General features: G+C 37.5%; 7 protein-coding genes across 8 annotated transcripts in view; 5 read left to right on the top strand and 2 right to left on the bottom strand.

The window, feature by feature from the left end:
* dop1a (DOP1 leucine zipper like protein A) overlaps positions 1-18,488 on the bottom strand; it is a 27,737-nt gene extending 9,249 nt beyond the window's left edge. Inside the window, exons 1-19 of one of the 2 annotated variants that reach the window (XM_073846658.1) lie at positions 18,188-18,488; positions 16,697-16,889; positions 16,426-16,607; positions 16,176-16,346; positions 15,589-15,778; positions 15,360-15,458; positions 13,452-13,551; positions 12,428-12,537; positions 9,883-9,997; positions 9,662-9,782; positions 9,450-9,569; positions 9,266-9,377; positions 7,595-7,828; positions 4,564-5,116; positions 3,372-3,643; positions 3,140-3,292; positions 1,916-2,016; positions 1,531-1,796; positions 1-1,452 (exon numbers count right to left, since the gene is read on the bottom strand). The exon at positions 1-1,452 is cut by the window's left edge and continues 646 nt beyond it. In XM_073846658.1, the coding sequence (XP_073702759.1) occupies positions 1-1,452; positions 1,531-1,796; positions 1,916-2,016; positions 3,140-3,292; positions 3,372-3,643; positions 4,564-5,116; positions 7,595-7,828; positions 9,266-9,377; positions 9,450-9,569; positions 9,662-9,782; positions 9,883-9,997; positions 12,428-12,537; positions 13,452-13,551; positions 15,360-15,458; positions 15,589-15,778; positions 16,176-16,346; positions 16,426-16,607; positions 16,697-16,834 (4,489 nt within the window). In that variant the 5' untranslated portion in view covers positions 16,835-16,889; positions 18,188-18,488. The remainder of the gene's footprint in view (positions 1,453-1,530; positions 1,797-1,915; positions 2,017-3,139; positions 3,293-3,371; positions 3,644-4,563; positions 5,117-7,594; positions 7,829-9,265; positions 9,378-9,449; positions 9,570-9,661; positions 9,783-9,882; positions 9,998-12,427; positions 12,538-13,451; positions 13,552-15,359; positions 15,459-15,588; positions 15,779-16,175; positions 16,347-16,425; positions 16,608-16,696; positions 16,890-18,187) is intronic. The other variant, XM_073846659.1, reaches the window with a different exon arrangement.
* A 1,941-nt stretch (positions 18,489-20,429) lies between these two features.
* pnrc2 (proline-rich nuclear receptor coactivator 2) lies at positions 20,430-24,215 on the bottom strand. Its single transcript, XM_073846802.1, has 3 exons — positions 24,061-24,215; positions 23,371-23,588; positions 20,430-23,174 (listed from the first exon to the last, which is right to left on the bottom strand). Exon 3 carries the CDS (start codon positions 23,151-23,153, stop codon positions 22,692-22,694), a length of 462 nt encoding a protein of 153 aa, XP_073702903.1. The 5' UTR covers positions 23,154-23,174; positions 23,371-23,588; positions 24,061-24,215; the 3' UTR covers positions 20,430-22,691.
* An 8,153-nt stretch (positions 24,216-32,368) lies between these two features.
* On the top strand, positions 32,369-35,598 carry cnr2 (cannabinoid receptor 2). The gene is made up of 2 exons (XM_073847964.1): positions 32,369-32,467; positions 34,190-35,598. The coding sequence occupies exons 1-2, from the start codon at positions 32,386-32,388 to the stop codon at positions 35,251-35,253; spliced, it is 1,146 nt and encodes a 381-aa protein (XP_073704065.1). The 5' UTR covers positions 32,369-32,385; the 3' UTR covers positions 35,254-35,598.
* Positions 35,599-38,887: 3,289 nt separating this feature from the next.
* Positions 38,888-53,705, top strand: akirin1 (akirin 1). Its single transcript, XM_073847084.1, has 5 exons — positions 38,888-39,244; positions 47,809-47,955; positions 52,836-52,970; positions 53,066-53,137; positions 53,246-53,705. The coding sequence occupies exons 1-5, from the start codon at positions 39,040-39,042 to the stop codon at positions 53,254-53,256; spliced, it is 570 nt and encodes a 189-aa protein (XP_073703185.1). The 5' UTR covers positions 38,888-39,039; the 3' UTR covers positions 53,257-53,705.
* A 571-nt stretch (positions 53,706-54,276) lies between these two features.
* On the top strand, positions 54,277-68,300 carry rhbdl2 (rhomboid, veinlet-like 2 (Drosophila)). The gene is made up of 8 exons (XM_073847604.1): positions 54,277-54,606; positions 55,111-55,349; positions 56,519-56,667; positions 56,921-57,033; positions 67,018-67,118; positions 67,220-67,280; positions 67,407-67,468; positions 67,811-68,300. Exons 2-8 carry the CDS (start codon positions 55,113-55,115, stop codon positions 67,991-67,993), a joined length of 906 nt encoding a protein of 301 aa, XP_073703705.1. The 5' UTR covers positions 54,277-54,606; positions 55,111-55,112; the 3' UTR covers positions 67,994-68,300.
* Positions 68,301-73,086: 4,786 nt separating this feature from the next.
* gja9a (gap junction protein alpha 9a) lies at positions 73,087-79,625 on the top strand. The gene is made up of 2 exons (XM_073846652.1): positions 73,087-73,201; positions 77,699-79,625. The coding sequence occupies exon 2, from the start codon at positions 77,721-77,723 to the stop codon at positions 79,209-79,211; it is 1,491 nt and encodes a 496-aa protein (XP_073702753.1). The 5' UTR covers positions 73,087-73,201; positions 77,699-77,720; the 3' UTR covers positions 79,212-79,625.
* Positions 79,626-82,957: 3,332 nt separating this feature from the next.
* On the top strand, positions 82,958-94,250 carry rragca (Ras-related GTP binding Ca). Its single transcript, XM_073847206.1, has 7 exons — positions 82,958-83,288; positions 85,118-85,321; positions 86,571-86,770; positions 90,118-90,232; positions 90,501-90,643; positions 91,532-91,680; positions 92,968-94,250. Exons 1-7 carry the CDS (start codon positions 83,109-83,111, stop codon positions 93,117-93,119), a joined length of 1,143 nt encoding a protein of 380 aa, XP_073703307.1. The 5' UTR covers positions 82,958-83,108; the 3' UTR covers positions 93,120-94,250.
* The last annotated feature ends 49,929 nt before the right edge of the window (positions 94,251-144,179 follow it).

Below are 144,179 nucleotides of genomic sequence, written 5' to 3'. Positions count from 1 at the left end.
TGGCTGAGCCACCAGTGACCTTGACGAGCTCACTGAAGAGCAAAGTCAACACCTCCACGCTGGTCAGTTGCATGGCGTGGTTGCCCGCAAGGTCCTGTGATGCGGCGGCCACATGGGCCGAGTAATAGCTGCGCAGAAAATACAGACAAAGGGAGATGATGATCTCCAGGAACATGGCACTTCGGAAGGAGTGGGAGTGCGAGTCCTGTGGGATGGGGCAGTAGAAATCTTTTCCCATGACGGAGACACGATGACGTGCTAGCAGGTTCTGGAGAAGAGAGAGCTGTGGCGTGTATGTGTTGTTTATGCTGGTGGTGGAGATGGCGCTCACAAATCCTGCTGGTGAAGCACGTAGCATGGCTGCAATGGCAGAGAGTGCATGCAGAGTCCGAGAGGAGTCATAAAGCTGAAGATACAGCAGCACATGTTGGTATAATGGATGGATGTTAAAACGAGGAGGTGACCCAGAGGTGCGAGATCCTCCTGTTCCACTAGCAGCCCCACCACCACTGGGTGAACCTATGTCACTTTCAATCTCTGAAACCTCCCCTTCCCCACAGCTGTACCAGTTTTCCAAGTCAAGACTGTCACCGAAGAAAATGCTTGGTGGCCGATTCTTCTCTTGCTGGTTGGTCTTGCGCCTCTCATCATCTTTTCTCTTGATCTTTTTGATTTTGGGCTTGGCTCCTGGTGATTTGTCAACTAGACGCTCCATAATCTTACCCTTCAGGCTGAGCTGGGTGCTGCTGTGGCAACGTTTGCGGTGTGGGTCATCAACCTGGAGACTCTGCTCGGTGCCAGCACTGCTGCCTCCATCGGGCAGCGTAATGATCGAAGGAGAGGAACTATGGCGAGCAATGCCTTCCCGATGTTCCTCTTCCCCTGAAGCATCAATTGAGGCCACAGCCAGGAACTCCAAGGTTCCTCCTGCAACCAGTTCTGGAAGTGTTCTAGGTTGGGTGTTGGAAAAAGGGGCAAGGTTGATACATGGCCCATTGGACATATCGGTGGATGAGTTGGAACTGTCAGAGTCTGTCTGAGGCCAGCCATCAGGAGATGGTGAATCAGAGGACTCTTTCTCCACCATTTGCACTACCCTGTCCACCATCTCAAAAAGCACAGCAGACACTGCCTTGTGCAAGGACTCTTCCTCTAATGAAACCGGATCAGATATATTAACAATGCTTCCACCTCCTTCAAGTTCATCAAAGCTGCCATTGTCTATAGTGGATGATTGAGAGCCACTTGAATCTGAGCTCTGGGGCTCCCCCTGCTGATCCGGAGGCTGATATTCGCCACAGAGCTGCAGGTTCTCACTGCTGAGGCTCAAGAGCGAAAGACTGTCACTCAAAGGGTTAACTGTCAGACTAAATGGTTCCATGTCATCCAATGGGAGGCATCGGCTATAAGCTTGGACACCCCTGTGGCCATTCCCTGATATCTGGTTATAATCTGCAGAGGAGACAAATGCTTGTTAGCTTGTTAGCATATACTTGTTTAGGTAAAAAAAATGCAGAAAAACCTTCTTACTTTCAGTACAGCTCATATCCCTCATGTATATAGGTTCAGAGGATTCTTGCTCTAGTGGGTTGGGAAAGACCTGGGTCCAGTGACGTTGTGCTTGAACCCGTTGTATGGATACACGGTGGGTTTTAGGATGAAGGAGCAAAAGCAGTAGGGGTTCAAGAATACGAGCTATGTCATGTCTTTGCAAAACCTGGTTCAACCAGGCCCTGCCAACAGCACTTGCAGAGCCATCCCAATAACTGAGGCTGTCTAACATGATAAACAGAGACCTACAAGAGGAAGAAAGGAGTGAGGTGTTTGAACAATCTATGAACAGTCTTCAGATGATTTTTTAAGCCATATTTGTTTTTGCATAACTAGACTTCATCTACCATAGAATTGTTATTACCTGTCAAAGGTCCGATTGAAAGGGGAGGACTTTGTGATATTCAAGTCTCTGGTTAGGTGCCAAAGAACTGAGAATTTTACATGAGCCTCCAGACGTATTCTCTGAAATAAAATTTGGAAACAGATGTGAAAACAAATCTGTGCATGTTAACAGTGCCTTGCAAAAGTATTCATACCCATTCATTTTTTTTCAACTACTTTAAAATACTTTTTTTTACCACATCAATCTACACTCCATACACCATAATGGCACATCAAAAAGGTGAAGGTTCGCAGAAGCATTTAGTCTCTGTTATCCATAATGGAAAAAGTTTGAAACAACCAGGACTTTTCCTAGACCTGGCCTCCTGGCCAAACTGAGCAACTGATGGAAAAGGTCTTTGGTTAGAGTGGTGACCAAGAAGCTGATGATCACTCTAGTTGAGCTCCATGATCATATGTGGAGATAAGAGAAACCTACAGAAGGACAAAGATCACTAAACGCTCCATCGATCTGGGCTTTATGGTGGTGGGGCAAGACTCAATCCTCTGCTCAGTGAAGACACTCGAAATTTGAAAAAGCACCTAAAGGACTCCCAGACTGTGAGAAACAAGATTCTCTGGTCTGATGAACCTCATTTCCAAACATCATGTTTGGAGAAAACCAGGCACTGAATTACCTGCACAGTACCATCCCAAAAGTAAAGTGCTGATAGGGTTGTGGGGCTGTTTTTCAGTGGCAGGGACTGAGGGACAGGAAGAAGAAAAAGGAGTAGAAGAAAAGCTCAATGCACCAAAATATTGAGATAGCCTTAATGAAAACCCAGCCCAAAATGAAGAAGAGAAACCTGAAAATGTGCATTTGCCCCATTCAAACTAACAGAACTTGAGAGGTGAAGAGGTGAGGAGAAGAATGGCAGAAAATTGCCAACTGCGGATGTACAAAGCTTGTCGCATCATACTCAAAAAGATTTGAGGCTATAAAGTTGCTTCAGCTAAATACTGAGTTAATACTTATGCAATGTACTTATTTTTTATTTTATATAAATTTACAAAGTTGTGGCAAGTCTGTTTTTGCTTTGTCATTATGGTGTATGGAATGTAGATTAATGTGGGGAAAAAAGTAACTTAAAGCAGCTTAACATAAGGCTGCAACATAAAAAACAAATTAAAGGGGTATGAATACTTTTGCAAGGCACTATGTCAAATGTTGGTAGGGTGTCTGTGGGGTGCATGTATGACTGACCCTGTCCCGATGCATGAGCTGCTGGCTAATGACATCTTCACAAATGCTGGGGGAGGGAGCCAAATTGTGAAGCTGGTAAAAGAGCTCCACACTGCGCTTGTGGTGCTGGGGGGTCTCCTCTCCCAACTGATTCCATAAGATAAGGGCTACACTCTGCAGGAGAGAAGTCAGAAGGTAATCAAGGTAGCAGAGACTACATCAGAATGCAAATAAGTAAGGAAACAACGCACACCTTGAAGAAATTGGTTTTCTCTGCAATGTACTTCAAGATACCCGGTGTGAGTGGTGGTCTAATCACTACAGCAACACGCCCCTGGCTTGGACTCATTGGCTGGCCCGAGTCTGGACTTGCCACACGCTCAGCTGTCACCATAGCTACGGACTGTGTGAGTCCAACAAGGTCCATAACAAGAGAGATAGCCACTGCTTGAATACTGAAATCAGCAGCTGAACAGCACGCATCCATCAGGGTCTGAAGCCACAACGCTGGCTGAACACTCTCACCTGCTGGACAAGCATACTCATTAGCTGCCCCAAAATCCCTTTGCATTAAATTAATGTATAATCCAAAACAAATTGCGCAATTATGTATGTAAGGAAGGTATGCACCTTTTTCTTCCCGTAAGAAAGAGCGCAGCCATTTGTAAATTGTACAGGTCAGGTTTCCGGTCTCATCTGTGTCCAGCTATTTTTAACTGTACAAAACAGCACATTTTGCTGCTTGGTATTGCAAATTGGTGTGTCCTACCATGTTAATTTCATGTATTATCTTAATTATGAGCACACTGGTTTATTCCCTATAGCGGATAACAAACCATAAGTCTCATCCATAGGCTTACTTCTGCGTGGAAGAAAAAGGTAGATACTATGTTTAAAGGAGAAGTTCACATCTAGAACAAATATTTACAGATAAGTTACTCACCTCCTTGTAATCCAAGATGTTCATGTCTTTCTTTAAGTCATAAAGAAATTTTTTTGAGGAAAACATTGCAGGATTTCTCTATATAGTGGATTCTATAGTGCCCATGAGTTTAAACTTTCAAAATGCAGATTCAAAGGGTTCTAAACATTCCCAGCGAAGGAAGAAGGGTCTTATCTAGCGATATTCTTTAACCTCAAATGCTCGTCTTGTCTAGCTCTGCATGTACTCAGTGTATTCCGGTTCAAGACAGTAAGGGTATGTCAACATTTTTTTTTACTTTTCTGAAATGTTTTCTTCAAAAAAACAATTTCTTCATGACTGAATAAAAAAAAAGACATGAACATCTTGGATGACAAGGGGGTGAGTAAATTATCTGAGATTTTTTGTTCTGGAAGTGAAGTTCTCCTTCAAGGGTGGCAGGGGCAGTCAAGGATAACAATGTCCTGGTCACATCTTGATAAAGAGTTCAAGTTAAGAGATGGCAACAGAAGATCATTTTTACCTGCCTGCTCCTCTCTAGTGGGTGAAGACTTCATGTTGCCCTCAGCAATGTAGACTGGAAAACTGGAGCACTCCAGGAAGAGCTGGCAGGCAGCAGTGAAAGCAGCCAGACATTCCATCTGCTCAGTAGACAACTGCTCCTCAAACCCGCTTGTGCATCTTTTATCAGTCACCACTGTAAGAGTGTCCACTTCTGCACTGCAGCTCTTAACTGCCTCTGTCTGTCCACCTGGGGTAATGTAAAGCCTCACTAGGCAAGAAAGGAACTGCTGGAAATGCTCAAGGCAGCACTGCATCACTGGTTTATCCTGGGGCTTGATGTGGACTGAACTACTGAGTCCAGATTTGGGTTTTGGTTTGGGTTGGAGAGGTACATCTTCAGGGCTGGATGCATCATCCTCTGGAAGTTGCATACTATCAGGTTGATCCCCACGTTCTGCCTGGTACTGGATGAAGTCGGTGAATCCACTTTCGGACAACCGACTCCTGGTAGCAGTCTCGCCATCATCAAATACTTCAGTGCTGCCAGAGACTTCAAGGGTGACTGGTAAAGTCTGAGAAAGATAGAGAATAAGCAAGTTTATATTCATTACTCTCCAGCAAGACACAAAAAACAGTGTCTCTTGACATGGTGCAAAACCTAAAATGTTTCACAGTCAAGATAGTTTCATTAGAGGATTGGTTCACTTCTGGAACAAAATTATTCCTGATAATGTACTCACCCCCATGTCATCCTTTCCTCAGTCTAAAAGAAATTAAGGTTTTTGAAGAAAACATTCCAGGATTCTTCTACATATAGTGGACTTCAATGGAACCAATGGAGCTTCAAAGGGCTCTACACGATCCCAGCCAAGGAAAAAGGGTCTTATATATTGAAACAATCAGTTATTTGCTAAAACAAATAGCTCACTGATTACAATAATACTCTAAAACAGTTCAACGTATTTTCTCTTGCAACATTGTCTTTTTGCAATTTACTTTTTTTGCAATGGGCATTTGATTTTCTTTGCACATTCGCTTTGTAAACACTGGGCCGGTACTTCTGCCTACATCATGAATGACTTTTCCAGTGTGACTGTAATGTGTGAGGTCGGGCTAGTGCAAGACGAGCATTTCTGGGTTAACAGTATATACATTTTTTTTTATTTCTAAAAAATGACCAATCGTTTCTCTAGATAAGACCCTTGTTCCTCGGCTGGAATCATGTAGAAGCCCTTTGAAGCTGCATTGAAACTGCAATTTGAACCTTCAACCCGTTGATCCCCACTGAAGTTCATTATATGGCGAAAAATCCTGTATTGTTTTCCTCAAAAATCTTAATTTCTTTTCGAATGAAGAAAGAAAGACATGAACATCTTGGATGACATGGGGGTGGGTAAATCATCAGGAAATTTTTAACACCAAAAGCTGCCAGGCTGACTGTTTAAACATCCTGCAAACTAGTCTATTTTGAAAATACATATTTTTGCAAAATCCCAGTTGCATCATGTCATAAATATTATATTGTTATATTCACATAGAGACAAGGATTTCTATGTCAAATCAGAGATAATTTATTGCCCAGAACACAGCTCTCACAGTCCTACACTTTCATATGAAGCACTTCCCATCACACTGTGGGTTGGCTATAAAACATTCAGACATCCACAACTAAGTGTTCCAGTCATAGAATCGTGTAGCAATGTAGAGACAGACTCAGGTGGCAAGCAGTGCACTGCATGAGCCCCAGAGGAGGAAAAGGCGAGAGCTTGAGAGATTGGAGGCCATTTTCACCTGAGTGGAAATGACAGACTCTTGGGCTTCAGAGGCTAGACTTGGCTCCCACTAGAGAAAGGAACTCAGCTGTGCATGAATGTCTCATCCCTATTCCCTTTCTTGCTCTCCCTGAATGATGGCACCATCCGGGGAGTCTGGCATAATTTCGATGAAGCTTCACTGACGATAATAAGGTAGCAAACAGGTCATGGCGCACATCCACCCTAACAAACCTTTATCATGAGGGAAGACTGGACCCAGAGCAGGGAGCCAGTGGAAGACACACCATCAGGCAAAAGGATGGTTGTTTTAAGGCCAGTGATTGTATAGCAAACAGGCCATATTGGCTTGTCTTTAACAGACTAACGCTGTAGGGACTGCTTTCAAAGACTTCAAAACAATTAGTGACATTTCTAAGTACAGAGTACTGCTGATATTGGCAGTTAGATAAAGTACAAGTGATGTACAAAGTCAGAGAACAAACGAGTGCATTTCATCACTGAACTCTGAACAATTAAGCCAAGGTACTGTTTAATCTACACTACATATTCCCCAAGTGGAAAGCCTGAACAAAATGTACATGAGGCACAGTGCAGAGATGAGAGTGACAGTTTTACGTTTGAGTCTAGCACACTGTCTGTGCACTGGTGCCAATGTATTTCCCTACTTGGGTTTGAATCATAGCTTCTCAAAGGCACTAAAATTCAAACTGGACTCTATTACTTTAATTTGATTTCCTTAATTTACCAAGGTAAGCCAATATAATTGACATTTACAAATAAAAGACAGCATATATTATGATTTAGCTTAAGTGTACAATGTACTGATAAAAATGTAATTTATTCAAAAAGTCAGTGGTATATTAAGCAGTACGGGTATATTTGAGGCAATAGCCAAAAATACATTGTATGGGTCAAAATTATTGATTTTCCTTTTATGCCAAAAATCATTAGAATTTTAAGTAAAGATCATGTTCCATTTAGATATTTTGTAAATTTCCTATTCTAAATATATCAAAACTTAATTTTTGAAAGTTTAAAGGCAATATTCTCAGTTTTTCTATTTATGTTTTTGCACCCTCAGATTTCAGATATTGTTCTATAACAAACAAACCATACATCAATAGAAAGCTTATTTATTCAGCTTTTAGATTATGCATAAATTTCAATAAAAAAAATGACCCCTAGGATTGGTTTTGTGGTCCAAGGTTACATGTGAATTGGCTGGGGGTATGTATTCACTGAAAATGTTTTAATAATTTGATTGTCTGCTCTCACCCTTTTCTCGTCTTTGTCTCTAGTGGAAGGGGTAGTTGCGGCAGAAGGTGGACCAGAGGGCAGTGCAAGAGGTGACACCAGAGGGGGCTGAACTTTGCTGAGGATCTTTGAACAGAGCCGTAGACAGTGGGTGAGCTCTCTGAGGCCCAGGGCCTGCAGGTGTGTGGTAAGAGCGGAAACCATTCGCAGCAGTAATTGAGGTAGGTGCTCTGTCTGGATCTCAATGTACGTTTCCTAGACAGACAACAAGACAGACATGAGTGAGACTCAGTTCTTCATTAATATTAAGGCATCAGGAGGTACATTACTGAATTAAAGTCAGTGCTACACATCAAGACAGATGGTTAACAAAACTGCAAAAGCAAATAAGAACAATTTAGATTTTATATGTGGAGTAAAAAAAAAAAAAAAAAAAGAGTAACAAGCTTTTTAATTGGTAAGCACATGCAAGTTTGGTTCTACCTTCCGTGACATCCATAGATAAACATAATGAGTGTTTATTTCAATATAATTATACAACGTAACATTTCATATTATAACAACATATATATATATATATACGTGACCCTGGACCATAAAAAACAGTCTTAAGTAGGATGGGTATATTTGTAGCAATAGCCAACAATACATTGTATGGGTCAAAATTATAATTTTTTCTTTTATGCCAAAAATCATTAGGATAATAAGTAAAGATCATGTTACATGAATATATTTTGTACATTTCCTACTGTAAATATATCAAAACTTTGATTAGTAATATGCATTGCTAAGAACTTTATTTGGACAACTTTAAAGACAATTTTTTGCACCCTCAGATTCCAGATTTTCCTATCCTAACAATTATTTATTCAGCTTTAATATGTATACATCTATAAAATTGACTCTTATGACTGGTTTTATGGTCCAGGGTCACATATATAATATAACGGCACAAAGACCTTTTCAGTTTTATATTACTCGATTATCTGTTTTCACAACATTCCAGACCAGAGTATATGAGTCGGTGTGAAGCCGAAGTGATTTTTATTTTTGTCTAAAGGAAGAAGCGGGATTTAATTTTTTTTTTTTTTTAAATAAGCAGAGAGCAGGAAATGGAAAACCTGGATGGATTACAATATAGATGTTTCTGGGAAGGTAGCCAAACGATTAGAGTGAGGTGAAGGTGAGGTGAAAAGGCAAGTAAGAGCAGTACCGTACCTGGCAGATAACCCTCATGCTTCTAGTAGGCTTCGAGGGAAGAAAAAGAGAGCAGAGATTTTCAGACAGACAGAAGCGAGCAGAGCAAAGGCCAGAAAACACTTCAGAAACCCTGATTGGCTCATTCACAACCAGTGTTAGAGAAACTAAGACCAAGATGATCTCTGAAACTTTCACAAAGACATCAGCACACAGAAACATTTGTGTGCTGTAGAATGTAGAACATGTCTAAGCTATGAGGCTAAAGCAAACTAAGTGTCACTAAAATGTTTAAAAAAGTAGTTTAGTTGGCTATAACTAAACATACAGAAACACCAGTAGAGATTAGATCTAAATCTAATCTAAATCTCAGCATGTTTACATGAATTTCTGTCTCTAGATATCAAAAAGTCCCTGGATAATAGGGAATAATAAAGCAGTTATCTAAACATTTCAATTGTTAAATTCTCATATCTAAGTGTAAAGTTTACCAACCAAAGATACAATGTCCAACAAGAAGTCCACCAGCTCACAGAACTCAACCAATGAGCGTGCAGACATCTCAGAGCTCATAGTCTTTCCTGGGTTATGACTGCTTTGAGTCCACCTACAAACAGAGAAAGGTTATGTAGGAATGAACCCAAAACACCTTATAGTTTTCTCCTATTATCTCACTCACCTGCAGCACTCCTCAAACCAGCATGCAATGTAGTCCCACATGTAGTAGGGCTCAAAGGAGTTAAACAAAAGGTTGGCGGTTTTAATAAGCTCGGCTGTTTTCTTGTTCTCTCTGAGTTTGCTGAAAAACAATACCACAAAAGATAAAGTTACATTGAAAATATTGCAACTGCATAATTGTACAAACTATTAATAAGATGAAAGCAGTAAGACCTGCTAAGCTGAGTTTGGTCTTTGCTGAAAGGGTTTTGGTTCTGAAGGTCCAACTCAGCGCGACACTGAGTGTGGAGGGTGCGAAACACTTCGATCAGAACATCCTCTAAGATGGCTGGGCCTAAATGAAGTGGACAAAAGGTGTCAAGGCAATTGAAAGCACTCTTTGTGTAAGCCTAAGCATTTGTCCATTATAGTAGACATAGCAGTAATGGCTATACCCAGCTCAGGCTTGTCAAGAAGGCTGATGAGAATGCGAAACGGCTTTAAGTCATGCATCAGGACGCTCTCCTCCTCCCCTCCTCTAGCCTTCCCCTGCAAGATCCCCACCATGGCCTACAAACACATAGACAGACAAGTTTAGACATGCACTGACAATAAATGCCTGGCCAGTAACATTAAACGAAAATGTACAATGTGAAAAACATATTTTTTTTTAGTTTTACTAAAGAAACATTGTCCAACAGCAACACCAGCAGGTAAAATTACAGTGAAAGTCTATGTCTCTCTCGCCTTTTAACAGACCTCCTAAAGTGTGCGGGGAGTTTGGTTGGAGGTAACTGAGAATGAATGGGGGGAAAGTCATATTAGAGGAGGCAATGCCTCCATCGTGATATGACTGGATATGACAAGTTTTGATCAGCTATGATTGGTTCATGTGATAAATGTTCATAAATCAGTTTAAAAGAACAACATAATGGCGTTAATTGGAATTTTAAAAAATTAAGTAAACAACTCACACACAACTCACTTTGTCTGTGACCAATATTTACCGAGCTTTGATGACTGATGTTTTGAAAAATTCAAAAATAGTTAAAAAGTTAACTATTAAAAAGAATAGCTGAATATAAGTTCACAAATAAAATACAGTTGAAGTCAAACGTTTACATACACCTTGCAGAGTCTGCAAAATGTAAATTATTTTACCAAAATAAGCAGAATCATACAAATAATAGTTGAATTTATAAAAATGACCACGTTCAAAAGTTTACACCCCCTGATTCTTAATACAGTACTATGTTGTTACCTGAATGATCCACAGCTGTGTTTTTTGTTTAGTGATAGTTGTTTATGAGTCCCTTGTTTGTCCTGAACAGTTAATCTGCTGCTGTTCTTCAGAAAAATCCTTCAAATCCCACAAATTCTTTGATTTCGCAGCATTTTTGTGTATTTGAACCCTTTCCAACAATGACTATGATTTTGAGATCCATCTTTTAACACTGAGAACAACTGAGGGATTCATATGCAACTATTACAGAATGTTCAAATGCTTACTGATGCATTAAAAGCCAGGGGTGTAAGATTTTGAACAGAATTAACATTTTTCTTATTTTGCCTTAATATAATTTTTTTTCCATTTAGTACTGCCTTTCAGAAGCGACAGAAGACACCTGCATTTTTCCAAGAAGCCAAAATAAGTTAAATTCACCCTGATCTTCAAATTTAAAAAGCTCTTAATGTATTGCGTTTCCTTCTGAACCTTCTTTAATAGTTGCATCAGTTGTCCTCAATGTGAAAAGATTGATGTCAAAAACAGTCATTGTTGAAAAGGGTTCAAATACACAAAAATGCTGAAAAACCAAAGAATTTGTGGGACCTGAAGGATTTTTCTGTTTAACTGTTCAGGACAAACAAGACACTCATGAACAACTATCACTAAACAAATTATTACAATTATTTTCTCTTGTGGACTATATGTAAACATCTTTTATGTGAAATTCCTTATTCAGGTCAGTACTAAATAAGAAAAATAACATGCATTTTGTATGATCCCTTTTATTTTAGTAAAATAATTAACATTCTGCAGATTCTGCAAACGTTTGACTTCAACTGCATATTGTATAAATTGTTACTGCCTTCAGTAATTATTCTGGGATGAATGTAAAATGCTTAAAAAACACTAACTTGATGAGATTCATACTTGTCTTTAATAAATAGAATATTTATTACATTGTTAGATGTGTTAGATGACACATAAGGTAATCAAAATGTAACTAAAGTACTCAGGATAGATTCCTCTGATTTACCCTTGAGAAAAAAGTTCTCTCCATTATACTGTGAATGCCTGTGCAAGTGTGTGTTCCAGCTCTTTAGGGATTTCACACTTGGTCTAACGCATGGCTGCACAGACAGAGGAACAGACGGTCCCTGCCATAACCTACTTCCCAAACAAGCGAGATCCAACAAGTGGCCCAAACCAGATGGCTCGCAATCAAACAATTCCCCCTCCAATAAAACAAGAGAGGAAAATGCCAAAAACAAAACTCCCCCTGCTGAAGCCCCAAACTCAATACCAGGGGTAGCAGGGCGTTTGAAACACATGGCACTGAAAAGCTCTGTCTGTGCCTGCACTGGGACCAGTGTCTCACTGCAAGCTAAACCATGCATGCAGACCACATGGAGAGAGATGTAGACTCACATAGTGGCTTATTGACAAAACGTGTGTATGCACCTGTGTGCCACTGCAGACATAACAAAAACAGTTTGATTTTACAACAAAAGAAACTCAAACTCTGAAAAAGAAAGAACTTTTGAAGTTTCCTCGCTGCTTTTGATTTATCTGTGTCTGGAAATGTTGTTTAAAATACTGTGAACAGCAGGGATTTCTGATGTTCTGATCTTCTAATGCTCAGAGACCAAAACAACAAAATGAGCCACATCAATCCTTTTTAATTTGAGACAGAAAATTTGGATCGCTACATTCAAATAAATGGGTGAAACTCTAACCGTTTGGACTTTATATTCTGCTTTGAACTTTCATCTTACCTGAACAAGCATGTCCTTGGAATAAGTGTTGAAGTAGTGTGTGACGTGCTCTTCTGGATTACTGAGTCGGGTGCTACGAGGGCCTGATTGCACACCATTGTTATCAAAGCCTGAAACACCACCAAACGCAAAAATTGCACATTGGCGTGAGTTGACATTGTTCAGTTATTGCAAACACTTTTGTTGACTTGCAGAGATACAAGGAAATAAATGAGGAATTGTTGATAAAAATGTGATAACAGGCTACTTGTAGACATACAAACTTACCGTAATGTTCATCCACAGCATATGGACAGCAAGTAAGAGACAAAATAAGGTCAACCAAAACAACATGAAGTTGCAACTACCTAGTTGTGATTGTTTGCTAATTTTGTCTTTAATAAGCAAATCGTTTCATAATTGATCATTTGCAGGTTTTCCAAAATAATTTGTTAGTTCTTTAGCGATAATGTACACTACCATTCAAAAGTTTGGGGTCAGTAAGATCATTTTTAAAGACTTGATCCAACATGGCAGTAACAACATTTTACATTAACTTTCTATTCATCAAAAAGTCCTAAAATACACACACACACACACACACACACACACACACACACACACACACACACACACACACACACACACACATATATACATATATACATATATATATATTTGAGTTTCCACAAAATATTAAGCAGCCCAACTGTTCTCAAAATTGATAATAGTAAGAAATGCACCAAATCAGCATGTCATAATGATTTCTGATGGATCATGTGACACTGAAGACTCAAGTAATGGCTGCTTAAAAATTCAGCTTTCCTATCACAGTAATAAATTACATTTTAAAATATTTTAAAATATTATATAAAATTGTAATTTGCAATAATAATTCAAAATATTACTAATTTACTGTAATTTTGATCAAATAAAAGCAGCCTTGTTGAGCATAAGAGACTTCTTTTAAAAACATAAAAAATAGGGACAAAAATAAAAAAGGATTGAAAGCATACAGTTTGTGTGTTAAGTGTGGATATCTCACCCAGCAGCCAAGCATATAGTCTACGATTCAGGGACATGTCTCTTCTTAGAACGACATGAAGTGCTGCAGACAGAATTCTGATCATGTCTGGACGTGTAGCCTGAAATGAACCACAAAGTTACAGAATAATGCATCTTAGTACTTCATTTTCAAGGGATAGTTCACCCAAAAATGAAAATTACCCCATGATTTAATCACCCTCAAGCCATCCAGGTGTATGTAACTTTCTTCTTTCAGACAAATACAAACAGAGTTATATTTAAAAAATGTCCTGGCTCTTCCAAGCTTTATAATGTTAGTGAATGGGTGTTGAGATTTTGAAGTCCAATAAAGTGCATCCATCCATTATAAAAAGTGCCCCACGTGGCTCTGGAATAAATCACTGCGTTTGTGTAAGAAAACAATCCATATTTCAAGTTGTATAAACCGTAATCTCTACTTTCCACCAGGCTTGTGCACAATTCAGAATTTCAGAATTGGCTGCCATTCAATTCATGAGTTGGAATTTGAATTGAATTGACTCCACAGGAAGTTGAATTTGAATTGGAGTTGGAATGACAGGAAGTGGAATTAAATTCATGGCAATTCAAAGACATTCCACACAGTCATACAACAGAAAGAATGTGCTGAATCTCACATACAGTTACATTAATTTTGTAATTTAATAGCATAATTTCATTACACATAACTAGTCACTCCTCAACCCTGCATACATTTTGTTCCAACATATAGATAATGATCAAATTCTTGAAATAAATTACTCCCTCAATGTTTGATTAGTTTTGTTCAAAATGTTATTTTCATTTCAAAGTAATCAAATAACACAGTGTAATCTACAAGTAGTTCAAACTAATATCATTTATAGAATATGTAATGAAATCATATCTGACATATATTGTAAAGCTTCACTGTTAAACACTTCACTTATGTATATGAATTTCTTTGAATTTGTATTGAATTGCCATTCTGCTTCCTTTAATTCAAATTCGAATTGTAATTCTAGATCCTGTTTTTGACATCAATTCAAATTCAGTTCAAATTCAAGAATTGAATTGGAATTTAGGAGTGAGTCATTCTCAATTCAATTCTGAATTGTGCACAAGCCTGCTTTCCACTAACTTTCATACGCATGTACACCAGAGATACGTAGAATGGAGGCATAGCTTGAGCTCAGGTGAGAAGTGACGAACGGCGAAACACAGAGCACAAATCGAAACTGAACACTGGTCACGAATTAGAAGTACAAAATGAGGATTTGTAAAGGGAAATGTCGAAGGATTTCCGAGAGGAGACTGGTTTTGCTTTGCTGCAAAGAAAACTTGTTTTTTACGAGACTAGCATATTCCCACCAGAGCTTACGGTATGCCTACATCCTGCCTCATCTACTGGAACGTCACTCTCGTGAACGCGCTTATGACAGTTAGCGAAAGCTAGAAATTACAGTTTATAAAGTCTGAAATATGGATATTTGTCTTACACAAAAACATCAGTTCGCTTTAGGAGGCCTTTATTTACCCCCCAGAGATGTGTGGAGCAATTTTTTATCATGGATGGATGTACTTTATTGGACTTCAAAGCCTAGGACATTTTTTATATAACTTTGATTGTATTCGTCTGAAAGACGAAAGTCATACACACCTAGGATAGCTTGAGTGTGAGTTAATCATAGGGTAATTTTCATTTTTTTGGTGAACTATCCCTTTAAACTAACATTTCTATTTTGTTACTAATGAATAACTCATCATTCAAACCAAATCTACAAATATCTATTTTAAAGGTGGACAGGCAACTTTGCCACCCGAGAAGCAACACAGCAAGATTTTTAACAGGTGTATCTCTGAGAGAAATTTAGGGAAAGTTCTTAGCATTCGGAGGTGACAGAAGTCTTAAATAAATCAGTCTTGTTACCTGACTCATGTGGAAGGGAAAGCAGAACAAGATGAGATCCAGAGTGCTCCTCTGCACCAGCACACTGGAATCCTGTACAGATGTGCTGACTGCTTCCACCTGATGAAAACAATGATATAAAAAAACATGGGGGAAAAATTCAGCAGCATCCAATTGAACAAATTCTATATTTTAAATCATTTGTTATTAAAAGCTTTTTTGCTTGCATTATGCCTATTAATCAGCCTACCATCAGTTCGATGTCACTGCCAATGATGTACAGCTGGTCCTCCATGGATAGCTTTCTGTTAAGATGTAGTAAGACGAAGGACACTCCAGGCAAACGCACAGCTGGGCTGGTTAGGATGCTGCCCCACAGGGCACTGTAGAAGGCTGGTTGCTCCACAGCTGCTGCCACCTTTTCTAGCAGTGTATTGGTCCTTTGAACAGATAAAATAACATTTAAAGAGACAGTTCACCCAACAATGAAAATACAAACTTAAGATATTTTTGATGAAATCTGAGAGTTTTCAGACTTTCTTGAATGTGTCAGTTGTGTTGCTGTCAATGCAGGGTCAGAAAGCTCTCGGATTTCATCAAAACTATCTTAATCTGGTTTCTGAAGATGAATGAAGGTCTTACAGGTTTGGAAAAACATGAGGGTGAGTAATTAATTACAGAATTTTTATTTCTGGGTGAGCCCTTTTTTATCCCTTTAATATTAGAGATGCACAATATATCAGGAAATATATCAGTTGTCAGCTGATACTGGAAATTATTTTTTTAAATAGCAGGGTAGTGTACATATTGAATAAATATGATGATCTTTTATTTTACCTGTCATAATACTCTGAGCCCTCCTCCAGACCAGGCAATACACCGGTCAGGAGTCCCTGCAGGCCTGGTTTAAGAGTCTTCCCCAAGGGCAGGTAGTAGGTCTCATATAACCCAAGTAATACTGGCTTCACCGACATAGCAGCATTGGATAGTAAAGGGAAGAGGCCAGAGCTGAGGAGGAGGGTGAAAAGGAACATATTAGGCACTAAAAGTCACTGTAGCGGAAAAATCAATCTCACACCATCTCTACCTATAAAGGAAAAGATCCTTCGCCAGGCGTTTTGGTCCAATGATCTTGAAGATGATTTCGTAGGTCTCCAGGGCCTTGCGGTGAACACCGCTGGGCAGCGCCGGGTGGAGGCATTGGGCCAAACGCTTTCCAATAGTCAGTTTCTTAGGCACAACCTGATACTTGCCATTGTTTTGCAAGACCTGTTCACAAAATACAGAAAAAATTTGATCAGTAAGGCAAGTGCCATTGGAAATGCTTCTAAATGCAATCAAAGGGGTGTAAAAAAGACCTTGTTGAGCTTTCCCAGCGCTGAGATCAGATCAGCCCATTCGCTGGAGTACTCAAAGTTTTTAAGGGCCTTATCTACCGCTGCCACATAGTTCCTGTATTTCGAGTCACCGAGGAGTTCCAACTCCTCTGCGTTCATCGTCCTACACAATGGGACTAAAAGCCAATTCCAAGGTCACGTACGAACATCACACCTTCAGGGTAAAGGAACAGAGAAAGAATGAACAAAGGTTAAACTCAATTAAAGGAATGTACTCAATGAGTAATATCACAGTGTAGATCACATGCTTGATAATAGATAAACGCTCACACCCAGATTCCAGTACACTTAAAAATAAAGGGATAGTTCACACAAAATTTGTCATCATTTCTTTCTTCTGATGAACACAAAAGATATTTTGAATAACGATGGTAACCATGAAAGTCAATGGGTACCAGCAAATGTTTAGTTATCAACATTATTCAAAATATTTTCTATGCGCTCAACATAAACTCATACAGGCTTAAGCTTCCTTTAAGCTTCACTGCGTGGTATATTTTACACTCTAACAAACACGGTGGCCCTTTACTGTTCAGAAGAGCTTGCTGTCACTGGCGGAGACACTGTGAGAGGCTGTTGAATTATTAACAGGTGTGACTCAGTTGCAGGTGAGCCACTTTAAAGTTATAAAGGGCAAAGAATAATAACAATAAAGCAATGACTGCTGGAAAAAATACTGTCATGTTTCACTGAACTTTAATCTGTGGTATGTTCCATGTTAGTCAAAACATGATTTTTTTAAACTACAATATAAATGAAAACCATGTATTAAATCGACAAAAGCATCACTTACTCACCCTTACATTGTTTCAAACAATAGGAGATACCAACCTCACTCATCATTCCCTGTCATTTTCTACACAATAAAAATCAATGGTGAGCGGGGCTGTCCTTCTGCTCATATTTTCCTTTCGTGTTCTATTGAAGAACAAAAGTCATACTGGTTTGAAAAAAACAAAGGTGTGCGAATGATGACAGAATTTCTATATGAGGACGAACTGTGCCTTTAAGATGCACCATAACAGCCCACAGGTTTTACTATAGCCAAAACCAAAACAAGAAGATCGTAAACATAAGCAGACGACTTTTTTAATAATCCACAGTTACCTAAATAAAATTAAATTCAGAAATTCAACACATTGTACATAGTATCAATGCATCTGGCAGTCTGATTGTCATTTCCCATGAAAAGCTGATAAGGAACAAGGGACCATTATGTGATGAGAAGGCCCCTGTGTGGTCCTCAAAAACGCTTAGCCAGTGTGACAATGACGAATGAGTGGTTTATGGTAAATATATTTCCAAATCTCTCCACTTAATACGATATCTCCCACACACAATGAGATTAACCATCCAAACACGATCAAATGTCAAAAACACACGCTAACTGCTAAGCTACTGTACGCTCGCTATAGAGCAGCGGATCATCTCCAGTGAGCTGCTGCTGCTTACCGTTGTCAGTCGGACGGCGATTTTTTGAGAAGGTCTGAGATGTGAGGGGTCTGTTTTTGTTAGTCTTGTGGGCATGTATGGATGAATATATGGATGAATGGTTGGATGGATAGGTTGTGAACGATGTACGGTCAGATGCGACGTCGGTGGAGGTATACTGACAGCAATAAACGCTTTCCCGGACGCCGCTGGCGAGATCACATATCTGCTTTCAATAAAGCCATCTGTTATACAATAGCGTTAATGTTGACATCAGTGCAGGTAGCGTTGACACTCTGCGGATGAAACCATTTTTGATGAAAGTCGTTGACAGGTAAAATGCTACGTTCTGCGCATGCGCCAGCAGTTCCTGGTTAAACAAAAAAATACGTCACTCTTTCATACTAAAAGTTCCTGTGTTGTGTACATAACTGGCGTCACAACCGCGGAAGTCAATTTTTTACGGTTGATTTTCGATTTGTGAAAAATATAAGCTCTGTGATTAACAACAACATAAATTACACACATTCATACAGCAAACGTGCATTTTCAGTAGACCTACACGGTGTTTTCAACGCGGAGTCTACAAACTGAAGAGTTTGTAATATACATTTACTACTTTCAGCTCAAAAAAATCATTATTTAAACTATCTTAAGTGGTTCGAATTCAATTGAAAATGATTGAAAGCTTGTGTCTTCAAGAAGTTACGTCTGCGTCGTCGAAACCAGTAATTTAGGTGGTTTCCAGCGGATGGTGCTGTCGAAAACAAAACAGAAAGCACTGCATTCGATGTTGCGCACTTTTTTTTTTTGCACAGCAGTTTTTAAACCATTTGGTGAAATAACCACAAATAGGTCAGGGATGATTAGAAAATGCTGTTGTAAAGGCCGGGTTGTACTTTAATAACTTTATTATTCTTACTCTTAAATCAGTTTTGTGTAATGTAGTATTAATGTCCCGTTGCTATCGGGGTAAATCAAATACTACTGGCTAACTAGAACATAAACAACAGTGAAAACGTAAGCACTGGCAAATGTAGACCTAAATAATAAAAATACTTAAGTTGACATTGCGAAATAGTACAAGATGTTCATGATACAAATCAGTTTCCCTGTAGCCTGAATTTTTTGTTTGTTATAAACTTGGCTTCAAACGAAAAGGTTTTTTAAATCATGCTCTCTAAAGCAAACACCACTTCAAACAGCAACGTGTCATTTCCTGCATTTCATTTGTATGTTGTCATTTTTTCCATCTCTTCTTTTTTGGTCTGACTTCTGTCTGTAATGACAGATATCTCATAAGCCATCTGCCTGTTCTGTTATTTTGTAGTGATGTAATATAAACGTTTAGAAAGTTATACCTCAGCCTATTCAAACGTGACTCTGGACCACAAAACCAGTCATAAGGGTCTTCTTTTTTAAAAAAAATTGAGATTTATACATCATCTGAAAGGTTAGGACGGGACAATAGTTGGCCGAGGTGCTACTATTTGAAAATCAGGAATCTGAGGATGTAAAAAATACAAAATATTAAGAAAAATCACATTTAAAGGTGTCCAGCAAGTTTTTAGCAATGCATATTACTAATCAAAAATTAAGTTTTGATATAATTATAATAGACAATGTACAAAATGTCTTCATGGAACATTATCTTAATTTCCTAATGGTTTTTGGCACTTAAAAAAAAAAATGATTTTGACCCACACCATGTGTTTTGATGTTGCTACAAATATACCCACTTAAGTTTTGTGGTCCAGGGTCACATGTAAACATTCAAAAAGTTGTACCCAAGTATAGTCAAATCTTTCCAAAGAACTTAAAAACCATTCTGTTAATGACACGTCATAACTATATGCCACCGTTATAAAATGTTTTCAATGGGTGCTGCTGTCTACGTGAGCAGACATGGAGTTCTAGTCCAAATAGATAATACGTTTCATAAGCCACACAGTAAATGGTTTCAAAATTCTGGGCCAAAGTCCAGACGCCGTGTCGGTTGTCTAACGTGCCCTGCTGTGCCAACTGGCAGCAGTGTTTAAGATTACTGGCAAAAACAAATATTTGTACAAATATTTGTACATCTCTAAAATAATATGCAGTTATTATGCGATAAGCGTGACTAATTAAACTCGTTTCCCCTACAGTTGTTGGGTGAAAGTTCCTCTAAATGAAGATTCATTCAGTTTAAATATTAAACCCTCAAAACAAAAAAAAAAAAAAAAACAAAAAAACACACACAACACTGCACACACGTAGACAGTAGTGGGGGGAAGGGAAGGGATTTTATTTCTTTTCTTTTCTTTTTTAGACAACCAAATTAAACAATCTTTTAGTACATACCAATTCTTACCAAAAAGGGCTTTCAGTTTACATTTTCAAGTGACATTTTCAAGGTTGGGATAAATTCGCAGCCAATTGTTCAGGATAACCAAATTTAGGAAAAGGACTTTTACACATTCCATTAAGATAATTTACTTTAAATGTTTAATTTAAAAAAGGTTAAAATATAATCTGGCATTTCTTTAGGTAAAAACTCAGCATCATTGGCATCAAACATCGGCCCGCGGAGGAAAGGGCCAATGACTTGGGGCAAATGAATCACTGCTTTATGGACTCTGGATAAAGGGCAAAATAATTTGTTATAACAATAAAAAAGTAGTTTGTATTTGCATAGGCAACTCAAAACCAATGTATAAAAGTCCCTTTCAATTGTAACCTTTTTTTTTTTACTTTTTCTTTTTTTAACTTGCACTTAAAGCTCGCTCTGCCCCTACACGGTGCCTTATACAAAATAAAAAATATTATGTGCAAGATCACTGGCAACAAATCACACAGTGCAGGGGGTTTTGACGCACTATAGGCAAAATTTTCTCTTTTTTTTAACAAAATATTCTTCAGCATTTTAAAACAAGCCACGTCCTTAGCGTGACTTTTACATTCAGTGTTATTACTAAAAATACTTTATCTGCAGGTTTCAAATGGTCCTGCACAAATGTACAATATGCTACAACATTTTATACATTTCCTTATTTACATGGCTCTATTACACACATCAAAACTCATCAGCTTTGTTTTGTCATATTTAAGATAGCTATTAATATCACGTTCTGCAAGAGAGGTAGTTTCCACCACACTCATAACCAAGTGGGAAGGGGTGCTTCATCACATATCCACAGTTGAAAGAGCAACATTGTCTGAAACTTTCGAACACAAATGAACAGCAGTGCAAGAATAACAACAAGTGAGAAAGGGCAGTGTGTGTGTGTAAAATGTCGGCCGCCTGCCTTCTTACAAAACAAACAATGTAAACATGTCCTCATGGACCTGCGCCCCATTTCTCAGTTCCCCCGTGCCATAATACACACATTTCATAACGTAATGCTTGCATCAAAACAATCGCAGAGCAAACAAGGCTATGAGACGAGACCAGAGAAAACACCCGTCCTATGTTCTCGCATCATAACCCTCCTCCGCATATCTGCTCTGCGATCGCTCCAAAGGTACAGCGAAAAAAGAAATTAATTCCAAAAATGATTTGTCGTCAACCAAAACCTTGATATAATGCCTTACCCGATGATTTATGGCACTTGTAACCAGATCTGGTTAAGCAAGGGGGGAGTCTCCAACAGAAAATTGCTGATTACTTAGCTTTGGTAAACATTAAAGTCACACTTAGTTTTCTAAGCTATAACACAAGGGATGCAAAAAGAAAGTTTAACGCTGCAATAGAGCTTGTGAACCTTGGTGAATTTCAACACCTATAGTGCAATGCGCACAGCGCCATTAAAAAAAAAGTACAGGTGTTGAAAGCACAAGGTCCGTTGTGCCACCTCATTAGACTTGAGGTTCGTCAAATGACCAATGTTCACTTAAGCTTGTTCCCCTTCGTATACTGTTCGCTTAGGTTTCCCTGCAGAACGAAGTCGAGTGGCTTTTACTTCCCAAAAAGCAAAATAAAAAGAGATACCTGGAAATGCAGTATGCACTAGAACGCTACAAATGCTGCTGTGCTTAGCACCAAGAGGTTTCCGACACTCCCTGCATGATTAAAACTCAAGCCGAGAGTGTGCATCAAACCTTAGCAAGCGAAAAAATGTGAGGAAAATGGCGTGTGAATTTTGTCTACTCCTAGGCCTGGTTGAGAAGAAAAAACACACTGACGGTCACAAACAGCCATCAAAAAAAGAACAAAACAAAACAGGAGCATAACAGAGCAATGAGTTATTTCGGAGGACATCCAGTTCATCATTTGTCATGGCATACGGCTCCGCTAAAACCTCTCGACCTCCGCTTAAGGCAACAGCGACGTAATAACTAGTCTTTCCTTAAAAAACAATTAGGTGATGGACATTAGGAGAAACAACTAAACATCTGCCTGCCGAATGGTCATCACCTTATTAAGACGTGAATCTAAAAATAGCTGTAACATATATTACGCAGCTGGAGCATTCAACAGGAGGGCGAGATGCCAAAGCGGAGCCTTCGTTCATATATTGGCTTGAGAGAGCAGCAGTGAGTGACCTTCTTAGGCCTGAACCTTCAAGAGGCTCTTTAACTGAAAGGTCATCATCTCACGATGATCGCCCATGGGAAGAGACACCCAGTGGCTTGGGGGCTTGGGTAGCACACTCGGGGATGGGGGCTCACTAAACTTGGCTCCAGCATAGTTCTGACCACACTGAGCTGACAAAAGTTTGTTCAGATGGGACACGGTACCCTCCCAATTCTGATCGTAAGGTGTGGCAAAACGAACCGAGGCGTTTTTCTTGTCTACAGACGCGGCCTGCCGCGCCTCAGGAGACCAAGAATAGCTGGTGCCCTTCTCACCCCTGCGATAGCTGTGGTGAAGGGGCACCCCTAAGGCTCCTGAGGAGGCGGAATGCACCACTCCATTCTGGTCTCGACTTCTCTGCTTGGCCCTGCCGATCTGGTGGCTCTTCTTGGGTGCTGGGCGATCTGGAATGTTGTATCTCTCACCACCTCCCATACTGCTTTGACTGGATGTCACCTAGAAGACAAAGAACGTTTTTAATCAAAAGGAAATGAATACATATTTGAATAACAATGTTTAACGGGTGCAAACTGGTTTGAGAACAAGCTTAAAGTAATCACTAAACGTCCTGTGTTCCAGGCTAACAATAACAAAGGGCTACGTGCAAAGCCAGCGCGTCCCCGCCCATCCCCCACTCGCTTCCTCTGCTTACCTTTCTGTTGTAAAAAAGTTGAGTGCGTGGTTCTCCTCACTTTTTAATTTCTCTTCACCAATCGGGCTCCAGGTCCTCGAAGTAGCTGATCTACTTCTCGCTGCACGTCTATGTCCAGCAAGATCTGAAGTTTTCATGTGCCAATCAGCGTTGTTTTGTCGTGGAACCGAGCTGAACATGAATTCACCTCGGCGCACGGTGCTCTAGAAGCCGTGAATCTAACAAAAGAAACCATAATATGTTTTAAAACCTTTCCTAGATGCATTTGATTTAAATAATACTTTATTTTATTTATTTTCTTCACGATTACGTCACCAACTAAAACATTAGTTGTTTGTATAAAGAGTAAAAATATATTTGCGTTAAACAATAAAACAGTGTTGCATTTAAACCACGAATAGTAAGGAATAAACCTAGCGAATATGGTATTACATAACATCTAATCTTCAACCGTTATGCTCAGTCTTCACGGTTAATGATTTAAAAAAAAAAATCAAAATTTCACTCAAATCAAAATTTCAGATCATTTCTATAATGCTTTACTAATCACTTGAGTTTAAAATGATAAAAAACAAGGGTATTAGGTCATGTTTTCTGGCTCCGTACCAAAACAAAGACTCTCGTACACAACATGGCGTCAATACTGTCGACGACTCCCTATGTCTTTAACTCAGTAGAAAAACAACTTACCGACTTCCTCTGGCTTCGATGGTGTAGGCCTTTCGTCCTCTCTTGGTCTAGTCGGGCGGCTGTAGCGGTTTATGGAGAAAATATTTCCCGATAAATGAATCTTTGTTAAAATCCGAGGCTACAGCGGAATGGTATTCTTCTCCTTCTCCAGTCTGTCTCCGTCTAACAACAAAATGGATCCTCAACAAAGCCTAAGTAGTTCAGGCTTGTGGCGTGCTGGCCAATCAGGGTGCAGCACTGCCGAAGTGCGACCAATAGGAGCGATGAACACGCCTGTTGCCATCCTTCCTGCGTCACTGAGCGTTATGCATGTTTGTGGGGGATTTTGGTTTTTCCGTGTTACTGTAATAGCTCGAAGGCATAAAAAGTGATCACGTTGTTTCTTCCGGTTGGTTTAAAATCAAAACGCAAACACTTAAACGTTAACCTACTAATAAATATCCATTGCACATCATCGAAGGGCACAACAGTGTTATAAGTGTAGCTAAATGCTGTATGTAAAAGTCTGTGAACAATGAAACTGTTTTAAAGGCTTTAGATGTCTAATTTGAAGTAAATAGTAAGAAGAGTGTATTACTTTTAAGAAACACAAGCAATAAGGACTCGTTTGATCACTTAAATAAACTTTTAATACACTCCGTTATGGAAACGAATAAAGAACAGATCAGAAGACCAAAAAGACAAAACAACAGATTTATCCCTTGTCAAAAAATCCTATTGGAATTTCAGTTTATCCTTTAGGATCTTAGTGGATTCTTAGAATCCTATTGGACTTTACGATTTATTTTAATGGAATTTCACTTTGTCCTGTAGGATTTTAGTGGATTTTTAGAATCCTATTGGACATTACGATATATTTTAATGGAATTTCACTTTGTCCTGTAGGATTTTAGTGGATTTTTAGAATCCTATTGGACATTACAATTCATTTTAATGGAATTTCACTTTGTCTTGTAGGATTTTAGTGGATTTTTAGAATCCTATTGGACATTGCAATTTATTTTAATGGAATTTCACTTTGTCCTGTAGGGTTTTATTGGATTCTTAGAATCCTATTAAACATTACGATTTATTTTGGTAGAACTTCACTTTGTCCTGTAGGATTTTCCTTGATTTTTAGAATCTTATTGGACAGTGTTTTATTTAATGGGATTTCACTTTGTCCTGTATTTTATTGATTCATAGAAACTTAATGGGCATTGTCATTTTTAAACGAAATTTCACTTTGTCTTGTATGATCTTAGTTGATTCTGTTGATTAATTACTTTTTTAATTTAACTTTTTTAGAGTAACACTGCATGTTTGTGTGCACCTGTAACCCACAATAAATTGCAGCCTATATGAATACACACAAAAATAAACATAATATGTATTTATTGAAATTTATAATATTAAAGAAAGGCAAAGATAATATATATGATATTTCATAATGTTCGAATGAGTTAAATGTATTACATGTGATTAAGAATTCACAGAAATACGAACATCTACATACAGTATTGTCCTGACGCGGCCCCTTTAAGAAATCCGAATGTAGCGCGCCTGCAACTGTAGCGCTCATCATTTGAAAATAACGGTCGAAGAGGAAAAGCAGCGAGTGATTAACGGTGTTTAACTTGTTAAACTTTGATTTCAAATACGCCAAAAATGACGAAATAGTAACATTTATCTGGTCTGCATCCTAAACCAACAATATTGGGTGTTCTTGGTGAGTTGTTGAACTCGTGTTTGATTGTCTCTGCTGATTAGCACAGGAGTCTGCAGCTATGTGTCAAAAGCTATGAATCTGTGGTATTATTTATGATAGTCACATATGTTTATGCTACTAATTTTCATTGTATAAAACATTGGAGTAGTGACTGTTCTGCCACCATTTGTAGCTGTTTTAATTAATGTTGTGCTTTACGGCTTTGTAGCGTCACTATACTTTAAGTGCAAATAGCACACGTTGTTGGCGAAGACTATTAACACTAACTCCATCCACAAATGTGTGATTTGGATAGTGAACACTATAAAAGACAGCAGTCTTAATTTCTCCCTTTTCAAATATTTTAATAAAAATGAAGGAAATAATGTTGTGATGTGTATTTGCTTTGTCTTGAGAACAACAAAGTTGTTATTTTTCTTGTGAAGAAAAAAGGGTTACTACAGAAAAAAAGACATTAAGATTTAGAATTTAATTATTTTAGATTTAACGTTTAACCTAACTATTATTAACTTAATCATTCAGCCCAGGATTTGCTGAATTAAACTACTACTAATTTAGAAAAGACTGTTTAACCTTTTGTTATGTTATTTATTTATTTATTGTCACAGTAAAGCGTTATTTTTCTTTCCAACTTCTGGTGTCCTCTAAGTTTTATATCTACCTCCCTCACTCAAGTCTAGAACTGCTCCAGTATTTGCATTGGAGGACAATTGCTACATACTGTGTGTGTGTGTGTGTGTGTGTGTGTGTGTGTGTGTGTGTGTGTGTGTGTGTGTGTGTGTGTGTGTGTGTTTCACTAAAGCTGTGTGCTGCACAAATCACCTCACATCTTGTTTACAATGTTATTGAACAAGGTGATGTAAACAGCAAACTGCAAATACTATTTGATAGTAAAACAAAAACAGTGGAAAAGTGCACTTTAGATTACAAAAAGAACAGGCATCCAATTTGATCCCATAAAAATCCCATAGAAACCATCCTACAGAATATTTATGTCTTGTCAAAAAATCCTAAAGGATTCCAATAAGAATTTCTTACAGGATTCTTATTGGAATTTCTATCATATTTTGGAACCATTCCTATAGGATTTTGATAGGAATATTCTTATAAGATTCTTATATATTCTGTAGGATCATTCCTAAAGGATTTTTTATGGGATCAAATTGGATGCTTTTTCATGTCTTTATGGGAACTTTTTTATCTAAAGGTGAACTTTTCCACTGTTCTTGTTTTACTAACAAATAGTACTTGCAGTTTGCTGTTTACATCACCCTGATGTAGACGTTGTTCATTGTATGTTGCTTATCAAAAAATCCTAAAGGATTCTGATAAGTAACTTGTACTGGATCTTATGTTGGAACTGTTTTTATAGGATTTCAATAGGAATAGTCTTAGGATTCTTCTTGAAAGATGCTTTAAAATAAAACAGGATCCCATTGAAATCCTGTAGAAATTATCCTACAGGATGTTTATGTCTTGTCCTATAGGAAAATCCTATAAAATAATTCCTAATGGAATCCTTTAGGAATGGTTCCAAAATATGATAGAAATTCTGATTTTAATCCTGTAGAGAATTCCTAGTGGAATCCTTTAGGATTTGTAGAGGATTCCTATTGGAATGTATATTAAGGTGAGTTAAAGTAAACTACACGACACTAAACTAATATAAACAATTAAAAAAGCATACCGTTAGGATTCTTCAAAATTCTTGAAAGATGCTTTAAAATAAATCCCATTAAAATCCTGTAGAAATTATCCTACAGGATATTTATGTCTTGTCCTATAAGAAAATCCTATAAGATAATTCCTAATGGAATCCTTTAGGAACGGTTCCAAAATATGATAGAAATTCTAACTGGAATCCTGTAGAGAAATCCTATTGGAATCCTATGGGATTTTTTGACAAGGGATGACTATTTTGAGATGTTGTTAAATCCATCATATATTAATAACCTAATAAAATAGTAGACACTTTTCAGATATTATCATGATCATAGAAAAGGTGTGATGGGGATACAGGAAATAGGCCTACTTTGTCTTGAACAACAACAAGAAACATGACACATCCTTTAAGAAGTTACACACCACCTGCTGGCATGTGACAACATGTAGATAAAAACGTGTGAAGTGGTATCAACTGCCAATAACAATGGGAGGAAAAGTGTTTGAAAAGCTACAGATAAAGGTGTCATTTTGGGGGATGTAGTATCTTCATAAATCAATGAATGGGCTTGGGAGAGGCATATGGGCCATTTGGTGTTCTTGAAGCAAAATGTCTGCTTAGATTGTTTATGGCACTGTAATTCTGGGAATGTTTTGAGCTGAACAGCTGTTAGAAGGCCAAATTTAAACCATTATCTTTTAATCTGTTTCCGATCTTGTTTTATCTGAACAGCCCAAAATGAATTAAACTGAAAAAGCCTAGAAAAATTTGTTTAACTTAGGTTAGACATTTGTAACCCTGGACTACAAATCCAGTCATAAGGGTCCATTTTTTAAAAATGACAACATTTGGCTGAGATACAACTATTTGAAAATCAAAATATTGAGAAAATTGCCTCTAGTGTTGGGGAAAGTTACTTTTAAAAGTAATGCACTGCAATATTGAGTTACTCCCTAAAACAGTAACTAATTACATTACTTAGTTACTTTTTATGGAAAGTAATGTGTTAAGTTACTTTTGCGGTACTTTTATTGCTGGTTTGCATCATTTTCTGAGTTGAATTTCACTGTTTTTGTTCATTTTGAGGAAAGCTATATCTGTTTTTTTAGTGAGTGAGATGAATTAATGCACGTTCACATTTATTCTACAACTAAAGTAACATCTTACTCACGATTTTTCTCAACATGGGGACAGGAAAGCTTTTAATCAATAAATGGGCGGAAAAAGTAGCTGGTATTACTTATTTAAAAAAGTAATTTAGATATTTTCTTGTCAATTAAAAAGTAATGTGTTACTTTACTAGTTACTTGGAAAAAGTTATATTATTAAGTAACTTGCGTACCCCCGTCTCTAAAGTTGTTCAAATGAAGTTCTTAGCAATGCATATTACTAATAAACAATTAAGTTTTTATCTATTTATGGTAAGAAATTTACAAAATATATTCATGGAACATGATCTTTACTTTATATCCTAATGATTTTTGACATAAAAGAAAAATCAATCATTTTGACCTATACAATGCATACAAATGCTACTTTTGTGGTCCAGGGTCACATTTGTTATTTGACAGTATTTTAACATCACATTTTTATTCATGTTTTACTGTGACACAAAACTAAGTTTTAAAGCATGAATGAAATGTTGAGTGAGTTACAACATTTTGCAGATATGATTTGCGATGTTTCATAAAACAGTTGTTGACAGTTGCACAGTTTATAGAATGCTAATTCGGGAAAAAAATGAGCAAGAGCGATTAAGCATAACTGTAACTAACATTTAATAACTTTCATTGTCTTAAGCAGTCTTGTTTTAAACATGGGAAAGTTTTCAATGGTTAATAATTACTGTTTATGATTGCTTTCTCATTAGAAATTCCTTCATCTGTGGCTTAAATACTTCTTATCCCTTAAGCAAACCTGTTACATAATGTAGGACTTGTTTGCCTGTTTAATCAAAGTCCGTATTTGGTGACGGAAGTGCACACCCTCTGGATGCAACCTTGGTTTAGAGGGGGGCTTGGCCTAAGTTTGTATCCTATGTTTGGAAAGTAGGTCGGGTGGGAGGCTCTTGTCGGTCACACACGATTTGAGAAGAGGTCAAATGACCAAATTTGATAATGTTGACTGAGAAACATCTACACGAAGCAAAACACTACACTTTAATGACTCTGTTACACCCAAAAGACAAATTATGTAAACTATTCATTATGCATATCTGTGTTAAAAAGCTGTATTAGATTATATATGTCAAAGTATTTATTGGTGAATAAATGTATTATATAAAACATACAGTGGTGTCACTAGGGATTCTAGGCCCATTGCACTAATTTTGCAGATTTTTGCTCAGTGAGGGATGGGGTGTTGTGGATAGATAGATAGATAGATAGATAGATAGATAGATAGATAGATAGATAGATAGATAGATAGATAGATAGATAGATAGATAGATAGATAGATAGATAGATAGATAGATAGATAGATAGATAGATAGATAGATAGATAGATAGATAGATAGATAGATAGATAGATAGATAGATGCGTGCAAACTTTTACATTGTCACACTTCAGACAATACTTCACAAGCGCCACCTGTTGCTTAAAAATAGTTACAGCGTTAGAGAAAATACACTTTAACGATATCATATAGTTATTAGTTTTTGCGTTTGTATATTAATGACAGACAGATGTTAATTTGTCAGTATATGGATACTGGATACATTCGCCAAAGAATAAAACATCAACATTTCTTTCTTTATTCGTTATAGTAAATTGTGTTACTGGAAGCTCAAAACACTCAAAAGCCCAGTTCCTCACAAAAGTCGCATCCCAGAGAATAAGCAATTACAGGGTTGAAAATGTATTAAAAAATTGGGACAGCTGCAGTGAGAGGTAACCGATATTTTCCTCCACCATCTGCTCTCCATGATATGAAAACATTTGTGAAATGGGTCAGCAACTAGATGAGGAAGATGTGGTAAAGACCATCGTTTCACCATCTGATACATCTGATGGTGATAAAAAACATTTACAGAAAGTTAAGGAACATTAAAACACAAAGTAGCATGGATATAATATGCTTTGGGATAAATATGTGAGAGCATAAAAAAGATTTTAATAAGGAATTAATAAAATGTTTGTGGACAGTGGAAACAACATTATGAGGAAGCTGTGGTAAAGAAAAATATTTCAGCATTTAGTACACCACGTATCGTGATGAGACGCAAAAAGGTTCCTCTTTGGGTATGAGTTTTCATCTTAGAGAAAAACGGTTTTGGTACTTTCCGTCTTTTGCTTTTTTTCCCCCCAATAAAATCATCTCTCTGATTGTTGTTTCTTTCAATGTATGTTCGTATTTTCTCGTCTTTGTTACATTCATTGTAAAGTGTCCTTGAGCTCTGGAAAGGCGCTATATAAATAAAAATTATTATTATTATTATTATTATTATTATTATTATTATTATTATTATTATTATTATTATCTCGTCTTTAATCACCTAAATGAAAAGTACAGCACAGTTCATGTCATAACTGCTGTCTGGAAGGGCATAATACTGAAATTTTGGTTCTCTCTTTGTCACACTGGGGGTGTGGTGTATGCTCTGGTGTTGAAATCAGAGGCTTGAGATTTGTGAAAGACAATATCTGCCAACAGCAGACAATTTTACCAACAGCAAAGTGCAAGACGAAGGTAAGAAGCAGTTCATTTGACCAATGAGTAGGCTATGCAAAAATCCTGTGTGCCATTTAACAACTTTAATGGGCAGATTAATGAACAGCAGTTTTTCTTGTATTTCTTTGTAAGACACATGTCATAGTGTGTTATTAAGTGACAAATATGCTATTAAGAACTTTTGAGTGCAAAAGAGCTTTAACCTGAGGATGTTTTTGTGACTCATGCATTTTATTGCATACAGTATGTATTTTAGTGTTAAAGTTTTCAGATAGCTTCTGAAAGCAAAACTGTGTTTTGTACAGTCCTTTGTCTTATTGTGTTTAATTCAAATCAATTGGCATTGTGGCACATTGTTCTAAAGCACCTAAAATCAAGCCTTTGACCCAGTGAGCCACCAAAGGTGGAAATGGTTAGGAAAAAATACACTAGGAAGAAATATTGAGAGGAACCCAGACTCTGAGGGGAAGTCCTTTTATTATGCTAACATTAGTAGTGGCTTTAACCAAAAACTTTCCAATATTTATTGAAGTTTTAAGAACATTGAAACACATAGAGATGACATAAAGTTAATATGCCTTGAAATGAATATGTGGGAGGATAAAAAGAATGATATTAGTGCTTCTTGTAGGTAAATGTGGAAGAACTCAACAATGACCTTTGTATAGAGAGCAGGCTGTTTAACTATTTACCAAACTAAAATGGTTAGTCTTTTTTCTATAGGCTACTTAAAAAAATAGTGTGTCTGTTTTTTGGACTTTGCTTGTAAGGCAATTAAGCATAAAAATTAAATCTTATGCTTAATCTTTCCTATGCTCTTTTTCTTCTTTAGTGGATACTTGTGAAAATACAAACTATTTGTCAATCCAGTGTCTTGCAATAAACTCGTGTCGTCTTTTGCCCAGCAGGGGGCGTTAACTAACATTACAATCTATTAAACAGCTTTAGGTCAAAGTGACCAGTAGTTCATTTAAAAACGACTAGAATAGACCTGCGGGATTATTTCATATTAAGGATAACATCACTTTACAAATCTAAGCCATGCAGTCTGAATAGTGCGGTTTTATTTATAGAATGCATTAGCCTAATAAAATGTTGCTTGGAGACATGTTTGACTTTAAATGAGTTTTTGTGAGAACCTAAAATTCTAACTTTTTTTTTCCATGTTTCTATTGGCAGTAGTCACATGAGGCACATGAATAATTGTGTCTGCAATTTTTTTTTTTTTTTTTTTTCAAACAATTTGTCATTTATTTTTAACAGACCATTTCTGTCCTTGGGAAAATGGAGAGAGAATTGAAACAAGATCAAGAAACTACCACTGCGCTGTATTTAAATGAAAGCACACCAGCCATTACAACCACAGGTATTATTGTTCATGAAGATTTTCTATGGTCTATCTGTGACCATGGTATGTCTTTTAAAGTTTTGTTGTGACGATTATACTTGTTTTTAAATTTAAACAAATAAATAAGAAATATAAATAATTAACACCAGCTTTCAAACGTTTGGTTTCAGTAAGATTTATTTCAAACGAAATTAGTTCTTTTATTCTCCAAGAAAATGATCAAAAGTGAAGAAAGGACTTTTACGTTTTTACAAAAATTCAGAAGAATTCCAAAACAAATGTTTTCAAATGTAATCAGTTTTCATAATATTACTGTATTTGTGATTAAATAAATGATGACAAACTAAAAAGTTATAAAAATCTTGAACGCTAGGGGCGTGCTCGCCGTCGGCGCCGAAACCACGCCCACTCGCGCAAATGCTGCCACTTCTTGCACTTATGCCGCGTTCCAGGCAACTAGTTACCCCTGTTTTTCCAACCTTCTACCCGTGAAAGTGCACTGGAGCGGCAGTGAAATCCGTGACTTCCCACCCGTGAACTCTAGTTCGATGTACTCCCAGTTCCGAACTCTGACGTAACATAGCCCACGAAACAACAATGTCAGCCCCTACGGGTGCGGTGTTTATGCAAGTAGTACACGGTGGTTTACAAGCTCAAAAACAGCATAATGCTGCGTTCCAGGCAAGTTTCTGAGTCTGTAAATCACTACTTCAAACCACGACTTACGACTTTGTAGCGTTCCAGGCAAGTCACGCCAAACTGCCTGAGAGCATTTATTATTATTATATTATTAGTCATTTGTTTGCAACGTTATATTGTCCTAAAGTCTATTTTCCACTGCATACCACTTGCACAAACATGCACCAGTAGGTGCTGGAATTGTTGTTTCGCGGGCTATGTCACGTCAGAACTCGGAACTGGGAGTACGTCGATCTAGTACGAGTTCACGAGTGGGAAGTCACGGGTTTGACTGCCGTTTGGGTGCACTTTCACGGGTAGAAGGTTGGAAAAACACGAGTAACGGGTTGCCTGGAATGCAGCATTACTTCAGGATTTAGTCAGTTACCCAGATGCGCGGCCATACTGGCGATACTCGGATGTAAACAACAGCATGGCTTGCACGGTTAATGTGCTACTGAATACATTGTTTTGCTCATTTATGCTGAATAAATCATGGAAAAAAAATGTGGAAGCTGCTAAATCATATAGAGAAGGCACAAAATTTTGACAAACCAAAGTTAATAGGTGATAAAGATATTAATTAAGATATTAGCCTAAATATTTCACTTACTTGACCGGAAATGATACAAACAAACACAAATGTTTCAAGATTCTTGCCCTGGAAATCCTGGTTCAATTTGGCCATCCAGAAACGCCTTTTGTTCCTTAGACATTTTTTGCACTCTTCTCCCTGATTTGTTATAACTTTTGGCAGTCTATAGTGCTAAAAAAAATTCCTGATCCGACCGAATAGTACAGCCCAAAACATGACAATAACTGATTATTTCCAGCAGCAGTAGTCAATTAGTCAATAGTTCGGTTCAGTGGCATTGTTTACATTCAGTGTCACCAATATGGCTGATTGATGACGTGTCGTGAAAACACTCTATACCGCTACAGCATGAATGGATGCTCCCTTTAGCAGCTTAATTGGATTTACACAGCCATACATGTTTGGTAATGAATTGTTCATCCTAAAAAGTGATTATTTTGAATAATTATGACCCTGTACTGTTACAGATCCAAGCTTGTGCAACAGCACACAGTGTTACATGGTCCTGACGACACTAGAGAAGAAAGCTATTGGCACCATCTGCTTTCTTGCCGGCCCTGTGACGTTCCTGGAGAACATTTTGGTCCTGATAGTCATCGCAAGCTCCGTCACTCTGCGCAGACGGCCATCGTACCTGTTCATCAGCAGCCTGGCACTGGCTGACACCTTTGCCAGCTGTTTCTTCACCATCAGTTTTCTAGATTTCCACCTCTACAGTCAGAACGATGGCCCTAATATCTATCTCTTCAAGCTGGGTGGTGTCACAATGGCGTTCACGGGGTCTGTTGGAAGCCTGTTGCTGACAGCGCTGGACCGTTATCTCTGCATCTACCAGGCTTCCAATTACAAGGTGCTACTGACACGCAATAGAGCCAAGCTGGCTATTGTGTTATTATGGTGTGTAACGATTATAATTTCATTTCTGCCTCTAATGGGTTGGAGGTGCGCAACCAAGTTTAGTCCTCCATGCTCTCGTCTCTTCCCCTATGTGGATCATCGCTATCTGGCCTTCTGGACGGGCCTACAACTTGTGGTGCTCCTTCTTATCATTGTGGCGTATGTCCTCATCTTGTGGAAAGCAAATCGGCATGAAGCAGCTATGGGCGGACCAAAGTCAGGGAGGCAGAGCGTGAAAGGACAGGCTCGAATGCGAATGGACATTCAGCTTGCACGTACCTTCGGTCTGATCCTCCTAATCCTTGCTGTTTTTTGGCTGCCTGTCCTGTCCTTTATGATTGTGGATGTCACAGTGACCCTTACAAACAAACAACAGCGAATGTTCGCTTTCTGTAGCACGCTCTGCCTGGTCAACTCGTGTGTAAACCCACTTCTATACGCCCTGCGCTGCAAAGAGCTGAGGGGAGAACTGTTTGCTTTGTTAGCGTGTTGCAAGGCATGCAGGGAACATACTTTGGGAAATGCTCATTGCCACAGAAATGAAAATGGTTCTGGGATTAGCAAAAAGAGCAAAGATCTGGCTGTTACTGATAGTAACCCAGATACTATTTCTGAGATCGTAGACAGGCAGTAAAACAGCATATAAATATTATTTAAAGTCCTATTCATGTGAGTAATTTACCAACTTTTAATCCATTCACAAAATGTATATCTTCAGATTTATTATTTAGATAAGCCTTTATTGTATGAATATTATCCACCTTATTTTTAAACGCAGAAGTAAGTTGTTCCATATCATGCACTTACATTACGAAGCATTCGTGGTGGGAACTCCTTTCCTTCTCTGAATGCTTCACAATGTCTAGTTCCCACTCTCAGGGAACCGAGGTTATGACAGTAACCGGAGATGTTTTCTGTGAATGTGTGAGACATCTGTTTCATTAGCCGCTGTAGGGAAATGACAAGAATAAATATAGCTGCAAACACCGGTGTTCAAGCACTTTAAGGCATTTAAACACATTAGACATTACATATATTATTTATTAAGCCTGTAACAACCTAAATCAATTATTAAAAAATATATTTTTGGCAATTCCAGGTAATTTGCCATTGAAATATAATCTTTTTTAATGTTAAGGACTAGCTGTAGTCCAATCTCCCTGAAACTTTGCATGCTTGTTTAGAATCAAATGTGACATGTGCTCACCAAATTTTGTGAAGTTTTGATTTTTTGTTTAGGCTTTATAGGCTTTTGGGAGTATTTGGACAGGCCTCTTTTCAGAACGACCCCATTATAGCTTCCCAAAGGGTAAATTTCAACATTTTTATTTTATAATTATTGACCTAGAAAGTCCATAGAAGTACACTGCAGTGTTTTTTCCAGAAAAAAAAAAAACCTAGAACTAGTTTGCAAAAGTAGTTTATTTTTTACATTTTCTCAATCATTTAGCAAACGGATTGATTGAGAGCAGTGGTTCTAGAGGCAAAGTTATCTGGAATGAAGAGGTCTATCATATGATATAAATATTGTGTGTATGTATGAAAAAAACACCCAAAATACAATTGTTTATGCCCTTGAAAAATACGTTATCTTTCAAATCAGACCTTAAAGGCCGTGAGTCAAACAGGCTCACCGAGTTTCACTCCGATCGACCTTCATTAACCTTTTTTAAAAGGTGCTCAACTTCATTGGCCTATGGCGGCCATGTTTTAGATACATGAATGTCCTTATGGCACTTTGGACCAAGACCATGCGACCAGAGAATCTTCCTGCGCTGGTTTGGTTTCAATTGGGTTAAAAACCTAACCTAGGACTGGTTTGCAAGAGTCGTTTTTTTCGGCGTAGGTTTTTCCAACGACATAAGACATGAGCGATTATAAGCGATTTAATACATTTGTTTTATGTAGCCCCAGTCAGGCCAATTGGGGCAAGCCTTGAGGATGTTGTAGACAGTGGGATCACTACCATCCCTTCCAAGTTTCACGTTTCTATGACTTACGGTTTGGTCTGTCCGATCATTTTTTCTGTGGAGAATGCTGATCCTTGGTCATTCTAACAATTACAATAGGGTTTTAGTGCGACACACTTAAACCCTTAATAATAAAGTGTAATAATAAAGTAAATGGTAAAACTGTTTGCACTACCATTATGTTCATAATTAAGATTTTACATTAAAATAATATAGCAAGATGCACTAGTTTCCAATATCAAACAGCAAAACAAGCTGTTTTCCACAGCAAAAAGTAGCTGGAAGGGAATAACAGACTCATTAAATTTACAAATGCTGTGTCTCTCTTATGGGACAAATAAGGTGGATAGATGTATACTTTTTTGTTTGTAGGTTTCCACATTGCAGAAAACATTGTTTTGTAATAAGAATTGGCAGGATATCAAATAAATAGCAGTGAAAAATGTGTAAAACATGAAAATATCAAATGAAGAAGGTTTACGAACAAGCAAGAACTTAAGAACTTTAACACACAGTTATAAATTGAATTTTACTGCTTGTATTTTACTTCCTCTAAATTGTATTTTGTATATATTTAGGTGTAGAATGTACTGAGAAGACTTCATTTTACACTTTAAGAAAGCGAGGTTTAAAAATTAGCTAAAATATTTAAAATATTTCAGTTTTTAGGAACATACAATAGGTCATAATGTGCATAATGTGGCTATTAAGCTATCCGTGTATAATGCTATTTCTCTAAGCTACAGTAGTGAAATGATCTATAAACACACTCAGAACAGCTGACACACCAGCTAAATTTTGACCCAAGCGTAAAAGATGCCAAAATATATATAGATTACACTGTGAAACAAAATACCTTCAGCTTTATTGATGCACTAGCAAAAACTTCACTTCACCTTCACTGTATGCTGTACAGTATGTCTTACTATATTATGTAGAGTAATTGTTATGATACACTAAGTATATTCTTATATGCTGCTTTGGCAAGAAAGAGCCTGCTATGAATGCAAAACGCTATGTAATTGTTGTTATATTAACTTCTTATATTAACTTCCATTTAAGGAGAAGTTTTGGTGCATTATTGTATGTTAGACCAAATACTAGGCTTGTGTAAAAAACTGTATGTCATAACTACGTTGTAGTTACGTTGACCAATTCGTGGTCTAATACATCAATAAAACTCCTTTTCTGGATATCAACTCTCAGTTTAATGAAACAGCATTGTTTGAGAAGCTTTATATTATTTAGACACATTTACCTGCTAATATGTTTTACATTTTATATTGTTTCCATTGGATTGGGTCAAAATTAATCAATGTTGGTATATGAAAGCGTGTGATATTCATATGGACTCAGAACACATCGGCGGTTTTAAAGTGAAGAGACAGTAAGGAAATGATTCCTTGTGAGTTGAAAGACTGCTTTGAAAGCTAACACAAACAGACACCAACATGCAAATACTTCAGAAATATGGCCATTAGCCAAATAAACTGTTGCACTCAATAAATGTTGAGTGCAGTATCAGAATCATATGACTGTAAGCCACCAATCAGGATTAAGCTGTTGGAGGAGTGGGCACCAGAGATCAAAGCTTTTCAAATTGAAAGTTTTGTTGCAAAGAGTCATAAAATACTGATCCACAAGGAGTTTAGGTAAATTGAAAGACTTCAGTGAGAATAAGATAACTGTTTAAATTATAGTATAATATAAAATATTATATTATATTAATACAAAATGTCATTTATGATATATAATGCGGCTTATTCACATTTATTTAACTATTTAATAGATATACATAAGAAAGATAATGAACCAAAATATGATGTTAATTAATAGTAAAAATATTTTTATATGCAAATAGCCAGCACATAAACGTCAACGCAAGAGGTCTGTTTATGCGGGGAAAGTTCAACAATGGCAAGCATAAACTTGAGTAAGTATAACTATCACTTTCATTATAAATAATCCTTTTGATTTGGATAACTACATCACTGGAAACTATGTTCAAAAAAGAGGGCACCAACATAAATTTCTAATCACAGGTTGAGTCTATTACCACAGTAGTAGATTTACTAATAAAGTAACAATTTTCTAAAATTTTTGTCTTAGTTTTATACACTATACTTTTCACCGCGTGTATGTTTTTACTGCTTAATAACAAATTAAGTATAATTCAATGTTATTTGGTGAAAAAACAAGCCTGTTTATAATATGTACCCCCCTCTCTGCGAATGGTACAGCCTCGGCTGTGTCGTTTTAGCATTTTTGCTACAAATCTGGCACTTGGTGTTTAAACCGGTGTGCGGTCAGAGGGGGAGCCACCGAGATCCTACGAAGCTCAATAAAAACCCCGAAAAAGTCGATTTGGAAAGAGTATTCGACGCATTTTATTATCGAAAAGGTCTTGTTTTACCGTCGGTTTTCTTTATTGTCTTATTAAATCAGCGATCATGGCTTGTGGCGCGACGTTGAAGCGATCTATGGAGTTTGAGGCCCTTCTCAGCCCGCAGTCCCCCAAGCGGAGGAGGTGCAATCCTCTACCGGGGACTCCGACTACTCCTTCCCCGCAGAGGTGCAGTCTTCGCCCGTCAACAGAGAGCCCGACACACTCGATGTCGCCCCAGTCTATGGGTGGAGAACACAGGCTAACTCCAGGTGAGAAAAATGCTTGATTTTCGACATTTAACGTCGTTTTGTTTGACATGGAGGAGGGGAATGGGGGGTTGTTTAATCTCAGCTAACCAGCTAGTTGATATTTGAATTTCGACAGTCCGTTCATTTCATTTCTCCTTAACCTGTTATGAGCAACGATTTGAATGTGTAACGTTGTTTCATAATGAGTGGTATAGTAGTGGGTTTGGGCTGTAGTTAATTATGCAGTTTGGATGAATAGCTGTTTTGAGCTCGGCTAGCTAGGCTGAAAGCGGCCGCTAATACAGACTAGCTGACACAGAGCTTCATTTAACTCCCATGGCTTAGTGTGAACACACGCACACACAGTCATCGACCATTACTACCGAAAACAATACACATGACAAAGTCTTTTTACAAACGCCTAGCTTTGGCCTGGATGTTTAACGTTTATCTCTGCGTTAAGCCAGTTTATCAGCAGGATTGAGCCAGTATGTCCAAACAAAGAGGAAAGGTGGGTATGTGCGCCAGGGTGCAATAGCATTTTCATTTTGATTGAACAGTATTGTTTAAAACGTACGTGTTCATTTTATGTGTGAAGAAGCAAGTATTCGCAAAAATGCAAAACCATTAGAAAAACTAATAATTTGAAATTTAACATTGATCCTTTCTTTAAAGTCGTGTGTTTTTTTTCAATATAGTGTGTAATACTTGTACTGCTTCATGCGAAATTTATGGATCCTTGGCGAACCCGCCCAAATCCTGCTGTTTAGCGCTTGTAAAAATCATTTAACACGTTTAAAAAGATCCAAGACGCCACAATGAGTAGATCGGTAAACTATGGGTGGAATAAATAGTAGTAGTAAAGTTAGAAGAAAACATAAACTTTACAATAATCGATTATTTCGCAAAACAAATGTAGGTGCTGATTTCAGCTTTCCATCAGTAGGATTGTGGAATATGACCTTTAGGTTTTTAAAAATTCCCGTTCTATTAATAATTGTTCTATATTGCACTGGGGAAAATATTTGCTTAAATTAAATACTTTAAATAAGACATGCAGAAAGTGATCACTTGTGATTCACTAAGTGATTCAGATTTGAGGCCTGTTCACACCAAAACAAATTTGGTGAGATTAAGTATGTTTGGAAAAACACAATCATATGCATGTCATCAAGGCTAATTTTCTGAAGGGAGCTTCAGAATTCTTTTCCATCACAATGCGAATGAAATTGGCCAACCAATAAGATCTGTGCATTTTGTCATGTGACCTGAGAAGAAATATAGGTGCATGTTTTGCATATTTCTCTGATTATTTCTGCTGCAAATGGTCAATTATTGTCATGTTTTGGACTGTACTAATTGGTCGGACCAGGAAAAAACATTTAGAGTACAATAGACTAGATTGCCCAAAGTTATAACAAATCAAGGAGAGGAGTGCAAAAAAATGGTCTGAGGAACGAGGTGTTTGTGGTTGGCCAAACTGAACCAGGATTTCTAGGGCAAGAATCTTGACAACATTTGTATTTGTGCTTATTTCCAGTCAGGTAGGTGAAATTTTAGGCTTGGAATCCTAATTAATACAGCTTGTACGCATCTTTATCACCTATTAACTTTACTTTGTCAAATTATTGCACCCTTTCCTGCTTACCAAGTTCTTCTCTATATGATTTAGCAGCTTCCACACATTAGCAGAGCAATTTATGCTGCTGTTTACATCTGAGTATCGCCAGTATGGCTGTGCATCCAGGTGACTGACCAAATTGTGACGTAAATGCAAGCCTTCTATAGTGTTTCCATATAAATGAGCTATTTACAACTCAGAATTATGCAGAGTACTAGGGCTGGGCAATTTGGCTTAGAATCAAAATCTCGATTAATTGAACATTTTAACCCGATTACGATTAATGAACGATTATTTTATTTATTAATAAAATTATATTTAATTATATTTATATAATAATTATTTTTTTGCCCTCATAGTTCACTGACAAGTTTTGTACAGTAAATGTTCACATATTACAAGCGAGAGATTTTTGGATGAAGGGTGCATTACTTGATTTTAAAATAATTGAAATAATTGAAATTGATCTATGATTATTAATTGAACATCAGTGTTGAACAACTGAAATTAAAGCAAGCATTGCTTAAAACGAAGTCACATTTTTCTTAAATTAGTGAAAATAAATAACTTGCACTATTGGAAACAAAATAAATAATTTTCAATGTTTTTCATATTAAAAGTAGAAAATAAGCAGTATCTCCTCTAAATAAAATTACCCTTGTATATCCTGTAAATACTTTTTACTGTATAAATACTGTTTAAGCTCTCCATCGACATGTCGGCGGAATAACGTAACGGAGCGCTTGTGTTTTTTAAAGGGAAAGTAATTGAAATAATCTTCCTGGAAAAATTTTAACGATTATAGGTTCTGAATGTCGATTTCGATTATTTTTCGATTAATCGCCCAGCCCTACAGAGTACAATGTCACCTGTTGTCATTACTTAATTATGATAATCATAACACGGTGTGAACATGGAATATGACTTGTGGGTCTAATAGTCTATTTTGTTTAACAACATTGAATAGCAGAGGAGAAAAAAACTGAAAGGTTGGAACTACTTGTTTGAGTTTATTCTCGGTGACACAACAAGTTAGAAACGATTGCGCTGTTTTATGTACTGGGGTGACCACTGTATTTCAGCTTTTTTTGTAAGCGCAACCTGCTTTTGTTTTACTCATTGGTCCGAAGACAGACAAGTCAAATGTGAAAATGGAACAATTTTGTGCAAAACATTTGTTGCTGTAAACATGCTTTAAAGGGATTGTTCACCCAAAAATGAAAATTCTGTCATTGATTACTCACCATCATGTTGTTCCAAACCTGTACGACCTTTGTTCATCTTCAGAACACAAATTAAGAGATTTTTGATGAAATCCTAGAGCTTTCTGATCCTGCATAGACTTCAACGCAACTGATACGTTTAAGGCCCAGAAAGGTAGTAAGGACATTGTTAAAATAGTCCATGTGACATCTGTGGTTCAGCTGTAATTTTATGATGCTATGAAAATAATGTTTGTGCGCAAAGAAAACAAAAATAATGACTTTTTAAACTATGTTCTTACAACCTTTCTGGGTCTTGAACATGGTCCGTTGCTGTCTATGTAGGCTCCTAAGATGAACGAAGGTCTTACGGATTTGTTACAACATAAGGGTGAGTAATTAATGACAGAATTTTCATTTTTGACTGAGCTTGCTCTTTAATTTATGGATCACTCTGATTCATAAGTGTTTTTACTGCTTCTCTCCCCTTGGACCGCAAGAGGTGGTCTTTTACAGGGCTCGAAATTGCGACCATTTTGGTCGCATATGCTCCCAAAATTTAATCTGCGCGACTTCAAATTATATTTGAGAGCGTTTGTGCGAGAAATTGTTGTAGTACGACTTACTTTCATTTCTTTACAAAAATTTGGCTAGCCTAACTACTGCACAGACTGTTGTGAGCTGATGCAGTGACAGCCTCGCCGTTCTCTCTTTTGATTGTGGACAATTAAAAGGTCTCCACCGTCAAGAGTTTCGCGCGACCGTCAAAACGAAACCAAAAGTAAAACGCACGCGCATTCAAAAGCTATTTTAATACCCCACGTTTAGAGAGCGACTCCCCAATGCGCGCAAATTAGGCTACATAAAATATCTAGGCTGTTATTAGTATGTGGGCTATAATAAGTTGTATAGTGTCTATAGCTCTGTATCTGAAAAATGCGGTCATTTGCACTTTGAATATTGAAAGAGTAGCCTACTTTGATTATGGCTGCATTTGTTGTTATAAGAAAGTACTGTGTCGTTTATTTTGTTGTTTATACTGTAGATTGTTTAAAAATGCAGTGGTAGCCTCTAAATGGCTTTAACTCTTTAACTTTAACCTCTCTAAATGGCTGTAACTATAATAGAGAAAATAAACATCTTGTTCATGTACTCATATTTTCATTCATTCTTGTCCCTTGCTTAAGGTGTAAAATAAATAAAAAGGCTTTCAGAATCAGCCCATTTGCTTGTAAAACATCTGCATTCAGAATTGACCATAAAGAATCAAGATCGGCGCATTACTAAAGAAATTATGTGCTCCTACATTTTTTTTTTGGTGCTCCTAACTTTTTGAAGTTGGGAGCACCAGTGCTACCAAGTAAAAAAAGTTAATTTCGAGACCTGTTTTATAATGCCTGAGATCCCTGTGTGAATGCATTAAGCAGGCTATTGGGGTGTTATTATGCTGAGTGAGCTGGTGATTCTGTTATTTGTTAAATTATAACACACAGACTAATCATTTACATGTTATAACAATTATTGACAAATAATTGTTAAAAATGAGTAGTTGTTTTTACAAAGCTAAGATGACATGCATAATGTGAAGTTTGTAGGATTTGTTATAAGGTGCCATATAGACTAGAGTACCCATTTTATATTCTTTCAGCCAGTGCAATTGCTTTGGTGTCCTAGCAAGGATAGTGTCTTGCATGGCACTGGCTAGACAAACAATATGAACCTTTTAAAGAGCTTATTGTCTTTCCAAGCCTTCCCATCAGTGCCTGATTGAAATGGCAAGGAATGTAACTGCCCTTAGAGCCCACTTTGGTGTCTGGTAGTCTTGCCTTTGTGAAACCAAATGCCCCCTATTGTTTTCATAGAACAACCCTCATTAAGATCCTCATTTAGGTTTCATTTAGAATAGCATTCATTTATGCCCTCGAACAGCACCTCGCAGGTTCTCATTATGAGCCAGTGTCTTGATATTTCAAGCCGTGTCTGAGGTTACTTCCTCCTGTTTGTGCTGTTCTAACATTTAACATTCAAAAAAACAAAACACATTTTTGCGTAACATTACTTAACATGATCCTCTACAAAACCGAATCCCAAACAAAGTGAATCAAGCTCCCTGCAGAAACACACCCTGGGCTTCAGCCCCTTAGCTTGAGGGCACTTCCTGTCAGTTTGGGTTTTTTTAAATTCCCTCCTCAAAGCCTCAGTGTAGTGAATAAGATGCCTCAACTCTACACCCACTTACGCTCCCCTTCCCCCAGTCCAGTTCATCCCACACCTCCATTGTGGTCGTATTATCCCTGTTCTGTGCTTTTGGGCCTTGAATCGCTCCCCATCCTCTCTCAGGAAGCCACTGTGATTGATTGCTGGGATTGACCATATAAGCTTACAGTTGCTAAGTAACCTGTTGGGCCTAGTCTCAGCATTTGGCAGCATTTGATATAGGCGGAGGGGGCGCACCTGTCATTCAAGGGGGCTGGTGTTGCCCATGGACTGTCACTGACAAATTATTGCGTATTTCGGCCGACATAGTATGTGAAACAGATTTTTGCGATATCTGACAACTTAATAAATTAGTTTTCACAAAAATGGAATCTCATGTCATCCAAAACCTGTTTTTCTTTTGACTTTTTATTCTTTTCAGAATAAAAATTTCCTGATAATTTACTCACCCAAGATGTTTGTCTTTCTTTCCTCAGTCAAAAAGAAATTAAGGTTTTTGAGGAAACTTAGTAGACTTCAATGGTGGCTAACGGGCTGAAGGTTCAAATTGCAGTTTCAATGCAGCTACAAAGGGCTCTACACGATCCCAGCTGAGGAATAAGGGTCTTACCTAGAGAAACTGTCATTTTCCCCCCCAAAAAAAGTGTGTATACTTTAACCACATGGTTTTACACATGGTTAGTTCTTTGTGTACTTCGTTTCAAAAAAGTAGGGTAGGGCAAAAAAAAATGAAAAAAATTCTCTAACTTCTAAATTGTCCGACATAAGTTGGTTTACCCTTTTTTTTTTGTAAATGGCATTAGAGTTTCTTTGCATGTTTGCTTTGTAAACACTGGGTTGGTACTTGTGTGAAGTTGACCTAGTGCAAGACGAGCATTTATAGTTAAAGTATATACCTTTTTTTTTTTTTTATGTTTTGTTTTTTTTGGGGAAAATGACCAATTGTTTTGCTAGATAAGACATTTATTCCTCTGCTGGAATCATGTTGAGTCCTTTGAAGCTGCATTGAAAATGCAATTTGGACCTTCAACCCCTTGATCCCCATATGGAGAAAACTAAAGGTTTACTTTTTGTAGCCCTTCTCTACAAGGCACAAAAACTTCTTTTTACCTTGCAAAACAACTTTGGATGCCATTTGCCCCCAAAAAGCTGAGATGTTTCACAAAATGGAGTCATTCAGGTTTGGAGTGACATGAGGATGAGTACCTAATGACAATTAAAATTTTTGGCTAAACTCTCCTTATTTAACCTGTCTTACTTTGGTTTGTTTTGGACTTAAACCACTTCATCTACATTAGCAGTGCTCTTGTCAACAAGTAGCACCTCTATTGTGAGAAAAAACCCTCATTACAAGTTAGGGCTGCACGATTAATCGAACAATGTTGTGAGGCGCGTTTAGTCAATGAAGCCGGTACTTTGATTAGTAGTAAATCTCCATCATCAGCTGCGTTCAGAGACGTAAATCACTGACAAGCTACGATTTTGAGCGCGATTTGGCGTTGCTTGTCAGTGATTTACGTCTCTGAACGCACGTGATGGAGATTTACTACTAATCAAAGTACCGGCTTCATTGACTAAACGCACCTCACAACATCGTTCGATTAATCGTGCAGCCCTATTACAAGTTTATCTACACTTCATAGGGCTGTGCAATTAATCGAAATTCGGTTTCGATTTCGATTTCTGCTTCAAACGATCATGAAAATGCAGTAATCAAGATGAAACGATTATTGCACCCCATTCTGCCCTTTTACCAGTGGTGCGCTTTCGCTCCTCCATAAAAGCCAAATTTCACATGCAAATCAGCTGAATCATGTAAGGTGGCTTTCATAAAATGGGACGTGATTGATTTATTGTTTCTTTGATGTTGTGTTTTTAATAGCACGTAAGAACTTGCGCTGTCCTTTGCTAATGCGCTCAGAGACGGAGCGGAACACGGACGTGAAAGTTATCTTTTAGCTCAAGGTGCGCACCTAAACGGTCAAATACACGCAAAAATATTTCAAAATGAGGGGCTTGGTGATTATTCATGTAAACTCTTGTCAGTTATGTCTTAAATGAACATAAACAGTTGAGAATGAAAATCCGTGCGTAACAGTATAATGGGTCCGTGTGGTTAAAGCGGCAACACATAATATTCCTTTTGGCGTCTCTGTGCCTAATATGAATAAAACGTAAAAATACGTTTTATACAAGAAACATCACTCACTGCTCTTGAATGAAGGACGTTTTTAGTTTTAATAAGAAACAAAGCATGTTTAACTATTAGAGTGAAGACATTGTTTTTACATTCCAATTCAATTTCTGTAGTATTGTTAGACAAATTTAGACTTGCATAAAAGTATTCAGTATTTTTAAAGCACTGTTTGTTTTATTTGTATCTTTTTCTAGCTGTATTGCTATCTTTAAATCACTGTGTAAAGTTTTGGAGCCTGTCATAATCGTTTAAATAATTGTGATTACAATATTGACCAAAATGATCGTGATTATGATTTTTGCCAAAATCGAGCAGCCCTAACACTTCATCAGTGAGCATTTCCTTCTAACATACTTTTTTCTTCAGTGAACGCTGGTGTAAAGTTGCGCTTGAGCCCCATAACACCTCTATATTGGATACGCAAAGCCTTCCTGTGTTAGAACAAATAAAAACCAATCAGATGAGAGCTACATTGTAAACACAGGAAGTCTCTTCTGCAGTGAGATGCTTTGTTAGGTTGTAGCAACACTGCCTGCTTTGCTGGAATGCATTAGTATCAAGCAAGAGAAGCTGGCACCCCTTGAGTTTTCTCCTTTTTTCGTCCTCTAGTTGAAGGCCGATGCTAATAGAAGGGGAAACTCTGAGCTCCCCGCCCAAGATAAGTGATGCAAGCGTCCTCTGATAGATGTCCACCCTTGAAGCTTTAAATGACCTACATTCAGGAAGTTAAGAAGCTCGCTCTCTAAATGCTCTCCTTTATGATAAATTAAGGCGACTGGGGAAGATTTTAAAGACCTTAAAGAAAAATATTTTTATTCGCAGTTTTGAGTTGTCTACTGTTGAAGGTTAAGATTGGGGACTAAATTCAACCTAGTTTTTCTAGAAAGAGATTCAGGATGTTCCCGGTTGCGTTGCTCCCCTCTGCATTGCAGTCCTGTCACCCAGATTCGGTTTCCAGAAATAAGCCTGACCCACCACAAAGCCAAAACGAAACTAACCTTCATCCCATTTTTTTCCCTAATATGTGTTGGTTTGTGACATTGTCTGTGTACCATTGTGGCTGATTATACAACTGAAGTGAAACTTATTTCTTCATGCTTCCTTTTTGTCATGCGACCTTTGCTGAAAGCAGGATATCCTTTGTGCATTGTGTGTACTTGAAGATATGCCAGTGATTACTGTTGTTCTTCACCTCTTTATTCAAGATGATTAAACACAAGGAAGTTTATTTCTTGGAAAGGATGGTATTCCAAAAATACCATCACTCTTGTTTTTTTTTTTTTGTTTTTAATGCAAGCTCAATTTTCATGTTTATTAACTCTTATTTGTTTTACTTTGACACCCACAGAGCAGATCTTCCAGAACATTCGTCAGGAGTACAGCCGCTATCAGAGGCGACGGCAGTTGGAAGGGGCCTTCAACCAGACTGAGCCCTGCAGCTCCACTGATATCCAGAGCTCCAGTCCCGCCCTCACCTCCCCCAGCTCTCCCACAGGTCAGTCCACTTAAAACATAACATCCATTAGAGTGGTGCTTTCAGTCCTGTTCCTAAAGCCCTCCTGGCCTAACACTGCACATTTTGACTGTCTCCTTTGTCTGACAAACTCATGAAACAAAGAAGCTGATCACCTGAATCAGCTGTGTTTGATTTTAAATATGCAATATGTCATCCAAGATGTTCATATCTTACTTTCTTTAGTTGAGAAGAAATTAAGGCTTTTGAGGAAAACATTCCAGGATTTTTTTCCATATAGTGGACTTCAATGGGGATCAGTGAGTTGAAGGTCCTTCAAAGGGCTCTACACAATCCCAGCTGAGTAATTAGAGTCTTCAAATCAAATTTATGTGCTTTTTAACCACAAACGCTCGATACTCATCCATGACTTCATGCATTAGGTAATCATGTGTGGTTAGTTCTTTGGTTCAAAAGGCTGGGTAGGGTGGAAAACATCTAATTTTCCCCCGCCAACTACAAAATCGTTCGACATCATTGTTACTAGGGTTGGGCGATGTCGACCAATTCGGCATCGTACGATGTCTAATGGGAAACATCGCGATGGACGATGGCATTGTCGTCATAGGCGGGGGGTTGGGGGGTTGGGGGGGGGGGTGATGGCTGTTGTTAAATAATTAATTCATAACGAAGCCTACCATTTCCACTACCTGACCCGCATGGTCTTTGTTTTACCCATAACCAAACTAGGGCTGCAACAACTAATCGATAAAATCCATTTCCATTTATGCATAAAAGTTCATTATGACAGTCTGTGTTAAGTTTACTGAATGAGCGTCAAACATCCGGAACACAGACGGGGAGACAATTAATCCTCAGCGCAAAAACATTCATTGTGCTGAAACATCTGTCCTTGAATGTTAAATTTAGATTTAAAATACCAGATTTTTACCACCGCGGTGGTAATGGACCAACTACCGCAGGTGGCGCGGTGTTTTTATATATATCAAAATAAATGAGGCTCAAACATTAATAACAAACGTGCGTGTTTATTTTAGCAATTCGGTCAGTGAACAAGCAGCCTACAAAATGCTAAAATAAATCAAATAATGAATACATTTAAATAAGAAAGTAGCCTAAATAAGTGTTAAATATGCTAATAAACAGACATTCGTTGCAAAAAATTCCTAACAACCTCGACAGCTCATCGGAATTACTGGCCCGAGTCTGACTGGAACCTGACTTTCTCTTTCTCTTCCACATTGCACAGCTGCTGTTTTTAATAGCGAAGTAATGACATTTATTTTCGTTTCTTTAGTTTATAAAGTTAATTTAGAAATATATTTGGAACACGTTTTGTTTGTAAAATTCAAGTTTTTGTTTTTTAAAGTAACGACCAAGCGGTTAATGGTCAATTTATAGCCTTCTCAAGTCATCACAATTTAAAATCCATAGATATAAAAAAAAAAAACCTTAAAGCATATCACAATATTAGTTTATTCGTTTAACCTAGATAAATCCTATATACTAATAGGCGCATATCTAATCATTTTGCGGAGAGCTTTTTGGAGAAGCGCATTTGCACGACATGGAGATGCCAGCGCCATGTGAAACTTAATTTTTGCTCATAAAGGTAAGAGTAAAATTTACTTTAAACTATTACTTAACTAGGCTACTATGAAACGAAATAATTCAAATCAAAAACAAAACTCATTCATTCACGGGGCTTTGCGACCAGCTTAACACTACTGCGTGCATTTGAACGCGGAACTCTGCTGGAGGCACTTGCGCTCGCTGATGCTGCTGCTGTTGGCGGGACACTAAACACAGCCACGGCAGAATAAATAGCAGAAACACTGTATTTTATGCTTGTTATAGTGTGTTTTTCTTCAGATTTTTTTTCTTTATTACGAATAATCGTTAGTTGCAGCCCTAAACCAAACCATAAATAAAGATAAGTTACACACATTACCACCTGCCAATCACTTTTTCCACCTCATTTATTAATGTAAACGAACATAGTTCGTGTAATTCGTTTGGAGTTCACTGTAATTTGTATTGTGATCGCTACCAACTTCCTTATTATTTCCTCATAATAGTAATAATAGTAAAGTAAGTAAAGATGCGGAAATTGAAAGCATGCATTTCATTTGGCTGTATAGTGTGATTTAAGTGTGCGTTTTTCGCGAGCTGGTTGCTGCTGTGGCGGGGGCGGGGCGATGGATGGCATCATCTATCGCCCCAACCCTAATTGTTACACCCTTTTTTTTTTTTTTTTTTTTTTTTTTGTGAACTGCGTTTGGCTTTGCATGTTTGCTTTGTAAACACTGGGTTGGTTCTTTCGCCTACTTGATGCATGACTTTTCCAACGTGACTATGTAATGTGTGAAGTCGTGGACGCAGAGCTACTGCAAGATGAGCATTTGTGATTAAAAAGTATATTTAATTTCTTTTTTTTTTTTAGAAAATGACATTGTTTTACCAGATAAGAACTTTTTTCCCTGGCTGGGATTGTGTAGAGCTCTTGAAGCTGTGTTGAAATTGCAATTTGGAACTTCATCCCGCTGTTCCCCATTGAAGTCCACTATATGGAGAAAAATCCTGGAATGTTTTCCTCAAAAACCTTGATTTCTTTTTAACTCAAAGAAAAACATGAACACTCTTGGATGACATAAGGGTGAGTAAATTATCAAGAAATGTTCATTCAAGAGTGAACTAATCTTTTAAAAAGAACCCTTTTTGAAAATCCACATCGTTTTATACATATTTTGGACTATGGAGGGCAACATTATTTTAATTGTGAAACAGTTGCACTTGGTGAGCTACTGGCACTATCTGTTGCTGTTTTTACTGCAGCACAACTCTGAATAAGGAACTTGGAAAATAAAATGCTGATATGATGCCACATTGTGCGGCTGTTGGTTGTAATTTTCAGTCAAAGGGAAACGAGAAATGATGTAAATCTTCACTGCTTTCCTAGTGATAAGAAAAGAATGGAAAGATGTCTGTGGATGAATAAAACTTCCTAACTTGATGCTTTTGATGCCTTTAGTAGACCACAGCTACTGAAAGACCTTACAAATGATGTAAAAATGAAGGCGCTTGTCATGACCCCACAGCCACTGAAGGAGTTTTTCAGCACGGATTTCATGCGATATCCAGGGGCGTTTAGACTCTTTGTGGGGAAAATTGATGGTATGGCATTTGGTTTAAGCATACGCTTATATCCATCGCTACCTGTAAGCTCTTTGAGTACCTGTGGTCATCAAATCTGTATTTTATTTTCCAAGATGTGTAGTTGTTGCGGTAAAAATGGCAACAGATAGTGCCAGTAGCTCACCGAGTGCAACTGTTTACATAATCAAAATAATGGCGCCCACACAGTCCAAAATATGTATGTACCGACATGGATTATTATTTTTTCATAATGTAAATATTTAATAGGTTTTCTACTACATATTTCAGTAAGAGACATCATTTACGTTATATTAAGCCATTTGTCTTAATACCCCAGGTTCCCTTTAAAGGGACATTGAATATGTACATTGTATGGATCAAAATGATCGATTTTTCTTTTATAACAATCATTAGGATATTAAGTAAAGATGATGTTCCATGAAGATATTTTGTAAATGTCCTACCGTTAATATCAAAAACTTAATTTTTGAATAGTAATATGTATTCATTTGGACAACTTTTAAAGATTTTTTTTTTTATATATATATATATATATATATATATATATATATATATATATATATATTTTTTTTTTTTGGCACCCTCAGATTCCAGATTTTCAAATAGTTTTATTTCAGCCAAATATTGTCCTCTCCTAACAAATGCATTAATACATTAATGGAAAGCTTATTTATTCAAGTTTTAAAAAATTGACCCTTATGACTGGTTTTGTGGTCCAGGGTCACATTTTCTTTAGTTCAGACCAGGGTTGCCTAGTTTTGTTCCTGGAGATTTTCTGCAATTCTGTTCCAACCCTGATCCAACACACCTTTCTGTAGTTATTAGATGTTCCTAAATGTTTTAATTAGCTGGTTCGGATGCTTTTGAATTAGGGCTATAGCTGTACTTTACAGGAAGGTATAATGTGAAGTGTGAAACTGCAGTGGGCCAAATTTGTCGTCAGTGAAGTCGAATGCTGTTAATTCAAAATCGGGTTGTTATAGATTTTAAAGCATGACCTGATCATATGCAAACAGTTCAGTTTAAAAAGGCGGTTTCTGGGTAGCAAATGTGATTGTCATGAGGGTGAGAAACAACACATGATGACTGTGATGGTAAATAGAGTGCGTCATGTAAAACAATGAGAGGAAACCACTCAAAACATGCTGTTTAGTACTTACTACAGCTGTGAGCACTTTAAAATCTGGCCCTTTTAGTAATTTACATTTCATTACTCAATTTTTATTCAAATGGAAATGTAAGGTGTAAAAATGATGCATTTTTAGAACTCTGCTCAAGCTTCCCTTTTCTTTTGTTCAAATGTTAAGGAAATTTATACTTTTAGCAAGGACGCTTCAAATTTGTCTTTACTTTCACTTTTTATCATTTATAATGTTACACAGGATTTTACTTAATAAATACTGTTCCTTTGAATTTTCTATTCATTTAAAGGGATAGTTCACCTAAAAATTAAAGTTCTGTCATTAATTACTCACCTTCATGTTGTTCCAAACCTGTAAGATCTTTGTTCATCTTTGGAACACAAATTAAGAGATTTTTGATGAAATCCAACCCTGCGTAGACAGCAATGCAGCTGACATGTTTAAGGCCCAGAAAGATAGTAAAGACATTAATAAAATAGTCCATATGACATCTGTGGTTCAATCGTTAATATTATGAAGCTACGAAGATACGTTTTAAAGTTACTTTCAAGAATGGATATTCAGATTTGTGTGTATTTTTAGGTGCCTCATCATTGAAGAAGGATCAGCCACTGTTCACGCTGAGGCAGGTTGGCTATTTGTGCGAGCGCCTTATCAAAGATCACGAGGAGAAGATGCGCGAAGAGTACGAACAGATACTGAACACAAAGCTTGCAGGTACAACACTCTGCAGATTTCACAGCTGCGTTTTAGCCGAATTGACTGAATTGTGTTCTTAAGGTGCTTTTTGTATTCTTCCTCTTTCCTTTAAGAACAATATGAGTCCTTTGTGAAATTCACACAGGATCAGATTATGCGAAGATATGGCGCCAGGCCTGCAAGCTGTAAGTATATTAAATCCCTCTATTAGCATAAATTGTTTCAGTATAAAAACACTTTCACAGATTTTAGTTATGTTTGTCTAAATTCTGTTTGTTTCTCTTTATTTTCAGATGTGTCTTGAAGAACATTATAGATGGTACTAGCCACCTCTCAGCAGCTGGTTGCTGTAGAACCAGCCCCCTTCGTTTCACTTGAAATTTCCTCATACTTTTGATTCTCTTCTTTTTATTTCCCCTTTAAAATGCTTGGGTGCCATGGTCTATCCACATTTAACTCATTTTTTTTTGCTGAACTGTTACTGATGGCCCAACACCAAACGTGCATATCTAAATGCATTCTAAGGAAGTTTAATCTCTAAGAATTTGTGGGAAAAGGTGTCAAACTACCGCTGTAAAAAGCTTGGCTGATGCGATCATCTCTGTATAATGTAATGTGACTGACCTGCAGCAGATATACCAGACTCTTCCTCTGTCCTTCAGTCTGTTTTTTAACTCTCCAACTTTTTTTTTTTTTTCTTTTTTTGACAAATAAAAGATCTGTGATAAGTCACATCTGTATTGCTTCTGTTTCTTGCAAATATCTTGTAATAAATTGCATAGGTTTGTGTTTGTTTGAATGTTTTAAGTAATTTACTCACTTTCATGTTCCAAACATCTGACTTTTCTTTTGTGGAAAAAAAAAAAGAAATACATTTTAAAAGATGTCCTGGTTGTTGTTTTTTTCCTTTGGATTTAATAATAATGGTGCACTAAAGTTGTTAAACCTAAAAGAGCTATTAATCAAATCTGTTTAGAGCGTTAATGAGAATTTGCTAATAGATTTATTAGTGAATAAATTAAGAAAGTTTAGAAATACACGAGCAATTTTTGTCTGAATTATATATTTAGAAACCAGACTATTAATTATACTGACAATGGCGACCTCTAATGGTCATAAAGGGGTCCACATTCTCTTTTGAATGGAATTAAGCTGCACCTTGTCTTTGCAAATACTGTGTATATAATACTGTCTTTTGTTTATGGTTTGTGTTTAGAATATATAGTTTCTATCAGTAAGTTTCGTTTGGACGGCGTGCTTAAAATGGATGAATGCTAAATGCGTCACGTGACTTCAGGTGTGGCGGTTTGAGGAAGCGCAGGTAGAGAGCCTTCCAAACTTTGGCGGGTCATAGGTTGCTTTTTTCGTTCAACAAAAGTAAACATAAAACGATCCTGCAGACCCTCTAGTTAGAAACAAGAGGAAGGAAGACTGGAACCGGAAAAGCTGGAAGAAGCCTGTAATTATCGTCCACAGAGAGCGTCCTTAAGTTCGTGGTGGTCACACAACTTTCTTTTGTGTATTTTATGGATATTTTTAAGATATAGACTTCGTTTTTATCATTTCAAAACCAACATTAATGAGCTCTGATCTTGGCGCGCTCCCAGAGAAATCTCCTGTACTCGTGTGAGAGGCGGTGAATCAGAAGAAAGGGGTGAGTTGAGTCAGTTGTTCTTAAACTATCTAACGTTACATATATTTAAAATAGTTTCAGGTATGAAGTACACGACATTTGCTGCGTTTAAATACAACTTCTAAACATTATAGAAAGCACGTTCTTGATTAACTTTTTTTTTTTAATTGTTCATTTCGGCTTACTAAGAACTCAAAATATTAATCATTCTCCCAATTTATAAAAGTGTTTCTAAAATATAGCATATAGCCTGTACTAGATCCGTAAATAATTCCATACAGGATGAGTTTGTTTATGCAGGAAGAGCCAACAACTCCGGAAGAGAGAAAGAGAGTGAAAAAACACGTGTAGCTGAAATCTAAATGCTTTGGAGTGTATTTTAATTTTCTTTTAAGTTTGAATTCGTTTTGCTAATCACCAAGAGTATTAATAACGTTTATGTCAATGAAAAGAAAAAAACACCCTGCCATTTTTCTGTTCATTCTTGTCTATAAATTCAAAACCTTCCTGATTTGCATTTTTAAGAAATGGGCGACAATGACATCGAAGAGGAAGACGCTTTTCCCGTGCAGGAGGACGACGAAGGTGGATTTCCTATTGATCCAGAAAATCCAGGAAATCCCAGGAGAAAAGGTCGGAGGGTAGAGAAGTTTCAGAAGAAAGTTTCTAGATGGATGCTTCCCGAGGAGTTGCGTGAGACGTATTTGGAGCGAGCGAACTGCTGTCCGCCACCAATCTTCATCATCCTAGTCAGTTTAGCAGAGGTAAGATCAAATGTTTGGTGCAAAACATCAACCTTTGAACCAGTGGAATTTTATCTTTCTGGGTATCTGATACTGTCTCCTCAGTTACTGTTTTTTAAGCCTCAACGGTTTAAACCAGTTAAAGTTTGTATGCCCTTAGCTGGTTTATTAATCTCTTAGTCAAACAAGCTGAAAAGCACTCTAAAACCAGCCAACAGATCAGGCTTTATGACCAGATTCTTTAAGGCAAACAAACTGTTTATACTGGTTTAAGCAGTTTTTGTTCAACAGGGTCATATGAATCAATGTTGTAATAAAATAAAAGTATTCATTGTAAAAGCGGTTTGCAGCAACCAGTACATTTCCATAATTCGTGAATGTTTTCATTGGGATGCCTCACTGTGACCGAACTGAGATTCTTTTGAGCTTGGTTTTCCACTTTTCCGTTCCTGTTTGGCAAGTCTTATTAGCCACAGTGTTAAAAAAGGCGGATTCATCCTGGTTTCCATTGACAGTCCTCAGAATAGACCTCTAGGCACTGACCAGTGTCTTGAACATGAACTTATGAGACCTTTCATTAGAAAGACTCATTCATTTTACTTATTTTCTACTAACGCGATGAACAATATGTCACCCTGGACCACAAAACCAGTCATAAGGTTAAATTTTACAAAACTGAGATGTATACATCCAATGAAAGCTCAATAAATAAGCTTTCTATTGATGTATGGTTTGTAAGGATAGGATAATATTTGGCCGAGATACATCTATTTGAAAATCTGGAATCTGAGGGTGCAAAAAATCAAAATATTGAGAAAATCACCTTTAAAGTTGTCCAAATTAAGATCTTAACAATGCATATTACTAATCATAAATTACATTTTGATATATTTATAGTAAGAATTTTACAAAAAATCTTCATGGAACATGATCTTTACTTAATTTCCTAATGATTTTTGGCATAAAAGAAAAATCAATAATTTTGACCCATACAATGTATTTTTGGCTATTGCTACAAATATACCCCAGCGACTTAAGACTGGTTTTGTGGTCCAGGGTCACATATAAGTCAAACACTGCTGAGCCTGCTACAGCAGAAATGAATGACGTTTGAGATACTGACACACACAGTGCTTTTTGCTAACTGGAATAATAAAGTTACAAACTATGTCTCTTTCAATTTTTGACAGTTGGGAGTGTTTATCTACTATGCCGTATGGAGGCCTCAGACGCAGTGGGTAACGCTGGGAGTAGGGATCTGGGAGAGTCCTCTTACCTATAAACCGGAACAGCGTGAAGAGGCTTGGCGGTTTCTCTCCTACATGTTTGTACATGCTGGGTGAGGGGATTTTACTCCCTTTCTTCAATTGTATTTTAAAACGTCTCTCTGTTTTGAGACAATTATAGTATAGTTGTAAAAAAACTATTTATTTAGTTCCTTGCAATTTTGAAAGAATTAATAAAATGATAACATAATAATCTTATGTTCCACTGTAGAATGACAAATCAATTGATTAGTGGATCTGACATCCAAGTTAGTACCATATTGGTAAATTTTTAATATATCTGTCTGACCATCTGTGTTGGTTTAGCGTGGAGCATATCATGGGAAACATGATAATGCAGCTTTTTCTGGGCATTCCTCTGGAGATGGTGCATAAGGGCTTTGAAGTTGGCATGGTCTATATGGCTGGGGTCCTCGCAGGTGGGTTTGTGCATTTCAGTAGTTTTATTATAGTTCACTGCGTAGGATATGGTATATATCACATTTCAGTGCACTCTGTTTGATTTTCCATTTTGACATTAAAGAGATGACACATAACACAAGCAATATCAGTCATACTTTAACATTTGTTTTGTGACTTTATCATTAGTATTTGATTGGACTTCAAATAGTTACTGTACGTTATGTGACAACAGGTATTAATGTTTATTCTAAAACGTAGAGACGGTGCACATTGTTTTACATACTGTTTTTACAAAATAGTATTTAGTATAAAATACATACTGTTCCCTGTCGATACTACACTCGTACTGCGTCGTTAAGACGCTTATGGGAAAAAGCTCCTTTTTCTCCTGAGACTGAAGTATTTCAATAACGCAGTGTAACTGCACGACCATTGGTTTGTGCAGTGAGATGAAAACAAACCAATGGCTCGGCAGCGGAGCTGCACGAGCCTGTGGCAATGATTCGCGCCCGAACGCGCCAAAAGGGGCGGAGAATTCGGCTATATAAGCGTGCATTTTGCCACAGGATCTCAGATCCTTCTCCTTCAGCGACGACTTCACATCTTCGCTGACACTGACTGACCTTCGCTCGAGAAAGAAGCCTCTCGCCGTTGAAGAGCCTCGCAGCGGATCCGCCTGCTCGTCGGTTTTGACGCTTCAAGCAGCTGACAGTGATTCCCTGCCGCGATCCGGCGATAGAAGAGCATATTCCAAAAGAGCAAATTTCATTGGCGTTGTTGCAAATGCCACGGCGTTTCTGTTGCTCGTGCAGAGCCCCTCTGCACGCTGTCGATAGTCACGCTGAGTGCGTCTCGTGTTTGGGCTCCGCCCATGCCGAGGCTGCGCTCGCTGAGACAGATTGTTCCCATTGCGGGGACATGAGTCTCGCCTCTTTGCGCTCGCGGCTCGCTTTCTTTTCAGAGAGCAGACCCGCCCCTCGCGCCCTCCCGCTTTCTTCTTCACAAGAGCCTGTGAAGAAAAAGCAGCGGGGCAGAGTGACTCGGCGCACGGTGATTGGTGAGCTCACGCCGGCTGATCCCCCGCGTGCCTCACCTTCACCACATGAAGAGGAATCTCCCGTTCTCTTCACTCATCCAGACCAAAATCCCTCGGCTGCCGCGAGCGATCTGGTTTCTTTTGGAGTGAGTGAGGAGGAAGCCATGGATGACAGCATGTCTCTGGCTGCATCTGATGGAGAGGAGTTGTCGGGCTCGCCGCAAGACCCCGCCCCCTTTCCATCTGTTCAACCCAGCACCGCCAGCGCTGGTATGGACGCCGAACTCTTCCGCGTTCTATCTAAGGCTGTTGAAGAGCTGGGACTGGATTGGTCTCCTCCTGAGGAGCCTGTACGGAGTCGTTTGGACGAATGGTTCCTGCCGGGGCGCCGCCAAGCCCCTCGTCAGCGAGCCTCACCGTTCTTCCCGGAAGTTCACGGTGAGATCTCTAAATCCTGGCGCGCTCCGTACTCCGCCCGCCTTCGTACCTCTTCTTCCTCCGCCCTCACGACGGTTGACGGCGCCGAAGAGAAAGGATATGACAAGTTGCCCCCCCTGGATGAGTCTGTGGCCGCGCATTTGTGCCCGCCCACTGCCATCGGCTGGAAGGCAAAGGCGACTCACCCGTCCAAGCCATGCAGAACTACTTCAGCTCTCGCTGGACGTGCTTATTCTTCGGCTGGACAGGCAGCATCAGCGCTGCACTCAATGGCGGTCCTCCAAGTCTATCAAGCGAAACTCCTCCGCAGTATGGATGAGGCTGGCATAGATGACGCTGCGTTCCGTGAACTACGCAGCGCGACCGACCTGGCGTTGCGTGCTACTAAGATGACGGCACAGGCGATTGGCAGATCGATGGCCAGCTTGGTGGTGCTGGAGCGCCACCTGTGGCTAAACCTGACGGAGATCAAGGACGCTGACAAGGTCGCCTTCCTTGACTCCCCCATCTCTCCTACCGGTCTGTTCGGTCCAGCAGTAGAGGGGTTTGCGGAGCGCTTCACCGCCGCTCAGAAGTCGTCCCAGGCTATGCGACTCTTCCTGCCAAAGCGCACAAGCTCTGCAACGGCTCCTAGTCGCCCCAAACCGGCGCCGACTCAGCAGCCTGCAAAGACCGCCCCGCCAGCTGCTCAGCCAGCCCCCCAGGTAGAGCCACGTCATCGCTCCCGCTCGGCCAGACGCTACCCTTTCCCTAGACGTCAGGGACCCCGACCCAAGGTCGTGTTGGACCAGGCGCCTCCAGCGTCTTCCTGATTTAAAAAACAGGAAGAGGAAGGGGTCAAGTCTCGCCAGAGCCGGACCAGCCCCCAAGATGTCTCTCTTCAGCCTCCAAACACCCCGTTCTGTTCCGGGTTCAGAGCGCTGCATGTTTCCAAACAAACTGGCTGTAACTCACGGGCCCTTTCTGTCAGCGCCCTTACAGCTTACCGCTGTGATAGCGGAAAAAATAAAAAACAAACATTTTCAAAAAGAGAGCAAATTTCCTCTTCCAGAGTTGTTAAGCGGCACCCAACCGCTCAAACCAATGCAACCCCTCAGCACACGGGCCGAGGCTTGGAAAGCCATCCCCGGGGTGTCGAAATGGGTTATGGGCATAATAGAACGAGGATATACACTGCAGTTCGCTCGAAGACCACCCCGCTTTCGCGGAGTGGTCTCCACCTCAGTTCACAGCAAAAACATAGAGGTTTTGCGTACAGAGGTGAGGAATCTGCTGGCAAAAGGTGCCGTGGAAACGGTTCCCCCAGCACAGAGCGAGTCAGGCTTTTACAGCCGCTACTTCCTCGTCCCAAAAAAGGATGGCGGTCTGAGGCCCATCCTCGACCTCAGGCGTTTGAATTGCGCCCTCATGAGACGGCCATTCAAAATGCTCACGCTAAAACAGATCCTTTCGCACATACGCACAAAGGACTGGTTTTGCTCGCTGGATCTGAAAGATGCATACTTTCACATCCAGATTGCCCCCCACCACAGGCAATTCTTGAGATTTGCCTTCGAGGGAGCGGCCTATCAATATACAGTCCTTCCGTTCGGACTGTCTCTAGCTCCTCGCACATTTACGAAGTGCATGGACGCGGCTCTTTCCCCCCTGAGGCAGAAGGGAATCCGCGTCTTGAACTACCTCGACGACTGGCTCATCCTGGCCCAGTCAGAGAACGAGCTAATACATCACAGATCCGTGATCCTCAGCCACTTGCAATGCCTAGGACTCAGGGTCAATTTTGCCAAGAGCACTCTGTCTCCCAGCCAACGTATTGCGTTCCTGGGAGCAGTTTTCGACTCCATTCAAATGAAGGCAATGGTTGCGCCGCAGCGAGCTCAAGCCATCCGAAAGCTCGCGGCCTCCTTCAAAATCGGAGCCCTTCGCCCTCTCAAAGCTTTTCAGAAGATGCTGGGTCTTATGGCTTCAGCATCTCCAGTACTCCAGCTGGGCCTACTTCAAATGCGCCCTCTGCAGTACTGGTTGAAACCGAAAGTTCCGCCACAGGCCTGGCGTCTAGGACGCCTGCGCATCAGGGTAGATCAGACCTGTGTCACAGCGCTGACTCCTTGGAAGAATTTTTCTTGGATGGAACAGGGCGTTCCCCTGGACATGGCGTGCAGAAGGAAGATGGTCTCGACAGATGCGTCCAACTCAGGTTGGGGAGCTCTGTGCGATGGCCAGCCGGCATTCGGCCAGTGGTCAGAAGCCGAAAAACGCCTTCACATCAACTGCCTAGAAATGCTAGCAGTGTGTTTAGGCCTCCATACACTTCTGCCAGTCTTAAAGGGACACCACGTCTTAGTCCGCTCGGACAACATGACGGTGGTATCGTACATAAATCACCAGGGAGGTCTTTCGTCGAGACGCCTTTTCACATTAGTGGAACGTCTCTTGCGATGGGCTCAGCTCAACTTTCGCTCGCTCAGAGCAACTCATGTGCCTGGCAGGCTGAATCAAGGAGCAGACATGCTGTCTCGGAGCAACGTCTCCTCAGACGAATGGATGCTTCATCCCCAGACGATTCAGGAAATATGGGCAGTCTTTGGCAAGGCTCAGGTAGACCTGTTCGCCTCAAAAGACAATTGTCACTGCCCAATTTATTTTTCAAAGGAGCAGGATGCATTGGCCCACGACTGGCCCAATCTCCTGTTATATGCTTTTCCCCCGATCGCCCTGATACCACACGTAGTCAGGCGGGTCAGGGAACAGAGACTCAAAATCCTGCTAGTGGCCCCCTTCTGGCAGAACCAACATTGGTTCCCAGATCTCCACCGGCTGCTGTCATCAGCACCGTGGCCTGTTCCGTTGAGACGAGATCTCTTAACGCAGGCGAACAAAACGCTTTGGCACCCCCAACCGGAACTGTGGGCGCTGCACGTCTGGTCTCTCGACGGGAGCCTTTAGATCTCCCCGAGACCGTTTTAAATACTATTTCTGAGGCCAGAGCACCCTCTACCAGGCGACTCTATGGACTCAAGTGGTCTGTCTTTTCCGCCTGGTGTTCCACCCACGGTGCAGACCCGAGTTTGTGTGACATATCATTGATTTTGTCATTTCTTCAGGAGCTGTTGGACAAGGGACGCTCTCCCTCCACGCTCAGGGTTTATGTGGCGGCCATAGCGGCATTTCATGTCCCTATGGACGGTCAGTCTGTGGGAAAGAACGATCTGATCGTTCGCTTTCTGAAGGGGTCGAGAAGGCTCAACCCTCCTCGCCCCGTCACAGTTCCTACTTGGGACCTACCCACAGTGCTGAGAGCTCTGAAGAGCCCTCCATTTGAGCCGCTGCAGTCTGTTGACCTTCGACCTCTAACGCTAAAAACTGCCCTGCTACTAGCATTGGCATCAGTCAAGCGTATGGGCGACCTACAGGCTCTATCCATAAATCCTGTATGCCTAGAATTCGGGCCAAATGACTCTAAAGTCATCCTGAAGCCGAGATGCGGCTATGTACCTAAGAGTCTCTCAACACCGTTTAGAGACCAGGTTATCTCTCTCTTGGCACTTCCCCCCTCGGAGCAAGACCAAGGCTTTAATCCCCTCTGCCCCGTGAGAGCATTGAGGTGTTATTTGGAGCGTTCGGCTTCTTTTAGGAAGTCAGAACAGCTCTTTGTGTGTTTTGGAGGCCGCAACAAAGGGTTATCGGTCACAAAACATAGACTATCCAAGTGGATAGTGGAAGCTATAATGCTGGCTTACTCTTCCTTGGGTCTGCCATGTCCCATGGGGGTAAGAGCCCATTCGACTAGAGGCGTCGCCTCGTCATGGGCCCGGTCCAGCGGAGTATCCATTGCAGAAATATGTGCGGCGGCAGGCTGGGCCTCACCGTCCACATTTGCTAGGTTTTATAATCTAGATGTCCCTGTCTTGCAGACTAGGGTCCTTTCTGCATGAGGAATTCTGTTACCAGTATTGCTATGTATGCACTTGGCCTCTGGGAGTTTCCAAGTGTATCGTTTTTCCTTGGAACGGAATGTTCATTAGGTTATCCTATTGAGCAAATTGGCTCCTACTAGCCCATCCTGTGCTAGGGCCATACAGTCGTTCCTCTACCTTAGCAACGGCGGGATTGTACTGGTTCCCCATAAGCGTCTTAACGACGCAGTACGAGTGTAGTATCGACAGGGAACGTACTCGGTTACTTTCGTAACCTCGGTTCCCTGAGATACGGGAACGAGTACTGCGTTGCTTGCCGTTGCTAAGTAGCTGCACGACTCAGTCGTCGCTTCAGTCGAAGAACCTGAGATCCTGTGGCAAAATGCACGCTTATATAGCCGAATTCTCCGCCCCTTTTGGCGCGTTCGGGCGCGAATCATTGCCACAGGCTCGTGCAGCTCCGCTGCCGAGCCATTGGTTTGTTTTCATCTCACTGCACAAACCAATGGTCGTGCAGTTACACTGCGTTATTGAAATACTTCAGTCTCAGGAGAAAAAGGAGCTTTTTCCCATAAGCGTCTTAACGACGCAGTACTCGTTCCCGTATCTCAGGGAACCGAGGTTACGAAAGTAACCGAGTACGTTATCTGACTGCTACAAGATCAGTCTTGTTTGTGTTGCTGCTGATCCAAATGTATACTTCACAAAACAAAAAAATAATTATACAGGTGAGGTCAAAAGTTTACATACACCTTGCAAAATGTTAATTATTTTACCAAAATAAGAGGCATCATACAAAAAGCATTATTAATGCAATTATTTATATATTTAGGACTGACTTGAATAAGCTATTTCACATAAATGACGTTTACAAATATACAAAATAATTTAAAAAATTACCCTGTTCAAAAGTTTACATACACTTGATTCTTAATACTGTGTTTTTACCTGAATGATCCACAACTGTTTTTTTTTGTTGTTCAGTAGGGGTGTAACGATATTACAAACCGAACCGAAATATCGCGATACACCAACCACGATACGTATCGCGAAACTCTCGTGGCGTACCGCGGTACTCTCACGCCCCTTGCTGCCCAATTGTTGAGGTTGACATCACTTGTCTCTAACTAATTTAACCAATTCAAACATCTTTATTTGATCTCATTTGATTAAATTGTATCAGTAATGATGAACTTTTGTTCTAAATATTATATTCCAAAGTTAGTATTTTCCAATTGCATGTCATGTCATGTGACTTGAGTGAGCGATCACACTCGGTTACTACTCGACATTAACGCTTGTCCGGGACCAGTGGACTTTATGAAAGGGACTCAAGTGAACGAGTATTTTACTGGCCCGACCGGACATCAATGACAAACAATAACTAGCGCAGCAACGAAACTTTGGTGAGCATAATTCTGATTTTATTACTTAAGATGACTGAAAACAGACAGTAGGGCTGGGCGGTATACCTTTTCATACCGAATACCGGTGTTTTTTTTTTTAATGATATTCATTTTTCATATACCCCAATACCGGTGAGTGTGTGCGTACAAAGCGCTGGGAACACGTATGTTGACGCAAACAGAAACCGCAGCTTGCACGTGCTTGTCTGAAGCAACACATCTGAGGTGTGGACGTATTTCAGTATATCTGAGAAAGACCCAGGGTTAGCGATTTGCAAAACTTGTAATGCCGAAATTTCAAGAGGGGGTGTGTCTGCAGAGATGAGAGCAGAGATCGGCGCATTGTGCGCAGACAGATGTAGCTTTCAGTGAGAGAAAAACAATGGCTTTACGTTGGTGTTACGTCGCAATATTTTAAAGATATGTCTTTTCTATATACTGTATTTTTATTAATATTTATGCTTTAAAGCCAATGGATATCACACAAGCAACGTGGAAACTGATCAATATGTTAAAGTGAAAGTAAAAACTGACTTTCAGCATCTGATGTGCATTCTTTCAGACAATGAGAGACGATTATACTTCATATGCTGATATTAATTTAGTCCCTTAATATTTTTCTTGTGCCCCGAACATGGTGGGAAAAATAAATAAAAAAGAAAAGTATTTTGTGTAAGGTTTGTTTTTGAAAGTCTTAAATAAAGCTCTTAATTTTCATTGATGACTGCAGTGTTATTAGGGGGTTATGAAAGTCATAATTATGATTTCAGGTGGTCTAAAATGTGGGGACTGAAAGACAAGAATTGCGATGAAACTTCAAAAGGCTATCCATTGAATAAATATGAGCGCTGCACGTTTCAAAATCATTTGTTGCGCTACTTTGTATACTATCAATCTGACAGCGCCTCCTGCTGGAAGAGAAACGCGTAGACTTGTAAATGTGAACTGGTGAAGAATGCACAATAAAGTGTTGTGTATTTTGACTGCAAATCATGAATTCTGATTTCTTCACCTCATTACAATTATGAGTGCCACTGTCACTTCTTTGTGAACAGCAGCATTTTGTGAGACCAATCAAACCTGGGTTAATACTAGTCCGGTCAATGTAAGCCAATATACTGCAGTAATTATTCTCTAATTTATTAGGAAATGTGGTTAACACCTAGTCATGCATGAAAAAAAAAAATACCGTCATATACCGTGATACCGTATAATTTTGAAAAATACCGTGATATAAATTTTTGGTCATACCGCCCAGCTCTAACAGACAGTATCAAGCTAGTGCAGGCAACCTGACTCACAGAAAATCAACACTAATATAGGCTTAACAGCATACACAAAGAAACAAGCATTAAACATACTGCGGTAGAAAAGCACCATTACGATTGCAAACGTGACATTGATTTTATACAACAGTAGTTCAATAAACTAGTAGTTTATATTAACTGACTTACATATTAGACACATCAACCGTTTTTGCAAACGAAATAGTTCTAAGCAACAGCAGAAACTCCTTGAATCTCCGAGCAACACAGCGTTATTTCAGTACTGAATGATTTAGCATTTTTTTAATGAATCGAGTCAGTGAACGAACTGGTTGAATCCATCTATGGTTGAATCCGTGACTTGCTCATTAAGACAGTGACTACTGCCATCTAACGGTGGTTCGGTTTTTAAAGGTATTGCATTTTTCCAATATTTTAGATTGTTTAATAAAGTACAACAGTGCAATTTTACTGTGTAAATGCATTTTTTTGGAACCCTTTATCTTCATTAAACAGTCTAAGTAAATACAGTTTTATATATTTTTTATTTAATATTCAGTTTTATAATATTCTAATTTGATGTATTGATAATTTAAGAATTTTATGTGAATGATGACACATACAGTTAGTAAGGTTAGGAAAATGAGGTTAAAAAGGTGTCCTAGAAATCAATTTAAGGCAATTATCACAAGTATTCAGATTAAAGTAAGACCTTATAGAGTAGTGATGAGACTATTGCTTCAGAATGGATTAATTTACAGCAAAAAAAGGAATTTTTTTGCCCCGGATAAGTAAATTTTTCATTTGGACAAGTGAATGTCTAATTTACTTGTCTGAAGGACAAGCCCATTTCAAAGCTTAATGTTAATAAAGAGAAAGTTTAGTTGTTCTTTTTATTAAGTGAATCTATTGTTCCTTAGCATTGCAGTCAAGAAACCGAACCGAACCGAACCGAACCGTGGCTCCAAAACCGTGAACCGAACCGAATCGTGCCTTTGGTGTATCGTTACACCCCTATTGTTCAGTGATAGTTGTTCATGAGTCCCTTGTTTGTCCTGAACAGTAAAACTGCCCGCTGTTCTTCAGAAAAATTTTTCTGGTCCCACAAATTCTTTGGTTTTTCAGCATTTTTGTGTATTCGAACCCTTTCCAACAATGTCTGTATGTTTTGGAGATCTATCTTTTCACACTGAGGACAACTGAGGGACTCATATGCAACTATTACAGAAGGTTCAAACACTTACTGATGCTTCAGAAGGAAACGCAATGCATTAAGAGCCGGGGATGAATGGAATAAGGATGTGTACATTTTTCTTATTTTCTTATATAAATAATATGATATTTCATTAGTACTGCCCTTCAGAAGCTACAGAACTTAACATGCTTCCCAGGAAACAAAATAAGTTAAATATACCCTAATTTAAAAATTCTAAAAGTTTTCACCCCCCGGCATTGTGTTTCCTTTAGAAGCATCAGTGAGCATTTGAACCTTCTGTAATAGTTGCATATGAGTCCCTCAGTTGTCCTCAGTGTGAAAAGATGAATCTCAAAATCATACAGTCATTGTTGGAAAGGGTTCAAATACACAAAAATGCTGAAAAACCAAAGAATTTGTGGGACCTGAAGGATTTTTCTGAAGAACAGCGGGCAGTTTAACTGTTTAGGAAAAGCTAGGGATGAATAACTATCACTACACAAAAAAGCACAGCTGTGGATTTTGACCTCAAGTGTCATTCAAGACTTGGGATCAGTATGATTTTTAAAAATATTTTTTAAAGAACTCTTTCATGTTCGCCAGTGCTGCATTTATTTGCAGTAGGAACTGTAATATTGTAAAGTATTATGATCTTATGGCCCGAAATCTCATTAATTTCAGTCTTCAGCTCTGGTTTGTCTTCATATTCTCATGAAATGTGTTTGTGTATGAATCCTCTTTCAGGCTCTCTTGCCAGCTCCATCTTTGATCCTTATAGTGCTCTTGTGGGCGCTTCGGGTGGTGTTTATGCCCTCATGGGAGGTTACTTCATGAATGCCATTGTGGTGAGTAGATTTTAATATTTAATGGGATCTAATTTTTAAAAATGCAATTCAGATTTATATACTCAAGTACCAAATGAGAAAAGGTTTTTTTTTCCTTCTAGAATTTCGGAGAGATGAAAGTATTTCTGGGGGTGTTTCGCATCTTAATAATTCTTCTGATTGGTGCGTGCATTTCCACTTTCCATTCATGACATCTGACATCTTTTTTGATATCTACTATTAATATCTGGAAAAACTAACCACTATGTTCAGATCTGTTTACTAACAAATGATTTATTTATTTTTTAGTTGGAACAGATGTCGGATTTGCTATTTACAGAAGGTTCGTGACCCACGAGGCTGGTTTGAAGGTGAGGCAATTTTAAAACCATAGTAGAATCATAAACCATATATTAAACGGGTATTTATACCTGAATACCTAATTACCGTACTCAAGTAGTATGCTTCAGACCAAGGTTGCCCAAAATTGGTCCTGGAGGGTTGGTTTCCTGTAGAGTTTAGCTCCAACCCCAATTAGAAACACTTGTACCTGCTATTCAAGCTCTTAATAGGCATACTAGAAACTTTCCGACAGGTGTGTTGAGGCAAGTTGAAGCTAAACTCTGCAGGACACCGGCCCTCCAGGACCGAGTTTGGGCACCGGTGCTTTAAACTAAGATAACAATCTTGTTAATATTTGGCTTTTTTGTTAGGTCTCTTTTGTGGCCCATATTGCTGGAGGGGTAGCAGGCATGACCATTGGTTATGTGTTTTTCACCAACTACAACAAAGCTCTGCTGAAGGACCCACGCTTCTGGCTGTGCATTGTGGGATACATCACCTTCCTCTTTTTTGCCATAATCTTCAACATCTTCTTGTCTCCAGCACCTGCATGAGGAGGATGTGTGTGTTGAAGTAATGCATCAGTTTACAATGGACAATCATAGCTTTTTTAAAGGAGCAGGTATCAGGTCAATGTGTCTTAACATCCTGCTGGTTTTTAAAGACATTTAAGGCTGTATGTTAATACACTACCTACATATCTAAAGGGAAAAAATGTGATTTTTGGACATAATTTATATTCAAATAATATTTTAATTTAGCATAAACACTTACTGTAGTTTCTAGGGAACAAAGAGAAGTTTAATATTTTATCATTTTTATACATGAACAAAATGATTGAGCCTTTTCCAGGCTTGTCTAACAATTACAATCCCTCATTACAAACCCGTAAGAGCTTTGTTCATCTTCAGAACTCAAATTAAGATATTTTTGATGACCCCAAGAGTTTTCTGACCCTGCATAGACAGGAATGTAACTGAAATACTCTAAGTAATGGCAGAAGAGAAGATTTGTTGAATAAAGAAATAGCTTCGTAAAATTACGGTTGAACCACTGATGTCACATGGACTATTTTAACGATGTCCTTACGTTTCTGGTTCTGGTAACATTTCAGTTACATTGCTGTCTATGAAGGGTGGGAAAGCTCTCGGATTTCATCAACAATATCTTGTTTTCTAAAGATGAACAAAGGTCTTATGGGTTTTGAATTACATGATGGTGAGTAATTAATTATAGAATTTTTATTTTTGGGTGAGCTATCCCTTAAAGTGATGAGCCAAAAATGAGCTTTGTGGTTAAAAAGAAAATACTTGACATGCAGTTTTTATTATTATTATTATTATAATTGTTATTATTGTTTTATAAAACTCAGTTTACTTAAATTTTAAATGTATTTCAATTTTTTTTAACTCAGAATATTTGAGATATAGTATGCCAGAAGAGGGCAGCACTGATCAAAATGTAGACAGACCTCAACCTGAGGTCACACCAATATAGTTTAAATGCGGTATTGCATAAGTTATTGATCTGTTATCAATAGGAAATTGTGTCAAATCAATGCTGATGATAAGCATCTACGGTTACCTTGAATATTTATCATTAATGATCAAATTATTAATATTCAGAAATGTTTATGTTGGAAATGTGGTGCAATTAGGAGAATTGTGTCATTTTTAAAATATATTGTCCATATCAATAGAATTGTGTTTTACAGTTTAATAGTTGTTTTATGAGCGGGTTAATTAAATTGGGGTGTAAATGAAATGCTGTGACATGCTGAAACCAAAGTGATTTGAGTTAACATCAGAAAGCATCCCACAACAAATGCTGTCCTCTGTCCTTCTGTTCCCTCTGTTGTAATTAGCCGATGGTAGTTCTCCACAACAGATCATTGATTGCTGGCCAATATGGATACAGTGTTCTTGCCGGTCTAAACAGAACATAACAGGTATTTTCAGTTCACAAAAATCAATTTGAACTGTTTTCATTACAAATAAATATGAGCTATGATATTCATGGCGGTTCAGGGAAAAGCTTGTTAAAATGACAAACCCCTATTTAGTTTGTTCTTCTTAATTTAACAAAATCCAGCCACATGGCACAAAATAGGTTACTGACCTTTCAAGCATTATATCATTAAGTGATCCTATTATGTACTAATGCTAGTCCTTATCCTTGGATGGATGTTTCTGAAATTTACAGAACTATCCTATCCACCTTATTTTTCAATGTGGAAGTAAGCCTATGGGCAAGACTTTTGGTTCATTAACCGCTATAGGGAAATGACGAGGATAGTAACAGCATGCAGTAAACAGTAAGTGTTTGCTCTACAAATCAGTGTGTTCAAAATTAAGATAATACATTAAAATAATATGGTAAAACACAACAATCTGCAGTATCAAGCAGCAAAACCAGCTGTTTTGTAAAGCTAAAAATAGCTAGATGTGGATGAGACTGGAAGCCACACCCATAAAATTTACAAATGGCCACACCCACTCTGACTGGATACCTGATGTGACCCGTAAGTCCTCAAAGGGCATTTAAGGATGAGAAGAGGGGCTTTTGCTTTGAGGCTGATTTTCCACTTTACTGAACAATTGTATCAATTAGACATTTCTGACTAGCAGAGTTTTCCAGTACAAACCAGAATTTGGTTTGTGAATCAAATCAATTTGTGAGGCTCCCACCCCTGGAATAATATCTAATAATCTAATCTGGGCTATTTTTAGAACTTAATTGATTGTGTCTGAGTGTTCATCAAGTTCAGTTCTTTGACCCCGAGTAACACAAAAATGTGATCATCCACCATCACTACGACATGCCCCTGCCTCCAACAACCAGATACTTCGTTCCAATCTAATGTCAGATGTAGAAATACATGTACATAATCTACACTACCTTTATTAAGTCATTTTTTTACCTTCTATTTATCAAAGAATCCTGAAAAAAGTCTTCATAAATATCACTAAGAAATAGGGACGCACCGAATGTTCGGCAACCAAAATTATTCAGACGAAAATATAAAAAAAAAACTCTTTCGGTGTTTGGCTGAATAAGCGAAAAGGCTGAATAAATTCTACCAAACAATGACGTGATGTGATCAAATGGAGGCACGCAAAAATCATTACAAGCACCGTCAGCAGTAGACTGTTTAGTATTGCATCGCATGTCTTCCATGAGAAGAGAAAAGGGTGGTTGTTGCTGTTTCCTGTATGATGACTGAAATCGTGAAATAGCCTTAAACCATTAAATAAAGTACAGAACGTTATGTTGTCTAATACACGAAAAAATTGTATTTATTCTGACAGCGCTGCACAAGCTCATTAGCCAGGATTCAAAGTCCAAAGCACCAGGAAAATCTGCTGATAAGAATCATTCATAAATCTGCTGCTGTTAGCAAAAAGTAGTACTGAGGTCTTCTTGCGGTTTTCCGCCAAAATAAAAGTCAACATTCAAAAATGTTAGTCTTGTTAGCTCTTGGAGGAAATTATACAGAAATACTTTGACGACTGATTTTGCTCAGGCATTTCAGACTGACAATAACATTTCAGATGCTGTGCAACAAGATTCGGTCCACTGTTAAGTCAAGTTATCCCCCCCAATAGCGCAAAGTCACATGATTTTTGTGGTGCACATGGAGGAATTTGTTGAAAAATACGTTTTCATCTCCCAATTTTAACATGAGCCCTTTTTTGCACAAAAACCACGTCAAGCAAGTGTAAAAACTTTTTTCCCCCAAATGTTGCCGTTTCCATGACTCGTTTCTGATGCGATACTTTAAAATGCGCATAAAAAACAAAAAACTTTTTATGCTAGCATGAGGTGGTTTTCCAGGCAATTCGAAAAAGGAATATTCCGCAAAACTGCAATGGAAAAGTTTTTTCCGCATTTACCGGTCACATGGCATATGTAAAAAGTTATATGATCATTCTTCAATATACTATAACTTCCAAGAAACTGTTCTTACGTGGCTGCTTTTCCTGACATTAATAATTCGACCATTTACACTGCACACGCTCGTGGCTCTGACTGGGCCACTGATTGGAAATGATAAGAACAAACATGAATCTTGTCAAGATTCTTGCCCTCAAAATCCTGGTTCAGTCTGGCCAACCACAAATGCCTTTTCTTCCTCAGACAGTTTTTGCACTCTTCTTCTCAATTTGTTAAAAACTTTGGCAGTCTATTGTACTACAACTGTTTTTCCTGGTCCAACCAATTAGTACAGCTCAAAACATGACAATAATTGACCATTTTCAGCAGCAATAATCAGCAAATATGCGAGTTTTGTTCGGTTCAGTGGCATTGTTTACATTCAGTGCTGCCAATATGGCCGACTGATGACGTTTCATGAAAGCCTTCTATTCTGTACTCCTGCAAATTTACTCAGCATAGGTAATTAGAAAAACTTCTAGGAACTAAAATGTCTTCCAAATGGTGACTAGAATGGTTTTTATATATAAAATGTTCTTTTTGTTTATTAGTATAATCACGGAAGGACATAAAATAGTTAAATTCTCATTAGGGAGCACGTCCAGGAGCATAAAATACATTCAAGAGAACCTAATATGCTTCTCTTTTGAAAATACCAAAGGTTTAATTTAGTTCCTCATTAAAATCATGTCCGGCCTGAATCAGATTGTGTAATGAAGAGGCTCGCTCATTACGTTAAATAGGGCCTGCCTGATATGACCCTAAATAGATGTCGCAGGACGAAGCCAACCAACAGCGTAGTTAGTGAGCATAATGGGGTTGCACCATTGATTTCTTTTAAATGGAATAAAATATCACCACAACTAGCAGAGACAACTTAATTACATTGGGCTGGACCCAGCAGAGTATGAAATCGGACATGACCGATTGATTGCTTCCCGAAATATTGACTACTAAAAGTAGTGCCAACATGTGGCCAAATGCCATTAGAAAGCATTGCGTTTAGCAGTGAACACTTTCATGGAAAAGAATAAACAATCGCTCTCAGCCTTTTGCGGTTTTATTCGATATTTCACGAATAAAATAAGTCATTGTTTCGATTATATGTGCTGCTTATCTGTTTCTCTGTGAGAGGCACTCACAGTTCAGCTGTTTTCGCAATTCAGCAGAAAAATCGTTCTGTAACGGGTGTTAACTAGCAATCAAACATGCAAGACCGTCTACTGTGATTAAGAGCAGATGCATAAGAGCATGAAGATCCATGAAGTGTAGCCAAGCCTTAAATTCACACAGAAGGGGCTTTATTAGTTCACAATCTTTTATTTACGCATGGCATACACTGGCAGAGTTGGCAAGCCAAATCAATTCAGTGTTCCCTTCATGTTTATAGTGGGGTATTGACGCACTGACATACAGTAGCAGTGCGCTTGCCAACAGACCCCTGCATATTCGGAAACCTTCTTTTGGTGCCAACAGAGAAAAAAGAAGGGGTCACGAAAGTTTAGGTGATGTGCTGCGTCAGATGTGCAGGTCACCAACGATTTTTAAACATTTTGGTGGCCACATCGCGCTTGTATGACCTGCGGGGACTTCAAGCACCGGCAGTCTGTCCATACTGCTGTAAGGTAAATGGCATCGGCTAGCGTATTGATTTCTGTGGCATGACTATAAGTTGGCACCAAGAAGACCTGCTTGTTTTGTGTTTAGTTGAGACCTTTAACAATGACCAGGATGGCATGAGTGTGGTTTTTTGCACTAAAAGTGTAGGCGTTGGAGTAGCTTTTGGGTTACCATGAAGATTTACTTCATTTTCTCCATTTTTGTTTAAGGTATGTTGGTGTTTTACAGTTTATTTACATTTAATTTTAACAAAATAATGCTTGATTAGAATGCAATGATTAATTTAATGTCGTAGCACTGCATGTTTTTTTATACATCTTTTTTGTTATTTACAGTTGAGGTCAAAAGTTTGCATACACCTTGAAGAATCTGCAAAACGTTAATTATTTTACCAAAGTAAGAGGGATCATACAAAATGCGTGATATTTTTTTTAGTACTGACCTGAATAAAATATTTCACATAAAAGATGTTTACATAGTCCACAAGGGAAAATAATAGATAAATGTATTAAAATGACCCTGTTTAAAAAAGTTAAAGTAAAAGTTTACATACACTTGATTCTTAATACTGTGTTGTTACCTGAATGATCCACAGCTGTTTTTTTGTTTTGTTTTTTGGTTTGTTTAGTGATAGTTTTTCATGAGTCCCTTGTTTGTTCTGAACAGTTAACTGCCAGCTGTTCTTTAGGTCCCACAAATTCTTCATTTTTTTAACATTTTGATGTATTTGAACTAGGGCTGCAACTAACGACTATTTTAATAGTCGACTAGTCACCGACTATTGAAACGATTAGTCGACTAATCGGATAATTATTCAATTTTTCTCAAATTTAGCATGAGATTGCTTTAATTATGTGGAAAATTATAGTAAATACAAGAAAGAAGGGGGTACTTCAATGAAAAATGCATATTTTATTGAACTTTGCTGCTGATAGGCCAATTCATACTAAAAGTAAATAAAAATGCCCTGTCTAAAACCATTTAGGCACAGTAATCGGTCAGTACAGACATAAATGCATAAATTAAGAAACTCTATAATCTTTTTAAAGGACAGGCACATTTGTTTTATAAGAAAAAATAAATTAAAATCAAGTAAACATTTTCTTCCTGTAAACCAGGGGCAGGCACATCAGCAGCAATCATACCGTAAACAAACATGTATCCAAAACAAAACGTATTGGCTTCCATGTTATTTAAATCTTACCGAGGCCAGCCAAACTCTGTTTCATTCAACTGTCCGACGTGCTTTCTCTTTAAATGTTCGTGCATCACAGAGGTGCTGCCGTGATGCACAAGGACTGCTTTACAAACCATGCAGGTAATCTTTTTATTCGCCGTAGCAGGCTAAAATGCTCCCAAACTTTATGCCTGTTTCACACATACTCAGTCTGCAGTGCGTCTACAGTCCGTGTGCGTTACGTATGCGGTGCAGAAGCAGCACGGACTCGTTTTGCGCTCACACAGAACGCGTTTACAGTCCGTACATTGTGAACGTTGTAATCCGTTAACATGGGTGTGGAAAAAAAATACGCACTGCCGACGGAGTATGTGTGAAACGGGCGTGTTTTGGTACGCGCAGCTGCTGCATTCAGTGCATTGGACGCCGCCATTTCTGTATGTTATCGCTCAGCATAGAAGCTAATGCCTATGTGCGACTCTCGGCAGAGAGATGCCTCACTCGGTCGGAGAAAACATGTCTGGCGACAACATCGACAATGAAATTCATTGTCGACTATTTCTATTATCGATTTTTGTCGACAATGTCGACGAATCGTTGCAGCCCTAATTTGAACTCTTTCCAACAATGACTGTATGATTTTGAGATCCATTTTTTTCCACACTGAGGGACTCAAATGCAACTATTACAGAGGTCTCAAATGCTCACTGATGTTCCAGAAGGAAAAACAGTGCATTAAGAGCCAGGGGTGTGAACTTTTGAACAGAATGAGAAGGTGTACGTTTTTCTTATTCGCCTAAATGTCATATTTTTTCATTTAGTACTGCCTTTCAGAAGCTACAGAAGTATTTACATGTTCCCCAGAAGACAAAATAAAGTAATATTTACCCTAATTTTCAAAATTCAAATTCAAAAAGTTTTCACCCCCTGACTCCTAATGTATCGTTTTTCCTTCCAAAGCATCAGTGTTTGAACCTTCTGTAATAGTTGCATATGAGTCCCTTAACTGTCCTGAGAGTGAAAAAAAATGATCTCACAATCATACAGTCATTGTTGGAAAGGGTTTAAATACACGAAAATGCTGAGAAACAAAAGAATTTGTGGGACCTGAAGGATTTTTCTGAAAAACAGTGGGCAGTTTAACTGTTCAGGACCAACACAGAATTAAGAATCACGTAAACTTTTGAACAATGTCATTTTTATAAATTCTAAAAACTATTATTTTTTCTTTTAGACTATATGTAAACGTCTTTTATGTTAAATATTTTATTTAGGTCAGTACTTAATAAAAAATAACATATAACACATATAATAACATATTAATCACATTTTTCAGTCAAACAAATTGGTTTCATTTTCCTACCTAGTCCAGGAGTATCAATTCTTGAAGTATTTGCAACTCAAATCAGCTGTTTTATCTAAAATCAATATCAGAACCATCAATCTTCACCTTCCCTCCGCAGTAGCAGATTTAGTTAATATATCGTCCCCCAAAAAATACTTTCTAAATTATACAAAATGATAACCAATTCAAATAAAACCTCAAGTTTACCAATAACCAAATGGGAAGAAGATCTTTCTATTGCTCCTGATACCGACTTCTGGACTCAAATTTGTAATAATATCTATTTCATGACAAAAAACGCCAACCTTCAGCTCATACAGTATAAGACCCTTCATAGAACACACTACACTGGGGAAAGGCTGTCTAAAATGGGATTCACATCAGAAACTTGCTTGCACTGCTCACAAAATAGTCCGGACACATATATCCATGCCACATGGCACTGCCCACCCATTAAACACTTTTGGGAAGATGTCACTGAATCCCTATCCCACCTCCTGGGCTGTCGCATCCCATTATCCCCTTCACTCTGTCTACTGGGCGATCTATCAACACTCAATCAGGAAATAACAAACAAAAGGATACTCCTCCTAGCTCTAGCCATTGCCAAGAAAACTATCTTCTTGAACTGGAAATCCCGAAACACTATTCATATAACACACTGGAAAAATTTGCTCACAGAATACATCTCCCCAGAATATTTCTCACCACCTTACAACTATACATCAGAACCACAACATTCAACATCAGACCTCACTCAACTCTTACAAATCTGACACACTTATCTTAATTATGTATTCACAAAATATTATACATATTTATACAAGGTATTAGTAATATGAGTGTTTTCATCATTATTATTATTATTATTATTACTAGTACTGTTGTTGTTTTTATGATGTTTTGTATGGACGGTAACGGTTTAATGAAGACTATATCATTGAATATACATAATCAAAAGTGTATAAATATAAATAAATTAAAACTGCACCCACAAATACCACTCATGTTTTTAATGCACCGCATGTTGATTTTAATGCACCACACCCTTCTTATAATGCACCACTTCAGCTTAAGTTTACATACATATGATGTCTATAATGTTGCCTTGAATGGAGAGGAGGAAAAAAAAAAAAAAAAAAAACATGCACACTGAAACAGCAGCTAGGATAGGTGTGGTATGTGTTGGGTATGGTTCATTATTAAATTTCTCCTTTATATAAATATATTTATATAACTACTATTGTGATTATATCATTATTATTATTTATTATTATTATTATTATTATTAATAGTGATATTACTGTTGCCGTCATTACAAAATATCATCACAAAATATTACCGTTACATCACAGTCTCTATTATTGTTGTTACTACTACTATTATTATTATTATTTTTACTGTTAATATTATTGAAATTACTGTTACCATCATCACAACATATTATTGTCATCACCATCTTTAGTATTATTGTTGTTGTTGTTATTATTATTATTACTGTTATTATTGATATTACTGTTACTGTCATCACAAAATATCGTTATCATCATCGATTATTTCAAGTTATGGTTATTTCTATTATTGCTAAACATGCTAATACTACTTATAACATTACTATTATTCAGATTGTCATTTTTGCTCATTCTCATTTATTATCATTGCTGTTTTTGTTGTTGGTATTGTTTTTTGTTGTATGTTTTTGCACTCCAAAAGAAAAAAAAAAGAAATCATTCAAAAAAAAAAAAAAAAACATGCATTTAGTATGATCCCTCTTATTTTAGTAAAATAATTAACACTTTGCAGATTTTGCAAGGTGTATGTAAACTTTTGACTTTAACTGTACATTTATTTTGTAATTAAATCTCGTAATTCCATTACAAAGTACATAAGTTACTCCCCAACCCTGGTTGTTAGTCAGTCACAGGTTAAACCAAAATTTTATTGAAAGTTTTGGTCTGTCTTCCCATTTGAATATTTAAAATAGTTTGATTTAAATTTAGTCAGTGCAATGCATAAGACTATTTCCTGGCGTTTAGATATAGCTAGTATAGTCAAGTCTCCAAGTAACACTACTTAAAGACACATTGAGTTGTCAAGGATCTCTGACAGCCTACTCACAACCTATGACCAAAAGTGTTATACATGTTTTTGATAATTCCCACTTCTTATTCCCTCTTTTACCAGACACAAAAATGCCAGAGTAAAGATGGGAGACTGGAACTTCCTTGGTGGGATTTTAGAAGAGGTGCATATCCACTCCACCATGGTGGGGAAGATATGGCTGACCATCCTCTTCATCTTCCGCATGCTGGTGCTCGGTGTGGCGGCGGAGGACGTGTGGAACGACGAACAGGCTGACTTTATCTGCAACACAGAGCAGCCTGGTTGCCGCAATGTGTGCTATGACAAAGCGTTCCCCATTTCCCTCATCCGCTACTGGGTGCTGCAGGTCATTTTTGTATCTTCGCCCTCGCTGGTGTACATGGGCCACGCTCTCTACCGCCTCCGTGCTCTGGAAAAAGAACGGCAGCGTAAAAAATTGGCACTGAGGCGTGAACTCGAAGCTGTGGATGTAGAGATGGCGGAGGTGCGGCGAAAAATAGAACGCGAAGTTCGACAGATCGACCAGGGGAAGCTAAACAAAGCTCCACTGAGGGGTTCTCTTCTCCGCACCTACGTGGCACACATAGTCACCCGCTCAGCCGTAGAGGTGGGTTTCATGACTGGACAATATGTACTATATGGGTTTCAACTAAATCCGCTCTACAAATGTGAGCGGGAGCCCTGTCCGAACGCAGTGGATTGTTTTGTATCTCGACCCACTGAAAAAAGCGTCTTCATGGTGTTCATGCAATGCATAGCTGCCATCTCATTGTTCCTCAACATCCTGGAGATCATGCACCTGGGCTACAAGAAGCTCAAAAAGGTCATCTTGAACTACTACCCACAGCTGAGGGATGATCTCGATGATAGCTACTATCCCAACAAGCTAAAGAAAGATTCTGTGGTGCATCAGACGTGCATCGGCACCTCTACAGGCCGCAAGGCCACCATTGCTTCAGCACCCAGCGGATACAACCTTCTCCTCGAGAGACCACCTGATGGAGCCGCCTACCCTCCTTTAATCAACCCATCGTCTGCTTTCTTGCCCGTTCAGGGTGATTTGCAAGTTAAAGACGGTTGTGATGCACCTAAGTACTCTCAAAACAGTCCTACGGAGCACAACAGCAATTCCAACAACACCAGCAGTGACACACGTTCACCTCCTTGCACCACGCCGCCGAAGCAAGAAGACGAAGAAGATTCTGTCCACCCTTTATCTCTGCTCAAGAAAGGCCACGAGTCTAAGACTTCAGAATCATCGAGCCACCCCAGGGAATCTTCTCACACATCATCCGGCATGGGAAAGAAGCCATGGAAGGTCAGCGCACCCTGGAACTGCTCAACGGTTGTAGAAGGTAATGGCTCAGACACGGATTCCCTGGAAGGCGCCAAGGCTCGCTGTCCCTACACCGCTGTGCGGGCACGTACTTCATCCAGGTCTGATTCCAAAATGAGCAGGCCTACCTCTCCTGATTCAATAGAAGAATCCAGTTCTGAGTCCCGGCATAGTCCGCGAGCGTCACCGAGTCATCGTGCCTCACTGGCCAGCAGTTCCAGCAGCAGACGAGCAGCTCCTACAGACTTACAGATATGAGAAAAAATAATTGTATACATTTATTATTGACAGTAGCCATGTCATTTGTACAGATATATAGTGATGGAAAGTGACTTTGACTCTCAGACTGAAGTTTTTTATTCAACTCTATAAAGTTGTTGCACTTTTGTTTACGCTCTCGTTTTACATATCAATTTAGCAGTACACGCTGACAGTATATTTAATTGCCAAAAGTAGTATGACTACACTAGACTGTATGTTTGATTATGTTCTCACCTGGACATTTCTCTTTTTGAGTGCTTCCTGCATCAGAAGTCAAAATGATGTAATAGTAAAAAGCTTTTTTTAAACATTTAGTGTAACAGAGCAGCTGTATAAATATTTAAAAAATATGATGTCAAAAAAAATATTGTTTTATGTGCATATGTCATATTAACAGATTAATAAACTGGTCTGATTTACAGTGCAATTAAGACAGATATGGAATCTTTCTTTGTGTTTAGAAACCAGCGTTTCTAAATTAGGAGTGTACAAGAGATTAAACAAGCTAAATAAATGCATGTTGCTACAAAATATTACTTATTTTGACAACAATTTAGTTGATATAAAAAAAAATATAAATGTACATATACTGTGCATTATTTAATCATGCACATATGCTTTTATCAGCATAATTAAGTTGATAAAGAACGTCATCCACCTTATTCTTCAATGCAGAAGTAAGCCTGTGGGAAAGACTTCCAGTTTTTTTTAGCCACTATAGTTTGCACTAATGTCACGATTTGGTCAGTTACCCAGATGCCCAGCCATATCAGCGATACTTGGATGTAAGCAACAACATGGATTGCATGGTTAATGTACTACAAATACATTGTCCTGCTAATGTATGCTGTGTAAACCACTGAAAAAACATGTGGAAGCTGCTAAATCATATAGAGAAGGACTTAGTAAGCAGGAAAGTATTTAGTTTGTCAAAATATTGCGCCCTTTTCTGCTTACTATATTACCCTAATATTTCACCTACCTGACCAGAAGTGAAAAGAACGAACACATTTGTTGTCAAGATTCTTACCCTGGAAATCCTGGTTTGGATGGCCAACCACAACACATTTTGTTCCTCAGACAATTTTTTGCACTCTTCTCCTTTATTTGTTGTAACTTTTGACAGTCCATAGTACCCCAAATGTTTTTCCTAATAACAAAAATTGACCATTTTCAGCAGCAATAATCAGCTAAATATGCGAGGTTTGTTCGGTTTAGTAGCATTAACATTCAGTGCCACAAATATGGCCGATTAACGACGCGTCGCCAAATAATCTATAAGCAAATAAGAGAAGAATAACACCGTGCAGTAAATGGTAAAACTGTTTGCACTACAAACCAGTGTTCATCATTTAAATAATACATTAAAATGATATGCTAAGATGTGCCAATTTGCAATATCAGGCAGCAAACAAGCTGTTTTGTACAGCTAAAAATAGCTGGACGCGGATGAGTCCGAAACCCAGACCCAATAAATTTAGAAAATGGCTGCACGCACCCAATAGCTCTTACAGGAACAATAAGGTGGATAGGTGAAACCCAATTACCAAAATATGCAAAAGTTTCTTCCCACAGGCTTGAAAATATATATATATATTTTTTTTTTTGCATGTTGCCATTGTTTTATTGTCAAAATGTTACTGTCATCGCTTCATGTCACACTTTGGTACCAAAGAAAGTTTCTTTAAGAAACTAACGTTACTCTTGTTCTTGTCTTACAATTGACTGCAAAGCAACAAATCATAAATGGGAAGTTTTACCTCACATTAAGCTGACAGACAGAGCCTTTTGAACGCTGTTATTATTTTAACAACACAGTACATCGCTCAAAACCGGACTATTTTAAGTGCTCACAGCACCATCTACTGGACTAAAGCCTGTAGATTTATATTTTGAGTCCTCGCACAATATATACTTGAGATATTGGCAATTAAATGCTGCCCTAATCTGAGTGTATAGGAACTGGTTCGGTTATACTTCCTTGCTGTTTTAGAAAACAAAAACATGACTGAATAACAAAACAAACAAAACGCAAGCCACGTGTCGTCCAAACTACAAAACGATTCAGAAGATTAACCTGTTTTGTAAGACAGTTCAACATTCCTATTCAGCTTTTGAATTGAAAGCTTTTACTATAAACAACTCAAGAAATCGTAATTAGAATCCATTTATACCCAACTTTCTGGTCATTAAATGTGTCTTGTTTATGCAAGTAGTACACGGTGGAAAAATAGAGCTTAGGACAATATAACAATGCAATTAAATTAATAATAATATAAAAATAATAATAATTCATAAATGTGCCCAGGCAGTTTGGCTTGACTTGCCTGGAACGCTACAAAGTCGTGAGTCGTGGTTTGAAGTGGTGATTTACCAGTTAAAAAACCTGCCTGGAACGCAGCATTAGTATCCAGTAGCAGTGCATATGTTGGCTTTAGTCTGTCATGTGACAAATTGGTCAGTCAGTGTTGTTATTGTCTGAAGGCCTAACCTGTTGTTCACATAAATCTGGTACACTGTAGTTATGTGTGGCATAATTTTCATTATTACATTAAACAAAAGACTGTTTACAGCTTTTAAAGTCTAAAAATAAATTACTGTCTTGATGTCATATGTAATCCCTGGACCACAAAACCAGTCATAAGGCTCAATTTTAAGAAATTGACATTAAATAAATAAGCTTTCCATTAATGTATGGTTTGTTATGACAGGACAATATTTGGCCAAGATACAACTATTTGAAAATCTGGAATCTGAGATGCAAAAAATAAGATAAAATAAAAAATCAAAATATCGAGAAAATTGCCTTTAAGGCTGTCCAAATGAAGTTCTTAGCAATGCATATTACTAATCAAAAATTAAGTTTTGATATATGGTAGGATATTTACAAAATATATTCATCGATCAAGATCTTTAATTAATATCCCAATGATTTTTGGCATAAAAGAAAATTCTGTATTTCTGACCCAGACAACATATTGTTGGCTATTGCTACAAATATACCCGTGCTACTTATGACTGGTTTTGTGGTCCAGGGTCACATACAAACATTTTTACATGGTAAATAGATATGACCAGAGATGTTAATTCCAGTTTAACCATCTGAAAGATTATGTCGGTGTTATGTCATAAAATATAAAATATATACAATAGGCTACATGTACAACGACCATATTTGGCATGCATTATAATAAAATGGTATTATTTACTAATTAACCAATGTATTAAATATAAAGGTAATAGGGCAGACAGACAGGTGACAGACTTTCTTTTTGGTATTTGACATTGACCATCGCAACAGTTTTAACACTGTAGTTTTCCTATTAGTTTCTTTAACTTGTTTATTCATTTATTTCTTACTTTTTTACTATTTCTTTATTTTTTTAAAGAAAGGGCATAGCCTACAGTTTGTTTTATATCCAAAAACAAAATGTAGCTGTGCTCACATAGTTGGGAAATAAAGATTTATAAACGAACTCTCATAAACAACATATAACATCTACAAACAAATCTTTTTAGCATTTCAAGCTAAGAAATACCGTTTCAGGTGAAAGGTCGGAAAAAAACACCCATTCACACAAATCCGTTTGTCAGGTGACATCAGGCACATGACTTGGAACGATCCATCCGCATTTCACTGAATTTATCCAATCAGCGTACGAGTTACCAGGCAGCCATCCAATAACACTCGAGTGTCGATCTTAAGTGGGCGTTTCATCTAGAAGGGAAACACAAGAGACTGAAGATTTAAAGGAGAATCCATAATAAGTTTGCTCTCATCTGTTTATACGATAACGAGGTTTTATGTTTGTTCACCGAGGCTTAATTTAGTGCTGGTCTGATTACTAAAAACCGGCCAGGTTATATTTTAAAGGGGTTGGGGAGGGGGTTAACATGTCGATCCAGTACGAGGCACCGCTGGCGGACAGCTACGGAGTGGCGGACTCGTTTCCCAAAGATTTCGGATATGGAGAAGAAGAAGGGGACATTGAGGACAGTCCTTCTCCCTCAGACAGCAAACCGAGAATCTTGCTCATGGGATTGAGGAGGAGCGGAAAGTCCTCCATCCAGAAGGTAGGAGGAAGAGATGATATTTAGACCGTCTTGGTTCTCCTCCCCCTGCTGACTTCTTAGCCGAGCGAGTTAGAACCGGGTCAGAGCCGCTCCGGGCTGCCTAGCTGTCATTGGGCACGGGGAAGATCACCACTCACAGCCCTTACAACCAACCTATTTCTTAAGCAGCAGTGGGTTTACGGAGTTGGATGCCATACAGGCCTAAATTTATCACACGCTCTCATACAGTTGGCTAAGAAGAAAATATATATCATATATGTGTGCCATGTTAATGTTGTGATAACTCACCCGGCATTGATGTGGCACGTGATTTACTTATTTATATATTCATAATTTACCGCACCCTCTCAACACAGATAATGTAGATCATACGAAGAGAAATAACTAGAAGATGTTTTTGATGTTTAGCAGTACTTAATTCTTGGGAACCATCAGAGAGTGGATCTCTCATGTATTACTCATGTTGGTTTAGGAAATATAGCTATTATAGATTTAGCTAGTACTTTTTGCTAATTAAAACCCATCCACAAGGTCTACTAGAAAAGGCTGTTTTATTGTAAATGGAGCGGGTCGCCTCCTCTTGGGCCCTGCCATGGTGATGTCACTTGACCTACTGTGTCATGTTTTGATTGAGATACTACTACTGAGAATAACAATAGTAATATTTTTAATAGAGACATAAATGGTATCAAATGGTATAACAACAAACATCATACGAACAAGCATTTCCTGTCTGTGTCGGTAGTCATGATGACACAATTTCCACCACCACCAAAATAAATGCTGCATCATCAAGCGCTAAACACGAACACATGATAGTCATAACTGCCGTACCGTGAAACACACAAATGCCACGAGGAGAGAACTCAAGCATGCATGGGGAAGACTAAAAAAACTTCATTAATTTGACGTACCACTTGATCAGAGTGAAAAGTGTGTAAGCAAAGTGTTGTTGTGGTTACTTTTCTGGAGAAGTGACTTGTATTCATTAGTGTCTATTTGGTGATAGATGAAGTAAACCCTTTTAAAACTTGTATAGTATACAGTCAAACCAAAATTTATTCAGACACCTTCGACATTGCTCACATTATCACAGCTTATTCGCTGTAGTTTAGAAAATGGTAATAAAATACGACAAGAACCCAGAATTAAACTGTCAGAACAAATTCATCTTGATGATCACCACTTGATAAACCAAACTTTATTCGGACAACTTCAAAATTTCTCACATTATCAGTTTATTCACTATAGTTTAGAAAATGGTAATACAATATGATAAGAACTCGAGAGTTAAGCTGTATCAGAACAAATTCATCTTGATCATGTCAGATAACTTTGATAGAAAGGTATGTAACAAAGCATGGTCAGGTCAAAGTGTCAAATCAGTTTACTGGTAGACCACTGTGTGAAATATTTTTGGCTATAATATGTCACAGTTTACTTTATTTTGCTATCCTCACTTGCATAAATGAACTATAGTGTCCTGCACCCACTAGTAAAAATATCAAAATAAATTTTGGTTTGACTGTCTTATATATTTTGTTTTGAGTTCTTAAATCCATCGTTTCCCACCCATGGTATCAGTATTAAGTCCAAATCCATTGGTACTATTGGGAGTGCCAGTAAGTTTACATGACTATACGATTTAAGAATGTAAAATTAAAAGCCCTTGAGACTTAAGTCTAGCCACCAGTAAGCTCCTCAAAGTCCATGAAGCATGTGACTGGGCTTTTAGCTTGATTTCACAACTGACTTTTTTTGCTCTCCCACTGGAGGTGAAACAGCACTTTGAAAATGATTTAATATATCAAATGTCTTTGACTTATTAGGTGGTGTTTCATAAGATGTCGCCCAATGAAACCCTGTTTCTGGAGAGCACCAACAAGATCTACAAAGATGACATCTCCAGCAGCTCCTTTGTCAACTTCCAGATCTGGGACTTCCCTGGACAAGTGGACTTTTTCGATCCAACGTTTGACTACGAGATGATTTTCAGAGGAACTGGGGCCTTGATATTTGTCATCGATGCACAGGTGAAACAAGAAATTCAAAGCCTTGACACTAATTACTGTGCACACCCAAATCACAGTGACGTAGTTCTCTCAGTAATTTAAGATGGGCTGGATTCTTTGTGAAATGTTATAATTACAAATCATGTCTGGCTGAGTCTTATTCATTGGTGGAATAGAGGGTTTTCACAACACGTCATCAGTCGGCCATATTGGCGGCATTTCATTTGGAGTATAGACTGCCAAAAGTTATAACAAATCAAGGAAAAGAGTGCTAAAAACGTCTGAGGAACAAAAGGCATTTGTGGTTGGCCAAACTGAACCAGAATTTCCAGGGCAAGAGTCTTAACAACATTTGTGTTTGTTCTTAAAATTTCCAGTCAGGCATGTGAAATGTTAGGGTAATATTTTATTGCTTGTACATATCTTTACCACATATTAACTTTGTTTGTCAAAATTGTGGGCCCTTTCCTGCTTACTAAGTCCTTCTCTAAATGATGTAGCAGCTTCCACATGTTTTTCCGTGGTTTAGACAGTATAAATTCGCAGAAGAATGTTGTCAGTAGTACATTGACCGTGCAGTCCATGCTGTTGTTTATCTCCAATATGGCCGCGCATCCGGGTTACTGACCAAACCATGACGTAAATGCAAAGCCTCTATATGTAAAGTTTTAACTGAAAGGAAGATTGGGTTTTGACTTCCATAGTATGGGAAAAACATTTTGGAACTCAATGGGGACCAGAAACTTTGTTTCTTAATTTTTGGGTGAACTATCACTTTAATGGTTGTAAATAGTTGGCTTATTTAAATCTTGGCATTGAGTCCAGACATTCTGGTTTCATTTAATTGAATGTTGTTTGTCATTGAGGCTTAGCTCATTGGATCACATTGGCTTAAATTAAAAATAGGTACAAGATTGACTTTGTGTTTCTGCTGATACAGGGAAGTTCGTGCTGTTTTCTCTCAGCCATTAATTCTTACTTTTACCTTAAAGTTATTTTAAAGCATATGGTCGATTAGATTGCTGGTTTGCGGACACTCAACTACAGCAGTGTGTGATATCACACAAAAGATTGTGTGATATCACAGTGTTATTTTATCAACAAGAGCTGTTAAAGTTATTCCGCTATTTGAAGACACTTTCTTGCATCATTTTTGTAGTTCAGCATGTATGTGTATAGTAATTTTTCTTTTCTTTTCTTTTTTTGTAAATGTCTATAATGCAATTTATACCAATTCATACCATGTTGCATTCTTCCTCTGTTATCACAGGATGACTATGTGGAGGCCCTTGGTCGACTCCACCTCACAGTATCACGCGCATACAGGGTCAACCCAGAGATCAACTTTGAAGTGTTCATCCATAAAGTAGATGGCCTGTCTGATGACCACAAGATTGAGACCCAGCGGGATATACACCAGAGGGCTAATGATGACCTGGCAGATGCCAGCTTAGAGAAACTACATCTCAGGTAAACGTTTGCATTTTTATTTTTAATGCTGATAATTGATTGAAATACTACTTGAACTATCTATTTATGCAATCTGAGATCCTACACTGATGTATAGTGATTTTATTTTAAAAATTAAATTTTTTGATGTGATCTTCCTAATGTTTTAATTTTGCAGCTCATTAAAAAAAGAAGAAAAATCCTGATAATGTACTCACCCCAATGTCATCCACGATCTTCATGTCTTTCTTTCTTCATTCACAAAGAAATCAAGTTTTTTGAGAAATAAGGGTCTTATCTAATTTAACGATTGGTCGTTTTCTTAAAAAAATTACAATTTCTACTTTAACCACAAATGCTTGTCTTGCACTAGTTCTGTAATGAGCATCTTTACGCATTACGTAATCATGTTGGTAAGGTCATGCATAGTTAGTTCGTCTTGGTTCGTCTGTGTACTTCAGTTCAAAAAGGTGGGGAAGGACAAACAACTCCATCTCATTTTGTTCTCAAACTTCAAAATCATCTGACATCATTGTTTTACCTTTTTTGTAAAGGGAGCTTGATTTTCTTCGCACATCCACTTTGTAAACACTGTACTTCCGCCTTAGTCTCAGCCTCAGACGTCACCCCCACGGAACGTTGGCTAAACGTCTGATGCATATGGTACACTTAACTGGAAACACTTCAGGAATGTCGAAGTCGTCATCTGATTAGTTGAATTTGACCGGATTTCCAGAAGACGCGAGTGTCGCGTTTGCTTTCGGTCCTCCGGGAAACAAAGCGCAGACTGATTTACTCGCTAAAAGGTGCTTATGCAGATGCCATTGTTGTTATACCCTTTTGCGAAGTTCGCGAACGCCAGTCTGTTGTTGAGGCATTTCCATGCACTGAAACGTGACGCTGAACGAAACGAACTGTGATTGGCTGTTTGACATGTCGATCAAACGGCCTTATGGACGGGCCTTGGCCAATTAAAGCTGCCATGAATTCCAGACCTTCAGCCGTCAGTCTGAAGGCCTGGCTACGCGAGACTACTTCCGCCTACACTCTGAAAAATAAAGGTGCTTTAAAAGGTTCTTCACAGCGATGCCACAGAAGAACCATTTTTGGTTCCACAAAGAACCATTCAGTCAAATGTTCTTTAAAGAACCATCTCTTTATTACCTTTTTATAATCTGAAGAACCATCTTTCGCCACAAAGAACCTTTTGTGAAACCGAAAGGTTCCTCAGATGTTAAAGGTTCTTATAGAAAAAAAGATTCTTCTATGGCATCGTGACCCTTTCAACATGATTACGTGTAATGCGTGAGGTTGGGGTGGTGCAAGAAGAGCATTTGTGGCTTTAGAAGTACATATGTTTTTATTGTTTTAAGAAAATGACAGTTCGTTTCGCTAGATAAGACCCTTATTTTTCAGCTGGGATCGCGTAGAAGCTGCATTGGAACTGCAATTTGGACCTTCAACCCATTGCCAAGTCCACTATATGGAGAAAATTCCTGGAATGATTTTTCTCAGAAACCTTTATTTCTTTTTGACTGAAGAAAGACATTAAACTTTTCTAGAAGTGAACTAATCCTTTAATTTGTGAATATGAGGAAAACTAATTTCTGAAATCTGTTTGGTTTTAGTTTTGTCTATTTTACATCACTAAAAGCAGTGAGAGCTGTGGTGTTGATTTAATAATGGGTGTAATGGATTGATATCGAAAGGCAAATCTCTAGGGAAATGGTGATGTAAGTTTTTTCATGAGCTCTGTGTTAAATCTCAGTGATTATAGGCATTAGCAAAAGTTTTTTGGTTATCAGATTTTAAATCGAGTGCCACTTATGGCTGAATCCGATAACACCGCTTTTCTGCTGTCTTTACTAATGCTTCAGAATCTCTTGATACTTTTTACCAAATTCGGTGATAAATATGCAGCTCTCAACTCTGATCTTCTAAAGATTGTCTGCTTAATGGTGCATTATCTGAAAGTTTTTGATTTTACATTAGTATTATTTGTCTGTATCAATCCATATATGGCATCTTGGATCACTTCAGTTAAAAAAAATGGTTGAAAAAGTGAAAGCGTAATTTTGGTTTGCTGTTTGGGTTCGGGAATCAATGTGCATAGGTTGGATTTTAGCATCCACTTTTTTCAAGGAATTAATGCTTACACAAATGTGACCCTGGACCACAAAACCAGTCTTAAGTCGCTGGGGTTTATTTGTAGCAATAGCCAAAAATACTTTGTATGGGTCAAAATTATTGATTTTTCTTTTATGCCAAAAATCATTAGGAAATTATGTAAAGATCATGTTCCATGAAGATTTTTTTGTAAAATTCCTACTGTAAATACATCAAAATGTAATTTTTGCTTAGTTATATGCATTGTTAAGAACTTAATTTGGAGAACTTTAAAGGTGATTTTCTCAGTATTTTGATTTTTTTGCACCCTCAGATTCCAGATTTTCAAATAGATGTATCTCGACCAAATATTGTCCTATCCTAACAAACCATACATCAATAGAAAGCTTTCATATGATGTATACATCTCAGTTTTGTAAAGTTTAACCTTATGACTGGTTTTGTAGTCCAGGGTCACAAATGCATTATTTCCATGCTGAAGCCATATTAGGAAAGCAAGAAGCTTGTTTTTCTGCAGCACTGTTCAGTACAGCAATATGAGCATACAGTTCAAGGAGGCTTGAGTGATCAGTGCCTCGTGAACAACACGCAAGGGTGAATTTCAAGAATACTTAGGATGTTCTGCGAACTGTGATCAGCATTGTCAGATTTCTCTGTGGTCTTCACAGCTAACACAACCCTGCTAATGAGAATTGTTTTTTGTTTTTCAAGTAGGATATTACTTGCTGCTGCCTCATTTAATCAGAATTAACCTTAATAACATAATCCTCAAATGAATGTGAATACGAGAATTACTTACACTGCCGTTACTCACTTTTGTCAGCTTTCATAATTGGCACCTACTGTAATTTCTTACAAGTTGTGGATTATATTTGCACATTAGGCCGTTGTGATATTAGAGGCTGTTTTATAATGTTAAAGGTTGATGTCCAACACTGAAAAGCCTTTATGCCACTTCTTTTCTGCCAGATTCTGGTGTCCTTTGTCCTTTTTCTGTTTCGCTTGGCAACAGATTTGTTTACACTGCAATATTTGTCTCTACAGGTTTCTTTAGCTACCCTGCAATGTGGTTTGAATGATGGTTGTAAAAAGCCTTACTGTGTAAATGTGGCCATAGTGAAACCAAAGAAACAAAACTAAGAAAAGCATTATGTGATATTTGGACTACCGAAATCTCTTAAATCTTTTTGATATTTTGTTGGACATTCTGTCTAATCGAATGCCTTTTCTGTTCTCCACAGTTTCTATTTGACCAGTATATATGATCACTCCATCTTTGAGGCCTTCAGTAAAGTTGTCCAGAAGCTCATCCCTCAGCTTCCCACGCTGGAGAACCTTCTCAACATCTTTATATCTGTATGTGACTCTACCTTAAGACTTTTAGATGGGTCATGCTGTCTTAATGATGGTTGAGCCTTGTTCCATTTCCTCTTTGGTCACTCTATTATTGTCATTATGAAGAATATATTGTTGTTGCTGCCGCAATGGAAATGGCTTATTCACTTTCCATCTCTGATGGAGTCTCATGCATGTTTTATTATCCTCTCAATGCTGTAAGATCCCATATCAAACCCTGCAGGGCATTATGCAACGTGTGCGTGTATGTGTGTTTCTCCGCTAATAGAATTCAGGGATTGAGAAGGCCTTCCTGTTCGACGTCGTCAGTAAGATTTACATCGCCACCGACAGTTCACCGGTGGACATGCAGTCCTATGAGCTCTGCTGCGACATGATCGATGTGGTCATCGATGTCTCCTGTATTTACGGGTCAGCCTTGTATATTATTTCTACTTGCATATAAGAGTACATGCACAATGTGAAATGAAATGAGCAAACAAAGACCTCAAAGTTTTAGTTTTTTTTTTTTTTTTTTATCAAATGTAAATTCATGTCCCAGTCACATTTTCTTGGTTAAATACACATTGCTTACTCTATCAGAAAACAACAAAAATATATTATTTACATTAACAATGAAATCAATATTGTTTTTATTAAATCCAAGTGTGAATCTTATCAAGCTAGTAATTAATTTTACATTTATTCCAAAATAATAACTCAAGGCTGTAACAATTTAAACAATATATTTTATTTTTAAAATTATGTTCATCTTTTTTTTTTTTTTAATTGTTTGGATCATCAGTCTTTAAACCTCAGTAAATATTTGTCATAGCCACTGAGAATTTATTAATTTTCACCAAGCTGATTACACACCCACAACTCCCACCGATCATGTTTACCAACCACTTTTAGTCGTATTTTGATGTAACAAAGTGGTTATATATTTTTTTTATTAGTCTTGCTATTAACACCATTATATTGTTCATTCAGACTGGTTTGCGAATGAGGAACATGCACAAACAGGATTTATTGCATGAACCAATCACAGCTGAACATAACCAGCCATATCAAGTCATATTGTGACTTTCCTCCATTTAGTCTCAGTTACCCCCCAATAAACTCACTGCACGCTTTAGTGGAGTTTGTTAAAACTCAATGGGCTCAGGGGAGGTGAGAAAGATTAATTAAAAATGAATGTAAAAAACTCAATCATTTCAGAATACGAATTATGCACTTGACATGTTCCTAACATTATTTGTAGTATGATATATATTTTTTGTCAGTTCTGCATTCTGAGTGTATGTTTTGATCGCCTAGATTAAAGGAGGATGGCAGTGGCAGTGCTTATGATAAGGAGTCTATGGCCATCATCAAACTCAACAACACCACAGTGCTCTACCTGAAAGAGGTCACCAAGTTCCTCGCCCTGGTCTGCATCCTGAGAGAAGAGAGCTTTGAGCGCAAAGGTACACCACAGCAGTCGTTACAGTTGAGGTCAAAAGTTTACATACACCTTTTAGAATCTGCAAAATGTTAATTATTTGACCAAAATAAGAGGCATCATACAAAATGCATGTTATTTTTTATTTAGTACTGACCTGAATAGGATATTTCACATAAAAGATGTTTACATATAGTCCACAGGAGAAAATAATTGTTTTAAGTTATAAAAATGACTCCGTTCAAAAGTTTACATACGCTTGATTCTTAATACTGTGTTGTAACCTGAATGATCCACAGCTGTTTTTTGTTTTTTGTTTAGTGATAGTTGTTCATGAGTCCCTTGTTTCTCCTGAACAGGTAAACTGCCCGCTGTTCTTCAGAAAAATCCTTCAGGTCCCACAGATTCTTTGGTTTATCAGCTTTTTTTTGTGTATTTGAACCCTTTCCAACAGTGACTGTGATTTTGAGATCCATCTTTTCACAGTGAGGACAACTGAGGGACTCATATGCAACTATTACAGAAGGCTCACTGATGCTCCAGAAGAAAACACAATACATTAAGAGCCATTGGGAAAACTTTTAAAATTTTAATATCAGGGTAAATTGAACTTATTTTGTCTTCTGAGAAACATTTTTTTACAACATTTACAACTTTTGTAGCTTCTGAAGGGCAGTACTAAATGAAAAAAATATGATATTTAGGCAAAATAAGAAATATGTTCATTCTGTTCAAAAGTTTTCACCCCCGGCTCTTAATGCATTTTTTTTTTCTTCTGAAGCATCAGTGAGTGTTTGAACCTTCTGTAAGAGTTGCATATGAGTCCCTCAGTTGTCCTTAGTGTGAGAAGATGGATCTCAAATTCATACAGTCATTGTTGGAAAGGGATCAAAACTAAAAAAAATTGTGTGACCTGAGGGATTTTTCTGAAGAACAGTGGGTGGTGTAACCGTTCAGGACAAACAAGGGACTCATGAACAACTATCACTAAACAAAAAAAAAAAAAAACACACATGTGGATCATTCAGGTAACAACACAGTATTAAGAATCAAGTGTATGTAAACTTGAACGAGGTCATTTTTTAAAATTCAACTATTCTTTTCCCTTTATGTAAAGTATATGCCTTTTATGTGAAATATCTTATTCAGGTCAGTACTAAATAAAATGCATTTGGCATAATCCTTGTTATTTTGGTCAAATAATTAACTTTTTGCAGATTCTGCAAGGTGTAAACTTTCGACCTCAACTGTATATCTGTGTCTTTTATAGTAGCGGTTTCAGATATTTTTAATTCTTCTTTTTGTGCCATAGGATTAATAGACTACAATTTCCACTGTTTCCGGAAAGCCATTCATGAGGTGTTCGAGGTGGGTGTTTCCACCTCAAGGACAAGCAACCAGCCAGCTGGCACCCCTCTCATGAAGACTGTTGCCTTAAATGGAACCCCCAGGAGCACTGTGTAGAAAGATAGCGATTAAAAACAATGATGAAAAGTGTGGAGACGATGGAAAAGGTAACAAAAAAGAGAGACTACAGGGTGGGACGCGTTCTGAATATGCCGACCATCATTACTGCTCCCAAACGCTTCAAAAGTCACTAAAATAAACTTGCTGCAGTGGGCGGGGCAGAAACATAACGTGAGTAAGCTTGCAAAGCTACAGATGGATGGATGGAAGGGAAGAGGCACAAAAGAAGGCGGAACACTTTTTTTGTGACTAAAAGGCATTAACAAACTGTTCCTCAAGAAAAGACCGCAAACAAGTAACAAAGTGCAAGTCACTGAGGAAAAAAATAAACAAACAAAAGCACAGCAAGAAACCTCTCACCCTGTCAGGCCAAACCGCTTGGCAACTTGGATAAATGCTGTATGATATGCTGCTGTTCACTTAACACAGTAGCCAAGTTTAAATGCATACCTGGTTTACTCCTCAACACGTGAATGTGGCAGACTTCTGTGAAAATTTGTGTACACTTCTAAAGCCTTACGTAGAGGAGGCCTGTCTGATGCAAGCCCCTAGTGCACACATGCACACTTGGTCACCTAAACAGCCCATGTATTGTGTATGAAAGGTTAGTAAAGGGATTGAAATGTGTTTTGAACTTGTCTCGAGTGTGTGTGTGTGCGTGCGTGTGTTTGTCTGTGTGCGCACATGTATGTATCCAGTGGGGAGGGTAGGTGGGTGTTGCATATGCACCATTTCGTGGCCCCGAGATGTTGTGAAGTGGGATGGGACTTCACGTTTGTGACTCCGAAGACTGAGAAAGAGCTGTACCGTCCCATTCGACCTCTGGGACACTGTGATTGCACTTACCTCAGAGGATGTCAGGGATCCTAACTAACAAAATTCAGACTGCTATGCTGTACTGTTGCCCTCCAGTTACGTTACAGCATCCTTGGCGTGTAGCTCATGCGATCCGAGGACATTGTAGGACGAACCTTAATTCCTTACATTCCGGTTCTGAGGTGCCAATGCAGTTTTGCTCAGATATAAAACTCACTAATCTTTGCTTTCACTCTTCCAATCACCAATCAGCATGTTGTTTTTGATTCGGAGAAAATCTGCTGTAAAATAAAGATATTACGTATAACAGAAGTGACGGGACATTTGAATCAGTTAAATCCATTCCAAGCATGTCCGTAGAGATGCTTCATATTGTCTTGCAATCAGCTCAGTCCTTTCTAATTTCATTTGATGGAAACTAAATGAAATACGAAAAACACAGACAAACTGATTAGCAAGCTTGCTTGTGGTTCTTGTTTCTCATACTACATATAGGAGACAAATTATGCTTGTCTTGCGTTTTGCCAAAGGTGTTATCATTCACAAGAAATAAAATATGTACACACACCGGAAAGAGTATTCATGTGCTGTCATTGATTTGGTCCCATATTCAAGATAGAAATACCCTAATAATTACATCTTGTAATTATTATATATCATTAATTATTAATTATGCTTAAATGGGACCTTTTACTTAAGAGGTTTAGGACATTTGCTGAAGGGGAAAAAAGGCACAAATCTTCAAAGAACAGTTTGTTCAAAAATGAACATTAATAAATAGGTTATGTGACGATTTGGTCAGTTATCCGGATGAATATGTTGTTCTGCTAATTTATGCTGTTTAAACCATGGAAAGAACGTGTGGAAGCTGCTAAATCATATAGAGAAGGACTTAATAACCAGGTAAGGGTGCAATATTTTGACAAACTAAAGTTAAGATGTGGTAAAGATACATACGAGCAGTATTAATTAAGATATTAGCCTAATATTTACCTACCTGACTGGAAATGATAAGAACAAACACTAATGTTGTCAAGATTCTTGCGCTGGAAATCGTGGTTTAGTTTGGACAACCACAAACGCCTTTTGTAACTCAGTTTTTTTTTGCACTCTTCTACTTGATTTGTTATAACTTTTGCCGGTCTATAGTACTCCAAATGTTTTTCCTGGTCCGACCGATTAGTACAGCCCAAAACATGACAATAACTGACCATTTTCAGCAGCAATAATCAGCAAAATATGTCAGTTTTGTTCGGTTCAGTGGCATTGTTTACGTTCAGTGCCATCAATATGGCCATTTCATGATGCAGTTTGAAAACCCTCTAAAATTTTATTCCTAGAAATGTTTTTAAAATGTCACTTTTTCAATACAGTAAATGAGGAAAAACACTAGAAGTATCATAAAAGTGGTCCATATGACTCTTCTTAAATATTCCAAGTCCATTTTCAATTATTCCAATATTTTATGCATCTAACAGACTGAAATTTAAGTCTTGACGGCGTTATGCAGTGACGATGTTCGAATCATAAACAAATCGTTCTTTTGAGCCAAATCTTTTGCAATTCACACAATCGGTTCAGAATGATTCATTCACGTATCGGAATGATTTGGTTCTAAAGTCATACTGCCTCCTGACTCTGAGCAGTCACAGCCGTTTTGTGGAAGATTAGCAATTATTAAATAACAGCTTTAATGTCTTACGTATTGACAGAAAAGCCATAGAAATTCGGAATATAGCACACTACTTCGTCAGCACTACTACGCAACTTTTTCTAAGCTTTTTGTCAGGTCTTGAGCAAAACATGAGGGTGAGTAAATGATGACTGTTGATTATTGCTTAAACTATGCCTCGTACCATACTCATGATTAAGACACTCCATCCATTATAGAAAGTGATAACTTATCACTGATTCTTGAAAATTTGGCAAAAACATGTCCCAACAAGAAAAGTGCTCATTCTGTTGGAAATAAAGAACATTTTCATAAATCAAAAGAATCAAGATTATAATCAGAGGGTCAGTTGCACATATGTAAGGTTCTTTTATAGTTTTCTTTTAATTTTGTATTAATTTAATTATCAAATCTGGCCCATTGCCTACAAAATCACTTGTCCTCAGATAGGAGATAATCATTTCAGCTTGATTAAAAAAAGCAAAAAGTAATCATTTAATTGAATAATAATTTTACTATATGAAAGAGTACATTGTAATATGTATCAAAAATTACAAACACTGTGTTTTGAATAATATTTACAATTATTTTTGGTTGCACAAAATGTGTCCCACATATGCGTCACCACCGTCAGATATTTATAAAAAGCAATAAAATCAGGCAACTACAAGGTCAACTGCATTCCTGAGGACCACATTATCAAATCTTCAGCTCTACTGCATGCTTCAAGATCAGCCAAGCTCCTGTAAATTTGCTATTTTCTCTTAAACTTGTTCATATTTTTGGACACTGCTACTGTGGCAACCATAACATGCCAACACCGTCTCTTTTGTATAAACAATATTAGATTTGATTATGACATAAATGTATACTTTTTAAAAACAAGTCTGAAGTAGCTAGCAACAGAGTGGAAACAAGATGGCTAATGTGAACAACTAATGCATATCATGGGAAATAGTAGGTTTTTGTCACCACCGTCAGGTTTTCTGTCTGACGATGTTGAAATATTTGAAAAATATTTTATCACAGTGCTCAGGATTGTTATTTGTTGGACCAAATAGTTAAATAAAGTTGTTAAACAAGAAGCCGTTGACTTGATTGGTATACATTTTGGAATTTTATGTTGTAATGAGGCCACTGTCACCACCGTCAGATTAGTGTCACCACCGTCAGAGGGAGTTTTAATATTTTTTAATAAATATGCATAGGGGCCTACAATATATTTTGTCAGTGCTGCTGAGTTATTAAAGTAATAGTCTCTTTTAATACAAAAATACATTTGTTAAAAAACATTTTTTGTTTGATTTAAGCAAAAAGTAAACGTTGTAAAACGCTAAAAAGTAAAACGCCTATTTTATGAAAAAAATACAAAATGGGGAGGTGACACCAGTACATTGCCGAAAAGCTAAGACCTTGGTCTATAATAATATACATTCAGATGGTGTAATTAAACACTTTTTTTTTTTAAATTAAAACCTGTTTTATCCAAATTCCCAAGAATCACTGTTATATCATTTAGTTTTATGTGAACAAATAAATGTTCGCCTCGTTTTATCTAAATGGATTTTTTTGAACATTATATTCCCATTTTTTTCTGACAAATGGGGGCGCCAGAGTACTGCAATTAAATTGTCCCAACAAAAACACGCGGGTTAAATTAGAAATATCATACTACTCTTACCACTACCACAACTTTATTTGGTTGACATAGCAATAGGCCAGTATTCTGTGCTGGTGCTGAGGTACTTCCCATGCATTTGAATCAGATATACCTATTTTGTTTCTTTCATTTTTGTCCTTATAAAAAGTACTAAAAAGCCTCATTAAACAATATAGGCTGACACTGTAAATGACAGTCTAATAATAATTTAGTTGGTCTTTCTATTTTTCTGAGTGTTGAAGCTTAATTCAGTTTTATGAGGAAGTCTAACCCTACTGGCTAAGGCACCATTACTCCAGCAGTCTTGTTAAATACGAGCTTGAATAACGCAGTAATATCACAAGAAGCCAATAAAAGCAGATACGCCTCGCAGCTACTGTCACGACTCATTACGAGACCCCCACATCTACGCAATTTACTGGCAATAAAACACTGACAGCATTTCTGTCCACTTCATTAAGCCTCTAATTTCTTGTAAAAATGTTGCATTAATCCCTTAAATGGCTACTGGCCTGCATGGCGCACTGTAGCATTTTTGGTCAAAACACAAAACTCCTCATGCAACTTGCGAGTGAATAATTAAACAATTCTGGTTAATAAAGAGTCGGAATTAGATGTAAGCATGTGAAATAATAAAGAAATGTATCCATCATTTTTTTTTTATAGGTTAGAGAAAATAGAAACAGGTATTAAGAGCAAGGCATGACCAATTTATACAATGGTAACCACAATTTCCTCCAAAGGCCAATTAGGCCTAATTACTTAACAGTTTATGGTTTTATTAAAGCGATATCACACTTGCAATTGTTTTGAAGTACTGAATATAAGCATAATATGTATAATATAATTTTGTTTAAGTTGTTATTATAATCTTTTTTTTATAATTTGCTCATTAAGCCAGACGTTGTTACTTGTCTCATAATTATTTCTAATTATATTGTGATGTATTAACTTTATATACAGAACCAACGTTTATTTAGACACCTTCAAAATTTCTCACATTATCACAGTTTATATTATGGTAATAAAATATGACAAGAACTCAGAGTTAAACTGTATCAGAACAAATCCATCTTGATAATGTCAGATAACTTTGACAGAAAGGTATGTAACAAAACATGGTCAGGTCAAAGTGTCAAATCCAATTTTTGGTCCCAAATGTTTATAAGTTTTACTGGTAGTCCACTGTATGAATTGTTTTTGGGTATAATATATCACAGTTTACTTTATTTTGCTATCCTCACTTACATAAATGAACTATAGTGTACTGCACCCATTAGTAAATACTATACTATACATACTATATTAATATGGGTTGTCATCAACCATAAGAGGCAGATAAAGATAATTTCTGTTGTATCTCTTGTAATCTCTTGTATATACAAGTTGATTTGTTAATATTTTTGACACAGTAATATTCAGCAAAGATATATGTTGAATGTATAAGCAATAAAAATTCTCAATAAAACTTAGAATGTTGGCTATTAAAAGGATAATTCACCCAAAAAATGAAAATTCTGTCAATAATTACTCACCCTCATGTCATTCCAAATCCATTGATCTTCAGAACACAAAATACCATATTTTTGATGAAATTCAAAAGCTTTTTGACCCTGCATAGACAGCGATGGTGCCTTCAAGGTCCAGAAAGGTACCAAGAACATCGACAAAATAGTCCATGTGACAGCAGTGGTTCAACCGTAATTTTATGAAGCTACGAGAATACATTTTGTTGCAAAAAACAAAACAAAAAGAAAAACAAAAAAACATGGCATGGAACATGGAATATTTTGTGATATTCTTATTACTTTTTTGGACCTTGAATGTCGAAGGACCCTTGCTGTCCCTTGTCTGTATTTCATCAAAAAGAATCTTAATTTGTGTTCTGAATATAAACGAAGGTCTTACATGTTTGGAACGACATTTGGATGAACTAACACTTTAAGTCGAGATTTACATACAAGCGTTTGAAGCACATTGCTTGGTAATGTCGTTTTCCGTCCACTAGATGTCGCCAATGCTTATGAATTAGACCTGACTGACTTTCTCTCTCTCTCCTTGCCTAGTTATTGTTTGTCTCGCCTCTCTCTCTCACCCTTTCAGTGGCGACCAACATGCTAATGAAATGTTAACATCACGCACTTGTACAATGAGGGAGAAACCAGCATGATGTACAACTGTAATTTGGCTGAATAGCAGCGACTGAAATTGCTTTGCTTTATCAAAACTGACGCGGCCGCACACCCCCCTCCGCTCTTAGACGTTAATGACCAAACTTGGCTAATAATTGGGGACGCTTACTGCTCCACACCTCTTTCCGACCGCAATGTTGACATGATCGTGCTACAGTCCTAACACCAAAGTGTCTGGAACTTTTCCGATGGCTAGGTCTGATGTTATGCTAAGTTTAGAAAGTGCCACCACGGAGTGGAGACTGATAGACATTTGTCAGCTGCGCATTGGCTTTTATCTCGTGTCTGCATTCTGAAGCAGATGAAACGAGGCTCGGTTCTTGCTTAACAAAGCGACGTGACTTGAGGAAACCGCTCTGGTTGCCATTTCGCCAGGTGCTGGTTATTTTTTACATCAAGACAGCGCTGTCTGGCAGCTCCGCGATCCGAGCGAGATGTCCTGTGAGGAGAGATCTGTCTTACAGGAGCAGCGCTCTGATTGTGAATTAGGGACCTGATCTGCTGGCCTGTCCTACTCTGGTATGGATCAGAGGGAAGCAGTAGTCATACCTCAGCACTGTCAGGGCCCTCTTTTATTAGAGCGCTGCTTTGCCAACAAAATCCAACACCAGACAGCCTCTAGTCATGACAGTAGGAACGGGGGGAGGGAAAAAAGGGGAAGTAAGGAGCGAGACAGGAGCGCCGGTCGGATCCTGTATTTTTTTGTGTTGGGCCATCAGAGCGTGTCGAGCCGGGGCAGTCAGCCAGCAGTCGGCTAATGGGCAGCGCTGGGTCGACTGTGACTAAAGGAACAGCGACAGATGCCATTATCTCAGCCTCGTGCAGATACGAAGTCCCGGACAGCTCAGCCCAGTGCCGAAGTTGCGTGTGAGCGCTTGTTTAAACTTAATGGAACACGATGGATCGGGTAATCGCTGGCTCTAGGATGGCCCGTTCCTCTTCTCGCCTGTCCGAGGTTGTGCATGCGCACACACTCGAGACACGTCGCTCAACTCGCCCGTTCCTCATTACCTATTCACAGGCATCATGAAAAACATATTGCCGGCCTTCCGCCCTCATCAGGCTCGGGTTTAAAACATGTTCTTCTCGCATCGCCAGGGATGTTCCGGCAGCGGGGCGGAGAGCGTGCGACCCGGGCTGCGAGAATGAGTCATTAGGCAACATTTTTTGGGGGTATAACAAATGTGATCCGTGCTCGCTTTGGTGCAGTGATGTGGGACAGCTATATGGCTGTTGACAGTGGATTGGCACCCATCAAGTCATTTGCTGGAGTCTCCAGTCAAACGTGAAGCTGCCGAGACTAACCAGAAAGGGGGAGAACGGGCATATGCATTTGAATGCGGTTCCTCTTGCCTTTTTTTCCCTTCTCCTCGATAGGCAGTGGCAGATAAAGTGACCATGCTGTTCTTTCCCAAGTCTGCCTGCCACTCCGACCGACTGTCTCTGTCTTCCTTCTTTCTCTTGTCTCTTTTGGTGTCTTGTAGGTTTATCCTGACACTGCTGGACTAATCAAAGACTCCTGAAATCCCTCGTCCTCCAGTCCTTCACCCAATAGTCCCCTTTCTCTCTCCTGTCCTCCGTTCAGTGTTTCGCCTGCTTGGTACTCCTGCACTAGTGTGTTGGCAGTCCATATGACACGCTAGTGATGATGGTGACAGATCATGGACATACAAACCGACAAGATGATCGCTAAGATCTTGCATACTTATGCATCTTTTACAGCTACAATGATAGGTGGTCCAACTCCTACACATTCTCTTACAACTGTGGAGACTAGTGGGTCAAGGTTTGGCTGGTTAGTATGGTTCCTTGGCTGCTGCTGGTTGATGTCGCGAAAATGTGTATTTCTCCACTGATAGCCATTAAAAAGTAGCTTTTTAATGGCCCAAAAGTGAGAAAAGTGCCCAAGTTTTCTTTGTTCAAAATCATATTGGCAGAGTATGTACTTCATTTAATGAAGGACAAACTTTAAATATTGCTCTATAAAATATACAGGAGTCCATAAGATATATTCAAAGATGCATTAAATTAATCAAAAGTGACAATAAATACATTTACAGTGCTTTGCGAAAGTATTCATACCCCTTCATTTTTTTCATGTTTTATGTTGCTGCCTAATGTTAAACTGTTAGAAATTACTTTTTTCCACATCAATCTACACTCCATACACTAAAATGACAAAGCAAAAAACTGCTTTGCATTATTATCTTTAATTTATTAAAAATTAAAAACCTAAATGATTCCATTGCATAAGTATTCATACCCTTATCTGGGACAGTTGAAATTAGCTTAGGAGCAATCATTTTGCGTGAAGTTAACCTGTGGCAAATTCAATTGAATGGGTATGATTTGGAAGGCACACACACTGTGGGGCTGTTTTTCAGTGGCAGGGACTGAGGGATTCATCAGAGTTGAAGAAAAGCTCAATGCACCAAAATATTGAGCTTTAATGGAAACCCAGTCCAGAGCTTTCAGAACCTCAGACTGGGCAGAAGGTTTACCTTCCAACAGGGCAATGACCCTGCTGGACACAGCGAGAGTGGCTTATAGATAACTCTGTGAATGTCCTTGAGTGGCCCAGCCAGTGCCTGGGCTTAGACCCAAACAAACATTTCTGGAGAAACCTGAAAATGTCTGCCAGACCCCATCTAAGCTGACAGAGCTTGATAGGTAAATAGGTGAGGCGAAGAATGGCAGATAGTTGCCAAATGTTGATGTGCAAAGCTTGTTGCATCATACCCAAAAAGACTTGAGGCTGTAAAGGTGCTTCAGCTAAGTACTGCAATGTACTTATTTAAGTTTTTTAAATAAATTTATGAAGTTGTGACAATTCCAATTACCTATAGATTAAGGTATCTAGAATATGGTCATGCAGAATAAAGCATTAATATTACAAGTACTAATAAACAGCCAATATGCTAATAATATACACTACCAGTCAAAAGTTTGGACACACTTTCCCATTCTCTTTGATGGAAGTGTGTCCAAACTTTTGACTGGTGGTGTACATGCTAATAAGCAACCAGTTAATAGTGAGAACTGCTCCTTAAAATGAAGTGTTACCAGCAATACAACTGTTTTTACCTTTGCAGTAATAAAGAAAAAAAATTGAGCACCAAATCAGCATATTCGATTAATTTCCGAAGTATTGTGTGACACTGAAGACTTTAGTATCTATTTTATGAATACTGTATATCTGACAACCTACATCTGCAAACTGATGTTCACATACTAAGTAGGGAAGTGGGCATATTTGTGCATAGTGAGTGTAAAATTAACTTTTTTTGCTTGGATATTCTTTCATATATGCTAACTTTCACACAGCTCAGGGTAGTTGCTAGTGAAGATTTTAAGACGTTGTGTATTTGTCTTTTTAGCCAGTCAAAGTTGTGAGAACGTTGTGATATTTAAGCCTCATGTAATTGGCTTAAGGCTGGAATACACTATATACAACTAAAAAAAAAACTGAACAGATCTTAAAATACTCTGCATCATACACTTACAGACTTTGCAATAGTCATAGAGAAAATGCTGGCCATCATACACTGAACGATTGAGGATCATACACTACCAGACTTTAAAGTTGTTCTGATCACAATAAACTCATGCCGAAACGTTTGCCTTCTTGCTATGAGACGCGTAACAAACGCATGTTCTAAAAAGCAGCTTAAAACATGCTTAATATCCTCCGACTAGTTGAAATCGTAGACTGAAGCTAAAAAATCTGAGTCTGTGACCATCATAAACTATGTGATTTTCTATGAAAACTTTGAACTCAAATCTCCAGACTGCCTCTGAGTGCGCTTGAACATAGATAGCAGCAACCAGGTTGTGTATGTCCGAGGACTCCTGCACCAGCCTAGCAACTGCTGCTGAGATGAATGGAAGAGCTAACAGGAGGTTTTATAGACCTTCTTGGTTCAGGTTTAAAAGTGGTGGAGAATGGGGGTATTTCTTACTGCAGTGTGAGAGTTGAGGACAGAACACCAACTGTGGTAATAAATCCCACAGAAACCACATCTCAAACTGTAACACCTCTCAGACGGTCAGGAACAGTACGGTCACTGCCAGTCGGAGCACTCAGCTGATTCCCTGAGAAATGTGGCCTACTCAAGCGGCCTCAAATGGCACAGCACAATGCTTCTGCTCTCAACCTACCTTTAGTGCCCTGGTTTATTGCTAACTTTTGGTAGTACCATAGTACATTTCAGACATGCAGTTAATCAGATTAAATCAAAACATTTATCACAATTTCTGAGCCTTGTGTGAGAATATATGCAGTCTAATGTGCAGTCAGCTAGAATATATTATATAGTTTATACTGTAAAGAAGATTTTTTCTAAAAGGACAATAAAGTCTAAAGTCTAAATTCTACTTTCAAAATGATGCAAGATTATGTGAAATCCATTGCATTTTTTCCCAAATTCCATTTTATTGTTTTCCCAAAATCTGCTTTTTACGTTTGAATTTTTCTGGATTCAGTTTTTTTCCATAAAAAATTTTCTAGACTTTGTTTGAATGGTTAAATTATACAAATATTAATCCCAAACATGTCTAATAAATTTAAATTATGGAACTGACACAGTTTAACAGCAATTTATTAAAAGTTTAACAAAAATTTAATTTTAAGGCCCTATGAAATAAGTATTATTTTCCCCCCTCAAGTTCAGTTTTATTTTTTTATCAAATTCTGTGTAAATTTCTGGATTTTATTTTAATGGGTTCATTCAATTTTAATAATCAAAAACATCTCTAATTAACTGAGTCTTAAAAATATATATTATTTAGTTAATTTTTTTTGTTGTTGCAGAAATACAGTGTTGTGTATTTACATTTTTCTGGTAAATAAATTATAGTAAATAATTTCTCCGGTAAATATTTATTAAAAATAATGTTTTAATAATAATTTTATTAATAGGTGTACTTTCATTTCTTTAAATAATATATTTCTGTCACAGTTTCTTCAAGTTAAACCGAACTTTTTTTTGACGTGTTGGTTTGAAGACCTTTACGGCAATAGTTTTTCTCAAAAGAAACCATAAAATGCTCATGAAGTGACTCTCAGACCATTAGAGATTATTACTAGAGATTATGTTTGTGTTCATGAACTCCGCATATTGAGGCAGAAGAGGCTAAAAACACTGCAAGTGTCACACACGTGTCAGTATGTGTGTAAATGAAACATATGGACCATTCATTTATGTAGAACATACAGGATTCATATTTAAATAGTATTTTTGTGGCTTAATATTCACAGACACTAGTCCATATCACGTTTTGATCCAACTGTACTGACCTGCTTTTGATTTATTCATCCCAAATTTAGCAAATTTCATGACACTCTGCATTATACAGTAAATTTTATTTTTATGACTGGGTTCCGCAATTCCGTCTGCATTTTAGTTTTCTTTTTCTTTCTTTTTTGTTAAGAGGTAGACAACAAGTTACTGTGGAGAGGGCCAGAATCAAACCTACATCCCCAACATAACCAGTTCATCTCAACATGTCAGGACCAGCATTTTCCACTGCAAATCACAGAAACATCAGTGTTACTATACCACATGTGCCACTCTCGCTCCAGCAAGTCCATCAGCAGAATTTTCCGTATCAGCCCAAAGGTTATAATTGAGCAGCCAGTTGTGCAAGTGCATGTCAGATCTCTGGCAAACATACCGTTTTCATTGATGCTCTTTTTGCTGGATTTAAAAGTGATGACTCCCTCAGTTTTTTGTGCGAGATGGTGTTTGCTGCAACTGTCAGGCTTAAGACCTTCGCCGGATGACGGATAGAGAGTGTGAACGACTGTGGAGCAAGAGAAGTGACAGTTGGAGACCTGCTGCTATGGGCACAGTGTGCGTTTGAGAGTGCTTACATAGCAGTGAAGCTGCAAACTAAGCAAGAGCAAAGGACGGAGAGAATTACAGCAAAGACTGACTGCACAAATGAAATATACATCATGGAGAACAAGCCATGCAAACAAGATTTGCCGTGAGCATAGAAGTACATATAGAAGTCACGTGTGTTGGAGAAAACAGTCTAAAGTGGGACTTCGTGGGATGCAGCAGGCCACACTAAGAGACATTTTGGCACAAACTGTGAATGCATTTCCTGCTAGACAGCATTATAGTTACATCACATGCTTTTTGGAAAGTTTTTGTGCCGGTTAAACTGCTGTTCACACACACTCTTTCTCTGTAAGTCAAGAGTCGTGCCGCCCGCTTGTTATTTGAGCTTTGGATCTATACCAGTAGATTCCCTCGCAGCAATTCTCATTTAAATCTTCACCATTGTCCAAGAAACATGAACTGAAAAACATAAAACACAAAAGAGCCATTATTCTCTTTGGGTGAAGGTGATGTCTCAAGGATGCTGAATAAACTTACTGGTTTATTGTTAATTTTTTTCCCTTTTATTTCTATGATTAAAAAAACTTCTTGGATTAACCTTTGATGTCAAGCAAAGTTGTGACCTTGTCTTTCAAAGTTTCCTGGTTTTGGAGCCTTTCCGCTGATTTCTCTTGTCAAGGGCAATCACAGCATTGTGCCAACACCTGTGGTGATGGGGCGGTTTTACTGTGTGAAAACATTTTGTACTAAGAGCAAATCAAACAGGACAAGCACCCCTGGCTATTAGCTTTTAATCCTATGGCCTCATTTCTCACTTTGTCTCTCTCTCTCTCCTCTCTTTGTATTTCACTTATTCCTTAGTGCCAGGCTGTACTATTTCTGAAATAAATTGATATTCAAAGTTTTTCTTCAGCTGTGTGATATTCGGTGTGTTTTGTGCTTAGTGTCAGAAAGTTAGAAAGTACATTATTCCCCTCAGGTAAAGAACATCACTGGGCTGTGGATGTTCCTGTAATTCAAAAAAAAAAAAAAAAAAAAAAAAAAATCTCTTTTTGGTTTCATTCTGAAGTGCCATGACTATTTGTAATGTGTTACAAGTAACAAGCATTATGTTATCAAATTCCTTTTTGGAAATGGGGTGTTATTTAAAGGGAACCCTGGATATTAAGACTTGTATAGCTTAATATAGTGTAAATGATGTCTCTTACTGAAATATGTAGTAGAAAACCCATGAAAGATTTACATTATTTAAAAAATCCACATAGTTATATACATATTTTGGACTATGGGGGCACCATTATTTTGATTACATAGAACAGTTGCACTCGGTGAGCTACTGGCACTGAGCTCCACTATTTCTACCGCAACACAACTCTGAAAATAAAATACTGATACGATGTCCACAGCTACAGAAAGAGCTTACAGGTTGCGATGGATATAAGCGTAGGCTTCAACCAAATGCCATATCACCGATTTTCCCCACAAAGAGTCTAAACGCACCTGGATATCAAGTGAAATCTGCGCTGAGAAAATAGCTGCTGTTGTCTACTAAAAGCCTCAAAGGCATCAGGACTAAAGTGGAAAGAAAGTAAGAACACAGACGCAGGTCTTCAGGAAGTTTTATTCGTCCACAAGCATTTTCCTATTTTTTTCTCCTCTTAGGGCATCGCTTCTCTTGATGCCTTTTGACTGAAAATTACAACCAAAAGCTGCACAATGTGGCATCATAGCTGTATTTTATTTTCCAAGTTGTGTATTCTGAGTTGTGTTGCAGTAAAAATAATATGCTGTTTTTACCACAACAACAGAAGCAATGTACAGTAAGTCTTCACTGCTTTCCTAGCGATTAGAAGAGAAGAAAAGGATGGAAAGATGCCTGTGGACGAACAAAAGACCTGTGTCTGTGTTCTCCCCACTTTAGCCCTACTTTGAGGCTTTTATAGAGCACAGCTACTAAAAGAGCTTACAAACGATGTAAACATGCCAACACTAGTCGTGACGCCACAGCCACTTAAGGAGTTTCTCAGTGCGGATTTCGCTTGATATCCGGGTGCGTTTAGACTCTTTGTGGGGAAAATCGATGGTACGGCATTTGGCTGAAGCCTACGCTTATATCCATCACCACCTGTAAGCTCTTTCAGAAGCTGTGGGCATTGTATCAGTATTTTATTTTCCGAGTTGTGTTTTGCTGTAGAAATAGCGCTAGTGCCAGTAGCTCACAGAGTGCAACTGTTCTACGAAATCGAAATGGTGCCTCCCATACAGGGTTGCAGGTTTTCACGTTTTTTGGAGGGGTTCCCCAGTACAGTTTGCATTCCAGGGGATAAATATAACATTATTGGGGTTGTTAAAGGGGTTGCCCAATTCCGTGGGAAAACAGCGGACTTGGCAACACTGCTCCCATAGTCCAAAATATGTACAATGTGAACAATGAACAATGTGAATTTGTGTAAATCTTTTATAGATTTTCTAATACATATTTCAGTAAGACATATAATTTATGTTAGGCTATGTAAGATACAAGTCCTAATATCTGGGTTCCCTTTAAAATGTACACTATAATGTGTTTTTTAATGCACACCATCGTTCAAAAGTTTGCTAGGCATTCAAAAAATACGTGGTTTGTGGGATGAATCAAAAGGTCTATGTAAACATATGTAAAAACTTTTTTGTTGTATGCAGACATGACTCTGTTTTATGAATTCTGAACTCTGAATTCTGTTTTAAATTTAGCTGTAGATTTGCCTTCAGAGAAATATCATTTTCATATCCTTTTAATGCAAAAGTATACGTTTAATGTGTTCCTTCCCATTAAAATAACGCTGCTTGATTACCACACATAATTATAAATTAATACTTGTAAAATAATAAATGAACACAAAATAAATGACTTTTTTCGGAGCAACTTTTAAAAGTATTTTTGCCATAAGAACGGGGGCGCGGCCATTTGTAAGTTTAATCGGCTTGGTTCTTGTGTCATTGGCTAATTTTAGCTGTACAACAGCTCGTTTTGCAGCTTGGTATTGCAAACTGATGTGTCTTACCATGTTATTTTAATGTATTGTCTTAATTATGAACACTCTGGTTTTATAGTACAAAAAGTTTTACCGTTTACTGCACTTTGTTATTGTACTCGATATACTTGATGTAACCGGAACGCACACATTCACAGAAAACGTCTTTCTTCCGCGTTGAAAAATAAGGTGGATAGGAGGACGGTTTTTCGGTGTGTGTGACTGACTGCAGAGGTGAATTGAGAAGTGTGGTGTTTTTTTTTACAGCGTTCAGGAGGAAGACATTCGTGTGTTAGTGCTGGTAGGTGAAATACACTTATTTTTCTGAGCTGTTTTACTTCTGTTCTAATTAACTTACCTGTTGCTCAAAATTTTCCGATTTTGTTTGAAACATGGCCTTTACATCTTTAGTAGTCGTCACAAGACATCCATGAGAACATTTCACTCTCTTCCTCTCAGAAATGCATCTTAAGTCTACAGATACGCCTTTTCCCTTCCTACAAGTAAGCTGTAATTGGTGTGCAATTTGCTTTGGTTCCTCTCGCAATTACATCCATTACTCTTCAAGTCACAATGTCAGAAAAAGGGGAACACAAAATGAAATTCATTATTGCTTATTGCTGGATATGATGGGCTTTTAAGTCCGCCTGGTACATGATGTGTACACTTAAAAACTGTGCTGCCACCTTGCATGTCTTATTTCTTTAGTGTATTATAACAGACATGGTTCACTATTTCTGTTCTTAACTCCACTAGAGAGAATATTTCTCTGATGTGCTTCGTTGATGTAAAAAGAAACATTTTAGAGCTGTGTTTATTTTAGACTATATAATGCGTTCTTATATGTGACCCTGGACCATAAAACCAGTCACAAGAGATTTATACACCAAGCTGAATAGGCTAAATAAGGTTTCCATTAGTGTATGGTTTGTTATTATAGGACAATATTTAGCTGAGGTACAACTATTTGAAAGTCAGGAATCTGAGGGCTCAAGAAAATCAAAATATTAAGAAAATCACCTTTAAAGTTGTCTAAATGAAGTTTGCAATGCATATTACCAATCAAAAAAGTTTTTATATTTACGGTAGAAAATTTACAAAATATCTCAATGGAACATAATCTTAACTTGATTTTTGGCACAAAAGAAAAGTCTATAATTTTTACCCATACAATGTATTTTTGGCAATTCCTACAAATATACCCATGCTACTTAAGACTTGTTTTGTGGTCCAGGGTCACATACGTCAAACAGTTAAATGCTGTTTCTCCATTATTTGTGCACCTGACAGCTGTTTTTTAAAGAATGCTAAGTTGCTTGTTTTGCGGGGATCTAATTTGTCCACTGACGGTCTGGTTGGGAGGCATCTCTTCCCGGTGGATCTTGGAGACTGTGAGTGGTTGATGTCAGGAAAGATCCTGCTTTCATAACTCACAGACTCAAAGAATGAACTGAGGATGTGTTGATGGGTTCTGATAATCTGTGTTTTAAACCTTTTCTCTGCAGGGCTGAGAACAGAAGGAGAGTGAAAAAGAGAGATTTGGACAAAAAAGATGCAGAGCAGAGTGAATGGACAGAGACGTGCAGAGAATGAGGAGGAAGAAGAGGAGCAGAGGAAGGCAGTGGGGGTGTTGAGACAGGAGTCATAAGGAAGGTATGTAAGAAAATATCTCAATGATTATGGGCTCCAGTGATGGCCAAAAGGAAAAATAAAAATGATTTAATTTAGTCTGACAGTCAGAGATCTAAAATACATTTTCTGCCTGAATTTCATAAATATGTGTCGCATAATGATGATTTTATGTCAGGAGTTCAGTTTTTTTTTTTGTTAATTGGGAAGGATTCATTAACAGTTTAAGAGAGAAAAAAAAATCTGTCTCATGGTGTGTTTAGAAAAATATTATGCATTATATTATTAAGACTTCAAATAAAAATCAAGTTAAACATCAATGTTAGAAATATGTACAAAGTTAAATATTTCATTCATATATTATAATTCAATCAATGTTATAAATGATAATTGAATAATAATAATAATAACAATACAGTAAAAAATGTCAAAAATTGAAAAGTGTACAAATTATACATTATAATTTCATTCATTTATTATAACTAATTTAATAATATTATTAATAACATTACAGTAAAAAAAACAATAATTTAAATGAGAAAAGTGTACAAACTTGTATATTTTTATTTTTAACATACACAATTATATCATTAATATATAAAATAAAATAGTTTGTTATAAATTAAATAACAGTTCAAATAAAAATCAAGTTAAAAATTTGCACAAAGTTTGAGTAATTTTTTATAAATAACATTAAAATTACAGTACAGCAAATAAAAAAATTAAGTCAACGATCAAAATTCGAAAAGTGTACAAATCAATAATTTAACTTCCGTAATATGTTATAAATAATAAAATAGTTTATAAATAACAATACAATTACTGTAAAAAAAAGTCAAAAATCAAAATTCACAAAGTGTACAAATGATAATTTCATTAATATGCTATAAATAATAATTTAACAATAATAAAATTACAGTTAGAAAAAATCAATCATTTAAATGAGAAAAGTACGCAGAATTGTATATTATATTATATTACTATATCAACTGAAATTCAATAGTTTATTATGAATTAAATTACAGTTAAAATAAAAATAATTTCATTAATATGCTATAAATAATAAAATGTAAATAACAACAATAAAATTAGTTAAAATAAAAAAATTCGAAGTGTACAATTATATATTATAATTTCACTAATGAGTTATACAATTCTTTATAATAATAATAATAAAAAGAAAAGGGTACAAAATTATATATTAAATTTTCAATAATATATTAACTAAAATTGTTTATTATGAATAAAATTACAGTTAAAAATCTATGTTAGATATATGTACAAAATTAAATATTATAATTTAATTAATATATTATTATTAGAACAGTTCAAATAAAAATAAAGTCAAAAATCGTTGTTAAAAATATGTGAAAAATTGAATATTGTATTATAATTGCATGAATAAATTATAAATAATAAAATAGTTTATAATTAACAATAAAATTATTGTTTAAAAATCACTAATAAATCATTAATAATTTATAATAATATAATTATATAATAAAAATTTTAATAATTAAATTAGTTACAGTTATAATTTAAATTAGAAACGTGCAAAGTTATATATTATATTTTCATTAATATATTAACTAAAGTAAAATTACAGTTCAAATAAAAATCAAGTGAAAGTTACACTAATAATTTGCCTTATGGCACTTACTTTTGGACTCTACTAGCCATTGAATATTCCACTTGTTGTAGGAAGGTGTAGAATGTAGAGAATTTAGTCAGTTCAAAAGCGTGGGTTTTTAACATTCAATATTAGTTGACCAGGACTTGTATGTTAATAAAATGTAGATTTTATTTTGTTTTGTTTATTAACTATGGTCACCTTTTATATGCCACAATTCGAACAACCTCCTGTTAAAACTCATGATCACTGGCCTAATCAAATTAGATGTTATTTACTAATGCAAACACACTGTCCGTCTCACCTCACCTCTGTTGAAGTGATGGAGTTATAGGACAGTGAAACAGGGAAGATGTGCGACGGGGGGAGTCGAGCGTAAGTATAGGACGAAGGTCAAAGGGTGCAAAGGGTTTAGTAGGGGGTGGAAGGTAAAATACAATTAAAACCATGCAGGGAGTCAAGGGGAGTGACCTAGGTGAGAGTACTGTGTGTGTGTGACACATAATGAAAGGTTGAACCCTCTGTCGCAGAGATGGCATACCAAATCAACTCACCCTGGGAGAGAGAAGCCACAGCGAGAGAGGGAGAAAGAGAGAAAAGGAGGGAGGGGGAGCCAGAGAGCGTGGTTGCCACGGGGCTGAGTGACAGAAATTAATAATTAGTGACAATGATTGACAGCGCACTCTCCATCTGCGGCCCGCCGCTGCCTCCGAGCGCTTGCCTCCGCCGGCGACCGCGGGCACAATGAGCTCCAGCGGGATTCTGAGAGACGCTGATGATTGACAACTGCCTCCTGGAGAGATGGGGACAGCCAGTGTGTAGGGGTGACGTGGAGAGGGGAGCGAGGAGGAGGAGGGTAGGTTTGGGAGGCTGCCGTGTTGGGAAGAGAGGAGGCGGTTTGGTCAGGACGGAAAAAGAGAAAGCTTACCTCAGTGCCAGCCCGACTCGACCCACCTCCTTCCAGTCCGCAACACGACGCAGCCGTTATGCAAAACACTCGCGCTTTTTTCCTCAGGGAGGGGGCTGAGAGCGAGAGAAGAAAGAGGCGAAGACAACAGAAAAAGAAGAGTTTGTGTGAAAGGGAAGAAGGGTCAGTGGAAATTAGCCAGCTGTCTGATGCCGCTTCCCCTCTTTTGACTGATTTGTCTCTCAGAGCTCTGCTCATTCGTTCTCATTATTGGCTATTATTGTGCAATTATTTAGCCTTCATCTTATCGCTGATCTCGGTAATTGTACAACGCGAGAGAGACTTAAACAAGCTTTTATTACAGACATTAATACTGTTTCATATTCATGTGAATATAATGTTGTTCAGTTGTTCTTTCCTTTCTGTCTTTTTTCTTCCTACCTTTCTTCCATGTATGTTTCCAAATAGTAGGTATTGCATTTGTTTTATGTTTGTTTTTTTTATTAAAATCATTAGTTTACATGGAGCAAATGTCATCAAGCTATATTAATACAGAGTACTTCAGTAAAACTGACATTTGTACAGTATTTTTATATTTGTAAAGCAATCGCATACAAATAAAACAAACACAGATTGATATAAAAAAACAATATAATCTAATTGAAAAAGAATGGTAACAAAGATGTTAAAAATAGGAAAATATATGAAAAAAGAGTACTTTTTAATGTTTAGAGTTTTTCGTTGTCCATTTAATTATTTTAAATTAATAGATAATTTTTACGATAGAACCACTGATCTCTTCCTGACTTCATGAATATATTGTGAATTTTGTTAGAAAATTCTTTATTTTTCTTGTCTTTTATTGTTAGCAGTTTGGATGCAACATTTCTTTCTGTGGCAAATCACTAGTTTACATACATACAGAGCAAATGTCTGTAGATCAGTTATGTCTAATAATAGAAAGGTTATATGTAATAATTGCAATTTTTTGTTGCTTCTTAAATACACATATACATAGAAATAGAGAGAGATTTTGTATTATTATTGTTGTTAATTTTTTGCATGTACATTTTCTTTAGGTCAAAAGTTTACATATACCTTGCAGAATCTTACCAAAATAAGAGGGATCCTACAAAATGCATGTTATTATTTATGTAGTACTGACCTGAATAAGATGTTCCACATAAAATACGTTAACATATAGTTAACAAGAGAAAATAATAGTTAAATTTATAAAAATTACCCCATTCAAAAGTTTACATACATTTGATTCTTAATACTGTTTTGTTACCTGAATGATCCACAGCTGTTTTTTTTTTTTTTTTTGTTCAGTGATAGTTGTTCATGAGTCCCTTGTTTGTCCTGAACAGTTAAACTGCTCGCTGTTCTTCAAAAGAAGTCCTTTAGGTCCCACAGATTATTTGGTTTTTCAGCATTTTTGTGTATTTGAACCTTTTCCAACAATGACTGTATGATTTTGAGATCCATCTTTTCACACTGAGGACAACTGAGGGATTCATATGCAAATATTACAGAAGGTTCACACTCACCGATGCTCCAAAAGGATAAACGATGCATTAAGAGCCATGAACGAAACATGTAAGTATCTTCTGTAGCTTCTGCAGGGCAGTACTAAATGAAAAAAAAAAAAAAAAAAAAAAAATTAGGCAAAATAAGAAAAATGAACACATCTTCATTCTGTTCAAAAGTTTACACCCCTGGCTCCTAATGTATCGCTTTTCCTTCTGGAGCATCAGTGAGTGTTTGAACCTTCTGTAATAGTTGCATATGAGTCCCTCAGTTGTCCTCAGTGTGAAAAGATGGATCTCAAAATCAAAGAATCTGAGAGACCTAAAGGATTTTTCTGAAGAACAGCGTGCATTTGAACTGTTTAGGACAAACAAGGGACTCATGAACTATTATCACCAAACAAAAAAACAAAACAAAAAAGCAGTGGATCAGTCAGGTAAGAACACAGCTTTTATTCAACTTTTATTTGTTCAAATTGATTTTGACAAAATATAAAAAAATTGCCACACAATAAACACAATTTTTTTTAAAAGTATGCTTTTAAAAAATGCTTAAAAAATAAGCAAAAAGTCTTATTTTCTTATTTCAACACATTCCAAATTTGGACAGGTCACTACTTAGAAATAATTTTGAAAATAATAGTCTGTGATTGTAAATACTCGACTGTCAGTTTTAGTGGAGAACTATCTGTTCTGACATCAGCATGCAGCAGTTCATATACGCACATCAATTCAGATAAAAGAAAATCAGTCAGACGAACTCTGACCTGTTGCACCTTCGCTGGGGCATACAGGTATCCGTGGCCTCTCTAGAGGGTGTTCTGCGGAGGTCCGGCATGTGGAGAGAATAGCCCAGTGGAATTTATCCAGTGCCATGTGTGCTTTAGCCTGCTTTGACATGGGCTGCTCTAATACATTCCAGCACAACTTCAGCCTGGAAAGAGGTCTCTAAGGCATATACACGCGCACACACACACACATGCACACTTGACCTCAGGGGAACAAAACCGGATTGCACAGCAGAGATAGTCCTGCTGGGAAATGATTCATATCAGTGAACATTATTGATTTTTCCAAAACGGGCAATTTTTTCCCCCTCTGCCTTTGTTGTGTCTCTTTCTATTTCCCTCTCTCTCTCTTCCACAGCAGGTTACGCATCTGTTGTTTTCTGCTGTCAGATGTAGAGAACACCTGTCCATTGTACGATTATCTCCATTTCTCGGAGAAACACAATGAAGAAAAATTGACTGAACTGTTTATATTTTTATACTGTTGTAACATTTCGCCAGGTTGTATTTCTTAGGCATGAAAATTCATTAGTAGAGACTAGGAATTTTGATTTTGCATTTGGAATGGTGTACATTGAAAACCTTGGATGTCACATGAAAAACACTCAGCATAAGAGGCTTGAGTTTGTTGTTACCATTTGGTTTGGTATCACCTTTTTTTAAGGATTCTGGTGGTTTAATGGTTTATAACTTTTTTCCTCTGACCTTTATGTGAATCAGAATGCACGAAACAGTTGCAGAAACACTGCATTTTAATCATGATCCAAACAAGCATGCTACATAATAGAATGAGTAGTTTTTGATGTAAGTTAGATTGTATAATTTTAAAATTTAAAGCAAAAACAGAATGGTCTGACCTTAGCTTTGTGAAATTATGTCACATAAAACATCTCTACGAAAAACAAAAATAGCAGCCGGGCTGAGTGAGAAGCAAATTCACTCTCTGCCAGCAGATGGCGCTTTTGGAACAGCAGCGATATAGCATTTCCTATGTAAACAAAGCAAAGCTGCATTTTTTTAAATACTACCTTAATATGCATAATATGGAGGTAGGATGAAAAGAAAATACATTTGCCACTTTGATCGGTACACATTAAAAAAAAAAAAAAAAATCATACCGCTGGTATAATTTTAAACCGGTTTACCATTTGAACTCGTATATCGGCCATCACTAGTGTAGATGATGATGATGCCTTTTGATCCTACTTAGGAACGTTAAACTGTCCTCACCTGTCAGTCTGGCCTCAGGTAAGCTCAATAGAAAGTGACTGCTGCTGTTTTCTGAAATGGGCTGAAATGGTTCAGTGTGAAAAGACCTACACTACCAGTCAAAAGTTTTTGAACAGTAAGATTTTTAATGTTTTTTTAAAGAAGTCTCTTCTGCTAACCAAGCCTGCATTTATTTAACCCAAAGTACAGCAAAATAAATCTTCTCTAAATGAATATATTTTAAATGTAATTTATTCCTGTGATTTCAAAGATTAATTTTTAGCACCATTACTCCAGTCACACAATCCTTCCGAATTCATTCTTATATTCCGATTTGCTGCTTAAAAACATTTATTATTATGTTGTAAACAGCTAAGTAGAATTTTTTAGGTTTCTTTGATGAATAGAAAGTTCAAAAGAACAGCATTTATCTGAAATAGAAATCTTTTGTAACATTATAAATGTCTTTATCATCACCTTTGATCAATTTAAAGCATCCTTGCCAAAAAAAAATGATACTGACTCCAAGCTTTTGAATAATATAGTCTATAATGTTACAAAAGCTTTTTCAGATAAATGCTGATCTTTGGATCTTTCTATTCATCAAAGAATCCTGAAAAAAATGTACTCAACTGTTTTGAATATTGATAATAATAATAAATAAATAAATAAACAAAAATTCTTGAACAGCAAATCAGCATATTAGAATGATTTCTGAAGAGTCACGTGACACTGAAGATTGGAGTAATGATAATGAAAATTTAGCTTTGATCACAGGAATAAATTGCATTTTTAAAATATATTCAAATAGAAAGCAGTTATTTTAAATAATAATAAAAAAAAAACAATATTACTTTTGCTGTAATTTGTGAAATGAAATAAAAGCAGGCTTGGTGAGCAGAAGAGACTTCTTTACAAACATCAAAAATCATAATGTTCAAAAACTTTTGACTGGTAGTTTAGTAGTGCTTTTGTTGTCAACAAAAGCCGTTTCTACTCGCTTCTTCTACTTTTTCTACAACTGAGTCAGGTAACTTTCGAGAGAGTCTGCTCTTATTTGCATTTTCTCTTTCTCTATCTTTCCGTCCCTCTCTCCCCTGGACATCATCACCCCTCACCTTTAGAGAAACACACACACTTACATATAGAGTCCGGTGCACATGTGAGCTGACAGCTGGCTTCCGCAGGGCCCAGCAGGTGCGGTGACGAGGCCCCAGAGGCCCCTGACTCACACAGCCTGTGTGTGTGTGTGTGTGTGTGTGTGTGTGTGTGTGTGTGTGTGTGTGAGTTTACTTGACTGATAGATAAAAGCCTCAACATATTATTTGTGATTGTGTCTGCGATGCTTTTGTCCTTTAAACAAACTTTTTCCTTGCAGTGTTTTTCTCTAATTTGCAGTTTATCTCACTGACACGTGTGCTACACCCAGGGAGGAAAAAAGTTTACTCCATTGTTCTCTTTGTTGTTCCAACTCTCTTGTGTACGTTTTATCCTAAAAGTAGAATGAAACCGTTTTCTCAACACATGGGAGATGACACATTATAAATAGTTTAATCCGTATCTATGGAAAGTAGATGCTTAATTATCTTGATCTTTGCTTTGACGCTCCGTTTCTCTCTCTCTCTCTTTCTCTCGTTTCGCAACATGGCCGATATTGGTCAGCGTGGGATGTCTGCACAGTATGATGTTGAAAGGCACCGCGCACACACACACCTGGCTCACCGGCTGCCTCTTTGGTCTGCGTCACCTTTTGTCAGGCTCATGTTAATTAAGCCCCGTCAACGACAAACACACGCACACACATGCACCCTCACCGGGGTGCCTTTTAATGAGCCTGCCATTTGATAGTTATAGACACCAAACCAATGTGCTTGTTTTATGTCTTGATGTGTCTGTGTGTGTGCTTTCTGAAGAAGGAGAGGAAGGTGAAAAAGAGGAGGAGGTTTTTGGGGAAGATCAGCTGATGAAGGATTGTTTATGGTAAATAGGGAGTATCTTTCAGTCTTCCTATGTCGCTCTTTCTCTCTCTCGCTCCTCCTTGTTTTGCGTCCAAGTGAGCCGCGACTCTCCCTTTTCAGCGAGATGAAAGACGCCCGGCACGGGGCTTCCAACAAAAGTGCCGGCAATCACAAACAAACCTTCAAATGAAGAACATCAAAGGCGCTGCCCCAATTGTTAGCCTCTCGTGTCCGGGGAAAATTGGCTCATTAAGGCCGAAAAATGACATTGTTTACATTAACCGAGGCCCCTGATTAGATGCAACCATGTTTGTTATGTTGTGTTGTCCGCCTTCACTGTTGCCGCTACCAACAGGCCACTTCAGCCCTCCGCCGCACAATCGTTCCTTTGAAGGCTTTCTCTTCGCTGATAAAGAGAGAAAGAATGGGACAACAAAAAAAGAAAGCAAGGGAGAAAAGGATAAACACGGTCACAATTGCAAACGCACACAGAAGGACATGATAGGTCCATTCTCTCTGTTTCTCTATTCCAGCGTCAGTTTTCTCTCTTTAGGACTAATTAGGTTGCCTGTGGAAAGAGAGGCGATTTGAGAGGACAGTTGGGGCTGTGATGGATCTGTTTGTGTGGTAATTGCACTGATAAAGAGTGGGCTGTTTTTGGAGGGAGAGAAAGAAAAGGAAAGGACCACGGCGGTGAGTCGGGGGGGGGGGGATTGTGTCAATGGCCCGGGCTCATCTTGTAAATGAAAATAACCTCTTTTGCAACCCGACACGTTCGCAAGCTGAAACGCTGTCTAATAACTGTAGAGTGGGGGTTTGATGAGTTTACATTGTCATGAGTTGGAGAGACGTGGTGTTGGAATCTTTTATGAGGATGAAAAGCTTTGAAATTGCTTCAAGGAATAGTTCACTCAAAATTAAAATTGTCTAAGATCTATCTATATAGCAGTACTACAAGTCAAAAGTTTTTGAACAGTAAGATTTTTAATGTTTTTTACAAAGTTTTTTTTTACTCTTTTGCTCACCAAGCCTGCATTTATCATCAAAGATCGAAGAGCAGATTTCTTTCTTTGAAATCATTTCAGTATTGAAAAGTGTCTTGTTTAATACTTCCTGTAGTACAATTACAGTCAAACCAAAATGTATTCAGACACTTTTAACATTTCTCACATTATCACAGATTATTTGTGACCCTGGACCACAAAACCAGTCTTAAGTCGCTGGGGTATATTTGTAGCAATAGCCAAAAATACATTGTATGGGTCGAAATTATTGATTTTTCTTTTGTCAAAAATCATTAGGAAATTAAGTAAAGATCATGTTCCATGAAGATTTTTTTTTAAATTCCTACTATAAACCTATCAAAATGTAATTTTTGATTAGTAATATGCATTGATAAGAACTTAATTTGGACAACTTTAAAGGTGATTTTCTCAGTATTTTGATTTTTTGCACCCTTAGATTTCAGATTTTCAAATAGATGTGTCTCGGCCAAATGTTGTCCTATCCTAACAAACCATATATCAATAGAAAGCTTATTTATTGAGCTTTCATATGATGTATATATCTCAGTTTTGTAAAATTTAACCTTATGACTGGTTTTGTGGTCCAGGGTCACATTTGCTATGGTTTAGAAAATGGTTATTAAATATGTCAAGAACTCAAGAGTTCACAAATTAACTACAGTCAAACCAAAGTTTATTCAGACACCTTCAAAATTTCTCACATTGTCAATTAATTCGCTATATTTAAGAAAATGGTAATAAAATAGGACAAGAATTCAAGAGTTAAACTGTGTCAGAACAAATTCATCTTGATAATGTCATACAACTGATAGAAAGGTATATAACATAATATGGTCAGGTCAAAGTATCAAATCTAATTTTTGGTCCCAAACTATAATTACTTTTACTAGTAGTACACTGTATGAAGAATTTTTGGGTATAATATGTCACAGTTTACTTTATTTTGCCATCCTCACTTACATAAGTGAACTACAGTGTCTATCTACTAGTAAAAAATAACAAAAATTATATTTGGTGTCTGAATAATTTTTGGTTTGTATATGTTGTCTTAGTAAAAGAAAAATTATTCTCAACATTTCAGTAACACTTTACATGCAATGCATTAAGTATCATTAACTAACTAAAATGTATTAGTTTATATAATTATATAATAAGCTATACCTAAATCTAATATAAATATACATGTGAAATGTTAAACATGTTTTAGTTTATATTTTATTTTATACATCTTTATGAAATATATACATACATTGCTGTCCAAAAATTTGGGATCAGTAAGATTTTAATGTTTTTAAAAACAGTCTTTTCTGCTCATCAAGGCTGCTTTATTTGATTAAAAATGCAGAAAAAATGGTAATATTATGAAATAATATTGCAATTTAAAATAGTGGTTTTCAATTTTAATATACTTTAAAATAGAATTTATTCTTGTGATGGAAAACTGAATTGTCAGCATCATTACTCCAGTCTTCAGTGTCAAATGTTCCTTCAGAAATCATTATAATATGCTAATTTATTATCAGTGTTGGAAAAAGTTCTGCTGCTTTATCAACGATTTGTATCGTGAAAAGCGCTATGCAAATAAACTTGAATTGAATTGAAATTATGTTTTTTTTTTTCCGAACCTGTGGTATTTTTTCAGGATTCTTTGAAAAATAAAAAAATATAAAAAGACAGCATTTATTTAAAATAGAAATCTTTTGTAACAATATTCACTACTGCTCAAAGTTTGAGTGCAATTTAACACACCAGCAAGGATGTTAAATTGATAAAAATGATAGTAAAGACTTATATTGTTAGAAAATAATTATATTTTGAATAAATGCTGTTCTTTATAGCTTTTTCATCAAAGAACCCTTAAAAAGTATCACAGGTTCCAAAAAAAAGCAGCACAACTGTTTCTTTTCTAACAATAGTCTTTACTATCACTTTTTATCAATTTAACACATCCTTGCTAAATGATTTCTGAAGAATCGTGTGACATTGAAGACTGGAGTAATGGCTAATAAAAATGTATCTTTGCATCACAGAAATAAATATGTAAAAATATATTAAAATAGAAATTAAATTGCAATAATATTTCATAATACTTCCGTTTATAGGTAATACGGTAAGTATTTTTGATCAAATAAATGAAACTTTGATGAGCATAAGAGACCTTACAAAACAAAAAAACGTACTGACCCCAAACTTTTGAACTTTTTGTTAATGCGTATAAAACCTTGTTGCAAAATGTTATCCAAGTATCACTTATAAGTGCAGTCTGTTCTATAATGCTGTTGTAATGTAAAGCATTTCTAAAGTTTCCTCTCTCTGTATCTGTGCACGAGAAAGAGAGAGAGAAAGACAAAGAAGAACTGTACTGCTAACCACACAGTGACCTTCTAACCCTTCCCACCCTCCCTCTCCAGCCTCCCTCACCTGTGCCCTCTCAGGGAAAGTGACCTAACCTGAAAATAATTACAACTACTGAACTGTCACTGCACCCTCCACCTCATCTCCAGCCCTTATTGCCAAAAACACGCACCTCGCAGGTCAGGTCACCACATTAGATCACCCATACACACTCGCACACTTACACACCAGCCCTGCTCCACAAAAGTTCTTGACTTCCATTAACATATTTCCACTTTTCCCTGTTTTTCAGTCCACTCTCTTTCTCTCTCTCTATTCCCGCCTCCCCACAATGGGGCCCCCAAAACTGTCGTAATTGCCTTTTAAAATAGTTTAGCATCTCCCTCAGAGAGCAAAAAAGTTTCCCCAGTATGGCACTGGAGGAAGAGTGAGTTGTTTTGCGGTGCTGCCGTGGAAACAGAGACGAGAGGAATTGAAATGATCTTGACTTCTGACCAGCCTCGTCTCCTGGGGCGGACCGGCACAGGATGGAAGAGCGCACTATGACTTCTCTTCACCGTTTAAAGACTTGTATGGAAAATATAAATTGGTTGTGGCAGGCTGAGAAAGATGCATTGGCATTTGTTGTGCCAGCAATTCCAATTCATGAAAGACTTGTCGTTTGAATACATTTTAGATGCAATTTTTTTGATGTTGCTTGTTTTTTGAGGTTATTTTTTATTTATATTTATTTTTACTGGTGTCCAACAGTAGCTTTAAAATCAGCCTAACTTTATGCAGACAAAATAACCACCTTTGAGAGCTGTTTTGCTGGCATCTGAATTTTTACATGCTCTAGTGGAAATACTTGTAAAAGAAATCCAATCCCCCACGATGCTACATTTTTTTAAACACTATTATTTTAAGGTCAGTCTAAAGTTTATTTTACTTGCTTTTAGGTTTAGAGACAATGTGTTATGAATAAGTTCAGTTTTGTACATCTTTTAACATATGTGACCCTGGACCACAAAACCAGTCATAAGGTTAAATTTTACAAAACTGAGATGTATACATCATATGAAAGCTCAATAAATAAGCTTTCTATTGATGTATGGTTTGTTAGGATAGGACAATATTTGGCCGAGATACATCTATGTGAAAATCTGGAATCTGAGGGTGCAAAAAAATCAAAATACTGAGAAAATCACCTTTAAAGTTGTTCAAATTAAGTTCTTAACAATGCATATTCCTAATCAAAAATTACATTTTGATATGTTTACAGTAGGAATTTTACAAAAATCTTCATGGAACTTGATCTTTACTTAATTTCCTAATGATTTTTGGCATAAAAGAAAAATCAATCATTTTGACCCATACTATGTATTTTTGGTTATTGCTACAAATATACCCCAGCGACTTAAGACTGGTTTTGTGGTCCAGGGTCACATATATAAAAGATTGTGAACCAATGAATCATTATTTTTCTCTGCTTATTATCATTAGTAGTAGTAGGAGTAATAATGATAATAATATTAGTTTTAATGATAATAAGTGATAATTTAGTGCCATATTTTTGGTTAGTTAAAATAAAGATATATTGAAATGTCAGGAAATTCACATTAAAGGATTAGTTCACCCAAAAATGTCGTTCCAAACCTGTACTCTGAAAAAATGTTGAATTGTTGAATAAAGTCGTTATTTAATTATTTTTTTCACACCAAAATTTCTCTCGTAGCTTCATAAAATTACAGTTCAACCACTGATGTTACATGGATTATTTTAACAATGTCCTTACTACATTTCTATGCCTTAAATGTGGACATTGCTGTTTATACAGAGTCAGAAAGCTCTCAGATTCCATCAAAAGTATCTTAATTTGGGTTCCGAAGATGATCTTACAGGTTTGAAACGACATGAGGGTGAGTAATTAATAACAGAATCTTCATTTTTGGGTGAACTATGCCTTTAAGAATATTCTTGTGATTAATTTCATAGCTTAAATGTTTAGTATGTAAAATCATGACTCTCAAGAGATTCATCTGGTTAGTGGTTAATTGTAATGATTTCATAGCATTTTAAGAAACATTTGGTAAAATGTTATTCCTAAGGCATACAAAATCTATGGGATGGAGAGGACAGGTGAGCCTGGTAGTAACAAATACAGATTCATAAAAGGTCCCCAAAGAGTTTTTATTGATTTAATTGTTTTGCACAGTAGTGTCATGTAGCTCCAGGCACCAAGAGTCTCCCACTCCTGGGAAATAAAGGAGAGAGTGTGGTTAGAGGAAACCCAATTGGGATATTGATGAGAAGAGCAGAATCTGCTCAGAGGAGAGAGGCATACAAACTTTTGCATATATGCTTTTCTTCTTTCATGTATCACACCTCAGATACTTTTAAATACAATTTTATTTACCATGATGCAACCAGTGGAATTTCTGACTTTTACTCAAAATTGTTTAGTTATGGCACAGTCTCCCAAAAGCATGCCCCCTCAGATTATTGTGCCAAGCGGAGAGGAATTTAAATGCAATTGAAAGAAATCTTTTATGCATATTTTATGACAAATTTGCGTGTATTGTTTAATCATGCAGTGAATGATCATTGCCTGTCAAATTTATTTGCAATTTTTCTTTAATCATTTATCATGGAATGATGTTTCCTCTGAGTAAAAACTACAACAAGTAATTGTACGATATAGTTTCAAGTAAGAAATTATGTCAGACTTTTAGATATAAAAAATCACATTTCTGAGAAATGAAGTTTTGTAGATACAGTTCTGCAAAAAGTTAATTATTTTATCAAAATACGAGGGGGGTCATACAAAATGCATGTTATTGTGTATTTAGTACTGACCTGAATAAGATATTTTACATAAAAGATATTTACATATAGTCCACAAGAGAAAATAATAGTTGAATTGATAAAAATGACCCCATTCAAAAGTTTACATCCCCTTGATTTTTAATACTGTGTTGTTACCTGAATGATCCACAGCTGTGTTTTTTGTTTTGTGATAGTTGTTCATGAGCCCCTTGTTTGTCCTGAACAGTTAAACTGCCCACTGTGCTTAAAAAAATCCTTCAGGTCCCACAAATTCTTTGGTTTTTCAGCTTTTTTGTATTTGAACCCTTTTCAATGATGACTGTATGATTTTCAGATCCATCTTTTCACACTAAGGACAACTGAGGGACTCATGCAACTCTTACAGAAGGTTTACTGATGCTCTTCTGTAGCCTCTGAAACTCTTTTGTAGCTTCTGAAGGGCGGTACTAAATAAAAAAAAATATGATATTCAGGCAAAATAAGAAAAATATACACATCTCCATTCTGTTCAAAAGTTTTCACCCCTGGCTCTTAATGCATTTTTTTCTTCTTCTGGAGCATCAGTGAGCGTTTGAACATTCTGTAAATCATCTGATTTATTGTAATACGTATGTAAGTTCTAATTTCACCTGTTTGTACTTTTCCACTTTTACTAGTTAAGTTAGCAGAGTAGCTATGGAGCAGCAAGAGGAGTGGAGGTGAGACGAAAAAGCTGCAGTGAGAGTATGTGGACGGAAAAACAGAACAGACAGGCAAGTGTTTTATTGAATCTGTGGTGTCCACAGAATCGGGTAACTCACTTAGAGGGCGTCTCTAAAAGCATTCGGTGTGTGGAGCCCTATGGGCAGTGTCACTCTCAATCTACAAAACAGAGGACCGGAGGGGCTGCTCTTTGAATAAGAAAACTACTTTTACAATACAGATGGATTATTTCATCTCTGACTGGTCCCTCCTGAGACTTGGGCCGCATATTTCGGGGGAATGAAAAATAGGGCTGTGAATGTGTGTTTGGTCAAATCTGATATCAATATCACTTTAGAGAGATTATTTCCCCATATATACCTCTCAGAAGCTTTTCACTCTGTTTGGCTCATGGGGATAGAATTTACTTCTAAATTAAATGCGATGGTTGAGGGCACCACATGGGGTCTGGATTCCAGGACATATCATATCTGAAGGTGTTAAAAAATCTAAGCAGGCTAAAAATGAAAACTTCCGGAATCAAATCTGATTTTTTGAAACAAATCATTTGCAAACTTAATTGCACACTTCATAGGAACGGATCTAGAGCAATTTAGCATTACAGGTACATCACTTGCTCACCAACGGATCCTCTGAGTGCTGTCAGAATAAGAGTCCAAACAACTGATAAAAGGATCACAATAATTCACAACACAACTCCAATCTATAAATTAATGACTTGTGAAGTGAAAAGCTGTGTGTTTGTAATAAATAAATCCATATTTAAGATGTTTTTAACTTCAAACCGTTACTTGACACTAAAATATGAGTCTCCATAATATTGCTTTCTCCAAAAAGGTCTTCTGTGAATCATGAGAGCAATATGCACACATCAAGCACCATTTGAAAGTGAAAACAGTTCAAACAGTTCTAAATAAATACGTTGTGGTGGATTTTGATGTGAAGGGATAGACTGCACAACGGGGTGGTGCACAGATGTGCATACGCAACCAAAATAAAAAATGAGTTTAGACCGCTCATTTGTGTACAGACGTGGTTTACAGCTGTTCATGCACAATTCACCGCTTTAGATTGACTAACTGTAATATACTGTGAAAGATTTACATTTCAAATGAAAGCATAAATCTAGAGTATGGGTTGCTGGTTTCTATGAAAGTCCGTTTTGGCCACTGAATAAAAAATTTAAAAGGGTTAATTGTGACTCTTTATCTTACAATTCAGATTTTTTTTTTTTGTTCTCGCAATTGCAAGTTATAAAGTCAGAATTGCGTGATATAAACTTGCAATTGTGAGTTATAAACTTGACTTTTTTCTCAGAATTGAGTTTATATCTCGCAATTGTAACTTTTTTAATAATATGCAGTTGACTTTATTTCTCACAATTATGACTTTATAACTAGCAATTATGAGTTTTAATCTCACAATTCTGAGAAAAAAATTAGAATTTCAAGAAATAAACTCAATATTGCAAGATACATTTGCGAAAAACAAAGTCAGAATTGTAAGTTTATATTGTAATTTTATTATGTCTTTATTTCCCACAATTGTGAGTTTATATAATGTAATTCTGAGGAAAAAAGTCAGAATTGTGAGTTTATGTCTCGCAATTCTGACTTTAAAATTCGTAATTGTAAGAAAAAAAGCCAAAATTGTGAGTTTCTCTTAATTCTGAGAAAAAAAAATCTAAATTGCTAATTTATTTCTCGCAATTCTGTCTTCATTCTCAGAATTCTCAGAGTTTATATCTCACAATTGAAAAAAGTCAGAATTTCAAGATTTAAACTATATTTCTAAGAATTGCAAGTTTATATCTCACAATTCTAACTTTATTTCTCACAATTGTGAGTTTATATAACACAATTCTAAAAAAAGATCAGAATTGCGAGTTTATTTCTCTTAATTTTGATTTTATAACTCCCAATTGTGAGTTTATGTAACACAAGTCAAAATTGCGAGTTTGTCTCACAATTCTGACTTTATAATTCAAAATTGTGAGAAAAAGGCCAGAATTTTGAGTTTGTCTTAATTTTGAAAAAAAAAAAAAAAAAAAATCTGAATTGTGCAATTCTAAAAAAAAAAAAAAAAGTCAGTATTGGGGAGTTTATTTCTCGCAGTTCTGACTTTATAACTCCCAAATGTGAGTTTATGTCTCACAACTCTGAGAAAAAGTTGCATTTGTGAGTTTATATAATGCAATTCTAAAAAAAGTGAGTTTATATCTCAAAAAATATTAGGAGAAAGGGGCAGAATTGTGAAATAAATTTTTTTTTAGTTTTTATTCAGTGACAGAAACTCACCAAAATAAAAGCCTGCTGATTTTAAGTTTGAAATTTTTGAAAATTCATCTAAAAATAAAAAAGTAAAACAAGAAAACAAGTGTACTATAAAATAATTGTATTTTTATTTAATACTCATTTTTTTATTTTAAAAAGTAATAGTATTAACACACTTTATTCATTATTTTGTTTAATATTTTATTTTAAAAATAACTAAATTAAGTGGCATAATGCATTATTACTATTATTAATTATTATTTTTTTTATAGTTAGTTATGTATTTAATGAGTCACATTATGTGCAGTGTGAGCACCAAACCAAATCTTCAGGTGCTTTCAAAAGAACCAGACTGAAAAAATGGGTTATTACTATTCCTACTTCAAGAGATACTTGAACTTACTGGCTGTACTGACTTACTCAAATTCTGTATGACTTACTTCTGTTGAACACAAAAATATATTAAGATTTTTCCAACATTATTTTCGACCTCCATTTTCTGAACAAAATCTTTCTTCAAAATATTGTTTCTTTGTGTGACACAGAAGATCATACAGGTTTGGAACAACATGAGGGTGAGTTAACGCTGACCGTATTTTCATTTTCAGGTGGACAATCCATTTAAATAACGTCTTCTTTGAACTATATTTACATAATCATCACTTTAAGTCATCGTTAAGTTTGATTAGCCCCATAGAAAAACAGAGACAGACGCTTATCAGATGACGGTCGTATTCCGTTACCAGACTTCCCATTGATTAGCCCACAGGATCCCCCTAGGGTTTGCTAAATGGTGTCTGTGTATTGCCATTATGGGGGTTACCAATTATTTTCCCCCTGAAATTAAGGGCAGTGACCCTAATATGAGGCCACTTAGTGCCTGTAATAAGATGATAATTGAGTTTGATGATAGACCCCCGTCCCCTCCCTCACAACTTCACAGCCCTATTCATGCTAACTGTCACTTCTTAGTAATGGATTACAGTGGCATTACTTACATTTATCATTTCCTGCATGATAGACTGTGTGAAGGAGACGATAGGAATAGGAAAGAGATGATAACTCCCCAGATCATCTTATTTCTTTCAGATTCATTGTTCTGTTTCCTCTTTAGTGCCGTTCCCGGGCTCCACTCGTATGTGCTGTAATTGTATATGGACATTTCCCTGAAGACTTCAAATTAAATGAAAGTTCTCCATCCGACCATTCATCCATTCCTTTTTGTTCTTTCCCAGCCCTCTCACACATAAAACCTGGCCTCGGGACAGCAAGCTTATTTGAACAGAGCTTTACATGTCCCTATCCAGCTTTGTGTTACTAATAAGGAGATGCTCATACACTTTCACTGGATTGACTTTTATGCAAGGGTGCCCCTCACTGGATCAGACCGTTCTCTTCACAGTGAATGGTTCAAGACAGACCTTGTCATTTTGGGAAAATGATAACAAATATGGCTTTAAGACTGTGGTGTTATCAAATCTTTATTTAAAGCAGTTTGCTTCTACATTTACATTCACGCGTTTGGCTGGTTCTTTTAACCAAAGTGATTTACACTGCGTTCAAGGTGTAACTCCTTTTACAAGTTTATTTAAATATGTTTCTCTCCATTTACAGTTTACTATTTACATTGTGTGCGAAATATTCCTTTAAAGGGATAGTTCACCCAAAAATAAAAATTCTGTCATTAATTACCCACCTTCATGTCGTTCCAAACCTGTAAGACCTTTGTTCATCTTCAGAAAACAAATTTAAGATGTTTTTTTATTAAATCTGAGAGCTTTTGAGCCTGCATAGACACCAATGCAACTACCACATCAAGACCCACATCAAGTTTGAACCATGTGACATCAGTGGTTCAAACTTAATTTGATGTGCTTTTTAAAACCATTTTCAGGTTTAATGTTATATTATCAGCTTATCAACATTATTTTGACTAGAAACACCAGAGACCAGAAAAGGGTTCTCTTTAGTTTAGCAGAATGTCAGTTTTTCCAGTAGGATCTTTCATTAGTGGGACTATAGGTAAAGGCTAATTTGAATTACATGGACTCTTGTTGGCCTCTTCTTATAATTGTGGTTCAGTAATCATGGCCAGAACTGGCCTTAAAATAGTGTGATTTCATTGCTCTATTTTTTAAGTATTCTGACCCTGCATAGACAGCAATGCAACTACCACATAAAGGCCCAGAAAGGTAGTAAAGCCATTGTTAAAATAGCCCATGCGACATTAGTGGTTCAACTTTAATTTAATGTGCTTTTAAAAACCATTTTCATAAGTTTAATGTTATATTATCAGCTCAGAAAATACATTATTTTGACTAGAAACACCAGAGACCAGAAAAAGGTGGATACTTCTGAAAATTTTCTCTTTAGATTTGCAGAATTTCAGTTTTTCCAGTAGGATCTTTCATTAGTGGGACTAGATAAAGGTTAATTTGAATTACATGCACCCTTGTTGGCCTGTGCTTTGAATTGTGGTTCAGTAATTATGGGCAGAACTGGCCTTATAACTGTTTATACGAACTTTAAAAATGGATCTCTTCGACTCTTTGAGTGAGTGAACAGAAAACTCTGTGAAACATGTTTAATGTAAATTTGTAATTTTTTAAATGTGCATATTTTTATTAGTGTGATGCAATGCAAATGCCACATCAAGGCCCAGAAAGGTAGTAAAGACAATGTAAAATAGTCCATGTGACATCAGTGTTTTTTTAAAACCATTTTCATAGGTTTAATGTTATATTATTAGCTCAGAAAACACATTAATAAACACCAGATACCAAAAAAAGGTGGATACTTATCAATTTTTTCTCTTTAGTTTTGAATAATTTCTATTTTTCCAGTAGAATCTTTCATTAGCGGGACTAGGTAAAGGCTAATTGGAATGGCATGCACTCTTGTTGGCCTGTTCTTTGAATTATGGTTCAGTAATTATGGGCTTATAACTGTTTATATGAACTTTAAAAATTGATTGCTTTGACTCTCTGAGTGAGTGAACAGAAAATTCTGTGAGCCATGTTAAATGTAAATTTGTATTTTTTTTTTTTTTTTTTATATTTAAATTAGTGTGAGTCATTGCTCTTCATTTGTTAAGTATCTGAATATCTGGTGCCAATGAACTTTTCCACCACTATGAAGAAGCCAAAATAAGAGTGGCTTTGAAAATGTGTGGTTAATTAGGTCATAATGGCCTCATCAATTAGGAGCAAATCATGGTTTGGCCTGGGCTGGACGTTTTAATGAAAAGTTGAAATGGGTCGCCCCTCAGGGCAACGAGTGTCCAAATCTGCTCTCCCCATCGTCATTTATCACTGTAGTACACCGCAGACATCTTTACTCGTTAAAACAACTAATTCAGCCAGGCTGAAATGGACATATTTATACTCTTGTAAGCAGTGACCCTTGCGTTTTTAACACACTGAGACACCTTGACAGCTTCCAGAAGCTTCTCTCCCTCGTGCAACCTTGGAAAAATGCTTGTCAATCCTTGATAAAGTGCTTAAATAAAATCATTATTTGACTTTATTGATGTTTTTTTTGTCCCCATGCAAGGCTCAATAGGTTATTGTGGATTCTGCCAAATGGGTCTGGGAGAAATCATTAGAGTGGGCTGATGTGATTTACGTCCTTGGTAGCGAGGGGCACCCAAATGATCTGCCTCTCAATCGGCATCATCAATCATGCGGAACCAGCGGGCACCTCAGGCAGCCGAAGCTGGCGTTGTGTAGGGTGGGACAGATATGTGTGTGCAGTTGAGGGGTTTGATGACAAATATGAATGTTTAGGTTTGTGGGGCAAGACTGGCAGCATATTTGGCATCGCCCATGTTTTTTGTGCGTGAATTGTCTTTGGCGGAGCTCCATCTTGGCTTGTTAATGTGTGTGAACTGACTTCCTTAAAACACATCATAGCTCCAATACCAATGTGTCATCGCGTCAATGCGTCACAGCATCAGCAATTAATTCCAGTTTGTTTTGTAAACAGGATCTTCGAGTTTGACTTTTGCTGAGTTTTTACGTCCTGCAACTTCATCAGTGTCATGATCTCTGACTAGTAAATTGATGGAAGCCAATAGAATAAACAACAAAAGTGCATCGTTGAGTCAGCGCCAGCAAACAGCAACATAATATCTGCAGTCCATCACAGGTTTACAAGCAGGTAACACTTTACAATAATGTTGTATTTGTTACTAAAATTACTTTTAAAAATTGCTTTTACTGCTTTTCATCAGCATTTATTAATGTTAATTTCAACATTTACCTTACACTGTATAAAACAAAACCGTTTTTGTTACAGAAAAGTCAAAAATATGAGTGAACAATAGCATTATTATAAATCAGCATTGAAACATGGATAAATAAATGCTGTATAAAATTGTTCATTGCTAAAACTGAATTGAATTATACTGTAATTTAAAACAATCCTTAAAATAGGGCACAATGTACTGTATAAATATAAAGGAATGTTTCCGTTTTTTTTTTAACAGGTGTTTTGAATTTTGCAATTTGTTTTGTTGTGCCTGAGTGACGTATTTAATTTGAAAGCTGTTATGGAGGTAAATATTATCATTGAATAATTGCTTAAAGGATTAGTTCACTCCAGAGTAAAACATTTCCTGATCATTTACTCACCCCTATGTCATCCAAGATGTTTATGTTTTTCTTTGTTCAGTCAAAAAGAAATGAAGGTTTTTATGGAAGCCCGTTTCCGCCACTAAAAAAACGCCTTTGTATCTTACAATTAATAACTCACAATTGCAAGTTTATATCACACAATTCTGACTTCATTTCTCAGAATTGCGAGTTTATATTCCGGAATTCTGACTTTATTTCTTAGAATTGTGAGTTTATATCACGCAATTCTGACTTTATTTCTCAGAATTGCGAGTATATATCTTACAAATCTGAAAAAATTGTGAGATAAGTCGCGATAAACTTTTAAAAAAAAAATTTTATTCAGTGGCGGAAACGGCTGAAGTCGTAGACGTGCATCGCAGAGCTAGTGCAAGCTGAGTATTTGTGGATAGAAAGTATATACATTTTAATTTTTTTTTTAGAAAATGACCAATCGATTCACTACATAACCCCTTTATTCCTCGTCTGGGATCGTGTAGAGCCCTTTGAAGCTGCATTGAAATTGCAATTTGAACCCTTCAACCTATTGATTACTGGAATGTTTTCCTCAAAAATCTTAATTTCTTTTCGACTGAAGAAAGAAGGACATAAACATCTAGGATGACAGGGCGGTGAGTAAATTATCAGGACATTTTAATTCAGGAGTGAACTAACTTTTAAATTCATCTATTCCTCTCACAAAGTTATTATTGGTTGCAGAAGATTTAGAATAGCACACAGGTTGTATGGACTTTTAGCTTGACAACCAATGTTCCCCATGAACTCTTGTTATATGGCAAAAATCTTACTAAGTGGTGTCCAAATGTTCTCCAGGCCCTGTCTAGTTGGTTATTTGGAGCTGTCTGTGGTGCTGATGTCAGTGGGATCCGCTGATGGTGCTGACTGGACAGCTCTGGAAAGCCAAAAATATTGCCACATCCAAAAATAAATCTTGAGGCCAAATGCCTTGTTGTTGGCCAAATGACTGAGCTGGATATCTCAGCAAGAATACAGGCCTAACAAATTCATTATTAAACTGCAGACTTAGAACTACAGGAAACTTATAATGTAGATTAAAATCATGAAGCGCATTTATCTTATTGGTACAATCACCAGTGTTAAGAGGACCCGAGAGAAGCAGCTGTATAATATAAAGCAGTTTGCATCACGTGACACTATGTCTATAATTTAATAATACTGAAGCAGTACCATCTCAGATAAATCTTTGTAATAATGTCACACGCAATTGTGAAAACCGTGTTCATCTCTCTTTTACAGGCAGCGTGACAATGACTCGTGAATAACGTGACCCTAATAACGTGCGTGAAAAAGTGGCATGAAATTGCTGGAGCGTTCTAATTAATAAAAGCCCTAAAAGCTGATAAACTGCAGCTTAATGATTACACGAATAATTACGGAGGGCGGATAAAAGACAACACGGTGCTGCACGGACCTGATAACCCTTTAAACAAGCCGTCTTTATCCTCGCCGGCGTGCTCTCTATATTAACCGCGTGAAATATCACATGAAAAGAGAGGAAAGGAGGGGAGTGGTGGAATTAGCTGGGTTGTATAAGCAATTATAGGGGCATGGTATGTAGCTAAGCACACTAATAGGTATGTAGAGGAGGCATTATTCAATTAAAGTGGCGGGATACAGTGCGAAGGAACAGAGATGCGGTGACAGTGCCGGTGTCTTCTCCTTATGAAACAACCTATTTAAGCTAAATCAACTCCCACTTAAGAACAGCCGTAATAAGCACGGAGGAGACGCGCGGTGGCCCGCGGGGCCCCATCCGTCATGCTGTAATACCCAATCAAAATGAGTGATGACACCTTGCGCTGTGCCTGCTGCATCCCCTTCTGTAGCATTACCCTGCTCTTTCTCTGCATCCAGTACCTGCTTGAACACCATACTTTTTGAACGTGCTCTCAGAAGTCAGTGTCACGTCCCAAGTGGAAGTGCCTTTTGCTCACGTGAGTCAGCAACTCTGCTCTATAAATGCGGCTTACGTGCTGAAACCGAAAGTCATCTCTTTTCAGACATGCTGTGTATCACTGGTTATATAAAGCAGGCATATTTCTGTGACTGTATTGTGACCCGTCTAATGTCTAAAGGGATTATAGATGGCCATCTGCCAAGAACCTATGACACAAAGCACATTCTGCTAGGCTTTAATTTAGTTTTGTGAGAAAAAATAGGCTAATATTAATTGACTTATATTTCGGAAACAGCATATCACATTACTTTGTCTTTTTTTTCTGCATACAGTTCTAAAATAAAGCCAAGGCTGAATTAGTCTGAGCCTCAGACGTCATGCCCACGGATCGTGGGCTGAACATCTGATGCATATGGCACACAAAATTGGAAACACTTCAGGAGTTTCAAAGTCATCATCGGATTGGTTAAATTCTACAGTATTTCCGAGAGATGTTCTGCTTGGAAACAAAGATGCCGTGATGCCAAACCCCCTTACTGATAAAGAAAGCTGTTGTGTTTACAACTGTGACAATAAGTGCTTTTTAGGATTAATTAAACGCTGGATTTTCAAAAGTATGTGAAATATGTAAAGTTTGCGGCATAGTCTCTTTAAAATATGTCCAAGAGTTTTACACACCGGTCTGTTATTGTGGGAACATTTCCACGTCCCTAAACATGATGTGGCACACAACGAAATGTGATTGGTTGCTTTACCTGTCAGTCATATGGCCTTGTAGGTTGTCCTTCTGCCGTCAGTCTGAAGGTTTCTCTATGCAACACTTATGGTCATTGCACACAGAGTCCGTATGCGTTGTTTTCACATTCGTCATCCTTTCCAAAATGAAAATCGAACCTGATCTGAATTTTTTTATGATGGACGAAAGTTTAGGAGGCTGTGTGTAAACGCAATTAACACAACATGAGATCGTATATATATATTTTAATGTGCAAAAATTTCGGACTAAAAATTTGGACTGTGCAGTGACTTAATGAATCAGTGTTTTTGAATGAATAGTTTGAGTGAGTGATTCAATGACTCACTCAAAAGACTTGTTTGCTTCCTGAATAAATCCTTGTTTTTGAAAAAAAAATCATTTGAATGAATGATTCCATGAACCACTTGTTCACTTCATAATAGTTCAGTGATATACATCAAAACAGAGAAAGCTTTGGTGATAACTGAGAGAATATATAATTACTACAGAACTAATTTCTTGCTTGAATCAGAAGTAAAAAAGTTGGTCAAAAATGTACATTTACACACTACCACCAACCCCAATTTTCAGATGCCATCTTTATTTTTTAACTCAACTATCACATAATGGTACGCACACGATTGTGGAATATCATAGGCAGTGAAAAATGCATCTATGCTGCATAAAACTGGCCAGATAAAGGTATCTCTGTAGACAGGATGTGACTCATCATCATTGGATTTTGACTACACAATGTTGCATATGAATGTGCACTGTGTTTAAATGAATCATTTGAGTGAATGATTCAATGACTCACTCAGAAAGACTTGTTTACCTCCTGTTAAATCCATAGGTGAGTTCCATTCGACCGTAAGTGGACTGCGAAGTGGACTTCACAGGGTATTCCGCCATCTTAAGTAAGATTCCAAACCGAAGGGAGCGAACATGTTCAGTTCGAAGGCACTGCGAACGGCATAGGGAATAAGGGAACATCGGTACATCACTTCACAGGAAGTGGACGGGGAAAATTACCCAACTGTCATTGCGCACCGCGTCACCAATTAGAACTAATGATGGAGCAGAGCCGTTAAAGTTTTTTAAAGGCTCTGCAATGGAGCGGTTGCAATAAATGTTGTTATTATTATACAGATTAGAGTGTTTATGAATGGTTATGGCGATTCATGTTACATTTGCATATTGGATTGTATGAATGAAAGTAAAACCGGCAAGGTGAGGCTCTATCATGTTTTATTTTGTTTTATTTAACATTACCACAAGATACTTAAATATAGACGTTTTTCCTGAACACGGAAGTAAGTCCGACTTTTAACTGAAAGAATGCTTTGCATTTCCGGTCTGCATTGTTTCTAGTCAAATTAGGGTATATTCCGAGCTAATAAACTAATGTTAAACCTATTAAAATGTTTTTAAAAAGCACATGACTCCATAGCACCATCACTTGGCAATGTCGCAATGACCGTCATTTGTCAGTGCCTCACTTTAATGAGTGTGTAGATGACACGAAGCAGCAGACGTTAGCTACATAAATGTAAATGGTCTGGAATTAAGCCCAGCATTTCTCATTTCAAAATTGACTTAAGAAATTATTTTGAAACCCTTCAAGGACTGTCAAGCCGAAAAGCTATCAGAACTTTAACCATTTAAAAAAATTTAGATTTTCTTATTATTGTTAATTTTTTTCCCATTTATGTTTTTTTTTTTTTTTAAATGAGTAATTGTTTATGATTTTAATGCATCGTGACTTGAATGTTAATTGTTCAAGTAATGCAATAAAAAAAGGACAAAACGGCAAAAAAAAACAAAGAAAAAAAAACAGATGGACGCTATTTGAATGGGTTCCTATGGAAACCGGAACAGAAAAGCATTCAATCTGACGTTAGAATTCGTAATGGCGGCGCTCATCGTTTACTCAGGAAAAAGGTCTATAGGTTGCGTGTTGGAAAAAAAGTGCTACAATCTATTAACGGTCTAAACATATACATTTTGACTATATTTATTATATACATAAGTTTATATGTATTTTATTTGTATTTAAATTTGAAAGTAAAATAAATTACAATATTTATTTATGTTATATCATAAAATGCGTGACCCTGCCGTTGATTTGCTTTGATGACGTTCCAGGGCATTCCAAATGAGCGATTATTGTCAGCGAAGTCCACTTCAACGGATATACCGTGCTAAGGGAGTAGGGAGCAGTGACCACTGCGTAGGGACCCTGTCGATCGGAACGCACCTCATGTATTTGAAAGAGTCATTTGAATAAATGATTCAGTGAACTGCTTGTTCACTTCTGAATGAATACTTGTTTTTGAACAAATCGGTTGAGTGAATAATTCAATAACTCACTTATAAATTTAGTCCCTTGTTTTGTTCTGAAGGCAGCAGACTTGTTGCCTCACTGCCCTATTAGGCAATGACTTTAGAGTGTTTAGTACATCCCAAAACTGATTTCGGACCAACTTCAGAGGCAGCAAGAAAGCTTTGTGCACTGAGAATTTAAGTACTACAGAACTAATTTCTCGCTTAAATAAAAAATAAAAAACTTGGTTAAAGATGTACATTTACACACAAACTGACACCAACTACATCTTTCATGCGCCATCTTTATTTTTTAGCTCAACTATCACGGAATGGAAAGATATCTCAGTAGACAGGATGTGACTTGTTGGAAATCATTGGATTTTGAATGGATGATGTTGCATGTGAATGTGCACTGTTTTTAAATGAATCATTTGAGTGAATGATTTAATGACTCACTCAAAAAGACTTGTCGACTTTCTGAATAAATCTTTGTTTTTGAAAGAATCATTTGAATAAATGATTCAGTGAACCACTTCTGAATGAATACTTATTTTTGAACAAATCGGTTGAGTGAATAATTCAATGACTTACTCATAAAGTTAGTCTTATGTTTCATTCTAAAGGCAGAAGACTTGTTGCCTCGCTGCCTTATCAGGCACTGACTTTGTTTGGTACGTCCCGAAACTGGAATTAGAACAACTTCTGAGGCTGCGTAATACTTCTGAGGCTGCGTAATAACCACAGAACTAATTTCCCACTTGAATTAAAAATAAAAAAGTTGGTCAAAGATGTACATTTACACACAAACTGACCACCAACCACAACCTTTTAGATGGCATCTTTATTTATAGCTCAACTATCACAAAATGGAATGCAAAGGATTGTGGGATATCATAGGCATATGCTGCATAAAATTGACCAGATAAAGGTATTTCAGTAGACAGGATGTGACTCGTTGGAAATCATTGGATTTTAAATGTGCATTATTGCCTTTCTACCATTGTATTTTTTAGGTTTTAAATGTAGGTTTTTAAATGAATTGTTTGAATGAATGATTCAATGACTCACTCATAAACACAGTCACTTGTTCCCACCTACTGGTTTAAAACTGTAACCTGTCACAGAAAAATCCCTGCCGCTAATACACAAACTGACAGCCTGTCCAGAACATCCAAAATCTTTTGTATAAATTAAATAGATTTTAATAATGAAAAAGAAAAATGTAACCAAAACAAATTTTTTCTGATTAAATCAGACATGGCAAAGCAGATGTGAAATGAAGCTCATCTGGGGTGTTTGAAGAAGATTCAAAGAACTGTTTTACTTCTCTCATTTTCTTGTTTGTTTTTGCCTTTCCCCCTACCCCCTGCCTCCCACTCTCTCTCTTTTTCTCCCTCTTTCTTTCTTTATTTCTTTCTCCTCATCAGTGCGTTGTGCTCAGTAATGACTCCCACTGTGGCAGCGGTGCCCCTTTAAGGCTGGGCCCCCCTCCCCATGCATTATTCATCAAAATCAAATGAGGGAACAACAGGAGCAAGAGACATGGTGCATGCCACTTCCTCCTCAACTCCCCAAGGTGCCCCCAGCCTGCTGGCCCATCTCCCCCTCTCCCTCCACCCTGGCCTGGGGGTTTTGGGGACCAACTTGGCACCCCTTTCATGGTAAACTCTATGGGCAAGACTTTTCTCTACCTCCCCTTCTCCTTCTCATCTGTTGCACACCTCAAAGGTGTACTTTTCCTAAATAAAAAATTTCAAAGATAAAGAAATGAATAGTTTTTGGGGCAGCCATTTTGAAACACATGACCAGTTAAATACTACTTGATTTATCTTAGTAATGCCACTTTTGCTTGTGAAATAAATGAATGGCTGACTGCTATACCGTTCAACACTGAGCTTACACTCTTGCCTTTAACTTTCTTATATTCATAGATATGCCTACCTGCCGATTTGTGTATGATGTGCCTTGGGTTTAAACCATATGACAGCCGAGTGTTCATGTGATATTGGACATCAAGATTTGAGGGTAAGCCATGTCTTTTTCTTTTTTTATAATGTTTGGCCTGAAGTATAAGTGGAAACTTGATAAAGTGAGCACATATTTACATCTTTATCCGTTTCTGCTCATGCTGTTGCATTAAGGATTACATTACAAGTGCTATTAGTGACGTCACACACCTTTCACACACATACACAACTGTTCGTAGAACTTAGAAGAGCCGCTCTAATATTTGCATGAGCACGGGAGGGGGTTGATAGACTATCCTGGTGCTGTTGCACAATGCCGGTACATTGATTACTTCAGAGAGAGAGCGAAAAAGGGAGGGAGGGATGATTTGATGAGTGTAGTTCTTGTATCCCCTGCTGTTAAAGGCTGGTATGAGAGCTGAACATTACCACCTGGGGCAACCCGAGTCCTCCTTCTAATACAATCAATTCAGTCTGCTGCTCTAATCCAAACTTACCTACACCTTTAACAACTTTAACTGTGTTCCGAGTCTACGATCGTTACACTTAGCTATTAACTTTTTGTGTGTACTGACATCTTGTATGCAAAAATAGATTAGTAGGTGCTAGGATGTTCTGGATGTTTTTCAAGGGTGTTATTAGAATGTTATTAAGTAGTTTATTGGGCATTTTGAGTAGATGTTAGGACATTATGTGTTCTGAGTGTTTATTTTACTATTAATAACCTATTATTGAAATTATATTTATGGTAGTTCTCACTGTATCATTATTCTTTTTTTTTCTTCAGATTTTGTTTCAGTTCAGTTCAGTTCTTTTTTTTAGTATTTTAGGTCCTCAAAAATTAAGTCATATAAATCTTTAAATGTTTAAAAGCTTTACATTACGTACATACACTAAAAATAAATTAATTCCAGGCCCTTAATTTTAGTTCATTTTGAAGTAATGAAAATGAATTTTAGTTTAGTTTTTTCCAGGTTATGTTGGTTTTTATTTCAGTTAAGAAAAACTTTAGGTCACACTTTATATTAGGTGGCCTTAACGACTATGTACTTACACAATAAAATAAGTACAATGTACTTAATATGGTCATATTGTATTGCAAAACACTTTTGCTTCTATTAAGGTGGGATACGGGTAAGGTTAAGGACAGGTTTGGTGGTATGGGTAGGTTTAAGGGTGGGTTAAGGTGTAAGGGATGGGTCAACAGTGTAACTATAAATGTAATTACAGAAATTAATTACAGATGCAATTACATATAGGTATTTTTAAAAATATAAGTGCAATGTAAAAACATGTATGTACACAATAAGTGCATTGTACCAAATGATTAATTTAAATGTAAGTACATAGTAGTTAAGGCCACCTAATGTAAAGTGGGACCAAACTTTAGTTTTGCTAGTGTGTTATGAGCGGTAATATCATTTTTGTTCATTTTCAGTTTATCTTTTTTTATGTATTTTTGTGTTTTTATAACCGAAATGTGTGTGTTTTTTTTAATTATTATTAATGGTAATAACAAACACAGGTTGTTTTATTTTTTTTAGTACACAAAATGATTTTAATTAATTAATGGTAATAAAAATTAATGGTAATAAAAATTGTTAGGTCATTGCTAGGAGATCATTAAGGCGTTATGTGGGGTTCTTAGAATTTTGATATATAGTTGCTGTGAGTGTTCTGCATGTTTTTCTTCATGTTACTATACTCTAAGTATCTAAGCTCTGAGTAAATATTGGACAGAACACATGCTGGGTTATTTTGAGCCAGCTGGTTGGGTTAAATGCTTTAAGTCAGCTATTGTTTAAAAATTATTATATTGCTGGCTTAAAATGGGCTGGAAATTAAAAATCACACACAGAATTATAGATGCAACAGCAATAATCAATAAATGAACATTTATTATTAAGAAAGAACACCCATGGACAAAATATAGTACAAATTGACTTTATTTGGGTGAATACCGCATAGTTTACAATATTACATATATTTAAACTCATTTAACAAGCATTTTAGAAATAAATATTTAATTTAAGTGTATTCATCCATTCTCTGTAATAACTTTTTACCAAAATAGTGCTCATTCTCATCCCAGGGGAATAATGAACCTCAGACCGCCACCATTCGTTTCACTCGTAGCTGAAATATGCATGCCGTGACTGACTCCATAACCTGCCCATAAACAAACAGTTCTGAGATTAGAGAACATATTTTAACAACAAATTAAATTCAGTATTATAATGTATAAAATCAATTTATGTTATGCAAGGCAAAAGGCGTTCTATCATGTAAAACAACTGCTGCTGACACAGCTGACTAACATCTCGTTCATGTATGTTGCATTGCGTAAAATAATATAATTTACAGCACAGTAAAGACTTTAGAAATAAAATAAAATGTATACAAACCTTTATTTCGCTGAAGAGCGCCAAACCGGTGGCGCTGAGAAGTGCTCTCTCTTGTAGAGGATGCAGTAACTGACTGTAACTCAACAGCTGGGTTGTTTCGTCGGAGAGAGCAACCCAGCGGTTGGGTATAAAAAAATAACCCAATATTTAATAACCCATTAAAAATGACCCAGCAGCTTAGTTCTAGAAAAACTACCCTACAAAAATTAGGGTAAAAAAAAAATTAATAAATAAAATAACCCAATAAAATGACCCAAGCTGAACCCAGCATTTAGGTTTAAAAAAAAAAAAAACTATGGGTAAAAATATTAAAAAACAACCCAATAAAATGACTCAGCTTTTAATATTTAAATTAAACAGTTTGTTCATATGTCTGAGTATAAACAGTAATACATATCCTTGTCCACTAATTTGTTGTCCAACTATTTTCTAGGTGTTGAATTCAAGACAAGCCAAACTAGAACTGTCACAGGCTCCTCACCTGAGTTAAACGATCTGGGTCACGCGCTGGGTTGCGTGTCCTTGCGGATACAGCGCTGTGTATGTGGCCCCGTCGACCGGGTGTGGGCTATAAATGGAGCAGAATTGGGTTAAGATGATGACAGTGGCTTAGACTGACTGATGTGATGGGTCTGTCAGCAGGCTAATCTGACTCTAATGGGTCTGACCTGTACAGGACCCAGCTGGCCCCCAGGACCCCCCTGATTGGCTCTATTTATTATGGGCTAGAGGACCCGAGAACGGCTTGCATAGTCATTCCACTTTCAGGTCCAATTCCTGGAGTCCTGATGAGCTCTGCCCCCCTCTCCGCCTCCTCGTTTCTCCTTCCCTCTTCTCTCCTCCACACCTTTCTCATCATCTTTTGTTTCTTCCTAATGGTTCAATTAAAGAGGTTAATTCCGAGACGGCCCTCCTCAAATCAGCTCTCATCACCTTCCCCTCTTCAGCCTCCTGACCGCCGCACCCAGCCCGCATTTATTATTCATCCCAATCAAATAAGAGCAAAGGCGGGCTGGAGCAAGCTGCTTTTTTCCCCACACCCCCTTCATCCTCCATCCGCTCTTTCCTCTCCTCTTTGGAAGAATTGCCTTTTATTGAGTGAGTCGGCACGCACTCCCGCTCTCGCATACACACACGCACACACATACACACGCACCCCGGACCCCCCAGCTTCCCACAGCCCATCCCTTTCCTGGAAAATGAGCAATTCTCTCATTGTAATAACGCGCCTCTGTCATCGGCCCATTATCGGCATGATAAAAGATGAAATATTCGCGGCGGCTGGCCTCCTAACCTGATCTGGGCGCGATATTGGAGCTTTGGAAAATGAGTTTTATCTGCTTTAATATACTCCTTGGCAGACTGACCCTTGAAATTAAACATTATTACAGAGCGGATATTTAAAAAACCGGGGCCACAAATTACATCAAAATGAAAATATTAAGGAACATTAGGAATATATCAAGTGGCACCGAGCTGGATGTGGGGAGAGGTGGCTGGGGCGCAGAAGCGTCGCCGGTGTCACAGCAACGGGAGAGGGGAAATAATAACAATTCAGCCAGTGCCGCTGTCATGTGTCGGGATAAACTAATTATCCTCTCCGACACTCTCATCGCCAGGCTTTATTAGGAGACGAGGATCTTGTAGAAGTGTGTGGGTGACTGCTTTTGTGGAACTCCGTCAGGTGTGGAGTTGTTGACACCCTTTCTGCCTTATCTCGTCACTTCTTAAAAACTTACAGACAGACGCAAGGTCTTTGCGGCGAGGCTCTGAATTCCCCAGTTTTATCTCTTTGGGTGCTGAAGGACGTAAACAAAGTACACGCCGCTTGGATCCGGAACTTGGGACCGAGTCTTTTTCCAGCCTTCCAGGTGATTTGTCATGTGGTGATGGGATGATGTGAAATGCAATAAAATCCTGGAGAAAATGCGATTTGAATAGATTTCTGACGGAGAGGCTTCTTCGGGACGTAAGGATAGAGGGATGAGCGAGCGTTCGCCCTGGAGGACAGAATTAGAAACTTTTACTTTTGGCCAGGCCTGTTTCTTTTTCTCTTATCTCTCGCAGTGTAGCACGCACCTCTTGGCGTCGCTCGGAAAAAAACGGTGCGCCAACGTCGAATGAGTATTCCGCACTGCCATCTTGGGATGCTTTGCATACTGACAGGCACATATACACGCATGTTTCCAGTCCAAAAAGCCTGGATTTGGCTGTTATCGCCGCCAAAATGCCAAGTAAACATCGCAGAGATGTTTTGGAGAGCAAATCGCTATCAGGCCGAGACAACGGCCCGTCAAGTGAGCGATACGTTGAGGATCTTCCCTCAGTGAGCGATCGCAGAACGCATGGGAGAGCCTGTGATAAGGAAAGGGACAAAATTAGCATTCGTTCCAACCAGGGAGAGAAAAATAAAACAGAGAGACCAAATGACTAACTGAAGGAAGACTAACCGCAGGGGTTTGCGACTGGAAGGGGGGAAAAAGCAGTGGAGAAAAATGGATCTCCTTTCCTCCCACTCTTTTTCTTTTTTCTCTCTCTTTCTCTACCCCGCTCAGGCACTTGATTCATTATGCTGATATACACAGTATTTGCTTCCTGAACGGGGCTCCTTCTTTCCCTCCCCACTCTTATAAAGACACACACACACACACACACACACACACACACACACACACACACACACACACACACACACACACACACACACACACAAAATAGTTGCCGGTGCCATAAATATAGCAAATGACAGAACCTAGCAGCAGAGCAAGGTCAGCCACGGCCCCTGATGACAGTGCTGTGAGCACCGCAGTGCGTTCTTGTTAGAAATACACACAGATAGCTCATTAGCAAGGGCCCCTGAGGCCCCCAACCTCTTGTACTCGCGCGCGCACACACACACACACACACACACACACACACACACACACACACACACACACACATATATATATATATAAAACGTAATATATACTTCAGTTCTGTAAATAAACAAACCCTTACGCGTACAGCAACATAACCACACGACACAGCAATATGCATACGGAAGTACAGCCACAACTCAC

This window comes from Garra rufa, chromosome 9 (genome assembly GCF_049309525.1).
Source record: "Garra rufa chromosome 9, GarRuf1.0, whole genome shotgun sequence".
NCBI lineage: Eukaryota > Metazoa > Chordata > Actinopteri > Cypriniformes > Cyprinidae > Garra > Garra rufa.
Note: the sequence above shows the minus strand (reverse complement) of the source record. Positions and strands in the feature narration are given on the sequence as shown.

Coding starts and splice junctions, on each gene's coding strand:
- pnrc2 (XM_073846802.1), bottom strand. CDS start 23,153: ATGGGAGGTGGTGAGAGATACAACATTCCAGATCGCCCAGCACCCAAG.
- rhbdl2 (XM_073847604.1), top strand. CDS start 55,113: ATGGGCGACAATGACATCGAAGAGGAAGACGCTTTTCCCGTGCAGGAG. Junction 57,034..67,017: donor TATGGCTGGGGTCCTCGCAG/GTGGGTTTGTGC, acceptor ATCCTCTTTCAG/GCTCTCTTGCCAGCTCCATC. Junction 67,281..67,406: donor CTTAATAATTCTTCTGATTG/GTGCGTGCATTT, acceptor TTTATTTTTTAG/TTGGAACAGATGTCGGATTT.
- rragca (XM_073847206.1), top strand. CDS start 83,109: ATGTCGATCCAGTACGAGGCACCGCTGGCGGACAGCTACGGAGTGGCG. Junction 85,322..86,570: donor TATTTGTCATCGATGCACAG/GTGAAACAAGAA, acceptor CTGTTATCACAG/GATGACTATGTGGAGGCCCT. Junction 86,771..90,117: donor TTAGAGAAACTACATCTCAG/GTAAACGTTTGC, acceptor TGTTCTCCACAG/TTTCTATTTGACCAGTATAT.
- cnr2 (XM_073847964.1), top strand. CDS start 32,386: ATGGAGAGAGAATTGAAACAAGATCAAGAAACTACCACTGCGCTGTAT. Junction 32,468..34,189: donor ACCAGCCATTACAACCACAG/GTATTATTGTTC, acceptor GTACTGTTACAG/ATCCAAGCTTGTGCAACAGC.
- gja9a (XM_073846652.1), top strand. CDS start 77,721: ATGGGAGACTGGAACTTCCTTGGTGGGATTTTAGAAGAGGTGCATATC.
- akirin1 (XM_073847084.1), top strand. CDS start 39,040: ATGGCTTGTGGCGCGACGTTGAAGCGATCTATGGAGTTTGAGGCCCTT. Junction 47,956..52,835: donor CTCCCCCAGCTCTCCCACAG/GTCAGTCCACTT, acceptor GTGTATTTTTAG/GTGCCTCATCATTGAAGAAG. Junction 52,971..53,065: donor ACTGAACACAAAGCTTGCAG/GTACAACACTCT, acceptor CTTTCCTTTAAG/AACAATATGAGTCCTTTGTG.